At 37.2% G+C, this 120,466-nt stretch overlaps 1 protein-coding gene across 1 annotated transcript; it reads left to right on the top strand.

Annotated features, from left to right (window-relative positions):
- The first annotated feature begins 11,074 nt into the window (after positions 1-11,074).
- On the top strand, positions 11,075-104,238 carry DNER (delta/notch like EGF repeat containing). Its single transcript, XM_026854999.1, has 13 exons — positions 11,075-11,131; positions 22,823-23,119; positions 33,719-33,813; positions 36,248-36,414; positions 50,727-50,872; positions 57,673-57,826; positions 62,408-62,521; positions 72,191-72,415; positions 85,064-85,186; positions 88,409-88,522; positions 89,629-89,760; positions 95,537-95,783; positions 103,149-104,238. The coding sequence occupies exons 1-13, from the start codon at positions 11,075-11,077 to the stop codon at positions 103,258-103,260; spliced, it is 1,983 nt and encodes a 660-aa protein (XP_026710800.1). The 3' UTR covers positions 103,261-104,238.
- The last annotated feature ends 16,228 nt before the right edge of the window (positions 104,239-120,466 follow it).

Genomic DNA, 120,466 nt, shown 5'->3' on the forward strand with positions numbered 1-120,466 from the left:
CCCCCCCCCAATCCTGCTTATTTCTGTATAGTCGAACTTCACATTTTTAGCAACCCCAGTTTTCAAAGCAATGGTGAGAACAGCCCATTTATGGCTTATTTCAAAGGAACACTTTCCTGCTTGACTTTAAAACTACAGGCTCTTACTACAGCTGTGGCTTCGATTCATCAATTACAGCCAGTTCTGGGTACTGCAGAATTCTGATAATGAGACTTTGTAATTCTATATAGGTCATCACAAGGACCCAAGAACAGAAATCAGATAACAGAAAGCAATTGAAAAGAAAATGTGGAAATCCAGAAACTATATCTTTTAACAGGGAGCTAATTGGGTAAAACTTTTATTCCAGAAGTTTGATTAGCAAAGCCTCAAATATAATTTAAGACTCTATAGTCTATGGCCTTCCAGTTCTGCATGGAAGATATTTTGTGCGGTTCATAGATTCATGCACTTTCATTAGAGGGATATGAGCCCTTTAAAATGCAGAGGTTCACTGTACATGCCAGGTTTTTTCATATAATCCAGGTGAACACAAATATTAGTGAACATTTAATGTTTTTGCAGGGATAATCACTGCAGAAGACTACATATTGCTAAGATTCTCTCCCCCCCCTAATTTTAAGCATCTTCTGGTTGACTTAAAAATGTAACGTTTAGCAGCCAAGGATATTCTGTAGTGTATGAAGTCCCCCTGGAGGAACAGTGGGGTTTTGTGTAGTAAGTGGATTAGTATCATCCATTTGACGAGGTTTTTTTGATGTTTTAGAAAATTATGATGATCCACTTAACAGAGGATCCAAATATAATTCAGCAGATCATTAGTAAAATAAGTATTGGTCTTAGTACTAAAAGGCCAAGTCAGGCTTGGATTAAACTATGATGTAGCATTATACAAATACAAAAAGAGGTTTAGAACATAAATAGTTCAGAAACTTACATCTGGTGTAAATTATAACCTGTAGATACACCAAGAGGGGAATTCTGATAAGTGCATGCATGTGTGAATAAAACTCACAATTAAATGTTTGTGTTCTTTCATTGTAAATTAACATCTGAAGAAAGTACAGTATTCCAACAGGGAAATGACGGGAATGTGTGTCTATGAATATCAAGTTTTGGATGTAAATGTTGTATGCAGGGGCCTGCTATCAAGTCCTTGCTTTGCTTTGTTTATACCTGTAATTTAAGATTGTATGGTAACCTACAAAGCTGTGTGTGACTGTGTCCTTTCTGTAGGAACATTACTAGTACAACAAAAATGAAATTTCTGCTTGAGAAACAGAGACTGAGGAACTACATACATCATTAGGGAAGGCACTTGCCTGGGTTTTGATAAACTTTAAGTGCCTACTCTGATAGATACATAATTACCTGTCTGATATAACAGAGTGTTAATGGGTGAAGCAGACACCTACTCCAGAATACCTATTATGCTGAAAGCCAGGACACTAATGTAAGGTACATGGGTGGGATTCATGTCTTCATTCTCAGACCTTACCAACAGAGAAGATAAGATTTTCATTTTTGAAATCTAGTTATTCTGGCTCATCCTTCAAAAACTTACTGTATATTGACAGTAAGTGGAGAAAAATATAAATCCACTTTTATTTTTAAAGAAGTAAATATAAAAAATCTTCTACATTTTTTGTGTCTTGAAAGATAAAAGGGCCCTGAGTTTAAAAAAACCAAGTTGAAAGTATTTTAAAATGGAATAAATTTTGGGAATAGATAGACAAGAAATTATAACTGAACATTTGTTCGCTATTTGTGTAAGGTTCTCTTTACCAGTGTGGAATTTACTACTGTTCCATCTTATCTCTAAGAAAATGCTTAGAAAATTTAGGCTGCATTTTCTTTAAAAGAACCTTTCAAGGATTAGTATGATGAAGTAAAATTGTGCCTAAATGTTGTTATACACAGTCAAAATTCATCAATAATTAGTTGTGGAGTTAAGCAAGTGTGTAGAAAGGTACATATTTCTGCTGAGACATACTATAAGAATTTAACTTTGGGTGGTAGTGGAGGAGGAGAGTGGGGAGTTTTCTTGTTTGTCTAAAGTGAGACCAAAGTTATATTCTGAACTCAGTGGAAACTGTCTGAAATGAAGATTTCTGAACTCAAGAATGAGTTACAGAAGCCTTTGCTTGAGAGTGACATGTTCCCTAATTACCAACACATTATAATGTATTCCATTAATATCAATTAATATTGTGAATGGAGTAAATTCCTATTTAGTTAAAGAAACAGTGGAATGAAATGTGACATTCTCTCATTTGATCAAGGTGGGAAGGGAGGGTGAATGCAGCAAAGATAGGTAGATGTGGAACAATGGGTGTAAGTGTCAGTTAGAGGCATCTCATCCTCAAGATAAGTCTCAGCTACTCTTGACCCTGGCTCAGTAGAGACAGCTTAGCTGACATTTATGTGATTGACAACTTTTTTCTCCTCTTGCGTAAAGATAAAACCACATTTCTAAAACAGTTAAGTAGATTTCTACTGTAAGTGTATGAGAGCCTTTACAGGATGGACCTACACTTTAAATCATAGAAATGTGACCCCGTTCTAACAGACTCAGGCTGAGGGGGTCTTTCTGAAATGGCATGTGTGTAAAGGAGAAGATCTTTTATTTTGTGTTATATATAAGTAGAAGAGTTATTGTACCATGGGTCAAACATAGGCTGTTTTTCTCTAATTTAAAGAAAAAAATCAAACTGGCTATCTACTGTGTTATTATTTTTGGAAATTGTCAGAAAGGTGGTTCTGAGACTCTAAAATAAATTGCTGTAAGAAATAACAAAAAGATGTGTCAAAAACCAGGGAAGTTGCTGATGCATTTTGGAAAATGCTTCCAATTTTTAAAACAGATGGCAGTAATAAACACTGAACAAAGTGATCTATGGAACCTTTTCTTTGGTAGAAAGTGCAATCGTCTTACTTCTAACTAGACTATTCATGTATTTAGTATTTATAAAAATAATTTATATTTTGACTGTTTATCATTCAAATTTTGCTTTTCCTCCAAAATATTTTTTGAAAACATCCATAATTGTTATCTTTCTATTTGTTTACTCCCAACGCTTCCATCCATACTGCAGTTTCATGATGCCATGCAAACTATCTGTTGCTTGGCTTTTGGCCTGTGCATGAAAATTGATTATAAGAAAAAACTAAGGGTGATGTCCTGTTTGGTTCAGTTTTTCACTGCCGGGATCAGAAAATCTGTGGTATTAGCTAAGTAGTGTGAAAAATGTTACATTCTAAATGAAAATTTCTGTCATTCTGTGATTTACCAGGTGTTTTGACTTGTTCATATCAATTTTGGGAGACTGTTACTGTATTTAAAGAACGTGAAATATGTTTACTAGATTTTTTTTCCTCAGCCTTGGGTAAGTTGCTTGCATTGTTAGGTAATTTCTGTACTGCTAGCTTCTGTGGGGTGTAACGTCATATTATTGATGCTCCTGAAACACTGCTGTTCATTTCTGAGTGTGTATTAATGATCTTTCTGTGTCAGAAGTGTTTAGACTGCCGTATTAAAAATAATAAAACTGAGAACAAGAGCTAGACAATATAACAAAATCTGTTTGAATGTTCTTGTGTGTGTATGTATGAGTCTAATTAAACAAAGTTTTTTAAAGTTTTCATCCAAAACTTATTATTCTAAAAAAAAGTCGTGGAGAAAAGACTTTCAATGCTAAATCAAGAGAATTTCTGTCATCTAGTTATGCAAATGCTTGCATATTAAGAATGTAGGTGTCATACATTGCTTCAGTTTGCTAGATGGATTGATACAGTAAAAAAATCCAGAAAAGCTGGTAAGTGCATCTAAAAGTAATCATGAAAAGATAGATCATATAGTTCATTTATATGAGATATGGAGTAATATGCATTTTTTCTTCCATCGCAACTTAGCAAGAGCTGTTCATGAGAAATAAAAATTATAAGAAGAAAAGGCTGCAGTCTCATTTTTTGAGCAGAACAGGGAGTTAATGTTAAGATTAATGTAAAAAAGTGTTCAGTATACTGGATTTGCTCATCTTGGGTAAAATAGCTTGGCTATAGGAATACTGATGAAGCTACAGAATGTGTCTACTGGGATGGAAATAAGATAATTCTATTTTTGGAAATATTTCTATAATAAGCAGAGCAGGCTAAATATGTGGAACAGATGTGGGTTTTATTTAAAAAAAATAAAATGAATCTAACTGCAGTGCTTTGTTTTGCAAGGTCATTGCAATTTGAAATCTAATAAAATTGGTGATGAAGAGCAATAATCAGCAGGCAGAATTTTCTACATTAAATAAAAGAACAAGTACAGTTGCAGTAGGGTATATCCTAAATTGCAAATATAATTCTAATTTCAACACTCTAGAATGTATTTTTATTTCCAAGCTGATTGTATCATGGGACAAGAAAATATGGGTAGTTACCAACATATGGAAAGTTATTCTAAAGGAAACAGAGTAATTATTTTAGGCATTTTACCAGATGGCTTAACATCTAAAAACTGCTCGCTTTGCTTTTATTTTTCTGACTTTGCAATCAAAGTGTGGACATAAGGAATATATCCTAAGGAAATTTAGGATGGGATAGTGCCATGCTTCAATCTGCTTGTAATACCGGCCTTCCAGTTCCCAAATATTTACCTTGCAGATCTCTGCACACATTTATGGTGGAATACAGCTTTAGTTTTTATCTAGTAGATGCCACAGCAAGGAGTTCTAGGCACACCTACAGCGCTACTTGATGGAATTCTGGTGGCTTATGAGGGAGGAGGCTTCTGGGGTTGGTTGTTCAGTTAAGATAGCCAAATTTTTTTCTAGATGCGTTTCAAACATAAATAGCGTTGACTGTGTTCTGCATAAGACTAAAATAATTATTTTGCATGGTGTGTTTCTGTGGAATTAGGAAATATGCAAATATTTCAGATAGTTTTTTACAAATCACAATGTGAGGAAGTAATAATTCAGGCAGTCTAAAGGTTGTTCCTTTCCTTTTTATGTTTTCAGAAGAAGGATTTCATGCTTTATCAAGATTCAAATCCTGTTTAATATCATAAATTAAAATGAAATTGCTAATTATTTTGTCCTTACTTGGCATTTTTGTGTGCAAGAAATTATTCCTTAATGTCTTCATAAAATATGCAGTCTCTTCTAGTAAAGGCTAATAGAAAAGTAACAGAACTGTGACAAATCAAGCTGGACATACATTGGCAAAGTGATGTGACAACGCTTCTCACTTTTTCCAAATTCAGTATTAATCTACAAGCTCAGGAAGACAAAGATCCCTTAATTTTTTTCTGGCTTACAACTTGCAGGCTTCCATTTACTCTTTGAATCTGTTGAGGTCCAGTGTGACTAGCCAGAACACAACTGACATTTAACCTTACTGTACATAGTCACTAAATTCCAGTAAAACTGTCTTGGGCACCAGTTCATTCCTGATAAACTGTTTTTTGAAATTAAAATAATTAAATAAAAGTGAAGCTGTTAGAGAAATGACAGCTTGGCGTATAACTAAGTATTGTATTTTTTGTATATCTGTGTTTTAAATACAGTTGTTCTGGATAATAATTTTTGCAGGTGTTGACACTTTGATTTGAAGCAGTATATTTTGCTGCTTGTGTTGTTAGGCTTTCTAGTGATCTGTCCCTTTGTTTCATCTGATATGGCAAAAGCAGATAGTGAAGCAGAATTCAATCTTGCTGAAAGCAGTAATGAGCAAAAAAGTTTATCTGATTTAAATGGGAATTTAATGTTTCATTTGCTCTTTTTTGTTGTTGCTGTCACAGAAAGTCAGTGATTCGGCAGAGGAGACTGTAAGAATAAAAGTAACTTTTTTAGGTACACCCGTATCTCTCTTTAAACATAATTTCAGTACCATTTCACAAATTCAGACCTGTTTCATTTAAAGACAAAGATCATGAGGATTTAGTATATATCTGTATGTCTGGTTGTGGTAGTCTTTTTCTTTTGATTTTTAAGACCATAAGTGCTATTTTGATTTTGTTTGTTTGTTTGTTTGGTTTTTTTTAAACGAATGTTTGGTTCTGGAATTCCAGGAGGTATTGATAGAGGATGCATGTGAGGAACACTTAACAAAAATGGACTGGATTTTCTCCTAATGAAATGCAGGAATGTTAGGATGATTAATTGACTACTGCCAAGCAATATTGATCATTCCAGATGAACTCATAATTAAGCAGCAGATCATTTGAGCAGGGACAAAAAATTGTATGGATTTGTTAAACTAGCAAAGCAGGCTGCAAGGTTGCAAGGTTGTAAAGGAGGGATGCTTTTTTTTTTTTTTTTTTTTTCCCCCAGCCATTTTTGGAGAGGAGAGTGGATTTTACAAGCCTAAATATAGTAAGAAAGTTTCAGGACTGACTTGTAAGCAAAGTATCTTCGTGTAGCCTGCACAATGCAATAGGGATTTTTTTCACATGCCGTTCTTTTTCCACCAACTGTACTTCTTTCATTTTCACCTAGTAAAGTGGGTGTGTGTATGAAATCTCAGTGTCTGAGCATTAATTGACTTAATTGTAATTTAATTGTCAGAGGTAAAGGATGAGCTAAAGAAGTCTACAGTGAAGTTTCCTTTGAGGGCATATGAGAGAGTTTCTCCTGAAACAAGCGCATGGATATTTGGATGATGGTGTTCTCCAAATAAGAGATTAAAAAGATATTGGGGTGCATTAGAATGCATGCTTAAGCATTTGAACCCAAAGAGACAATATTAAAATAGACCCAGCAAATCAAATGCTACAGAAACCCAGGCTTCATTATGGAGTTCAGCATGTTTGTGAATATCCATCAGAACTGTATGGAAGATATCAGAGTTGTTGACAGAGTAATTCCTAATACCCATTAGGCAGGGCAACAGTATTTTCTAGGATATTTATTTATTCTCTAATTCTGAGTTTTATTTTGATTTTGCAACTGACACCTCTTTACTCAAGGATGCAAATATATGCAAATGCCTATTGCTCATTAGTGGCTTAGTGCCAATGTATGTTAGATCATCTGTTGGATAAAAAAGATAAAAATAGGAAGGCCTAAAAATCTGTAGTCTTTAAGGATGTAATTGGAGTAGGTGTTCCATGATGGTACTGCAATTGTAATATATTTTAGCATTTATAGAGAATTTACAGAAAATTTGAACAAGAAGCAGTAGTGGTATGCTGGAGTGTCTCACAAGAAAGCTTTTTGGAAGATGAGCAACAGCCTGAGTTTTCCCAAACAGGAAAAAGATGGGACTAGATCAGTGGTTCTCAACCTGTGGTCCATTGACCCCTGGGGGGTCACGATGTTGTCATAGGGGGTCTGTGAAGGCTTAAAGCAGGGATGGGGAACATCCTGCCTGGAAACATTTGGTCTGGCCTGCAGCAAGCACTGTGCCTCGTCTTCCCACACTCCGCTCCCCTCAGGGCTCCTCTCACACTCAAGCCCCCCTGCCTGCCCTGACACGTTAGGATATTCAGTGTTAGAATGGCTGGTGGGACCCACTTTAACTCAGCAGTTTTCTCTTAAAGACATTTTCTTAACCCAACAGTCCTCTTTAGGGCCATAATGGGGCTGAAGTCTGTTCCTCCAAGTGGTGGCCCTGGACCCGTAAACAAAAATATACAGTGACTGAACACAGACAAGCAAGAGGGGATGTGAGAAGAATTGTAAAACCATCAAATCAAATTTTAATGTAAAAATTGGCATAAAATTTGAAATGAGCCCATTAAAATACAATAACATGGGCCATTTAGGCAAGAAGAGTGTTGATGCTATTATTTTAAATTTATTTGGAATCATTGCAATAAAGATATTATAATAGGAGTGTGTGGATTAACAGATCAATTTATTTCCTCATCTCTCCAAATTTGAAGATCCTTCATGAGAAAATTGAAATAAATAATTATTGCAGTCTAGTGCTTTAAATCTTGAATTAAGTCTTGGTGGTTCATGGCCACAAGAAGTATTTAAACGGAGTCCGTGGTGAAGGAGAGGTTGAGTACTCCTGGGCTAGATTATTATCAGATTGTTTCTGTCCCAAACCGTAGGTCTCAATAGATCTAAAACCTCTTTCTGCTGTGTGCCCTGCAATAGATGGATTTTTGTATTCCTCCTATCTATTTATTTTGTAAGTAAAAGGAATAATGGAAAGCTTATATGGTATACATGCATAAATAATGTTTTTGGCTTTAACAGTTTAGAATTGAACTTTTTTTCCTCTTTGTCTCTATAAACAAATATATCAGAAAGTAGTACTTGTGCTACTTTGCTTTTTGTTTTAATATAAGCACTTGATATTCTATGAGTATTTTGCAGCTGAGTGCTTCAAGAACACATCTGTAGGTGGAGGTTAAAGATACAGTACCAAGTCTAGCAAGTGTTTTTAGTTCTGACTCATTTTTTACATGTTTGCATATTATTATGTAAAATGCCTATATTCTTCTGTCCTTGCAATACAAATCTATTTCTTTGGGCTAAAAACTGTATCACTAACTATATCTTTCTCTCTATTTCATCTGTAACTCAGTGTCGTGTTACAATAGAGAAAAGAATCCTGAACCCATGATTCATCATCTTTAATATTAGAAAATCTGACTGATTCTGTGACTAGATGTTTTGATTAATTGGTACTTATTTCTTTTATATTGTCAAAATATGTTTTTGTCTTTCCTGGTCAACTTCTCTTAGCTTCTTTTATTCTTGCCCTAGACTATCTCCCCCAGTATTTATCTCCTATCCTATTTCAGAGTTATTCCTGTTGAACGTTAGATAGATTGCTTCACAAAAGAACTTTTTATTTAGATTTTTTAAAAATCTTATTTCTCAGAAAAATATTTTAGTTGTGTCCTTAATTCATAAAGAATTTCTGTAAGCCAAAAAGCAAGTATGTTAATGGGAATAGGTTCGCCAGGATTATCGGTTAATCACATCATAGTTCTCAATTTTTTTTTGACTTTCACTGGAATCTTAAAGGAACGCTGTAAATCTGAAAGGTTTCCTGGACATAAGGAAGCAAACCAGAAGCAAGATAAATGAAGAAAAAAAATATTTTTATGACTTTTCTTATTCTTGTCCATATTTGTGTTATCCTTTTAACTACTTAGCTTAAGTAAACCAATTTTTGAACCAACAGTGAGGGAGCAGGAGCTAATGACAAAATTTATACCACAATGAGGTTATTTTGTGTTTTACCCTTTTGCAAATACAGCATAAAGATCATATCCTAATCCATTACACTTTCTGTCCTCAGAGGGAATGCCACTTGTGTAGTGCCTTAAAATATCATGTAACCTGACACAGTAAGAACGTAGGATATGGCACAGCAGGGGTTTAATGAGCCATTTTTTTGTCCATCACCAGAAGCTTCCTGCAAGCCATGCCTGTAGCAGTGGTTTTAAATTTTCATTTCTTTTTCCGTTTTTTCCAATCTTTTAAAAAAATTTTAGTATAAGCATATTTGCTGAAGGTCAGGGACAAAATAGTGATGAAGATGTGCTTGTGTAGTTTTCAATAATTTAAAAAAAATTTGACATTTGTCAAAAGATGCTATCTTATTCTGTGATGTAAATACATTCATGTACAAATTGAATTTTATGTGGAGTTGGATGGGCCTCCAGAGATTGTGTAAAATGTACTATACTGTTTTGTTATTTGTAGGCTGACTCAGTGTTTGGCTGCCTGTTCAAATGTTTCCTAAATCACCATCTTTCAATACAGTTACAATAGGAAAAGTAGCATTTTTAATATCATGACTAACACATCAGAGCTAATCATTATGAGTGACAGCATGCAAGTGCCTCACTAATGTATGTGACTTGGAGGCAACATGCTGGGTGATAACCCAGAAATAACCCAGAATTCTTTTATAGTAGCAGGAAATATTTCCCTGAATTCTTGTAGCTGTTTCAAAAAAGGGTAAAAACCCCTTGAAACTTGAATGAAAAGAATATCCATAAACACTTGTCCTTAGCTCTGGAGTGCTATCAGACACTCTCGTGTGTCTTGCTACCCATTATATCAAATCAGTATGGGAGAGTACCTCTGGCGTGGTTTAAACCTGTCTGGCAGCCAAACACTGTGCAGCTGCTTGCTCACCTTCTTCTCCAGGGGATGGGAAAGGAATGGTAGAGATAAAGGGAGACTCGTAGGTTGAGATAGAAACCTATGAGATAACTGAAATAGAATAAAACAATAACAATAATAGAAAGTACAAACATGTAATGCAGAAGGTGATCGCTCACACCCACTGACTGATAGTCAGCCCATTCCTGATTAGCAATCCTGAAATACCAAGATCCCACAATTGCAATCCCAGAAGTGAGAGAGAAACCCTTTCCTTCCTGGCTGACCCTCCTTTATATACTGAGCATGACCTTACACGATAAGGAATATTTCATTGGCCAGTTTGGGTCCTGGCTCTGGCTCTGCTCCCTTCCAGTTGCTTGTACACCTGCCCACAGGCAGAACATGGGGAGTTAGAGAGCCCTTGATCTCACTAGTAACAACTGAAAACATCAGTGTATTATGAACATGCCTCTCATACCAAATCCCATACTGAATCCAAAACACAGCACTATTCTAACTACTAAGAAGAAAAATTAACTCTATCCCAGCCAAAACCAGGACAGCCTTTTAAAAGCCCTGCTGTTTGTCACCATAAATGAATATTTTGTGATAAGAAATAATCGGATCTTGCAAAAAAATACACAGAAAACTATTAAAAATGCAAGCATGCATACAGGACTCGAATTAATAAAAGGCTGCTAGAGCTATCTGCCGGAAATAGAATTCTGCTACTATTTTTTGTTATATCCAATACAAAGATTTCCACCATAATTGTGATCAGACCTGCAAATCCTTACCCTCCTGATTTGTGTAGGTATTCTCCATCGACTAGGTATCACACATGTGTGCAAGAGAATGGGATGTACAGAACCTCAGAGGTTCTGTGCCTGAACCTGTAAAGGCAATAAATTTTGTTTTTATGTGTCATATAGGTAGGAAATGACATATAGTGGCAAAACAAATGAGGATCATTGTAAAGAGTCGGTTTTAATATTTTGATTACTACGATGAAAGAACCAGAGGAAAAAGCAGGTAATGTCACTGTACCGGTATATAAATCCAAGGTATACCAACATGTCTGGAGCTCTCTCCCTACCTCAGAAAGGGTCAGTGACAAGGTATATGAAACAACTTCTGAATATCTAAAACTTATCTCGTTCACCTCTTTTCCAAACGCAGTTGTGACAGAAGTCTCAAAAATCATGAGTGGTGTGAAGAGCGCAACATATTTGCTAAATATCGCCAGATAAGGAGTAGGAGCATATAATAAAATTTCCAAACAGAAGATTTAAATCAGATTAAAGGAATATTTCCTTACAGAAAGTTTTCCTCACAGAAGTTCTACAGTTACTGCTGTAGAATTTTTTTTAGATGCCATGAAGTATTGCTGAGTTCAGAAAGTGATAAATCTAATTCATAGCAACAAAGCATTAAAGGACCAGGCCAATAGACATAAATTAGTATTGGGATTATTATCTAAGACAGCAGATTTGAAGTCATTCAAAGAGAGTAATAAAGGATTTCGAGAAGTAGAAAAATATGGGGAATGATCTATGACATAAGTTGCAACTTGTCTGGATACAGAAATTCATGCGGTTAAACATCAAAAGAAATTTGTATGAGTGAGAGAAATTGTAGAGAGGTATTGTTTAAAAAAATACTAATTCCTGGAGTTTATAGTGCACATCAGAATGACAGCATGCACAAGATGTAGTTTGATGACAGATATAAGATCAATTGATATATGACCTCATGAACAAAATTCATAGGAGAATTTATTTAGGTCACAGCCCTGCTTTCTACAGTGGTAGAAAAATGGTCTGTAAAGTATTGTATCTGATTTTGTAGATCCCAGTGTTTAGACAAACTGAAAGAGAGATTTAAGCAAAGAAGCCCTGTCAAGGGACATGGCCCCTTCATTTATGCCCTTTCCTCTAGAGGGGGCACAAATCCTGTCATTTCTTTCAGGAACTATTCATTAATGTTGGTAACAGCTCTGATCTTTAGGGCAGATCTAAAATGATTGATGATGAGTTTTTCTACATGTATCTTTGATTATGTTGAACAATGAGTATACATGGCATCCTGGAGACACCAGTGAGAAGATCTTACAACAACCAACTTTGTTCTTGTTATCTCTGATGTGACGGAGAGAAAAAAAAACACACTGAGGAGTAATTCTCCTATTTGTAATGACAGGCTCCCTGTAACTTGTTGCAGGAGACATGAGAGTACATACTGCTGTCCCAGAGAGGTGGGCTAAATACCAAATTTCTATTTCCCTAGGTTTAGAGATTTTAGAGGTATATCCCTGTTTGAGTTGTCCTAGCAGGAAGGCACACTCCTCTGCATGAAGTAAATGAAAAGTTTGTGTATATAACTAGAAGTCATGAGATTGAGAAGCTGAAATTACAAGAAAATAATTAAAACCGGACATTAGAAAACTGTATTGGCGTTGGCTAGAGAGATAAAACCCTGAACAATTGTTACTGTGTATGTTGTGGGAAAAATCATAATCCAGTTTATTTTAATACAATGTAAACAAAATAAATTTGTTTTTTAAAAATAGTCCCAAGAATGTTGTTCTACTGACTGGGCAAGCCAGTTATTTCAGATGAGGTTAAAAGAACAACTGCCTTGAACCACTGCATATAAAGACCTATTTTATGCATCTGAAGATTGATTTATTCTCAACATTCAGGCATATGCTGCTGTTGTCATACCTTAACAAGTTACTGTGTGTTAGCTGCCATGAACCAACTGAGTTCACTGTTAGCCTGTCATAAAATGTGAGATAAAACTTGGTAGTTGAAACTGCTTTCACAGAGCAAATTCACAGGGGCAGAGGGTGTGACGATGGGAATGAGTGTCAACATGAGTAAGTGATGGTGTTTAAGCAAGGAGGAGCAGAGAAATTTTGGGCTTTTATCTCCGTTCCTAACATTGTTCAAATATTTAGTCCAATTACTTCTTGCAGTAAAATGATAAATTCTTCAGGGATTTGGAACTGAATGTTGAGTTGAACCTCTTTGGACATTGTTCTTCACGTGTAGGCAGATGCTTTGTTGTGAGATAAAGATGCTGACTTTTCTATACTGCCTCTGACCCTGTCTAAAAAGAAAAAATCGTTTGTGACCAGAAAAATGTTTAGATTCCTAATCCAAGAAGGAAGGCTGTGAGTCTGCCTGTGTAACAACCAGAGAACTGAAGGCAGCTACTTCACACTGGCATCCCTTTTCACTGATTCTCTATAGATGTCAGTTCTGCTCAGTGGGTCAATTAATTATTCGATATGTAACCCCCAATAACTGTATTAACAATGTAGCTGAGTCTTCAAATTTTAGTCCTGAGCCTGAACGATTAAAATCAAGTATATATTAATATACAGAGGAAAGAATTTTTAAAATAATGATCACAGGGAGTAACTTAATCCAAAATAGCAATACAGACAATGCATACTGAGCGAATGCATTCATGCATTTGCAGTTTTTATTATCTTTCTTTCAGTATTTCTCCAACTAAACAATGTTTTAACTTTTGATCTGGCAGGATGTTTAAGTATGAGAAATAAGAAAAAAATTCATGAGACCACACACCTGTGATATACTGTGTTGTCAATAGTACCGCACCGAGCGCAGTAATGTTGGTTGCATTGCTGGTTTGAAGGCGCTGGAGGACCTGTATAATGCTCGTCTGTTTGACCAGGTGCATAAGCATTTTCTGTTTTATTGATTGCCAAATGTCTCAGCTGGCAAAATGTCTCCTTTCTGGTGGATTGTGGCTTGAAATGGTAACAACTATTTATTTTCAAACTTGCCAAATTTTAATTGTTTTTTCATACTTGATTTGGAAAAATATGGCATCAGTGGGCTGCTGATCATATCACATCTCCTAGATACCTTATGGATGTGTTTTCTTTTCCTGTTTCCACAACCTCTTGTGGGCAAAAAGCTATGACAGTAGCGAGTTGTCACATCTATTTTTCAGGATTTCGTGTGTGTGCAAGTTTTAATCCTTGCTGGGATGAGAGAGCACGTGGCAGTTGCCCCTCCCCAACCCGCGCTGATCGGGTTGGAAGTTAAACACAGACCCCGGCTAAAATAACAAGAAATTTAATACAGCAGAGTGATAGAACCATCTGAACAACAACAGTATCAATGGTAACAACAATAAACAGCAATAACAGTGAACAAGACAAACGATATACAGAGAAATACCGCTAGCTGGTCTACAGAAAGCAAAATTCCCTCCCGAACCTGCCAAGGAGCAAGGAAAGGGTTCCGCCCCCGGACCTGACGTCAGCATGGTATGAATAACCCGGCTGGAGGTCCCTTCCCCCTCTATCTCTGCTGGGGAAAACTTTACTCTACCCTGGCTGAACCAGGACAATGTGGTATTGATGGTTCAACCACATAGTTTTACTGCACAACTCATTGTGTTATTCAGTCCTTCTCTTGTTCTTACAAGAACTGTGTGCCTATTTTGCTTTATCTCATCTAGAAAATGTTTGAAGACTCAGACTTGTAAATCAAGAAGCGTCATGAGTACTTGAACTAATGAAGTCTTGGTTTATGTGAATTTGTGTCTGGAGGTTGATTGATGTCGATGCTAAAGAAAATGGGAATGCTGTTGATGTTCCCGTTGTTGAACTTTGTAAGGGTGCTCTTGTCTTGTAGCTAGCTTGCTGTGTAATAAAGTGTGAGCTTATGCTGTGGTCTTTTTACCAGTTAGAGCACTTACACAGGCTTGATCCTCTATTTGGTTGCCTGTTCATGCAATGGAAGTAAAAGAAGTTTAATTATTTTTGAGATCTTTGGAAAACTATAAAATCTGGTTTGTTCACTGGGGTCTGAATTTATAAGGGTGGACAGACACATAGATTGTGTAAAACTTTGCCTACCTGAATGGACCCTATAGTGTGCTGTTGCTTTTAAAACAGCTAAAAATATAGGAATTGAAAATGTCTTACTTTCAGTAGGATAAGTAATTTCTTTAGTCAGTTTTGACAATCCCAGTAGCAGATTGTTTGGGACTTTTTGTTTCATAAAGATATTTGAATGGTGTTCCTCCCTGGGCTAATCCTGATTGTGTCATAAAACTGAGTATCTGTGGCAGAATTTGTAAGATTTTTGAAGTAATATTATTAGCTTTGAATTAGACTGTGACCCATATGCTTAACTTCAAACTTAATCAGAATGAATTAATCTTTTGTTTAAAAATATCTTAAAGTCTTTTGCATGTAAGTTGTAACACTTTTTTAAAATAGAATATTACGTGTCATTTTTTTGGGTCAATTAATGACTTCTAGAATAATATAAGGGAGCGTATTTACTTAATTTCAGCTTCTCATGTGAACAATGTATTTGAAACAAGCAGAAACTTAATTATAGAAATAAAAATGTGACCAATTTTCATATCATTACATGATGTCCTACCATAAAATTATTTTGTGTAACCTACTGTTGCTCAGGAAAAAATACTTCTTAAAAGGGAAAACAATATTAAGAATAAAGACACTACTGATAATTCTTTCACTGTGTGATGCCTTCATAATGAAATAATAGCATAAGAGCTAAACAAACAAATGTGTTACGTTACTCTAACAAATTTAATGCTTTGTCTTCAGAATTACCCCCTAGTTTTACTACCAGTAATGAGAGTGCCACTGGGGTCCCATTTAACAATTTTACTGTAGGTTGCCAACCCGTACTGAGAGTAAAATGAAGTGATGCTGCAGTAAAAAGCCTCAATATAATCCTCACAGATCTATTGATACTTCTGAGGTCAACTACTTGTCAGAAAGTCTCTATCTTCAGGATAGATATTTTGACCTAATTTTGTTTTTAAAAAACATCTTTGCTAAGTATGGGTGTTGCTGAAAAACACAGTAAATTGACAGGCTGTCTACTTGAAATGTAATATTAAATCCACTATATCTAGATAAATATCAAACAGTTTGAATGGCCTTTCCCAACAGGATAAAGAAACATGTTAAAAAAAAAAAGAAATTATTAAAAATAATCTGATGAAGAAAGCTGAGAAAACCTATAAGATGCTTCTTAGTAATTATCTACATCTAGCAGTACTCTGTGGTTAGTGTGAAGTAACTTTTTTCCTTTTCTTGAGGGAGGGGGAAAGTGATCTCAATTTATTTTGTAGTCATTTCAGTATGCCTTGAGGTACGAATGAGCAAAGTAGTTGATGTATGGTAGCATTACGCATGGGTAACTTAGCTGTTTGCCAGAGCTCTGTTTTTAAAGCCTATCATGCTGTTTAAAATTTGCCTTGTTATGTTTGCTGGTTTTTCAAATAGACTTGGGCAGCCATGCTTTGGTTCTCAATTAAACAGACAATTTCTGTGGGCATTTTTCTGCTGCTTCACTGAAGTAAAGAAAATGGTTTATATCCATTTATTACATTCGCTGGCAGTTTCATTACTCTGAATATTCAAAACTCATAGAATGAGAATGGCAGCTTGGAAGTAATCCAAAATGCTTATGGTTAGTTGGTGTTTCAAAGAATCATGTTCTGAATTAACTGATAAAGGTTGCACCACTTTGTTAGACTTATTGATGTCTTTCCTGATGGGTTAGGGCATTGAGTGGAATTGCTAAAGGAAAACAGTAAAATGTTTACTTCTAGAAAGAAGTTGCTTACGTTGTAGTTTCAGTACGATACAGTTCTTAGCGTCAGCCCTCTAAATCTTAATTAATTCCAGTTCTGTGTGCAGCTTGTAGTTTCTAATAACTGGAACTGATGTAGCTGCCATGTTAATGTTTTCTGTACTATATAAATGTTTTGTCCTGCTTACATTGTTTTGAGGGATGGGAAAGCAAGCCCCAATTGCTCTGGTTTCCAGGAGCTCTGCATAAAGCACCTTCTGTTACTTTATGGCCTGTCCATTCTTTGAAGTCCCTGATAGCCAGGGCTCAAATAGATACAGTTCATATTCTGATTCCTGTAGGGACTGGCTGGTGTCTGACCGAGGTCCAGGTGGTCACTGCACCCTGTGAGGCAGTGTTTCACTGTGACCTAGCACTAGTTCTCCACATGTGGTAGAAGTACCAAGAGCATCCTTAAACACATATGCAAAAGTATTTGCAGGCAGCTTTGCAGTAACAGCCATTTAAGGTGGAGATACCTATGTGCACCATGGTGCTGTTACTAATGAATTTTTACATTCTCACGAGGCAAAAAAAAATCTCATTCATCCTAACTTTCATAATCATAGTGTATTAGCCACTCTCTTTATTTCTTATGTTTGGTTACAGTTGGAAAGATAATGTATTTGTCAGCCTACTTGTTTTCAAGAGATCTTGTTTTGATGGAAGAGTATAGTGTCTAAACATGCAATATCAGTATGATTTTGCTGTCTTTTGTGGGTTAATTAGAAAAGATTATATAATTTAGGAATTTCTTAACTTTAAAGAATCTTTGCTGGATATTTCTCCGAATGATCCTGTTTATCTGAGCAAAGAAGTGTTCAGAAGAAACCTGAATAGCCACAGAGAGAAACAAAGGAGAGGGAAAGAAAGAATAAGAAAGAAACAAACCTGAATAGCTGCAGGTTACAGATTGAGCCTTCTGTACAGAGATATATTTCTTTACTATATTTATTTGTATTTCACTGCTGCTTGAGAGTTCCTATCTACATCTGGCTCTGTGTTTACCATCCTTGCTCTCTAACCAGACAACACAGGCAGTGTGAGAAAGGAAGTGTAATCTTCATTTTACAGTTAGGAGAGAGGCAGAGATAGAGTCTGACTGTTCTCAGGTCACACAGGATGTCTCTGGGAGAGCCAGAAGCTGAACCCACATATGTTGCTTGAGTCCCACTGAGTGACAAGACAGTCTTTTGTCAAAATAGAAGAAAATGCATTGGTTCAATATACTAATCTCAATGCTTTTTCTCTGGACGCTTTTTGGAACATCTGAGTTTTTTCTATTTCAACTCATCCTGTTTTCTTGTCTTTCGTTTCCTAGTTTGCATTAATATTTAATGTGTGATAGAATGGGATTTAAAACTTCACTGATGAATGAAGGATAGAACGAGGCTGAGTTTAAATAATATTTTGGACATAATTAAAATTCTTTCAAAGAGATTACATTTCTAGATAATCTTTATTGCCATTGCTATCTAAAAGATTTAAATCTGTTTCCATCTCTTTCATAAATTGATGCATATGCATAGATAGCATGATATTTCAGATGTGCTTATAAGAAAAATCTTTTTTTTCCTACTTACTGTATTAAAAACAAACTGATAATAGCTTAGTAGGTTTTAATAATTTTCCTTCTAAACTATTCAGAAGTGGATAGTTTTTAATATACTGTGCATAGCTTGAAATTGGTGTGTCTGATGCCTTCTCTCGGTTTGTGATATGTGGTAGATCTTCCCATGATCTCTTCCTGGTCAAGCTGTTTGGTTTTGTATTGGGGAATTTCTCCAGAAATGTAAGTGCAATGCTAGTTTTCCTTTTACTGTTTTAAATTTCTCCTAAGATCTATTTTTATCAGAATACATGAAGAAAATAGTTGTCTAAATGCCAACCAGATAGAGTCAGTTTATGTATCTGAAAACACAACATTTTATCCTGTAACTGGAAAAATTATCTCAGGAAACCATTGAAGAGTTGGAAACTCATAGATTATATCGGCTTTTAATATCTGACAACTGTTTCAGAGATTGTGAGTGCTACTGCACACATGTGTAAAATATCAGTCTGACATTGTGTCAGCTTGGCTTTGTTAACAGGTTGACATTCACTGTGTAGAATGGATTTAAACAATCTGTTGAATTCCTAATATGAGGACTGGATTTACTCTGTTTTGTTTTTTTTTTCTTATTTTACTGGGGTTGCAAGCTGGTATAATGTTTTCTGTGATTGCAGGCTGCAGCAATATAAACAGCCAAAAGTTATTTTCTTACTAACACATCTAAGAGGAGACTCAGAGGTGGAAGACAGGTTTTGTGGTGTTTAGGAGCTCATCTATAGCCTTCTCTTTAGTCTTACTGTTCTATTTTTTTAAGCTCTCTGGAGGATCTACCTGGACTGTCTCCAGGTAAAACAAGTAGAACCTCTCTGAAGAGATGCTGAATGAGCATTGAATGGCAAATTGGTGTCACCAAAAGGAGTACTGGCAGAAAGATCTTACAGATTTACATCTTGCCGTTCTTAAACTGAAACCTTAGGAAACAATTGGACCGGCTGGCAAACAATCCACGTTTGTGAATGTGATTCTGAAGCAAGCGTAGTGTTTTACCATATTCAGTCTGCATTTGGAAATTAACTGCAATACAAAGGGCACCTTGGTATGCATCTATTTTAGGATTCTATTTGAAAAATACTCCAAAGATTACAACTGCCTAGACATATGGAATAGTAATTGCATGCAAATACGTTTTATGATTTTTAGCTCAGCTTTGGAAGTTGCAACTGCTGACTGTGCCTGTTTAGTCAATGAATGTATTATAAAACCAGACTAGTAAATAGAGAAATAGGGACAAAAACAAGAGACCTAGATACTAAATATACTTTCTTAATCAAGTTTATTGAAATTCTACACCTAAAAAAATGCTGGGAGTTTTTTGTTGTGATTATATTGTGTTATTAGTTAATCATGTTCTATGTGGATACATATTACTTGCTTCCTGCTTTTCTCTTTGCAACAGTATTTTAAAATATTGTGAACTTCACAAACAATGGCTAAAAAAGGGCTTTTAAAATTATGTACTCATGGGATACTTATGTTCAGCTCACAACTAGACCAAGGACAGTCTGTGAGCTTTTTTCTGTGAGCTTGAAAAGTTTGTTGAAGATTAAGTCTTGCAACTTTGCTACCTTTTAATTCTGATGTAGCCATGCAGTTCACTGTGTCAAGATGTTTCTCAGAGTCTTTGAGAGGACTAGAGGAACCACAGAAACATCACCCATCACAAATTAATCAGTTTTATTTCCTCATCTCTTTTTAATTGCTAAGTAAAATGAGTTTTCTTGAGTTCAACAGAAAACTTATATGCACAAAGGAGGCCGATTTATTTTGATAGGCTTACTGAAAGAAAAATGAGCTTTAGAATTAATAGTAACTAAGAAAAGGGAATTATAAGTTTAAATCCTGTGAAGTACTTCATAAAACTCAATTCTGACCAAGTGCATGGCTGAAGTTCTATATCTACACTCATCTTTTTTTGTTCTTCATTAAAAGCAGTCTTAAATTATTTCACTTTCACTGCATGTGGAAAGTTAGTGGCGATTCATAAGGTGCAAGGTATGGGTGGCAGTAAGCACAGCTGTTTCCAGTCAAACAAGCTCAGAAGTTTACAGCAAATAACATGTATTGCAATGCACTTTTTATTATTTTGCTTGTAAAGTGAATGGATGTATTCACTAAGGGGAAAAAATGCCTTTTGTGATTGCTTGAAAATATTATTTTTTCTTTCTTGTTATTAGGTTTGCAAATAATATTTTACATGTGATGAGAACAATTAAATTTCATCAGAATAGAATAGATGGGCATTTATTAATCAAAAATGGGTTAATGTGAATTTGGATTAATTGTGAAAGAATGAGTAAAGAGCTTATCCAACATTAGGATAGCTTCATGTCTTTGAAACTCGGATCTAGTCCAAGCAACTAGAACATGAAAAAACTGTTGCAAACAATTTTTGAACTGGGTTTTGTTCACACATCAACACTTTTTATCTTCAACCCTCTTAAAGGAAAAGGAAGTTTCTGTGAAAATCTCTGCTACTCAGCACTGGGAGCAAGCTTGAAATGTAACTGACAAACCATAGAACAGAACTAGGTTGTGTTCCTTCCTGGAAACTGTTCTTTTCTGTCACTTAAATATTATTTTGCAAAGAAGCAATCTAGCAATTGTTCTTTGAGAACTTATATATTCTGTTGATTTGCAGGAGAGACTTGAGATAAACCCATTTGATCATAAAAATCCATACTTACTTGATATATTAAGTACATATAAACTCACTATATAGTTGAGTTTTAAAAATGAAGAAGAGTCAGAGTTTGACCCTGCTACTGAGTGTGTCACCTGATATGTATGAGATGTGTCTCCATGCAGAGTAAATACCATTCAGAGCTATAATCAAACCATGAGATAAATGAGCAGACCATATATTTTGGACTGTCTTCCACGGCCTCTAACTCTTCTGCATCAGTCAGTACAAAATCTGACATTCATCATTAACTGTCTCCAAAGTTAACTTTCATAATAATGTTTTCTCTGTTTTCTGTCCAAAAATGTTACAGAGGCTAAGGTACAGTAAAATTTCAGACAAAGAAAGAATTCTAGCTGAGGTCAATAATAGTGCTGTTTAGATAAGAAAGTGTAATACTAAGATTTGGTGTCCCTGATGCCAGGCCTTTGAAGTGATGGAAAGGTGTCCTTGTGTAGACTCAACACTTTGTTTTTATGACATTAATGATATATAAAGCTTATGTAATTGTTACGATAAATGAAACAAATGTTTAATAATAAATAACTGCAGTCCTTCACTGAGAAATACAAGAAACATTGCTTATGTAGGGAACTGGAATATTGTACAAGGAAGAACTGGGTAACCTTTAGGACTGGAGCACTTAAATCTGCACTTAAAGACTGGTGAAATCTGCACTTAAAGACTGAGGAAATGTATGTTTCCAGTGATGGGTTATCCCTTTGACGTGAAGACAAATCAAGGGAACTGCCTGGCTTAGTTGGTCAAATGACATGACAGTGAGTCAGCAGTGTGATTTAGCTCTAAGGCAAACATTTAAGTAATATCAAGGAAGCTATTTCCAGGACAAACAAAAGTATCGATGCATTTGCAAAAGGCAGTGCTAAACTTTGGAGTCTGGAGTGCAAAGATGCTCATGTGAATGCAGGACTTGTCCTCCACAAGGAGGCTGGGCAAGCTTTGCTTATTTAGTCTGTGAGGTGAAACTTGAGAAAGGTTTGTAGATGTATTCTATAAATACATCATGGATGTAAACATCAGCATAGAAGAGAGAAAAGGCATTTAACCTGAAAGTCAATGATGATGTAAGTAACTGAGTACAAACTAGCTGTAGATAAATTTAAGCTAGAAATTAGAAGGTGGCAGGTGAGCTTAGGACAGGATTTTTCCTACATCACTGAGCTCAGTCCTGTCCTGCACTAACAGATGCTGTTTTAAAAATAAGCACACTTTTGCCCCAACTTCTAACTCCTGATAGACAGTTTTCAGCACCAGAGCAAACTAGATTCTGAAACTGCTGTCCACTAAACAAAGTGCGGGTACAAGGCTGCTCTATTTGTTTTAAATAGAAGTTGTGTCCACAAATAGGATTGGGTGATGTGGTTAATGCTGGCAACACGGAGCTGCTTCATGTCCTGCTGCGCCCCATTCCTACTTCTGTTACAGTGTTAAATTTCTAGATGACTGTTGTTTTCCCTGGGTAGGTTACTCTTTTAAGACTGCGTTTGAAAATTCCTGATTATGAACAGTGGCCATGTTGCTGCTTTGTGTTTATCACTTTGCTTTAATGTGTCAACAGTGAATTAACATTAAATAGTCTGAGAAAAGCGGTTAATATAGATTAATTATATTCTTTGAATTTATTTCCTTGAAGATACATCAAAGATGAGCTTGGTTCATAAATATGTTTAGAAGATAAATGCAGTGAGAGAAAAGAACCCTGTTTTATAGTCTCTGTAAAGTTCAGAAATAAATCCTTTATATGCAGTAATTGACCTATATGATATGTTTTTCCCAGTTTGTTTCAGATCCTTGTGCCAGCAACCCCTGTCACCATGGTAACTGCAGCGCTAGCGGTGATGGCTACCTCTGTGTCTGTAATGAAGGCTATGAGGGAACAAACTGTGAACACTCATTTCACAGCCTTCCAGTCTCTGAATGGACAGAGCTGACGTCACCAAGACAGAGCAGACTGGTCTCATCCACCTTGGAACCTGACATTGTTCTTCCTCGTTCAAGAGCAACTGTGACGTTACCTACATGGCAGCCAAAAGCGGGACAGAAAGTTGTAGATCTGAAATGGGATGAAACAGAGGTGAGAATATTCTATCTAAACAAAAATGCACAGAAAAGAACTTTTAAGTGTTATCGTTGTTGGGTTGTAATTTGTGCATGTTGTCGTGGATGTCTACATGAGGGGACTGAAGATATGATTTCTGTCCTGAGTTAAGTATGCTAATAAAATTAAACACAATGAATATGAATACTTGTTAAAAGTAATGGATTTAAGTTGGCCAACTTGTTGTATTAGGTATTTCTTTGAAATGGGATAATATTGTTTCTTCCAATCATTTGTATGACACCGTATCTCCAAACTTCAAATAAATTTAGGAAAATTAAAAGGTTAAAACAATACCTTTAATATGTTTTTTTTCTGTTTGCAGTTATAATCGCATGTTTTGAAAAATACATGTCCTTGCAGTGTTAAGAAAACATAGTTATTTGGGGATTAAAACTGGTAGTCAATATATTACACAGTACACAACTCTAGTGATGCAATGATGATGGAGGAAACTTCTAAACATTTGTTGTGTCTTTTAGCAAAATGACAAACTTAACAGTGTCTGGCAAAACTGCATCTGGAAAGCACACAACATATGAGCTTTAAGAAATGTGACCTTTGCTTTCTATTGTTTTGTACGCTGTTTTATTAGTAATTCTTAGATGTCTTGCCTAGACTCTAGTATCTGCAAAAGTAAAAAGAAGTATCAGACTTAACCCAATTACTGTTAAATATTAATCTTTACATGTGAAAACCAAGTATAGATAGAAAGTATGTTTTCTTGCAAAGAAAAACTGATTATTTATCTCTGGATAATTTTTCTGTGTATTAAGTTCATTCTATCACATGACCATTCTCCTCCCTTCTTCTTTGAAGTCCATTACTGCAAGAATGATTTGTCGTTCTCTTCACTGTTGTTCTCTTACTTGGAGGTGTGAGACTACTACTCCTGCATATACTTTTCCTACTGTGGTTGGTACTGAAACCAGATCCAAAGATCACCCACCTATAATAATGCTAACTATGTACAAAATGCATCCCAAAGAACAGTCTGCCATAGAAGTGAGCATCTGTTTTGGGGGTAATGGTAGTGCCTTTTTTTTTCATTTTGTTTGGATCAACTTAGTAGCAAGCACCCAGGCCTTCATTAGAAGCTTGTTGGTGAAGAAATATTATAATTTCAGTAGGCAAAGAATTAAAATCTTCATGACATCTTTTTCTTGATGAAAAATGCATTGTAAAATTATTTCATTTGAGTTTTTTTTGAGGGATAAATAGGTTAAATGTCAGCTGTATCTGTTTTTGAAGTGTTTCAAGGAGTGTGATTCTTCTGAGGTGTTTTCACAATCTGTAATGAGAAAGTGAACAGGCATAAGTTTAATCATGGAATAAGTATATTTTTCATCATTCTTTGCTAGCCCAAACAAATTTGTTCATGTTTTTACTGCAATGTTTATTTAAATCAGTTTTTCAAATTAAAGTCAACCTATGTAAAATATATATTTGATGTGTTATGACTCTCAGATTATATCTGAGGTACAAGTAGTTGTAGGGCTGTATCCCATTTCAGTGGGAGTTTTGGTGGGCAATGTCTGGAGAACAGAGCTTTATTTCTTGAAATTCCATCTCCCATATCTATTATTTTACACTAGAACATATGTCAGGCACCAAGTATGGAGTTTGGAGAGCGCACTGAAGCAGAAACGAACAACGATCTCCTTTTATTACTTAGTTTAAAAGAAGTGTCATCTCTGCATGGGTGCTCCATATGTCCTGATCAATTAAGGGCATGCCCTTCTCTGTACCAGATTTCCCTTGTGCTTCTTGCTCAATCTGTTGTCTGGTATTGTATAAGCAACATTTCTGCCTGGTTTGCATTTTAGGTAAATTCACTAAGCATTTCAGCCAAACAGATCCTTCGCAAGTGGGTATTTTAATAGCTGAAATTCATCCCTTCTGCAGGTCTCCTGTTACTTGAGAAATACATATATGTTATCAATTGTGATTGCATTATTAGCACTAACATGGAAGTTATTTGTTACCCTATTATGAAACTACTTGTGTTGATATGTGTTTAATAGATTGTGATGGTTCTTGTGGTCTTTCTAGTGTAGCATAATGATCTTCTGTCCTTTGGAATTCACAGTGAGAGAGATGCTTATCCGAAAGAAAGAGATTTCAGTTTCTCTGACCTATATTAAACTAAAGAGAGTTGATTTGCCTTAAGGTCTGTGTTCAAGCCTCTTCAGTGGAGACTTCAAGAGTAAAGAGTTAAGTGTTAAGCAGGAAACTGTTACCTTTTATCACAGCTTTAAAAGCTTTGCAAAGCTTGTCCTTTCTTGCCCTCTTAAAAGGACAAAAAAAAAAAAAAAAAGTAACTCTAGGTTTTGTGTTGCAAAAACCTACTGTTTTGATCTTCCTTGAGATTCAGAGGCAACAAAGGCTGCTATTATTATGTTGGGATTTTTGTTTGTTTGGTTTTGTTTTTTAAAATCTTCTAAGTCATCCTGTTTTTCACATTATTGTGTACTGATACTGCAAGTGAACTAATAGTTTTCATACTCTTTTGTCTCTCTGCTTAGAGAGAAATTTTGACAGAATCTCTCAAAATGAAAGCTCTCACTATCTTGCAAGGACAAGTTTCCATGGAAGCTTTTTCAGCAAGTTTTGCGAACTCAAATAATGAACAGCTGAGAGAAGTACATTGTCTAAGAGAGGCATGATGTACGGTTACAGTTGGACATTTTTTCTGTATTCCATAGACACTAGGGATATACTCGGTAATGCTGACTTGACTGAACCTTCTCAGTAATGTCTCCACCAGTAGACAACACACAGATGCCTTTGGATACAGTTTGTTTTCTTAGACAGCTCTTGCTATAAGAAATTAGTCTTTTCCTGATATGCAGATTAAGGGCTACAAACACAGGTCATTGAGAGAAAAATATTGTCTGTTGGTTTCTTTAGTATAATAGGAATTTATCTTTGTGTTCAGCTGTTGAAAGAGAACATTTTTTCCTACTTTGGGTAACTAATTTGTTCCCCTTGCAAGAGAGATACAACTAGCAATCCACATTTCCCCATTTCAATGATCTTTTGTGTTACAGTGCAGAAAATATATATATTAGCCAATAATAGAAGAAAAAAGAAACCATTTTGTTTACCCTACTCAACTAACAGATCCAACAAAGGTTTCTGTGTACAAAATCAACTGTAAGAATAGCAGTACTGTACTCATATATTACTTTTCCTTAGTAGCTCTCAAATTTTTTTCAAGGGAAATCAGCAGTATTATTCACATTTTACAGATGAAGCCACTGAAGCACAGAGCAGTAAAGTGATTTGCCAGGTATGCAGCCAGGAATTAGAATGCTAGGCATGCGAGTCCTAGTCTAACCTTTTATTTATACTGCAATGCTACCACTCAGATTCAAGCGTTTGGAGCTAGTGATTAGAGGCTACAATAAACTTGTAATTCCCCTTGCAATGGGGACAGCATTTGTTTTACATGTGTTCTTAACAGATTATAAGCCTTTAAAAGGAGTATAGCTGGGTCAGGTGGAAAATCCTGAAATAGAGTGCTCCTGCTCTGCAGCAATGCTTAAGGAATAATTCTGCTTGAAACAGAGACCTTTGACTGCTTATGTGTTGCTAAATGTTTGTGCATTTTTTGCCAAAGTATGCTATGGATGCTGAAGGAGGCTGAACAGAATCATGGAGGTGAGATCTATTTGGGGTTGCTAAATACATAGAAATGACAGCTTAGAAAAATGTTTCACATGGAAATAGGTGGCTGGAGGATGTATACTTGCCCTTTTCTTATCCTATTTTCTTGGCACTCCTCTTTAAGAACAGAAATGCCCTGGAGAAAACTCTACTGAGTGCAATTATGTCAAAATGCCGAAGCCCTGCTTGCTGCATCTGTATTGTTGGGTGGGCTCAGGATTTTTGATTATCTAGGAATCATCCCATCTTGAAGTCTTTGAGAGTCTGAGCAAAAAAACCCCTCCTGATGTGTTTTCTGCCTTTCAGTGTGTTGGAGTTGAAGTATCTATGGCTGACTTGACAGTCTTTCGTTGGATTTTACATCGTAGCTTACTCTTCAGTGACCTGCATTACAGAATCACAGAATCATTCAGGTTGGAAAAGACCCTTGGGATCATTGAGTCCAACCATCAGCCCTACTCCACAAAGTTCACACTGCATGTAAAGATATGACTATGTGGAATTTTTGCTTAATGAACTCCTTTCCACAGTGTTTACCTTTATTCAGAACAGCTCCATACACTCAAGAATAAGAAATGATCATTATTTGTTCAAGCAAGAGATATTTACTGAATGGCAGTGTTGTGGTTTAGCCAGGGGATAGGGAGCTAAGCCCCACACAGCTGCTTGCTCACTCCCCAACCCAGTGGAAGGGGTAAAAGTGTGAAAACTCATGGATTGAGATGAAGACGGTTTAATAATTTTAAAAAGTGAGAAAAAGAAAACAACAAAGAAAAACCCCAAACAAAACAAAGAAAACTAAGTGGTGCAAAACAACCCAGCTGCTCACCATCAACCGACTGATGCACCGCCAGTCTCTGAGCAACAGCAGCCCTGGCCAACTTCTATCCCCCACAACCTAGTTTTATTGCTGAGCATGACATCATACGGAATGGGATATCCCTTTGATCAGTGAGGGTCAGCTGTCCCACTGTGTCCCCCGAACCTTGTTGTGCACCACCAGCCTACTTGCTGGCAGGGCAGTTTGAGAAGCAGAAAAGGCCTTGGTGCTGTGTAAGCACTGCTCAGCATTAACAAAAAGATCTGTGTTATCAACACTGTTTTCATCACAAATTCAAAACATAACACCATGTAAGGTACTGTGAAGAAAATTAACTCTATTCTGGCCAAAACCTGTACAGACTGATTGTCAGATTTTATGAAGTTGACATTGAATTTGGTAGCCATCCTGAGACAAGAAGGCACCTGACTAATATGATGGCCCAGGTAATTTATCTGAGAAAGTGTCATTGTGTTAAGATAGCCTACTGTGCCCGCTGAAGCATCTACCTCTTGGTGTAATATTGCCATTATTAACCTGTGACAGAAATACAAAGTTTTAATAGTGTTGTCTAGAGGATTGCCATGCACCAGAGTGCGCTGGATCCTCTTGGCTCCGTGATTGCTGACTCTACAAAGTGCCTTTTGCTCAGATGAGCAAACACAAACTGCCAGCAACAGAATTTGCTGGGTGGATATGCAGCCTTCCTTACATCACATTTCAGTGCTACAATAACTGGCAAGTGTTTTTCATTTGATACTGTTTTTGGATGCAGTCTGTCAGTCTTCCCTTGGTGTTCTTCAGAGAGGCACTACTCCTACTCTAAACAGTTTTGCTTTTCTCTCCCACTGGTGAGATATGTTAGAAGTAAGCCTTTATTTTCTTTCTGTTCTGGTTTTTCATTCAAGCGTTGTCCCATATGAAACTCTGGAGGGTAGAAACAAATACACTTATGTGGAGGTTAAGCTGTGTGACAGTAGGTTTTCACGTTTACGGGACAAGGGAACTGCTTTTCTTTTATAATTTTTTTCTCTATGAATGGATTTCATGCTGGAAATGACCCTGGTTTGCTGGGCATCTTGACTACAAGAAATCTCTTATGGTTCTATTATATTGCCTTTTATTTTCCTACGTCTTTTTTCCATTTTTAATTCTTTGCAGACAGCTGTTTAAGATATTATCGACAGGATCTAACCTGTTTTATGTCTTTAACATGATTTTTCCCTTGCATAAGGAAGTCTGACAAAGTTGTCATGCTTCTTAGAAAATAAAAGCTACCTCTTACCACCCTTAGAGGGTTGGAAAAGAAGAAATCCTGCAGTCCTTATCCTGATGGAATATTATGTTCAGAAAAGGCAGAACTGCACATTATAAAACTTGCTTTATTGAATTAAAAATATGTAATCCCTTGGAAGATGATTTGAAAGAGTTAGCATTTGCAGGATCATTCCTCATAATACATTCATCGTGATAGTTTCTGTCCTACCGAAGAAATTAAAGGTTATCTTTCTTAATCACCATGTCTGTTTTAATGGGAGACGACCCCAGAACATAGCCTTGTTTTTCTCAAAGAACTAATTTTCATACTCTTTCCATTAACATAATGTCTTTTCAAATATGTTTACATTTTAAAGCATAGTGTTTTTTCTTTTAAGCACTGATTTTTCTGTAAGATGAGTTTGTATTCATCTCTTTTATTTAGTTCAAGAATGATGTGTGGAGATGAGTTAATTCCAGACTGACTTGCCCTACTGCTTTGGCTGCAAGACCATGCAGATTTCTTTGTTGCCCCATTAGAGGTAAAAATAGGAGAACAGGTGGAAAGACAAGAGATTAGCCAGTGAGAACCTTCACAGCTAGCAGAGAAGCGGCAGTTACAGAGATGCCTGTGTGAGTGTGCACACGCATGCACACATACTTATTTGTATAACCTTGGGAATATTTTCAAAATGAAGCACTCTTACTGTGTGTTGGAGTGGGGTTTATGTGAAAGCCGTGATGTCACGGAAGTTACAATGGCAATTTACAGGAAAAGGAAAGAGTTGGTAGGCAACTGACTCGGGGAGTGAATTTTTACTCACAGAACCACAGTGTAGGTTGGACGGGATCTCGAGGCTGTGTGGTCTAACCCTCTTGCTCAAAGCAGGGTCAGCTAGAGCAGGTTGCTCAGAACTGTGTTTGGTTGAGTCTTGAATACCTCCAAGGCTGGGAGTCCATAAGATACCTGGAGAGCCTCTTCCAGTGTTTGGAAGTATTTGTTAGTTTTCAGAAATATTCATTAATATCTTGTTAATAAGATAGTGAGGAATTGCTGAGACTGATGTGAATTTGGTCATTCCACTTACAGACCACTTTAGTCTGAGGCAAGTGTGACATGTTTTGCAAGAAGCTTTGCCTTCTGTGGGTCTTTAAACTCAGTGGGTTGAGATACAAAAGAAATGCAAACCTGTATCACGGTAGTAGAATGCCTGTATTTTGCAGTGTTGATGAGGCTTTGAAGAATTACAGATGTCTGGTCAGCTTTCCAAGAAACTCACTGTGAAATTTCATACACAACTAGTATCTTCAGATAACTACTAGTAGTGAGAGGTTGCATATATGTATCCTAGCATAAATGTAGAATCTGTATGTTACTTTTCTTAGCCTCACTGAACTGAAGGCTTGTACACTTAATTTACCAAAGTAATACAGGCACTCATGTAAAAATTATTACCTTGGGATTTATGTATGTATTTCAGCACTTACTAAATTGTCTATTTCATTATTCTGGTTGGTGTGTAAGGCAGAAAGCATCTGTAAAATTCATATTATTTAATTTTTTCAGAAAAGTTGTAATATGGAAGAACAGTCTGTTGCTCTCTTTGTAGGTACCACACCTGACTTCCTTTGCAGTCTCATCTGTGCCACTGCTATGGCCTGGTAAGGTAATCTTCTAGCCAGCTCACTGTTGTCTTGTTAAGGTCCAGGAAGAGACTGCAGGAACAGGTGTAGTCTTCTGGAGATTTCACTCTTGCTTTCTCAAATGATGCTTCTCTTTTTACCTTTGTAAAGACTTGGAAAGTTGAAGCAGAAATGTAGTTCTTGTATATCATGTTCTCTTTTAAAAAACAAAAACATGATTTGAATGCAAATTTAAGGAACATGCGTGTGAAGAGGAATTCTTTCCTATCAGCAATTTGATATTTAAGTGTTTTAAACTCTTAAGTAATATATTAAAAGAGCAATTATTCAGTATATTCCATACTGATGTAGGAGATTATCTTTGTAAGCAGCTCCTAAACATACTTTAGTCTTTGGCAGGTGTGTGAAGATTTTGTTTTCTTTGGTGACTATTTTTAAAGTAGCTACATCATTTGTGTTGTATCTATAAGTCTGTTCCCCAAGGAGCTTCCTTGCTGGCTTAAAAGTTCTGTGTCATTGAATGCTTCAGGGAAATTTTGGAAGGGTTTGATGTCCTTGCAGTTATATGTAATTTTTTTTTTTTTAAGATTATCTTTAAATGACTTTATATGGACTGTATTTTTTACTTTAACCATTTAACTTTTTAAATTTTATTGAGGAATTAGGATAGGAATGCTCTTTATTTTACCTTCTGAAAATTTTAAAAGTATATTTTCCAGTGAGTTCTGTTTTAAATATCTCCTACCTATTCTTTTTTTTTTTTTTTGATTGTTTTCATCTTCTCAGTGTCCTTTCTTATTGTAATGTATTGGTCTTCTTTGCCCTCATTCTTCAATCTTTCAGTTTTGCAGAGAGCTCTGTTAATATAGGAAAGAGACATAAAACTCTTTATGCAAATTTCTCACAGCTGTGAAAAACTGTATAATTTGTTTCATTATTCAGGTGTCAAAGCAGTCATTTTTGTCTCTAGTATTTGTCTGAAATAGGACACTTATGGAACCATTTTTTGTTCCTTATGAGAGCTGCTTCTTCTTCCTGTGTTTTTTGTCTAATCCACGTACCCAGATTTTTTATATATATAAAAAGAAACAACTTAAATTTCATCTGTTATAAAATGCTAGGTTTAGTGTCCTACTGGTTTAGATGATTATTTTATTGGATTCTTAGAACATGAATTTAGAGCCAATTACAAATGGAGTTCCTAGATAAAGACATCAAACATTACAGATCTTTTAATAGAACAGTCAAAAATCGTGCATTTTCCTTTTTGCTCTTCTGATTACCATTGAAATATTTCCTATCTGTGCTTTTCATGCTGAGTAATCCTTAATTCTGCTGTGTTTGCAAACAAGTGGGTTTGTTTTAGTTTTTTCTATTTTTACAAGGTTGAATCTCTTACTATGCAACTGCTTTGTTCGGCTCTTGCTTCTTTAATTTTTTTTTTTTTTTAAATTTTAGTTTCAAAGAGAGCAATACCCTTTACTTTACAAACGCCTAATATTGAATAGTAAGGTAAATGACACTCTTAAATTACGTTTTTTCCCCTTGTGTTCCAAGGTAATAGATGCATGAAATCGTAAAACTAATAAATACTTTGAAAGTGTTAAAACTGAGTGTATTTTTAGATGTAGTATACGACTGTGTGAGAATAGAGATGTTGATTTCTTGTTTTTCCTTTGTTCCGGTAGTCATATAGATTCTTAAAGAAAATGAAAGTTTAAATGTTGGCAAATAAAAAAGGAAGAGTGTTAGCCAGACTAATTTTGAATTCACTGTGCTTTGAATGTTAACTCCATAATTTTGATTTCCAAGATTGAAAAATTGTAATAGATATATTCTTTTTCAAAATTTATTTCAACAAATACAATAAAATTGCATCTCGTTATTTTCATAAGTGACATGTATTCATATTATATGCACCAGAGGATTCAACAATGTGCCAAGTAATTTAGACATTTTTGGTGAATGTGAATACTGAGTATTTGTCTTGCCTGAGTCAAAATCAGCTCTGAGTCTCCTAAAAATTATGACTTGAATCATATTCTGGACTTCTGTTTTTCATGTTCTCACAAGTGTTTCATGGCATTGTTTAAAATATGAATTGGAATTTTACTTAAATTTACAAATTAGAGTCTGGCTTTTTTTTTTGATGGATGATTAATTCATGGAAGTGTGTCAGGTTGCATTTTCAGTTTGCCAGTAAGGCTGATGTAAAAATGTTGCACACGTCTTCTAGATGACAGAAAATAACATTGCAAAATCTGCCTAGCAATTTGAAGATGAAAATGACTGATTTTTTTTTCTTACAGTGTGATATTTCATAGGCAAGCTGATGAAGATACCTGAAAACTGCTTAATTAAAACTACTGATGATGTTATTTTAGGTGATAGAAAGACTCAATTATGCCACATAAAATATTACTTACTTGAAATAAAGGTATCATTGGAAACACTAATGGTTTTCAGACTGTCTTTATGGAATTACTGCTTTCCAAGATATGAATAATTAAGGAGTCTGCCTTTGATTCCTCTGTGTTGTATGGCATCCTGTATGGTGTCTTGATCTAGTTAATACAGTAACTGATTTCTACGCCTACTAGGCATAACAGATTTGGCAGATAACATTCTTTCACTATCAACTGTGCTCATGATTTGTTTCCATTTGAAAGCACTGTTTGTGTAAGCAACTTTTACTTGGAAAAAATAGTAATGGGCAAGTGGGTGAGTATTTTAAAAAGTAATCTGTGTTTGGAAAAAAACATATTTCAGTGTAGTAGAAAGATAATAACAGTATTTGCTGTTACAAATCCTCCATGACCACCTAAATTAATGATGAAGTATTTTTTGGATGTGGCAAATGTTAGAGCTTTTTTATTTTAAAAGACGAGAAGCCTATTCATCTTTTTTCTAAACACGATCACTTTTAAAGGAAGATGCCTTTAGAAGTTCACATTTATGTGCAGGAAATTTTTGTTAAAGCAAAAACCTGAAATAATGGTTATGTGAATTTTCAGAATGTTTATTGATAGCATAAATGTTTTGGTGAATGTTTAGCTCTATTCTGGTGATTTTTAAAAGGTGACTCCTGGACTATTAGTGCTATTAAAAAAAAAAAAAAAATCTTTCATGTTTTCTTTGGTCAGACTTTCTGGTTTAGTGTTAAATAAAACTATTTTTATTTTCAGATAACCCCCGATGTGGCTTGTGGAAATGCCAGCTCCAATACCTCTGCCGGAGGTCGGCTTATCTCCTTTGAAATTCCACAGAATACATCAATAAAGTAAGAATATGTGTAATGTGTGATGAAATAGAAAATGCTTTTATTTTAATTTGCCTGGATATTTTAGACAACAGTTTTTCAGATAGTCAGATTTGTCAAATGGCTAAAAGTATATGAGAGAACTTCAGACAGACATCAGGCATCTAGCAGTGCCACAACAACTCATTGCTTGGTATGCTTTCCCCCACATATTTAATGTTTTAGAAGATATAAGCATGTAAACTGTTTCTGGGCTATCGGAATGCATTAGAATTTAGGGCAGATTTGATAAAGATGTCAGTTTGGAGAAGAGAGGACATTTCCCTTCTTCATGCAGTGAACACATTTTTTCCCTCCTTTATTCTCAATCTGTACTTGCTGGAAGAAAATGTTACTGGTTACTATATAAATGCTGTATTTTGTGCATTTGTATTTGATTTCTGGATTATTGCTTTGGGTGTCATCAGCTGTGAAATTTTTGTGTATGTCCTGCAAACAACATTTCTCAAAAATTTGAATTTATTCTGTGTTGCTCACTTTTCAAACTCATGGCTTTTTGATCAAATATTTGCTTTGTTACTTTTACTTAACCAAACCTGATTTCCTGGAAAGATCTGATTCTGTCAGCTGGAATGAGACGTTTTCTTATTAGAAATTTTATTTCAAATAAAAAGCTGCCAACGTAGTTCTCTGGCTCACAGTTTTACTGCCATTTTAGACTTCAATTTTCCAAAAATAGCCTACTTTTCTCATACTGTCATCTTATCTTTCAGAATCCCAGCTTTCAGTTAAAAAAGGCCATGCTCGCAGGAAAAAACAAACTGATGCAAGCAGACAAGCTGCAGACAGTTTGGAGCAGTAACTGTTAAACGTGGGAGCTGTCCTACTCTTCCCACGGAACTTTGAATCGTGCTCATTCATGAGCGTTAAGCCTAAGTCAGGAAGAGATCTGTGAGTGTGGATGCTCTGGCTGACTGGAATCTGTAAGCAAACAAGTGTCTTTTCTTGAAATCAAGAATAAGCTGGCATTTGTGGATTCTACATCTGTATTTAAGGCCCTTCATGGCGGGACCTCATTTTAAAGGAGGTTTCAGAGGACACAGTCATTTTTGGTCATTTTTTTACACTATATATCTTTAGTGGTGTTTTACATTTGGGTAGATTAATTCAAGTCAATATCTGTCTTTATTTCATTGTATTTCCTGTGTTCAAGGCCCCAAGTAGCATCTCTGGTTCAATGGCTGTCTGTGAAAGGAAAATAATTTCAATTTAATAATTTTGTTTTGATTGTCAGGTGTGACCTAAACTGTGAAACTAGTTGCTATTTTGTTCTGAAAGTGAGATGGTCAGCTTTAGGAGTAGCGATGGGGGTTGTTCTTAACGAGGACACAAGATACTGCAAAAAAAATTGTTTCTTATGATGTCTAGTTGCAGTATTTTTCAACTTGTGTCAAAGATGATTACAAAACTTTGCATTTCTTGTTTTGAACTCAAATAAGAAGAGACAAGGGAGAAACTGCCTTGTGATTTTAGCAGGATTTAAACTATTTCATTACAGGAGATTGTGGAACAGAACTTCATCTCTGGGTGTTTGGAGGCCTGTTTTCTGCAGGAGAGAAGTACCAGTTTTCAGCAATTAGATGCAATTGTGTCTGAATTTTTGGAGGGTCGTTCAAACTCATTTGGGATTCATTCAGAGGAATTTAATGCAAATATTTGGGAACTTGACAGAAACATGTCAGGTTTTTATCTTTTCTCTATGGAGGTGAGTAGGGAAAAAAGTATCCTGAAAGAAACACTGACTGACATAGATACAGTGCTCCCTAGTGGAGCCAACAGGATGTATGCAATTGTAGATACTACTTTATCCAGTCTGTCAATATTCAGGAAGGCACCGTGGACTCAGTAACCTTGGGAGCATTACATGACTCATTTGATTTACAAGAATAAACTGTCCTGAACGTTCGATCTCGTATGTCAGACAAATGAGAATTTCTACCAGGATCCATCTCCTTGAATTGAACAAACATTGGATGCTCTTCAGTAAACAAGAGGTCTGGATGTACTTCAGCTGCAGAAAATGATGGCATTGTAGATGTAGAACAGAGGTACTATCCAAAAAGGCATGAATGCAAAGGCTGAGTAAAGGTGCTTTACTATTATGTGATGTTTACGTAAAACACTTCTTGGGCACTAAGATGGTGTCCTTCATGTATTAGAAATTGAGACACTGTATTATTAAATCTGCTATTACATATACTATTATGCAAATCTCACTGTTGAAGCATTTTTTATTTTTGTGGACATGCTAAAAAACTTCAGGTCTCTTCCTGATTCCATACTTGCTACTTTTAAATTTTCCTTCTTTGTTAATAATCTTTTGTTCTGCAGTGATGTACTTCCTAAGAACATCAATCTTCCTCAATGTAAATAGTCTTATAATTTCTTTTCTTAGAATAAGGCAAGATGCTACTGCTTCTCTTATCCTGCTATGGAAAGTCACAACCACTGGATTTAAACAGTGTTCACTGATTGATGGCAGAAGTGTCACTCTTCTCCAGGCACTGGGTGGACTTGTTCTCTCTGAAGAAATTCTTGCCTTAGGAAACAACTACTTTATTGGTGAGTAACACGGTGACTTTCTGTTTATCACATTTAGGTGACAGCCGATGGTTTACCCAACATTTAGAGAAACAAAGGCGTAATTGACTTAATTTGAGTGCTGCTGAAGTATCCATATGTTATTCTGGAACCTTGTTTTAGACATTGGTTCATTCAAAGCAGACAAATTCGTACACAGGTGACACCAGTCAGTTTAAAATCTAGATGGTGATTTTTGCCTGGTACCTTTAGATGATGCAATGTATTTTATATGTCTCTTTTAATCAGCTGTAAAGCTTTTGTTAAATGCTACAATAAATAGCTCTGAATGTTTGAGGTGTTTCTCTGTTCAGATATCGTATCATGGAATACTTTGTAAAGAAGCTTAAGTCTCTACACAGTAAACTTGGAAAAACATTCAAATATAATAGGAAATCTGATATTCTAACTATTCACTTGCACTACTTTTTCTCTTCTAGTTTTGTCTCTGTGGGTATGAAATCTTAGAAATATACTGTATGTTTCACTGGGCAATTAAATGTTAAGCATCTTTGTGGAAGGTGTGTAATGAAAATAGGCTGATATGCTATTTTTAAGTGTATGGGAAATAACACTGCTTTAATGCAGTATTTATGCATAGACACAATAGACTTAATTAAATTGAGCTTTCTGGGCAGATGGTTTATTATACCAATGACATGAAACCAAAGTCATTGTAATAACAGCATTTATTGTAATCTGCTTGAAATGCCGTATATCGTATAATGAAGTATAAGCTGCCACAAATTGTTATTCGGCAACTTGTCATGCTATTAAATGTAAAATTAAAAGCATTCTGATGCAGAAACATTGGGCCAAATTCCAAGTGTGTAGCTAATACAGAAAAAACCCCAAATGCAGTAGTGGTGCCACATTCTCTCCCTTCTGAGCTGTCACTTAGCAAAGATATTGCTTGAAGGCAATTTAATAATTTAATTACTGTCAGTAGTGGTTTCTATTAGTGCTATTTATTTTCTTAACATAATTTTCCAGTTTCATATATTTTCTTTATTATTTACTTCTGAGATATTTAGTTTTAGTTTCTTTTTTCTTTTAATCTAGTTTTGCAATTAATTTATCAGTTATAACTCTCCTTACGTGTCTTCCTCAGGAATAAATTTTTGCATTTGCCTTGTGGTAGTTAATGTACGATAAAAGTAAGTAAAAACTTGCTGAAGACAGGATAATTTGCACTCATGAAAGTACCTAAAGGCAGAGCTTGGTCTATAAGCTCCCAAATAGGGGGCCTAAGTTGCTCTGTGAAGGCTCCTATTGACTGTACACGCCATGCAGCACAGGCTATTAATTTAGATAACTAAAACGAAGATTGTCTTACTCTTCCATTGTTTGCCTTGTCCTACTTGTCTCTTTGTAGCTGTCTCGCTAGATCACAAGGTGAAAACATACCTTTTCCTCGATGAGTATAGAACAAGAATCTATATAGTTCATAAAAATTGTACTAATGATCTGGTTTATTTCATTCACTACAAGTTTTCTGAGACCTCTTATTTTAATTCCATGTGGTTTTTGATACTTTCTTTGATCTTTCTTCTTTATTTCCTGATAGTGAAATTCTCTGTAGAATTTCTTTGTTGTTGTAATGTGATTTATGTAAAGAACGTAAATCATAAGTGCGTATGCATGGAGCAGCAGGGAGTCTCCAATAACACAGTGATACATTCATGAATAGGAGCATCTGAGTGCTTAGTAAGGATGAGTGCAGATATAGTGCATTTGAATTTTTATAAATCCTATTCATTTTAGCAAATGGATGGATTACCTGTAGCGCTTTTGGTAGAAAATGAATATGAAGCATTCCCTCTGCCTATCTTTTAGTCCTGAGGCATTGCAACTCTATACTATGATATAATCAAGTAATGAGAAAACTGTTTTCTGGAATAAATTATTTTATGTAGCCTTAATTTAGTTATAGCTTTTTCCAGAATAATTTCCTTTTATTAAAACATTTGAGCAGAAAAATGGTGAAATACAAGGAATAGGGAAACTGAAACATGGATGAGTTTAAAAGTGTTTGTGACAAGCATTTATTGTAAGAAAGAGAAAACAGAGTAGCCTCTGGATTTTCTTCTCAATTGTATGGAAATATTCTGCTTACTTTCCATCATCAATTCTCATCCAATAAAGTGTAAGTCTTGGGGGTAAAACTTAAAGAGGAACTTGATAATTTAATGTGAAAACCACTGAATTTTATCCAAACTCAACTGAAATACATAATTCAGCTAAGGTCTATATAAAAATAATTAAATCTTTACTTTAAATTTGATCCAGATGTATAGAAATGGTCCGTGAATCTGACTCACTTCACTTTAAGTTTTTAGTTTTTAATAGTTTAGTTTTCAGTAAGATCAGATGAATAAATTTTACATATGTTTCTTGATATACACAACAAACTTATTCTAAGGTACAGTAAATTGGATAATTTTATATAAAAAATCAATAATGTAGCATGTGCTTTTATTGATGATATTTGAGCTAGAACAGTCATGGGGCCACAAGTTACTGTAGGATGCTATAAGCATAAAATCACACAGTAAGGCTGTGGACCATGCCAGTCAATATATTTATCCTATGTAATTTCCTCCTTCCCCCACTCTTTTTCTCTTCATTCAAATGAGTTTTTAAAGGATTCTTCTCTTAATTGGTGAATTCTGTACAATGCAGTTTTTTTGATCTTTTAAAAAACTTCTAATTAGACGTATAAAAGAAAAATGTGAAAGAACTGAGTGGTTTTATTCGGGCTTTTTTTGTGTGTGTCTTTTGATCTGTGTCTTATCTGAGTCGCTTCCCACTGTGTTGCCTCGAAGTTTTGTTACTCAGCAAGGTGCTTTAATTACCTCTAGCAAATCTTTCTGAATAAGATAGTTATGTCAAAGATAAAACAATTAGGGAAATGTTATTTATGTTACCTCATGGTGACCCAAGTTTAAAGTTCTTTAGACAAGATTGAAAAGACTCAAAAGTCAGCAGCAATTTACTGATTTGCTGGTCATGTGATTCAGAGCACAATGTCTAGAGGCTAGGAAGAATGCTGTGTCTGAGCTCTAAAAATAGGCACCTTGATCATAGTGCTGTTTACCCCAGAGACAGTACCTGCGCTGTATGAGAATGAAGGGTTTGAAGGAAGAAGAGTGTAACACAACAAAACGAAAAGGAGCTGTCTGTTTTCTGTATTGTGGTTTATAAAATGGGTACTGCATCTGCAAGCAGTCTTTTGCAGTGCAGGAAAAGAATTATGATGCTGTGATTATGCAGCATGATTAAGTTGTTAAATTACAGCATTTACCCCATTAAAATAAGCCCCAGTAGATGGGAAAGAGTACTAATTTTGAGACTGGCTTATACTTTCCTGTAACACGTTCTTAAACTGGCTGCTTTGTTTAGAGGATTTTTAAGGAGTTTGTCTTTAAGATTTGATACTACACACATGCCATCCTTGTAAAATAATTTATCATGTTTTATTAAAAACTATACTTATTGGCCAATGGAAAAAAGACCAAGAAATTTCAGGTTTTGAAGTGAAAAAGCCCCTGAAAGTACAGATTTGCTCGGTAGGTTGGGTGGTTTAGGTGTAGGATGAAGCACACAGCATATCTCAAGGTGCTGGTGGCTTTTAATGCCAGGTTACCACCAGACAAAGGTAATCATTAGATGGCTGATCTGTCCTACAAGCCAGCTGAACTGTTGATCTCTGCTCACTGTTTGCAACAAAAATGCTTCATTAAATGCCAAGAGAATTTCAAAAGTTTTATGCCCAAATTCAGGACTTTGAGAAAAAAAAATATTTTATTGAGGGCTTTTCTGAATAGCTGATATTTTTAATATCTATACAGAAAAATATTTATTCTCTGGAGTGCTATGTGTAGATATCGAGATTTGCCAGAGAAATAGTTGGAAAGTGAAGCAGGAGGGAATTAATAATATTTTTAAATAAGGGATGGCAGTTAAGGGGTCAGCATTTAAAACACATTAATTCATGGAAAGTCTGCCTTTTACTTAAATAGAGTTACAGCTTCATACTATTTGTCCCAATGTTCTTTGAAGTTAGAGAGATTCTTGTATAAGGTATCATATTTATAAAATGTCTCATCAGTATTTGTTTTCATTCAGGATCTTCATGCTAGCAATAATGGCACTAGAATACTTGAAAATGAGTAACTGCAGAAATGTACCTTGTTACAGTCACACACCTATTCTTCACTGCAATCTATCTTGAAAAATTGAAATCAGATGAAATACATTTTACAGGTCTGAAAAAATGAGATAAGAATACCCTGATGCACCGTCAGTTGGTGCATGAATCTTTCAGACTGAAGTTCTCATGAATGTTAATAGCTTGCAGCTAAGGATCTCTGTGGTGAGTTGAAAGTGCTTTTTGTCATGTGTTTTGGGGGGAATCTAATCCGCCCAACATTGTGCACTTCTCTCTTACAGGTGATAATATACTAGATTTGACAACACGTACAGGAACATGTATATCTTTTTCTGTATGAGTTTGTTGCAAGTGTGTAAGATTTACTAAATTGATTAAATAATATCTCTCTTGAAAAAATAATGCATCAACATTTTCCTTTAGAAAATAAAAAGGGCCCCTCTGAAGGACTTCAAAGGACATTTTCAGCTTGTATGGCAACTCTCTCAAAAAATCTGCCATTTGTTGCATGCGTCTTTTTTTATACAAACATGCAATCACACTCCGGAGGAAAACTGGAACACTGATTCTGAAAACACAGTCTGCTATCAAAATAGTGAAAAAACCAAAACCAACACATAACAAAAGCATTAATTTTTATTTTTTTAATACTCACATTTTAGAAGTTTTATAGTGACTGTATATCATCTGTTTCTTCATAAGTCAGTTAATTTGGTGCTAAATTACACCTGTGGATGTGAGATCTATAGTCGGTTGTAATTTCACACAGTTTCCAATCTACTGGGTAAACTGGTATAGGTATACCTATACTGGTATACAGTTAGCAATTTATATTTAAAAGTCCAATTCTGCTAGTAATAAAAACCACCATAGCTTTTTTTGTTGTTGTTGTTGTTGGATGAATTTGGAAATTGGGTAATAAAATTGCATATTGTATGATTATTGCTTCAGCTTTGAGGTGTTTCTTTTGAGATTTTGGGCATAATGAAGAGCATGGAGTTGGCAGTGCTGACTCTGCATGCAGCCTATTCCCTTCTTATTTTCCAAGAACATAAAAAAAATACAATTATGTTTTCGGGTTTTTATTACGGTTATTAGGATATTAACGCTGTTGACAAAACCAGCTTCTCATCTGCTTCCATGCTAAAATGTTGAAAAAATTGCTTTTCTGCCTTGGTGTGCCCACTGCGGAGGCTGCAATGATGGGAGATATTTCAGAAAAATACTAAAACGGATAGTTAGGTATTAGTATTTTGCCTCCATATCCCCATAGGTAATATGATAGAAAAGTTTGTATATCTATAGTTGCTAAAAAATGCTTGGAAAGAGCTTGAATTTACTTGCTTTTTGATTCTGTGCTTTATTTAGCACTTCCATTATACAGCTTAAAATACAGCTTTCATGAGATATTACTACATTAGTTTTTTAGTTTATTGTCTGCTTTTAAAATAGGAGGAAGAAATTTATATGCAAAATTGCTATTTCTCAGATAAGACAGAAATTTTAACATTTAATATTAATTAATATTTTTCTCTGAATAGAAAATAAATAATTCACCATAATCTCTAAATTCTAATGTTTATTTTCATCACAGCAAACTGATGTAGAGCAGGTGTGTAATCTGGTTTTCTGCAAGATGTCCAGCCCATTAGATCAATACAGTTTTAACTAACTGGTTTAAACTATAATTATAAAGTATTTCAAAAGTATTTCCTTAAATTTGGTAGTTGTACAGACCCACTTGAAAATGGATGCTATAGCATCTTTATGGGGAGGTGAATACTGATGCTATTCAAATGCCAGCCCCTATAAGGCAGCTTGCTTGAATTGCAAAAAACTTTTTGAAGTTTTGCTTAAAAAGGAAAATTAATGCTTGGTTCCTCAAGGACAATAAATCTGTTGCATTTTAAAGTGTGTGAACCATGTGTATATACATATAGAAAATACAGTATTTTTCTATCCAAAATGCTCTTCTGCCATGCTAATGCAAGAAAGTATTTTCTTTAATATCTCTGCTTGGAGCAGTTATTTGCTCTCTTTATGCTCTTTGGGTTATTTAATGAATTTCCTTTGCAACATCTCATTATATATTAACAAGTTGTCACCACTAATATGACTATATTGAACAGGCAAAATGCAACCCAGTGTACAAAATACTATCTTAAAAAAAAATAATCTAGAGAGATAACTTGAAACGTCAGTCTGATTTTTCTACCTCTTTTTATCTGGCTGTAGAATTTCAGATTAAGAGGCAAGTTGTAACTGTGTCTTTTGGATGGTGTGTTTTGTGTTGTTACATGACTTTAAAACACACACGAATTTCCACTGAAAGAAAGCAGTTTCACAGAATCACAGAATTGACTAGGTTGGAAAAGACCTTGAAGATCATCCAGTCCAACCATTAACCTAACACTGACGGTTCCCAACTACACCAGATCCCTCAGCGCTATGTCGACCCGACTCTTGAACCCCTCCAGGGATGGGGACTCCACCACCTCCCTGGGCAGCTCATTCCAATGCCCAGCATCCCATCCTGTAAAGAAATGCTTCCTAATATCTAGTCTAAACCTTCCCTGGCACAACTTGAGACCATTCCCTCTTGCTGCATGTTGAAATTGGTTTTACTTATGCAAAATTGAAATAGGACAATTTTATTTCATAATAGGACATGTGTGAATTGAATTCACGGAGAGCCATGTAATCAAGTTACTCTAGACCCACGTGTCAGCTGAGCATCTGTGTGAGCTCCTAGCCCATGGCATATGTGCAGTCGTTTGGTTTAACCCCCTTCCACTCTGGACTAAATTAAATCCCTTTCCCTTGCACATGCCGCAGTCGGAGTGTTTGTGCAGTTCTTGCTGCTCAGCCGACATGCCGTAAGGTGTGTGTGTGACTGTTTAGTTACATTTGTGCAAGTCAGCCTTTCTGGTGAGGGAATTTGTTGACAACTGCTCCAGTTAATGGGATTTTCGGTTTTATGTGTGCAGTTTCCCTGGAAGGGCCCTGTTGTAGGCAATATTGAGTATGGCAAACACTTCCCTGGGGCATAAGAGCTAACCTTGCAGAAAATGGCCTTTTGATAATCAATAACAGCAGCAGAAGTGCGAATGAAGTGTTAATTTCCATGACTTTAGTAAAAGATGGCCTTATAAGGCAAAAAGTTAAGCATTCAGCTGAAATCCAAACCATTCTGAAGAATGCTATTAGTCTATATAGGGAAGAGTATCTTTATAAATATGATAAAACTCAAGATACTGCCCTTCATGGTCAAGTTACAGGTAGCTCATCTCACGTATAAGTAGATGTAAACATTAAACTATTTACTGTTCTTATACATTGTATTATGTTTTAAATTAGCATCTAAATAATTTTTACTCTTTAGAGTTGTCTTTAATCAGTAAATTATTAAAAATTAATTTTTATTCACTGCTACTTCTAGTAAGTAACAGTGGGAAATTAGTTTTCTAGTCTAACTTTGAAGGTTCATCTGCTCAAATTTGTAATGCTTGGTGAAATACCTTTTGTTTATTTCTTTATTTCCAAGATTTGTCTTTCTTCAAATGTGACTTTTGTGACCAATTCACAGTCAAGATATTTACATTCAGTTGATCACATGGTTGTTTACACTGTGAGATCTTCAACAGACTGCCTAACCTGATCTGTAAAATAAGGCTACTAATGCATAATTTAAAGGAAAATGTGAGGCACGTTTTAGTAACACTTGTAAAATGCATTGAGATCTTCAGCTTGTGGTGTAACATGCTGTACAGTTTATCTAAAAGTAGGGTAGCCACTTGTAAGTCTTTAAGTTGAACCAGTCACTAGAGATAAATCCTAGCCAACCTTGCCATCCAATTTACCACAGCTCCCCTTATCACAGTCCCAGCTATGTCATTTGTACTCCACCACACTTAACTGCTTTTGTCAAGTGTGGTATCAGAGATAATAGTGGTCAGCATTTGTGCCCAGAATAGTTCACCAGCAGCTTGGCAGCATTGTTGAGATGCTGATAAATAAGCACATAATGGGGGAATTGTCACACGGGAAATCTATTAGGAGATTAGTCTTGTCACCCTTTGCTGGGCTTTCACTGTTATTTTGGACAGTAAGCAGAGTCCTTGAGGCCGTGATGAGGGTCCCACTCTAAGCTACTGTCACATCTCTGTAATAAGCTGTATGCAAGTGGTGTCGTAAGTGTAAGTGTTCTTGCTAGGTGACTATTTCATAGTCCTATCATGGGTTTTGGTCCAGTCAGGCTATGAAGTTGGGTAATAGTTTTGTAATACTGAAATTCAGAAATTGCCATTTGTTATGGAGGAAATGTAATGGAACATGTGTTTGGGGAATTTTTTCTCTGCTAAGTGAATCCAACTGGTTTACTCAGTTTATAAATACATTTTAACTGTCAGTCCTGCAAAATTGAGCTCCAGCTTGGAAGTCAAGCTGTGTGCTATTTCTTCCCAAACTTTCAGTAATAATTTTCTGACACCCATATTTTGCTTCTGTTACACCTGTGTAACACTGTCATTGTCAATCTGCTGCTGATAGAATTGCAGTAAAGATACTGAGAATATAACGAGCAGCAGCACATTTATCTTTTTCACTGGAACGGCGGTTATGTCTGGGAAGAAAGTATATGTTGGATTTTCAGACACCAGGATGAGTTTTCAGTGTTGGTAGTAAAGGAAGCAAGCATATCTATTTTTAAACTGAATGTCACTGATATCAATTTGGAGAAGAAAAAAAAATGCAATGTGAAGTTTTACAGTCACTTATCAACAACAACAAAAATTCTTTAAATTGCTGTTTCATGTGAATTTTTGAAAAATAGCATATTTGAAACAGTTCTTGAGCTGCTTCTCACTAAAATCTATATGTATTTTCAAAAGCAGTATCTGACCAAGTCTTCTATAACAAAGCACAAGTAAACATGCTGATCTACATAGAATTTGGGAGAGTTGTACCACTTATAAATAGTGCTATTTGTGGACAAAATAGCAGTTTTGTTATCACAGCTGTATTTTTGTATCCCCAGATGCTCTGTTGCCTAGCAGTATCATTAGAGAGTGATCTCAGATGTTCTGTACAAGTATCCTATGGTACTGATGGCACAGAAGTACTGCATCAAAGATTGCAAATATCATTGACTACCTTTTTGTCACTTCTTGTTTTCTACTTATGTATGATAATCATCCTAAGGCAAAGTAGGAAAGGATTCCTGACCCATTTTTTTCAATTTCTGAAGAACAGTATTAGTGTCAGGGCCCTGAGGGTATTGATAGGCCTTAATGACCCTCACCATTAGGGTCATGGAAAAGGTGATAAATGATTGTCTATTTTTAAATCAAAAGCATGCTTCTACTATTTCAACATGTACAGGGAAATTTGCACAATCAAGTGTATCATGAGAACATCTTGTTATGCGTTTTCATTTGTTAGAAATGAGTTGAATATGACTTTCATGAATGAGTGGAAGGATTGAGCTCTCTTAGATTTGCTACATGAATAACCACTACTTGAGATTGTGATATACAGTGCCATAAGAGGGAACTTGGTTTGTAGTGTTAAGCTGAATTTACTACTTTATGCTTAGATCCAAAAAGGCACATAATCATTGTGGCAATTAATATAGACCCCTGTGGTGGTCTTCATAGTCTTGAATGTTATCTATAACAATATGACACATGAACAGTATGAGTATTATGGACATGAAAATCTTCAGATAAAATCTGGACATGAAAAATTTTAGGAGAAAGGGCTAGAATTAAAATCTCCTTTTGTCTTTTTTTTTTTTCTGGTGAGTACTGTAATCAAAATTTAGTTGTCTTTTTTTCCTGGCTTCCTTTTTAAAAAATTATTCTTATGTCTGCAAAGTTCAGTGTCCACAAAAGAAAAGATTGAGCATATTGACCACTCCTGTTTAGCTTGCTGGATAACATTTTCCTTGTGATGTGAGAGATGTAGTCAAACGGAAAGTTCCTCTTGGATCTTTTGCACTTTAGGTTAATTCTGTGATTTTCCATTATCTGTGGATGAACTAGCAGACATGCTTATGTAGCTTCTATCCTGGACCACAAAGGCACATGGTTCAATATACTCTGATAGCAGCTGTATTGTTTCTGGAAGCTGAAATCACGTGTGGAAGTATTATAGCTTCATTATGTTACTACATGACATGACATGAAGATGTGGTGCAGGTACACACAATACCACTGCTTTGCTCCTGAAGGACTGATACTATCTGGTTTTCTTCCATCTGTATATATCCTCATTTTCCATTTTTCAAATAACGAATAACTGACTGTACTGTACACTGGGAATGAGGTGGAGAAATTTCATCACCTTATTCTGGGCCCTTTTTTGGTTTCCTACCCATTTTGACTTACCAGTGCCCTTAGTTCTGTATACTGTGCAGGGAAGCTGTAGGCACTTTGTGTCTTTGAGAACTCCACCGCTTTGCAAAATGTTGAAGTTGGCTACTGACCCCAAAAGCTTTTGGTGTGGGAAAGTGTTGAGAGAGACGAGAACAGATGGAAACTGATAGACATCCCACTGCTGTCTCATTTCCTTGGGAAACCAGGCTAAAAATAAGTTGAAAACTTGCAGACTGATGCTTCACTGTGAGAGCCCAAATGCCTTGGCAGTATTCTCTCTCATCCAAGAAACCTTTAGGTGGACTCAAAGACCTATACTTTTGTGAAATGGACCTTTTAATGTAGGGAACTGTTATTGCATTTCTGCTGTAAAATGGTAATCTTTTGTTTCAACCATAGGTGAATATATGTTGGAATACACATATTCACTGTGCAGAATACAGAGAAATACGTTTGGGCCAACTGCAATATGCAAGAGTGTTTGTGTGTGTAATAGCATTGGGTGCATACCAAGAGCTAGTTATGATTTGTAGTTCAGTTTTACGCCTCCCATTAACATTATATGTAGTAGGATAACGTTCTGAGTTGGTGGCCTATTAGCTTCAGTCTTCTTTATATTGGCAGCTGGCTATGGACCAGCTTGCTGACCTCAGTCTGCTGTGCATAGAAAGAAGGTATGGTTCAGAAATGGGGCTTGTGAATGAAGCAAATCAGTTTGTGTAGTCTAGATAATCTGCAGTCAATCAGTTAACGTTTGTGTAGTAGTAATCTGAATGGCATGATACGGTCTTCCGAAAGCACCTGGACACAATGATGACACCTGTCATTTTTTATTTTGACTTTATTCTTTTTTTTTTTTTTTTTTTTTTTTTTCTTAACTTTCCTGACATGAGAGAAACAGGAGCATACGTACTTTGTGCTTCTAGGTGTCCGTAGGTGAAGTTACCAGGGTGGAATAAGCTATAGTGTGTTTTACCATGCATACTGCCAAAGAAATCATGCAGACATTTCTCAGGCTACCAAATGTGTGTGCACAAAACTTGAAAATGCCTGCACTGCAATCTAAATGACTACTGCCATCATATTATGATTTATTAGGCTTTAAAATAGATTCCGTAATATTACTGTAAATAGCTCAACCGTGAATTCTTCAACTTAAAAGGCTCTGATGTCATTATGTTTTAACTAGCTTTAGAAAACCAGCAACGTTAAAGGAACAAAATTACATTTTGTTATAAACAGCTGTAATGTTTTTCTCCAGACCTTAGATGAAGGGAGCTGTAAACATGCTTCTGAAATGATTCTGCTACCTAGAATTTAAAAATAGAACTTAAAACTCACTCTAGTTCAGTTGCTATTATGGGAATTGGAGAAGGAATTAATTGAAGTGCTGTGACCTGAGTTAAGCATGGAGTCGTATTTAGATGATCAGACAAGCTGCTTCTAGCCTTAAAACCTAGAGATCTCAAAGTTGTATGCAACTTTTATAGAGTGCAGATAAATAGCTGTGGTTTTATTTTTCTAGTCTTTGGAAATTAGATGAGATAATTAGAAATTACAGGAAAATATGTGGCATTCCAGTGAGAATAATGTGGTGGGTTTGGGTTTTTTTTTTTCAGTGGTTTGCCTAAGGGCTTTTGATACCAAAATAGTAACAAGATTCAAAGTACAAAGAAGGTTGATTTAATATTCCTTTAGGGAATTGTCCTGAAGAATATGTAACAATCTGCTTCAGACAAGCAAATGTGAACCCAAGGACATTTTCTAAATACCACATTCTTCCAAGCATTCACATATAATTGCATGACTGCCAGTGACAATTGCATTCAGTTGTTAAAGGAAATAATTTTGGCTGAATCTTTGAACAGATGGGTAAAAATGGAGTGTGTATTAAGGCCAGAATAAATTGGCTTGCTTTGAAGAGGTCAGCAGATTACAGTAATCTTCACTAGCCAAAACAGACCATTAGACATTTGGAACTATACCCAATACAATTTTTATTTTGTTTTAATCTGATCTTTTAGAATGTTTAGCTAACTTGTAGAGACTATACTGAAGCCGATGATACCTATATTGAACATGAGATTTTCCTGCTTTGAAAATATGGTCTAGGGATCGTTGTTCCTAGCACAGACAACTAATTGTTTAAAGGATGCAGCATTTTAAAAAGTGAAGTCTAAAAATTAAGAACAAAGAATGGGTCTTCCATATGATTTTCTATGGAATTTGTAGAATTAGTCATGCTTGACACTTTCATATGCAGAATATAGTTAATGTTTAGCAGCTGTTCCATGAAGAGAATTCACCTGAAGTTCAGTGCTTCGTGAAACTTTGGTTTATTGCTGTTAATTATAAATATTATCTTGTACTAATTTTTTTTCGCCTGACTAAATATTGTGTTATCTCCAGCCTATAATGCAAGAGGCTAGACTGGATATTTGAAATTCCTTTGAGGTTTAGGCTGTAAATGGATTCTAGATCTTAAAGCGGAAAATATTAGAGAAAACATTGTCATACACTTCCTGCATCTGTTTACAGCCATTCCTTTTAAAATTAAAGATATTTAGATTTTAAAAAGCATTCATTTTTACTTAAATACTCTCTCTATTAATTTCTAAAGAGAAGTATAATCCTGCAATGGTTCTTTGTCTATAGCTTTCCATACTGATACTACAAAGTCTTAGACCCTTAGGAGTCTACTTACATAAAGGATAATGGAGTTAAATTTAAGTTTGACAATTTATGGAAGGATCTCAGGGGGTTTTTTAACATATATTCTGCATACACTATACTAAACCCACAGTTTTTGTGTCACTGCACATTTATTCTGCTACAAGCTTGCAGAACAAAACAGCTAACTAATGTCACACACGGAAGGTGTGGAACCCAGGAGTCTAATCACTGCAGTGGAACAATGTAGTTCAAGCACAAGCGTAGTACAGGAGTAGGTTATATGTATTTTGACATGAACTCTGACTTGATTATGTATGTCAAGGGCTGTGTATGTGCCTCATTTTATCTCTCCTGCTGTCATTTATTTTTTCCCCAGATGTATCTGTTAGAAACATGGCTGACAGGGATGTTGGTATGCTCCAGTGTGTTTTAATTCCATACAATTGCAGGTGCTAGCCAGAGATGTGTGCATTTTCCTCTTCCTTGTCACAGGTTCCCATTTTCATGTTTTGTTCATCTGGTCTATCATCTTATAGAGTGATCAGATCAAAAATTCATTATTATTTGTAGTGCAGAATACAAAGAAATGCTGCCAAGTTGTGTATGTATGTTGCAAACTTCATAAAAGGTAAAGCCAAAGGGATTGTCTATTTATTACCAATGTAACGCAGTTTATGATCTGTGATTTTTAACTCTGAAATAACTTTTAGAAATCCATTTTAACATTTTTCTCCACTGAATTTGATTTTAATATTCCTTGTCATTAAAAAACTTAAGGAAATACATTTTTAACTTACAGGCAAAAGCATTTGATTATTTGAGACCTAAAAAATAATAGCAGAATAGAGTTCACTAACCTGCCTTCCTTTTGTTAACCAGTATAGTGAGTGTTTCTAAACTACATTCCAATTTGTATTTACATGCATTAAATTTAGATAGGTGTGTATGAAATATGAGTAGTGATGTTCTTAGTTGACAGTTTATTTCAAATCAGTTTTATTTGTTTATATAGCAGTAGAGCATTAATATGTATTCACAGTTTTACTCATATGGTAAGAATTTTTTTTTTTTTTAAGGTTTTTTGAATGACTCGGTTACTAAGTGCATTGTGGCCCTACGCTTGACTGTGATAGTGAAAGTCAGTACCTGCATGCCTGTGGGAAGCCATTCAGATGACTTCCAGTGTTCGGGGAAAGGAAAATGTATCACCAAACCAGATGAGGTAAGGTGAGCTTATCAAGACTTTCCTGCAGTGTGGAAATTCCATGACGATATAAATACACGGTAAACTGTACTTGCTGTTCTGAGTGTATGCATACCTTGCTGCTGTGTAATAAACTTCTAAAGCTCAGAGATGTTACTAAATAATAACAATATATTTATTTGCTATTCCTAAAAATCAAACACTTAAAGTAAAAAAACAACTGATATGAGATGCAGATTCATACCCTGCCCTGGCAATAAAACCAATTATTCAAATCAAGTATAAGGTAATGTGTACTACATCTTACTGTCACTATAAAAGAATATTTCTTTATGAGATGAGGAGCATGTAGTGGGCACTTGGGATCCCTAATCTCTAGACCAGTGTGTTCCAGTTTGTCTCCAACCTTCTTTTGTTTTTAGTTTTGAGTTAATCTAGTATTTATCTCTCCACACCTCAGTAACTGCTCACTGAGAAATCACTGATCAGTGGAACAGAATTATCTGAGCATAATTATGAGAAGAAAGAGAATGGAGTAATTTGGTAATGCTTGGAAGTTTTCCTGTATGGCTTTCTCCTTTACTTAATACTACACTAAGAGATTACAATGGTGACAGTAATTCCACTGGCCACTGTGAATTTTTTTTTGTGATCTAGTAATGTGAGAAAATAAGAACCAAAAGTGTTAAATTTGCAGTCTGTATACTGCTTTTACAAAATCAGTATGGCCTTCTGTGAATGAGATCCTGTGTTCTCTGTTACCTTCTATATGTGTTGATTTTATTTCATGAATTAAGTCATTTACAGCACAAATATGCACTGTTAATCTTTGGTTTTATTAATACTCATTTGGGAGATAAAAGCAGTAGTAACTGTTGAGTAAATATTAACAGCTGTGAGCCTGCTGTGAGCACAGAAAATCTGGCATATTTAGGGAATTCACTGTTAGTTCATCTGCTACCATTTTCTGATTTAAATTCTTAAAAGCATGTTTGATAGAAAAATGACGTTTTGAAATATAACAACAATAATTAAATTGCTACAGTAATCTATGTACGCATGGCAGTGCTAACATCTGGAATAATTATCTATTTTATTTCTCATAAATGAAATTTTAAAATGCTTGAGGTAATGTGTGAACACAATTATTGCAAGATGCATTTAGAAATGCTACTCTACCATACCAACCGGCTGGTATCCAAATAAATTATTCATTCAGATACAGCGTCCTATTTCATAGTCCAGTTTAGATTTTTCACTTTACTATATTTAACATTTTTATTTTATAAATTCAGCATCTTGAATTTATGTAAATAATATGTTCAACTTTACTGTAGGTAACGGCATATCAAAATGTCTTCTTTTTAATTTTTTTGTCAAGTGAAAGTTTCTCTGTTTTTATGACTAATTTCTTTCTCTTATTGCATGTCATATGTCACAAAATAAAAATAAATTACTTCCTATATCTATACAGAAACATTAATCCTTTTCTATATTAAGGAAAATGTATATATGGCCTTTAATAGTTATCTATGTTTTAGAAATCCTTGAGACATGACAAGTAAAATAAAATAATCTTTAAAAAGAAAGACAAATGGGCTTCATGGCAAGAAAGAGGAGCTATTATGTCATGCAAAAAAAGGATAAATCAGTACCTGTACATCCCCACCTGTAATCTTGACATCAAAAATTTTATATGTTAAAACTAAACAGTGATAAATGAACCCCCCCTCATGCACATGTAGTGTGTTGCTTTCCCTGCAAGATGAATAGAAAAATTTAGGGTTGTTCATATCTTTCCACCTATTCTTTCTTTGAACCTGAGATTAATAACAGGAAAATTTATTGAGGTAGTGTTTTTGATGTAACGTGCACTAGGCTGTAGTTAAGCAACACCCCTGTGGCTGAAGCTGTGGGACACAGAAATCATGTTGAAGTCTGTTTCTGAAGAGGCGTCTATCAATTCATGGTAGTCAGAGAACTGGAATTAGCAGGCTTCTCAATATCTCTTCAAATAAAATTTTAACTTCAGAAACGTAATTGCTTTTAGTTTCACTGTCACAAACCGCTCCTGAATTTTCTAGAGCTTGAATAAATGAAGAATGTCCCCAGTGATCCTCTCGAGTGCCATCAAACCTGTGTCAGGTAGCCTGTTGGGCTGCGGTAACTCACTAAAAACCTCAGATACAGTGTTTCCAAATGTAGATAATTTATGTCCAGCTTCCTACTCCAGGGAGAATAAAAATGTCATGTTGTCTATTCATCCACAGTGTTGGTTTTTTTTAAATCTGTCAGTTTTCCTTACTCTTTAGCCTATTAGTTGCATAAGAGAACTTCAGCCAGGAAACTGATTCAGGCCCAGCATAAGCAACATAGGTAAAAATAGAAGGTGCGTATTTCATTAAGCAGGATGTTTTTGTCATTTTTTAACTCGTCTTAGGTGAGATATGCCCTAAAATATCTTGATGATTTCCCTAACGATGGAGCAAACAATTGCCAAAATTACATGCTTGACAGGCACCAACGGTTGCATCAGTTTCCCACAAGATGCATCTTCTTCACTTCTTTTTGCAGAACTGAAATTTAAAATTTTCTTTAGGTTTATAACACACCCTTTGTGATTTGCAGTTTGGTTTTATCTATAATTCATTCTGGTTTGCACAATCTAGTCTTACAGGATGCAGAGCAACTTACAAGAATGCATAAAAGGCCTAATACCGTGGACAAGCTAAGAGCTCTGCTGACTCTAGTCATTGCTTCTAGTGCCAAGAAGATTAATGATTGTCTTTGTGGTTTTATGTACATCATAGTTTTATTCCAAATCTAGTTTAATGTAAAAGAATGTAGTAACACATCTGCTTAATGGGAAAGTTAAATGTAATTAACAATCTGCAGTGATACAAGTGCAGTGGCGTACTGTTATCTATGGAGTACGTAAAACTATAAACAGATGAATTCTGGTCTAACCTGCAAGTTTTGGACAGTTTTTACTCATTCCTTACTGATACATAACTCAGCTTCTCCTCAGCTAGCTGCTTTTTATACTGTGTGGGTATGAAAAGGAAAGTTGTAATGGCAGAGTTTCTTTTTCAATCATCGTTGCTTTTTGAAAAGAACATAAAATTCACCACTTTGAACAAAGTTCTGTGAAGTGAGGTGATACTGAGTCAAAGCGATGCCTTTTCCTTCCTTTGTATGAACTTTGTACCTCTGCTTTGCTGCCATGCTTGCAATTCTTCTACAATGGAAGCAGGAATGTGTCAGAAGGATAATACTGGTCTTGGCATCATCACAATATAAATACCACTTTCACATTCATATACTCAGCTTTACACCAGAATTAGTTATCCTCAAACCAGTTAGCTGTGAATGGAAGAGATAAATCTTAGTATTAATCTAAAGGGAGAGATTTGTTTGGTGTGAATTTCTGATTCTATGTAGAATTTTAAAGTGAACTTTGCCCATCCGTTGGATTTGAGCATCACAATTTTGGTTACATACCAGGATTAAATGATTTCTTTCACAGATTTCTCTGTTCCATAGCCTCAGCTCTCCCACATAAAATATGTAAGAGCTGACTGTGTAAATATGAAATCTTATTGTTAGATTTGGAACCCTTAAGATTTACACAAATATGACTGGCCTCTGCCTGCACTGAGAAATAACATATTGAACGGAATAGCAGTGATTTCCACGTTTTCTACATTAGCTAGAAGCTTGGGGTAGATCCACTTGATTATATTTATAGAAAGGCTAATTATAAATAATCCTCATTATACCTAAAGGCATGCTCTGTTGCATAGGAATTTAGTTTCCTAAGTACAATGTACTCCTAAACACAAAACATGTAATTATCATAGAGCAATGTTTTGCTCAAATATTATAGTAACTCACTGTGAGTTGTAATTAATACTGAAAGTCTTTCTCAGCAAGAGAAAGAATAGACATTATTTTTTTCCGGTCATTTTAACAGCTTCTTTACTATAGTTACAAAAAGAAAAAAGCTGAGCTTATATGGTATCTCTAGGCTGAAATTTAGAATCTGATAAGCACATGATTACTCTGCTTACTTAAAACAAGAAGAAACGACTATATTCCAACTAGATTTATAATCTCATACTTACATATTGGATAATATCAAATTATTTTAAATAATTTATTGCCATTCAAAATGATATATTACAGATTTGCACTCCTACAGTCAGGTAATATACACAGATGAACTGTCTATTGATAGTAGATTGTTTTGGAATTCTTAGATAATGACTTTAACACTAGCATTATGGCAGTTTGTAGCTTCTTGACTTAGTTTTCCTCAAATATGCTAGTACATGTCATCTAGTGAGGAAAAAAAAATTAATAGTATCATTGGGAAAAGTGAAGATGACATGCCTAATAAAAGCGATGACACCTAATCTGCTCTACAGAGTAACTTGTCTGCATCTCAGAACTGTTACCTGTCATTAAACATTTCAGTCTGAAGTGTTACAATGCTCTTCTTTTGCTGCTTTCAAAACCCATTTTGTTAACTACACTTTGTGGTAAATTGATCTCTCTAACATGCAGAAAGATGTTAATATTATCTGAGCTTTTCTTAACTTTCTATTTCGTTAATAATGTTGAGGCCATGTCTGATTGTTGCATTGTTTAAATATATTAATACTTACTTTATAATGATCAGTTTCCATTGCTTCAAAATGAGATTTTAGTGCAGGCCATGGTGGTTTTGTCTGTGTGGACAGTACAGACATTCCCTTCTTCTCCAATGAATGGTTCAGGTAACGACATGACAAGTATGTCTTACTGTTAGATCTAGCATAAACCAGCCGTGAACCTGAGCCTGCCTAACAAACATAATACCTCTCTGTTCTGACAGATGATAACTTTGATGGGATGTTATAATTCTTGGATCTCTTGCTTAGGGATGTCTTTAGCGTCAGATAGACGTAGGTAAGCCTGTTCTCAATTCCAGTGCATACACAAAGACCAGAAACATTTAAATGAGATCAAGACTCTGATCTCTTTAAATAACACAGAGTCTAGCTACAGTGCCTGTATCTTTCCACATGTTCTACTCATGTCAATTTTAAGAAAAAATACCTTTTTTTTTTTTCATAGTGCAATATCTCACTTTGTTCATCCAGAAGAGGTGAGTTACTCTATGAGACAGGCAGCAACCTTGATTTTGTATTGTCTAAACTCAACACTCCATTCCAAGAATGATAATAAACACTTTAAGTCAATAACATAATTTAGTATCAGTAAGAGAACAGCTGTGAAGGATGATGCAGGCAAAATGTTTACGTGCACTATTTACCTGAGTCCTGATGCAATATATGCACAATTGTACTGCATAACTCCATTGATATGAGATATTGAAGACAACACTAATTTTGAACAACTGATCACCATTGTCTTTAGGGACCAAAGTGATCCCTGTGCTGATGTGTTTTCCACCAATGCTATATGGAAATGTGGAAATACTTACTGTGTGTTTTGTTAGTTGTTTAGTTCTTAAATAAAAGTTATTATCTGTTTCACTCTGATAGCTACTTTCCTGTGCAGCTCATGAATTATCCTCAAAGCAAGTTGCTGTGCTGTGGGATTATAGTAATTTTGACTGTGTTTTGCTTGCCTGTGTTTTCTTTCTGTTGAACTACAGCCTTGTTTGGAAACCTGTCATTGCTAATGTGTGAGATATTCAGAGCTGTTTTGTGAAGAGGCTTGGGTAAATACCAGAACATGTATAGATGTACACTTATCGAAGACTTCTGGCACTCCTGATAAATAGTATATCCATCATTTTGAGTTTTGAACACGTATAGTATTAATCCTTGCTTAAACTCTGCCACAGTAATATTTGTAAGGAAGAATGAAATCTGAGTTTTAATGAGTGAAGTTTTTTACTTGTATGAAGATGATTATGTTCTTTTCCACTTAGGTCACAGCTGTCTATTCATATGAAGCAAACACGAGTAAAAATAGAAGATAAAATATTAATCCCATCTCTTTGTTTCTAGTTCCACGCACGTTTTGTTCTTTGCATTACAATATCTGTGCATGGGACAGCTGTGTTCCAGCCCTAATGATCTGACTTTGAAACGTATGAGAGTGAGTGATGTTGCCATCTAGTGTTTAATGAACAAAGAAACGTATTTAATCTAAATGAGAGCTTCCCTTGCTTCCATTCTTTGAGACTTCCTTGGCAATCTTAGTGACCTAAAGATTTTTTTAAAATCTAATTAAACTTACTTTATTACTAACAAAAATGTGCCATATCATGCCTGCTATAGGGTTTTTAAATCTTTAACATGTGTAGTGCTCTTGATCTTTTATTAAGCAGCAGGGTTTGGAAAAAGTAACAAATATGTTCAGAAGAAGACATATTTTAACTGAATTGAAGGGGTGCGTCACTACTGAAGTACCACTAAAGTCAGCCTCTCAGGCCCCAGCCCTGCCCTTCACATAAAGGGTGCATCTTTGTAGTAGGATTTTGTTGCAGTAAATCTGCACATTTCTTATTCTGACAGTTATTTCAGTCTATCAATGTAATTTCTGGAATGGAAGAAAAAATTTATAGTCATTTAGATATTATGGATCTGATCCCAGCCTCCTTGTCTAGATGAAATTACCTGACATCATTAAAAATTTTAGCGGAAGAACTGGTATTTCAAAGAGTAACTTTGTGCAGTTGATGTATTTATGGCAGCTACTCTTATGAACAGGAAAACAACAAAACCATCTTTGTTCAGTAGAGTATTCAATGAAACATAATCTTTGAAAATTTATTGTGAAGTACATATTATGTTTGGTTTTAGGCAACTTTTTTCTGCCACTGTGAGGATGAGTATAAGGGTTCCCAGTGTGAAGAATTTGATGCTTGTCAGAGCCAGCCCTGTCAGAACAATGCAACCTGCATCGATGTAGCACAGAAACACGACAGGAATAATTTCACCTGCAGCTGCCTGGCTGGTAGGTTTTGTATTACGCTTTGCATAATGCCTTTTTGTTTTTAACATTCAGTGCATATCTTTTGCAGAGCAGTGAACCGTGCAGCTTCAGGTACTAGGAAAGAAGAAAAATACAACATGAAGGCTGTGGAAGATTCTTCATTTGTGAAAAATGACACTGAAAGCACACATCTGAACCATAACCTAATTAGTGAATTATTCATAACTAATAGAACTTTACCTCCTAAGAAGATATGACCAAAATTTAGTTTACATCAGCTTTTTCTCAATCTTTTTTTTTTTTTTTTGAGTGTAGATTTTAAGTATACATTATAACTAACCTATCAATAAACATGCTTTCATTGTAACTAGTAAACTCTTTCTTCAGTTGCACCAATCAAGTGGAAGAAAATTTCTCTCCACACTATGCAGTTGTGGGATTATTCCTCAGAATTAACAAATTTAGAAAACTTCTTTAAAAAAATCATAAACTAAATAGAGTAATTTGTGGGTTTGGTTAATGAACAAGCGTCTGAGTTCTCTGAAGTTACTTTAATAATATTTGCTTTGAACATTTTATCAAATGAATATAGACATCTGAATTGAAATTAAAATTAAACTAAGTACAGTGGTCATATGTTGGAGGGTAAATTAAAGATACATGTTGATGGAAAAAACCATAAATGGCTGTTATAGAAAACTCTGCTATCTGAACTTTACAACTAAAGCCAAACTCAATTATTAGAACTTTACTTCAATATCTATTTTCTAAAATAATTTAAAAATAAAAGTTTGCAAAGATTATGATCAATATCGGGTAATTTATTTTTCTTCCTACAAACATTTTAATGTACACTTTCATTTCTGTAATACTGGTCAGTTGATATTAGAGGGAAAGGGATTTATCTGAACAAGAAAAAAAGAGGAAAAAAAAGGAAGATGCTTCCAGAATAGGCTCTAAGATCTACAGAATATAAGATCTATATAATAAAAAGCAGACAGAGAAATTAATGATTTGGTCAGTTTTCTAGTGCTCGTGTCTAAATGGTTATTGATTAACTTTAATGCTGGGTGGGTATTTGTGTTCATTAAATATATATAAAAGGTACATGAAACAATACTTCCCTTATTCTGCCCCAAAGCAGGGTCATGGAGTGGGTGTTCTGAATAGTCCTTTAAAGATGGGAATATTTTTATTCTTTACTTTAATACATGTCAGCACAGACTAGAGAAATTTCTAGCTGCACTTGATTATGTGTAAGTACCAGCCTGAAAAATGACTGAGCCAGAAGCAGGTGGATTCAAGTGAGGCTTTAATGTGGCTGCCATGTGCTACCCTCGGAACTGTTTTGTGAATTTTGCAGTTTAGCAGATCAGCAAAGGCCCCTTCGTTCTCTCCAAAGGCCAAGATGTTTCATTTTAATTATAATTCCTCTGCCTCTAGAACTTTCACTTCTTCTCTCTTTGCTTAAAGTCACTATAGTGAGTGTGCAGCAAGAATTTGTATTTGTATTTTTGTTATATAATGACTTGCATTTATACTGCTCTGAAAGTAAGATATGAAGATGTTATGCAGGTGTACTCTTATTTCACAAATTTGCCAAAGGATCAACTGTCACTTTAACAAGATATGTAAATGCAACTGTATAATGATTTAAATATAAGAAAGATCAGAGCGGAACAAACTTCAAATGTTTGAACAATCTTTACCACTACTGTCATGTTGAATATGGTTGATTGAGAATTCTTCTGGATTTTGAGAATTAGTTTCTAATTAGCAAAGAAAAAAATGTGTGTTTGTTCTGTTGAGATAGCTGTCTTGGAAATTGTTCTACATCAAGTATTATTAGGCTAAATTTATTTTTTAAAATTCCCTATCTCAGAAGATGTACAAGAATGATTCTAAAAAAAAACCCTGTCTGAATTCCATTAAATCACAATTATTGGAATATAATTTTAACATAAAATATTTTTCAAATACTTCAAAATTTTTGGTTTTAGTTGTGTGAAAAAAAGCTTTAGGGGGAATATTTATGTTAATTCTGATATGCTTATTGTAAAACCTAAGAGTGTTTCCACTAGGAAAACTTAAGAATTTCAAGTTGTACAGCTAAATTTTGCAGAGTAACATAAATATACTTCCCACTTATGTACAAGACTCCAAAGGTGGTATTGCTGTTTTTACTCTTAGATCAAGTCTGTGATATTTCCTGCTTCTATTGGTAAATTACACATTACAGTGCCTCGATAAAGCAGATGTTATTTTATTTGTGTAATGATATAAAATTCTAGGGCGGATTTGGTTATTATGATCCTAGATATCTGCACCAAGTGCTTATGTATTTTTAAAAAATTTGGCCTCTCCATACTTTTAAAAGCTCCTTATGAGTTAAAAATGTAGTTGCTATTAGGGACAGGCATTTCAATTGCTTGCTTCATAAAGTGTTAGCACAACTGTAAAAAAAATTGATACCACGAGATGACAGGAATCAGTGACTAAGATCATGGCAATTTCTTGAAGAAAATGTGTTTCTCTTACATATTTTGGAAATATATTTCTATTCATATATTTACTGTCTTATAACTTTGGATTTTATCCATTTAAAAACTATTTCTGTAAAATACAATTTATGCTTTGTTATTTTCATAATTGTTTCTTCTCCTTATCTCTAGAACAATTGTTCTTCTACTGGGGGGAAAAAATAATGTCAAAATTCTAAATATTTCCTTCTGCAAAATCCTGCCTACTTCTCATAGTATAAAACAAAGCTTACAATAGATGGAATGAAATTATTTGGTTTCCATATGTGAAGGCTTCCCTTCTGAATGACGGTGTGACAAGTCCCTCTTGTAAATCCTCAGTTTTTCTTAATATGAAATGTCTAATATTATTCAGATGGCTTAATCATTGGTAACTTCAGTGGCTTGCATTTCTAGCCATAATTTTTCCCCCCAAATTTGCACTTTCACAAACTTGATAACAGTTTGAAGATGGAAAAAATGCTTAAATGAGTTAAGCATATTCAATACTGTGTTATGATTCATAAAAATAATCAGCTGAATGTGAGAACATGAAAAAACATTAAGCCTATAGATGAAAGAAATCAGTTGATTCAGTCTTCTTGTAATACTTCAGTGCTGGTTTTGTAGATTTTATGTTAATTTGAGACCAATTAGAATTATAGAAAATCACTAGTTATCTGGAGTGAGGCTGATGTCTCTCCAAGTGCCTTAATCTGGTCCAGAGGAGCTACCTCATGAGAAAATAGTTCTGGTTTTCAACCTCATTATTTTTCTCCAGATTAGGTGATTTGTGAGCATTAATCCAGAAATAGCATACAAGAGAGGGTTTTTTTCCCACGTTTTGGATTGCAGAAGATGGGGTCATAATTTAGATCTCTATAGCATATAAAAGCAGTAAAGTACACAGAGAGGAAAGTCTTACAGATCTTTTTCTATAGCAGTGCTCTAGCAACTCTAAATACAACAGTCTGTGTTGAGAGGTGTTTTATGGTGACGTCAGTATATTTGAACATGTATAGGTATTAGCCTGCCCCAAAAACTTATAAATGTTAATTTTGATTGCATTAAGAATAATTATTTAATCAAAATAAGATTTTTCCCCCCTTTTTCTTCCCTGCATAAGCAACATTCTAGTCCAGACATGTTTTCTATCTCACCTTGGAGTCTTTGTCTTAGATGGCTGTTCATAACAGTGTATTAACAGTGTCACTTAGTCATAGTTTACTGGTCTTTACCACTAGCTGTTGTGTTAAACATGCTTGTTATAGAAGATATTTTCAGTTTTATGTAGGGTTCCTATTAAAAAAAATGCTTCTGTGTGTAGTTTCTCCTTCGGCCATGCATCCAAGATCACTTCTTGGAGGTAAATAAAAATTAGAAAGGGGAATGTGTGGTATTCGTTAATGAGTTTAAGTTTGTAGCGTTTAATCATTTAGATTGTATTTTGTACGTTTGTTCATTTTTTGGAGACCTGTTATAGACATCAGACATATGGAACAAAGCAAACTTATGGTCAAATAGTACAGTACACACAATCTGTAGCTTGTGAACTTATAGGAGCTTATTTGGAGGAGTTTGCAACTGTGCTGAGCAGTTCTTCACAGCTCCCACTTAAAATAAACACTCTTTTTGAAGCCCAGAAGTAGGAACAAATGACAGTCATCCAGCATATGTACAAATAATTCATAATGTCTTGTTTAAAGTCTTGCTAAAGATTGTTGACTTGAGATTCAAGATGTTTGAAAACCATTCAAAAATTACTTTGTTAAGTAATATGTTATATGGTTATATGGGTGCTGATGAGGGTCCAGCACCAAACTCCATTATACTAGTGCTGACAGAATATCGCTGCTGGTAAAATTGATATAATCTCTAGATTTCCACTAAGTATTTCTCTTTCTTCAGTAAGAAGTGTAATTTCTAATTAAAAATCTCATTTTATATGAAATTAGAAGACTGTCCTGGATTCTGTTTCTTTCTTTGGCTAATTTTATTCAGGAAAACTAATAGTGCTGTTTGAATGACCTAGTAATAGATTTAGTGATAAACCCCCATTTTCGCTATGTTTGCTGTTTTGTAGGTTACACTGGAGAGCTGTGCCAGTCAGAAATTGATCATTGCATCCAGCAGCCATGCCAAAACGGAGGTACCTGCTCATCCAACATCAATGGATTCAGCTGTCAGTGCCCAGAAGGTAAACGGCAAAGACCTATCCAGTACCTCATGTAAACTGGTGTTTTGTTGAGTGTACTTTGTCTAAATTTTCAGTTATATTTTTATACATATGTATATTTAAATTTTTTAAATTGTGCCTTAGGCCATAATTGTAAACAGAAAATAAAATCCAGATGAGATAATCAGTATATAAAATATGATAGGAACTTAATATTTCAGTGTGTATGTGGCGCAGAAATGTTCTCTCATTCTCTGGCAACTCTACAGTAGAAATCAGGCTCCAGCACTGTGAGAAAGGTCAATCTGAGGAGGCTTCGGGTGTGATTTTTATATTGTCCAGTAAATATGCGATTAAAAGCTGCCTCATTTGTAGTATTTGCATATTTCTGCATATGGCTCCGTTGTCTAAAATGTGTGTAAGAGCAATAATTCAAAACTAAAGGAATGGTTTCAATTCCACAAAGTTTTAATTCATTCTCCTTTCTATTTCGACTTACTCCTTTCTCTACATCAAAGCCTTTCAGTGATTCTCATTGGTGAACACTGTAAATGTAACTATGTGAAATGAGGACACCACAACACTAAAGTGCTTTTGTAATACTTTGTTGACTGAAATGCAGACATGTAAATCACTCATAAAAAAATTTTCAGGAGTGAAAGCTCTGAATTGTGAAGACTTCTACTGGTTATTTATAATTAGGATTAGAACCTTGGACTAAATTATATTTCTGTTCTTATTTGCTCTGTGGATGTTGTTTTTATTCTGCCAGCACTTTATGCTTGCTCTAAGGGTACAAGTCTTTGATAACTGCTATGGTAATATATACTTGCTTCGTCATGAAGATTATTTGTAATGTCTTTAGACTGACTGATCAGAAATTTACATGCATTCTTAGAATCTGTTCAAGGATCTTTAAAGATGTGTTGTGGGAAATCATCTTTCCAATAATAAATGCTTGGAAAAACAGCTACTGGGATTTTTGATTGGTTTAGAACTGCCATATTTGTTTCTGTATGTGGCATAATTGCTTCCTCCTAATGACCTGTTAATGAACATGCTGACCATCTCTCCACTTCTCTCCTACCGACACTTGAGACGCTGGCCATGGGACAGGGCTACTGGTGGGTTGAGGTCCCTAGACAGCCATATCACTCATCCCCTTCTGTGGGTATGCTGGGGCGCTGGGACTGGGGTACGGTACATGTAGCATAGCCCTTCAGTGCCTCGCTAAAAGGCATTCATGCCTTGGATGCTGTGCAGGGTTGTGGCTGCTCTCCTGCTCAGGGAGCTCATGCCAGCAGCAATTAGCCTCTGAGGGGGCGCGGGGCAGGTGCCAGCTCTGCCTGGCCCACAGGCCCTGGCACGGCTGCCAGGAGCAGTGCTGGCTGCGCCAAGGGCCCCGTGCTGTGTGGGAGACCTAGAGCACAGGAGATGAAAACCTTCCCTTCATCTCCCTCCAGAGCTCCCTCCCCAAAGAGAGTGATGGAGATGTTATCTGATGTGCCGCTGCTTGATGAGCATTCTTGCTGATAGCAGCTTTTCTGCTGCAGGAGAACCAAGTAACTTGTGCCTCCCTTTTCTCAGTTTTGCTCGTGTTTTGCTATCTCTGTGTTACGCCACTCGGTCCTACAGTCTTGTTGCCTGCTTTGCTTCTTGAGTATTGATCTGCTCCTTCCTTTGCCACTGATCCATATTTGTGTTTGGTAAGTTTCCAGTTGTTTCTGTTGTGTGCTCTGCTTTAAGTAGGCTTATTTGACACTGTCATTGTACTATCTTAGTTATTAGGCTGTATGCTTTGTTCTTTTTTTCTTCTGGGCACATTGGTGCCATTTTCTCAGTATTCTGGTATTTTTGTTTGTTGGCACTTCTGTTCTTATTATGTGTTACAAATCTGTGTTCCTTTTCTGCTTGTAGTCTTGAGGTTTTTTATGGTTTCTGGATTTTCCTTAAAGATACAATGTGCTTTTTGACCCTTCAAGAGGAAAGGAAACAAATTACAATTACTTAGCAACTTCAAGAAGTCCCTCTCTGCTCACAGACTTTGTTGATAGGCAAACATGCTTTTTGTGTCACTTGTCTGAAACTTTTTGTGCAAAGTTACCCGTTCTAGTCTCCCAGTATCATTTATGTGTTTCCGAGAACAGCAGTGTTATAGAGCAAGGATAGAGTTGGGGGAAGAGCTGTTACTCTGCTTATTTATATGTCTAACACACTCACGTGGTATAAATGTTTTCAAAAAGCACTTGGGCAACAAGAATAAATTTTTACTGAAATACGTTTACAAGTCTTGTTAAGATCAGTTTTTCATACCTTGACCTGTATTATTTCCAACGTAGGAAAAGTGTTTGGAGGGGATAGGAAGTTTCAGGAATCCCTTTCTGGGCTGCCCAGGGTTATTTCCCTTAGAAGAAAAAGTCTTGTATGCACCATGTCTGATTGTTGGTCCCCTAAGAAAATCATTCTTAGGTTTGCAAGAACAAATGCCATCTTGTGTGCATGGTCACTCTTCCAGGGTGAGCCTGTGATAACTCAATAGCAGCCATGGAGGTTCTTCTTGACTCTCTAATAATTACCATTGTTTCAGAGAGCGAACGCTTCCCATGAAGTTACACAGCTGTGCTTCCTACTCATGTCCTCACTGTAAAGAGGGGATAGTGTTGGTGCAGAAGTGACACAGTCTGTCTGAGAGGGCCAGTGCTATTGCTCTGGAGTAGCCTAATGGATGTATTATGTAATAAGGTGTTGCTTTTTCCATCTTGTTCTGGAAAACCTACTAATGCCAAGAAACTCAGGAATTCAGATATTTTGTGGAGGGAAAGAAAGTGTTGGTTTAACAAAAGATACTGTCTAAATTTGCTAATGACTGCCTTTCCCATGATTATTATTCTTCTTTTGAGGTATTATCCTTTCAGAGGCATATTTTGAGAGCTTTTGTTTGGGTTTTGAAGAGGTTTAGTTATTTTTGTAAATACAACAAAGGATAGTTAAGGGAAAATTGCAGATGCAATAACTTGCAGATTTGCTATTTTTAGCATGTCCTCAAATTTTCCATTAAAAAAAAAAAACCTACCAAAACCCCATGATAGGTTTCTAATTTAAGTGAGGTCTCTTGCTTTGCTGCTCTTCTCCTGCTGTGCTTAATAGTAATTGCTTGTTGAGAAGAGGCCTTTCTGAAGTGCTAATTCAGCACAGTGGGGAAAGGTAGCCAGGGAGCTTATATATGTGTAAAAACTAAGACTGGAGGTATAATGTGGTCAGGCAGCAGAGGACAAGAGAAGATAGAAAGTATCACAAAGGGAAAAGAAAACGATGGCAGAAAAAGGAATGAGATGGAAACAATGAGGAATGATCTCAAGATTGTGCATTTCTTTTATGATGCTATAGCATGTGATAACTTACAGAAGGTGAGATCTGAGGCACTGAAAAAGCAGCCTAGATCAGATATGAACATTTCATAATTATTCTTTAGACAGTTTTACTGTCCTAAGAGTCCTTTAGTAAAGAAAATTTCTTTATGCTTGCAGATTCCATTTTCTGTATGATGCATTTTAGAATTTAATGTCAAAAATACATCAGAAAATAAACTGCTATCTGAAGTTTTTGAGTCACCTGTACTAAAGAGAAAATTGGATTTTATACTCAAATTTATAGTAAAGAAGCTTAAGCAATACTAAGGGCTGAAGAATTCGTTCCAAATGTTGACTCTATTATTGTGAAAAGGGTGTTTGGCATGTTGTACTTACAATGGGGAAGGGATCTTTGATCATCTTCTTTAAAGTTTCATGATAATAAACATATATTTAGCAAATATTACCTTCAAATGATCACATGTGCAAAGAAATTTCTAGACATTCTAAAAATCCACACATAGTAAACATCTGTCAACCCGAACATGGATATTTGAAATTTATATTCAGAATGATTCCATAAATATCCATAATCCCCTCTGTTTTTTTTTCCACTTATTGTAATGTATAATGTACTACTGTACTGACAGTAATACTAATTCATATTATTTGAGTTGATTGGGGTACTGATTATCAATTTATAATTTGGATTACTTCATTTTCTTTAAGTCACTGAGAAGTTACCTGTCATGGCTTGAGCTCGGAGGGCACCCTGAAGTGGAATCAATGAAACATTAAAAAAGCAACTTGGAATAAGCAAATAGAATTACCATAAATGTTTCAGCGATGGGGAAACTAGTTATCCTCATATATGTTGTTATTAAATTCACTGAAGTCTTTGTTAAATGTTTAAAAAAATAAAGAGTATGGAAATTGCCTGATTGTGTGGTGAGGAAATGCAAGTCTCACTAATCTGTTCCTTACACATGCAAATTTTGTGAAGTTGATAGAATGAAAGACTTGGTACTTGTGTGTATATATATTTTACATATTTTAAACATTTGGAGACAATTTGTTAATTTTACTCATAAAACAGTATTAAAATAAATTATTGGCAGAATATGGTTTTGAACAAACCCAGGTAATAATTAGCAAAGCTCAGATCAGTTATTCTAACAAAGAATCTGCAAGATGTTTTTGAAGTTGTTACATGCAGCTTTAATGTCCTGGTGATGTGTACAGATGAATTGCATTCAGTGTTACAGGAAAACACTAATCTTTGATAAAAATAGCAAGCATTCAGCTGGCCAACCACATGAAACTGGCTTGGATTCTTGGGATTTTGATGCTTTCTCTGTGTGGAGGTCACCTGCTCTGACACAAGTGGCAGAAATCTTTTGATTCAGATTAGTATATTTTTGAAATTAGTGATCAGCAATAACAGATGTCATAGACATCCTGCAGGAGATAGAAAAAAACAGTCTTAGGAGTTTAGCATATAGATTGCTATAATAGATTACTATAGATTACTGAAATTCACATTTCAGGATTTATTTTATTTTACTATTGAAAATTTGATTTGTCTAGCTGCAGGTAACTACAGCTAGGAAACACACTGAGCAGAAGTGCCCTGAAATACCTGCAGGTATTTCTGGAAATACTGGAAAGCAGCACATTTATGAATATTCTTATTGTGGTTTCTGTGGTTTAAAAAAATAAAGAGTTTGACAGCTATAGGAGATGCTAAGTTGTGATTCATATGTGTTGATTTGCAATAGCAGCTAGAAAATGCACATTGTCACCATGAATTTTAATTGACTGGGAGAACAGAAGTTATTTGCCTAGATTAAGAATAGTTGAAGTTTCAAGGTCTTCACTTTTTCTGGGCTTCATTGTTCGTGTAAAAGCCTTTTTCTATATTATATCTTGCAGAAGGAATTCTAACTTCTTTATGTACAATAAACCCATTTGTTATCTTGATTCCAGGAAACTAGGTCACACAGCTGTTGCATATGGAAGATTTCCCAAGGTTACTGGTGATTAGAGAATACAGAATTCTTCATATTGCCATCAGAGAGTTTAATTTACCTGAAGAACGTTTTGTTGTTAATTAAAAATTTTTATGGCTGTTTAGTTTCTGGTACTTTCTGCTAATCTAATGTTTTTACCTGGCATCTTCCCAAATTGCTCTTATTTTTAATAGACTTCTCCTTAATGCTTTAGTGGGTTTAGCTTCTGTTCATCCCTCTGTTCATCTTTATCCGTAAAGGCTTAGCTAGGGTGAATTTCAATCAAAATCTTACAACTACATTGTAATGTTTTCTTGTTTCCTTATGAAGAGTACCTTTTTTTCCCTGTAAAAAATTCTGGTGAAATACCATCAGACATCTTGTATTTCCTCACAAAACAATTTTCTATAGGGAATAAAATAATTTGTCTGTATTTCTTTTAGTATTTATCCCCGTATTTCAAATCCTAAGGTTTTGTAATCCCGAGTCCTAGCAATTCACAGACTTAATTTTTCACATTTGTGTAATTCTTGGAAATAGGTCTAACATAACATTCAGGCAAGTTGGTTGTTCTGCAGACTGTATAAAAAGCAGTTTTACGGTATCTTCAAAAAAATGTTTAACTTCCTTGATTTGTACATGGCTCTTTTGTTTTCAATAGCCAAGTAATTAAAATCCCACCATGATGAGAAATCTGTTTGTTATCCAGAGCTTTTCTATCTCTGAAAACATTTCCTGATCTAGTTTCTATCATTGCCCTAGAGGTCTGTAGGGATATTTACAGAATATCACCTGACTTAATACTTTTATTCTTCCCGAGAACTCCAAATGGTCTGATCCATGTAAACACAAATTTTGCATTGTGTTTTTTAGCAATATACATATTTTCTAATATTACATTTCCCCTTTACCTTCTAGGTTATTCCTTTGGTAAATTTTGCATTCAGATCTTCAAAATCACCAACAGTCTTTAGATTTCACTCATGTCCCTGTTACACCAGTAATGACCTAGATGCAGAGTTGGGTTCATGTTAGCTGACTGAAGAACAGTTTATCCCCAGAAAAATAATTTTCCCTTTTATTTGTTTTTCTCCAGCATTTGTTTTTGTTTTCAATCAATAAACCTTGAAATTTGATTTTTAAATTTATTATTTTCATTATTTGTTTTCAACAATTTTATTGATATGGACTTAAATGTACATTCAGAAATGTCAAAATAAAAGATCTTCAATTCAGATGTGTAACTACTGCTGCTTTGAGTATTTTGGGGTATTTAACTCATACATAAGATTTAATCTTCCAGAATCAACTAAACAACATTTCACAGCACAGTCAAAGATAGCACAAGGGCAACATGTTTTAGTGTATTTTAAACCTGCATATGTTCTTGAAGTGCTTTGTCACTTGAAACATTAGCCATCTGCCAGTAGGCTTCTCTTTGTAGGGAAGATTATTGCAAGGGTTGTAGTGAAGCAGCATTAGTGTCATTGTGTGACCTCAGATCTCTTTCATCCTTTTTAATCCGTTTTCAGAGTTAGAGCAGAGATTTCACCAGACTCAGTGGCTGATCTCCTCCTAATTGTTAAAAGTCCTTGCAGATTCTTTAAAATCTGTCCAGGATTTGATGATAACAATACAGGCTTTTTTAATTTGTCAGCAAACCATTGCTAGAATTAGATTATTGATTTTAGGATATCCATTCTTTTTTATTTCTGATGGTTATGCAGTTATCATCTACAGGAGGGACCTCTAATATAGTATCTGTTTTCAAGCTCTCCTCCTTCAGCATTGGTGTGCAGGTGGGTCCTGGTAAATCTCATCAAGCAATCTGAGCCATAGATAGCAAAATGGACAGGGTCTCAGAAGGCTCTTGCCTGTTCTTTGCCTGTGCCCTGCCAGACCTGCTTTTCTTTCCTGGTCTCTTGCTGAGTTATTAATGACTAAACTGTTAAATGTTCAATATGTAGGTCCTTTCTTTTTTTATAACTTTTTTTTTTTTCTTAAATGGGAATAATTTTTCTTCAGTTTTCTTTCCATAGCTCTGGCATAAGATTCATGAACATATTTATGAATGTATGAGGGAAACATGGCTTTTTAAGTCATTTTTCCAGGACCTAATATTTTGAGGATGCTCCTAAAATTGAGCTGCCAACAGTGCCCAAGAATATTCTTGTTTTGTCTGGAATTCACAGGGGCAGATGTGGCCTTTCCATTTTTTCTTTGTTACAGTTTTAAGTTACTAAGTTACAGTTACTAAGTTTTGTTAATTCTCTGAGTAGATCCCAGTAGTACACTCTGCAAGGATTACTCACAATTGTTCAATATCAATTTCCCTCTCTGATGCATTTCACTGAGGTTTTGTGAATCTATAATACATGGAGTGTGTCTCCTTGAGAAAGTCCTCAGTATATTTTAAACTAATTGCTGGTTTCCCTTTTTTTTTTGGTGTATGCTGGAAACTTTAATGTCTTTAGGCTGATTATCTGATCTCTCACTTGCTCTTCAAGTCTTGGAGCTCAGTCAGGTTGACAGACTATGCTCATTTCACTAGATCTTTCTGTCCCAGGTTTTCAACAAATCTAATCAAGAACAAACTATAGACTTTAAACCTATTAGTAAATGTTTGTGATTTTTTCTCTAATGCTTTTAAATGTACGTTAATCTATTTCTTATGCACTTGTTTTCAGACATGCCAACTCATGACTTGCTACCCATGGTTACAGTGCTAGAAATACAGTTAAATAGTTACAGTTTAACTCATCTGAATGTGAATCATGAATAATTAGAAAAGAAAAACAAAATGCCCTGAAAGTTACACATCTGTCCAAGTTAACTGAAAACTATTTCCTGATGAATTGTACCTTGCCTGAAATGTGGAATGACATAGTTTAGAACAAAAATATTTACCGAGTCAGTAAAATATAACGAGATGCTGTAAAGTATACACTGAATGTGGTATTTGGTCTTACTTTTGGTTCAGTTCTAATGCATCAACTGCCTTTAATCCAACAGTGAGGCTTTGTAAATACAAAAATGATAGAAGTAAGGCCAAAAATCTGCTTCATTCCATCATGGATAAGATTTCAATATTAAGTCTTAATCCAAAGTGTCACCTGTCTTTTTTTTTTTTTCATTTTTTTGAGTGTTGGCAAGCTGCTGTATGACAGAGATACCTTCTCCATCTTGATTCTTTCTTTCACCATCATGCACATTTTTTATTTTTAATGTGTTTTTCTCTCTTTCTGATTAAATATTTTTCAAATCCTAGAATAGCTTTTCATGCCTTTACTTATTTTCTTTAGTGTCTGAAATGTTGCTACATTCTCCTGGTTAGCAGCGGCAATGTGGTCAGTTCTTTGTCTTTTAGACTGGCACAATTGCAGTGGTTTACATTTTCTGTTAGATTGGTAAAACTGGCTTTCTGGGTCTTGAGTGGAGGCTGTCCTGATTTGCTCCTAATTTCTTATTCCCAATGATTAGTGTATTGTAATGTAAGAGCTGTTCTTCAATGTAAGATATTCCAGGAAACTTTAAGTCTGAAAAGTGATGGATAAAAAAATATTAGAACTGAATGGAAAGGACAGTTTTCTCTTTTATTTGGAAGGGTGCTAGAATTTGCATATACTTTTAGAAGGGTGCTAGAATTGGAATATACTTTTCTGACTTGCTTTTGGGTGCAATAACCATGCATCACGTTAGAACATATATGACGTATGCGTATAAACTATAGTTAGTATACTGCAATTTGTTCAAATGTTGTTCTTTTCTACATCTGATTTTAAAATTCCCTTGCAGAAATATAGTTTTCTTTATGTCTAATTTTTAACATGGTATTGCTTCAATAAATCATTGTGTCTCCTAATGAGAAATATGTTCTTGTAAAAGATATTCCTCTAGATTATTGAAACTCAGGTAAACTCATACTGCTTTAGAGGTTGTTATTCTTAACAGACACATTAATAATAAGCCAAAAAAGGTCAGTTTGGGCTTTTTTTTTTTTTTTTTCCCAGGCTAGTCTGTTTCTGATCTTTAGAAAGCCAGATGCACTTTGGAAGGTAGATAAGCACTGTCAGTTTCAACAAATAATTTTACAATTCACTGCCTTAATTATATGATAGTATGACTCCACCTGAAACATATTTTATCATATAATGTTAATTGGTAGAATTAGAGTTTTATATATATATAGGAAATATGTATTTTTGTAATTTTCATAGAATTTAAAAAGTAGGAATATACGTATATCAATGGCTTACTTTTAACTTGCTTTGGTTATTAGAATTGTATGCACAGCAGAATGCTTACTTATCAAAACCATTTCTTTCTTTTAGGGTTTTTAGGAACCTCTTGTGAAGACAAAATAGACCCTTGTGTGTCATCTCCCTGCCAGAACAATGGAACCTGTTATGCAGATAGACTTGCCTTCTCCTGCAGTTGTAGTCCTGGATTTACAGGACCTACATGTGCTCAGCTGATTGACTTCTGTGCTCTGAATCCTTGTGCACATGGCATTTGTCGCAGTGTTGGAACCAGCTACAGATGCCTCTGTATCCCTGGTTTGTACCAAACAGTTACATGTTTTGTAAATCTTCTAATATTTTTATATATAGATTACATATATAATTTTAAATTACTTTCTTTTTTTCTTTTTAGTGTATAAAACACGTTGAGCAGATGTTCTGTCTGTTTAGAATAATGATAGGAATCCACACATTCCATTTGGAAAAATCATAAATTGCAGAGTGAGCACTGAAAATACCCAGTGAGATCCAGGTGGCTTGGTTGATATCTACAGCTGTATTATAAACCCATAGTCTGCAGGATAAATAATTTTAAGATGAGGTATCGATGTCATTGCAGTTACAAAATTTAGTAGAGAGAATGGAAAATGACACATTGGGGGAGTGGAAGCAAGCAAGGTAGCTGAATAAAGGTAGAGAAGGAAAAAAAGGTTATCCCAAAGGGTTTAGTTCTGCCATCCATGTTTACATAAATCGTCCCTCTTCAGAAGTTCCAGTGATACACCTTAGGTGAGCATAGCTAGCAGACTCAGCTGGTAACTAACTGTTTGACAATATAGCCTAGCAGTGCCTGAGGTCTGGGTTGCGTTTTGTTTAGCTCTAGATTTTTTTCTTCATTGTACCAATGTAACAGAATATTGGGGTACTTATAGCTCCCTTTATACATTTTAGAAATTATAATTAATAGATGAAATAGCAGTTAGAATGAATAATATTGTGTGCTGCACTACTGCTTAAGCACTTACAGAGTGAAAACCAGTAATTATTTTCATTTGAATAATTTTGATGCTTTTTTTTTTTTTTTCCCCAAGTCTGTTCCTATAAATCTATAAACTTGAAAACTGCAGAAGCTAAGGGGAAAATAAATTTCCAGTTTACAAGGGATAAACTAAGGAGTGATACTGGATAGTTGGTAGCTCTACATACACATAGCACTGTGACATGCATGTTGTTCTACAAAGTTCCTTTCAGAGGAATACTCTCTCTCTGCTGCTTTGCCTTGCCTTGTAGGAAACCAGTCACAATTCTCCAGCTCTTTTCCCTTCCTTCTCAGTTAGCAGGATGTGCAGGTGTCCTACCAATCACAAAGGTGTTGCCTGAAGTAGGCAAGTAATCCTGTAGGTGATGAGTCTGAACTTTAGTACATGCCACATCCATGTGTTTTCTTTTTAGCCTTTGCATAGAAAGAAGTCAGCTTCTTTCTCTTCCAAGAAGTTCCTCCTTTTCCTGCCAAGAAAGAAGCCCACGATCTGTTCCTAGAACACTTCAGATTAGGATATTTGAGGCTTAGGACAAAAATAAAGTAAAATAACTGTTTAATTTGACTTTCATGTATTGGCATTTTGAGGATGAAAGATGTCACTGCTTTCTGCTTCTTATGGCTTTATAGCAAGGTGAAACATAGAGAACTCTTCTATTTTCCTTGAAAGGCGTGAGCTTTTATCTGAGATACGGTAGCCCATAGAACTGGTATCTCATCTGAAGAGGGATCCCTGAAGACACGAACATTACCAACTAATGTCTTTGTCTTGGATGGTATATTGAGGGCACTCTTCAAAGTGTTGCTTTCAGTAACTGATGCATGTGATCTTAAAGGAAATTCCAGATGTTGAGACTGAAGTTAGAAACTACTTAAGGATGAAAGCACTTATCACTTCAGAGGAATAATGGATTGATTTTTGAAAATAAGCCATCACTTATTAAATCAATAAATGTGGGAAGAGCAGGTTTCAGCATTATGAATACTTCATCATAAGGGTTTGTGTCGTGTAGCAAGATTCTCGCTGATGTATGCTATCCTGGGAGGGATGGCACAACATGGTTTTGTTGTTTCACAGTTTTGTTGCTGAAATTTCTTCTTGTAGTGTGTTTTGATTTTTTGGAATGAAGATACTTTTAGTGATAGGTTAGACAACTGGCTATATAGGACTTAGTGTAGTTACAAAGTTTGTACGTATACAGAGCATGATGTAACAGTGAAGTTTGCTTTGACTGAATTTTAGAAAGCCTGTTGAAAAAAGGTAATTTTTTGAACTCAGTTCAGTGAGCAGTCCTAACTTTTCTAGACTGTCTAGTTTTCTTACATTGATTAATAGGTCTGAATTTAACTGGTATAGAAAACAGTAACCTTCTGTGCATTTTGTGTTGAGTTGTTTCTCCACCAGAATGAATTAGTTTTATCTGTGTATATGGGGAGTTTGTAATGGAATCTACTAGTGCAGCATTTTTAGAAGGTGTCAGAATTAATCACTGCTATTTAGAGACACAGAAAGAATCATCAGAAGTTGGTTTTGGAGAGGTACTCAGAAATGAGCAGAAGCTAGTCGAAATTTGAAGTTTGGATTTGACAGATTTATAATTAAATTACATAATTCTTTATAAAGGAGAAAAACATGAAAGTGAAATGCAGACAATACCATAGTGGTGTTATCTCATAATTCATTTGTTGTCCAGCAGGACATACAGGATTATAAAACTCTCATGTAAGAGCTTTAACAATTGAGCCATATTAACTTACTTAACAAAAATAAGAAAATAAGCCCCCATTTATGGACAATTTTTCAGGAAGCACCCTCAGTTCTTCTGCTTGCAACCTTTCAGAAACCAGAGGGTAGGTAGACTTTTGTGGCGAGATAGGTCCAGATGTTTAAGTGACCTCAAATGTTTCTGTGAATGGTGTGGGCAGTTTTCATCTGAACAACAGAGTGGCATTATGCAATGCAGAAGAGTATTCTCTAACGTGGTTTGGTTTATATATTTCAGGAGGTGAAGATGATAATTCTTTCATTACAAACTTTCAGTCTTCCTTTTTGAAGTGTTTAATTGCTTTGCTGTTCGTTTGCATAATAGAGGAATCCTTAGAGAAAAGGATTGGGTATTGAGATTAAGAGCAACAGGCCTAATCATATTTAAATAGAGCTAGCACATCCTGTCCTATTGAGAGCACAAACTAGAATTCATATCAGTTGATAATTAGTTCCATGTCTGACAAAATATCTTTTTGATTGCAGGTAGTTGAAATTGCCAGGTGCTGTTTTCCTAAATTCATTTTTAGAACTGAGTATTTAATAGTTTAATATTTACCCCTTCATTTTGGATATTATTCCCCTCACCCAGGCCTCAGAAGGACTAAATAGCAGAGGAAGTGAACAGGAAAAAAAGGGTTTGAAGTTAAAAAAAAAAAAAAATCTAGAAAGACAGGAGAAGGGACTCCATGGGTAGGACTATGAGAGATACTTGGTAGCATCAACCTATTATTTGATTGGCTAGCAAGTATTTTGTTAACTTGTTTGGATTCATAAAAGCAAAACTGCTGTTTTTCTAGCTATTGAATGGTACAAACAGTTTGGGCATGGTCAAGAAAAATCTCTACAAAGGGTGGAGAAGCTTTTAAGAGGAGGAGCTGCCTAACTCTGGACAATAAGGAAAGTGATAAAAATGTATCAATATGATTTGATCTGTAAATGATTTTTAATATATAACCAACACCACAGTTCACTGAAAAAAACCAGAGATTAATGAAGAGCATTTTTAAGACTACCAGTGCTGTGTATGCTCTGGGAGGTTCTGAAAAGAATGCAGTATTCATATGCTTTGAATTGTAGAAATCAAAACACGAGAAGAGATATTATACCTTTGTATAAGTGATGGGAAAATAAATCAACAGAAACCTGAATTTCCCAATTAGCGTAAAAAATATTTCTACTGCGTTTCTGTCATAAAAAGGGATCCAATTTCTAGCCTGGAGTATTGGGAGCTGTCCAGCACAGTGCCCTATCCCAAGTTGTCCATGGTAGAAAAAATTAAACGTTTATTTTTCCAAGTATACCAGGGAGGCTTTAATCTTCTTCTGCATGTTATTTGCCTGTGGTTCAAACAACAAAAAGCTAGTTAAATATTCTTGGACAAATAAAAGCATTTTTTCTGAAACTTGTCACCTAAACCCAATTAGAAGTTGTTGGTTAGGTTTGTTCAAATTAATTCTGTGTTTTGTAGGACTTAAAAGTAGTCTCAGACCTCTCATGTTATGAAGACTTGGTTTTATTTAAATATTCTTGCATTTAAAAGTTAGTCAGATGAAAAGCTGTAGAGGTTGCATCCAAGACCATATAGGGCACCTCTTTAGTTGAACTCTTTTGTGTTGTGCTCCGTGTGTGAAATTCAATGGGAAGTATTAAAAAACCCATTTTTTTTCCCAAACCTTTTGTAGACTGCTGTAAACTTCACTTTTAAAAATAACAATTTGTTTTAGAAGGAATTCCCTCTACAAATAGCATTATTTGCTTCATGTAGAGGTGGAACTAAAGGCCAAATTATGTGATCTTGTCATTAATCTGTCAGTAATTTAAAAACTTGGATAATTTATTTCAAAGATCATTCAAGAACTGCACTTAAGTGGTAGAAAGATAGGAATAGTCAGAATAATTAGTTTCCTTCTTTTATGCCTTTTCATAGTTACAAACGTACCATTATGGGTTAAGTCATAACAGTGGGATTTGAACCAATTACTTTTAGAGGTTTTCCTCATGAGTTAGAGGGATAGTAGATAAATGGGAGTCAACTTCTGTGTAGATGAGCGTTTAGGAGGCATCATAATACACACTTTGCCAGTGGTTTGTGTAATTATTGTGTGTAAGATAGATGAGTAGTTAAACTTCAGGTTTTTTTAGGAATTGCAACCTAGGATTCCTCAAGTAATGACTACAGAGCATGGAATAATGCATTTTTGGTATCTCTATCAAAAAGGAGTTTGATAGAGTGGATGAGTTACATCTGGTATATTAAAATGGCGGATTCTATTTACAATTTTGCCTGCAGAGATTTGATGGTCTCTGTTACATTACTTGTAAAGTGGATAAATAAAATTTGTCTGCAGTTTAGTAGCATTATTAAGGGTTAATAATAAACATACTGAACTACATAAAGATATTACCATACATTAGTAGGAAAGAAATGATCTCTAATTCTTGACCCTGAGGCTTTCTGGTTTACAGGCTCTCAGCATCAGTGTGCCAGCTCCTAGACTACTGACTTCTTTGTACAGGAGTCTTTCACTTTCAGACATGTTCCTGAATTCCTATACATTATTTTTTTAGATATATTAATTGTAATTTATTAAATAACATTTTTGAACTCTCTTTGAAATTCATTATATGGTATATCTGAAACATACTGTTTTAAAAACTTTAGAACCTGCCACTTATTTTTTGTGTTCTGCTCTAAGATGCCATGGGGGTTTTTCAGAGGTATTTTACAGAGAATATAATTTCTTATTACAGAAGCAAAACTCTGCAGAGTTTTGCTTATATGTGTGACCTTAATATCATCCTTCCTTTATGCGCTGTTTCTACTAGCAGGCATATTGTCAGCTGAATTTTCATCTGTGTAACTAAATAAGAATTTTAAACAGTTCCAGTTAGCTCAAGGGTCTGTGCAAGTCTCCTTGCTTGGTAGGCAGTTTGGTTTCCATGCCTTTTTGGCCAGTATACAGATTTGAAGAATGATGAATGATGTCCAAGTAGAGAGTGGTCACAAGTGACATTCCCCAGGGGTTGGTGTTTGGGCCAGTGCTGCTTAAGATCTTTGTTGGAGACACGGACAGCGGCATTGAGTGCACCCTCGCCAAGTTCACCATTGACACCAAGCTGTGTGGTGCGGTTGACACACTAAAGGGAAGGTATGAGCCATCCAGAGGGATCTGGACAGGTTGGAGAGGTGGGCCTGTGTAAATCTCATGAGATTCAGTAAGGCCAAGTGCAGGGTCCTGTCCATGGGTCGGGGCAATCTCAAGCACAAATCCAGACTGAGTGATGAGTGGATTGAGAGCAGCCCTGTGGAGAAGGACTTGGGAGTACTCTAGTGGATGGAAAACTGACTGTGAGCCAGCAATGTGTGCTCACAGCCCAGAAAGGCAAACATGTGCTGGGCTGCATCAAGAGAAGTGTTTGAGGCCAGGTCGGATGAGGCTTTGAGCAACGTGGTCTAGTGGAAGGTGTCCCTTCCCATGGCAGGGGAGTTGGAACTAGAGGATCTTTAAGGTCCCTTCCAACCCAAACCATTCTATGATGTATCTTAAAAAAGACTACATTAAAAATTTCTCTATTTTTGTTAAAGAATGTAGCTGTAAACAAAAGAATTTTTCATAGATAACTTCAGAATAACTTTCTAGTACAGTTGCTTCCTCTCTTTCTAGTAACATAACGATGCTGCTACTTTTATGTTCAGAAGCAATGCCAAATACAGCTATTTGCATCTTTTGTGGTATATAACATTTCTATGGATGTACTCAGAAAGAAAGAAACAATATCTACATTAACAATACTTCTCCATCTGAGCAGAGAAAAAAAATATGCATTGGGCATTGCAGCTTCAAAAAGGGCAACTAATCTTACTAAACTTTTTTTTTTTCCGGGTCACTAAAAATGAGATATACCTTCATTAACAGCATAAAGATGTCTCTATATTATCGCTTCTCACTCTGCATGACTGTCCCTCTGCTACTGGTCTTTACAAAGGCAGAAACAGATCTGTTGCCACTCTCCCCTGGATTCCCAAATCCTCTTTCTCTTTCCTAACTGACAGGGAGGCTACCTTGAAGAGGCCAGGATGTTTGATGCTCTCCAGCATTGTCTTCAGACAGCTACATGCCAAGGTGCACTGTCTTTGCACATGGCTATGTTAAAAACTGCAAAGGAAGAAGATGTAAAAGGGGGGACACAATCTGTGTCATGCAGGCTGATGAGCAGAAGCCATGGGTTTTCTCAAAGCCTTCGAGAGCAGTTGACAGAGCAAAAGATACAGCAGTGCAACCTCTTGAGAATATCTGCACTATCAGGTTAACAGAAGAGAGAGGGAGGAGCTTGCTCTCCATTTATAAATCAATAAAGAACAAAGTTGAAAGCTTCTGAGGCTTTCTCAGACACTAGCTTCTCAACAGTAATTCCCATGACTTATCCACACTTAACATCAGCAAACCAAGGCAGCAGGACAAAATCCCATCTCTATGGGAAGGCCTCATAAGATACAATGCAAGGGAGCTCTATTTTGCAGGGAAGAGCATCCATTCACATACATGGCCCACTCACTGACAGAGAGTTGCATGTTATATAATCAAGAAATAAATGTGTTCAGTTAAAGTCTGAGCTTATATAGCAATTAAGGAAGAGAGAGAAGAGCTGCTCCAGATGGCAGGAAGGTAGGAAGCATGCTTACAAGCCATGGCCAGATTGCATGGAGGGTTGCCTTAATGTAGAATTGGAAACAAAATGAGGAAACAGAAGCAATAAAGGGCTCACAGACAGTCTGGAACTGGAATTAACCTAAAGTCGCTTCTGCCAGAGCTTGTGTTTCCTGCCCCAGTTCCAAAATGGGGGAAGGGAAAAAAGACTGAAAAGAAAAAATTGCTACTGCTACGGACAGATGTTGCACTTGCCTCTGCAAAGGTACTAAGATAAACCTATGCTCCTATAAACATCTATTAACCTGCATGAGCAAAAAATCAAGTGCAGAAGAAACATACTCCATGGTACTTTTTCTGAAGTTGCCACCACTCTTCATACCCTTTGGAATTTTTTCTGACACTCCTCGTTGTTTTTTTGTTTTTTTTTTTTTTTCCAAATGTTCTATACGTGCTATCATCTATATTTATAAAGTAGAGGGCAGGTGCTTTGTGGTTTCAACCTCCATACCCCTATGTCTTTAAGAAAGCCAAATGCAAAAGCTTGCTGCAACATTAAGTTATTCAATTTCCGCATAGATTTCTTTGCTTTGGGCCAGACAAAATTAAAAAGAATATATAAAATATTCACATTAAATGTATAACAACAGATCTATTAAAATAATAGAGTATAAAGAGAAAAAAGTTTAAGAGGAGGAAGAAACTGCTTTGGGGTTCAGGGCCTAAAGAAATGTTCTATGGACAGACACAATGGGGTCCCACTGGTTTCATGAACCAGGTTCTAGATGAGAAATCCAACAAATGAGCAAAAGAATTTTTATCAGGATTAGTTCTTTAACATGGGGTAAGCATGAAAATACATGACACAAACTATGAATCTAATATCCAAACACTGGGTATTTGTTACCTGTAAAGGGCCAGGAGATAAGTATTAATAATTGGGGTGTGTAAGCAATTGAAGATTTAAAGGTAAAGTTTCACATATAATTGAACACTTACACACATAATACAAAGTAGGTATGGTTTCATAGGCCTGTGAATCCTGCAGGGCCCTCTCAGCAGACATTTGAAAAAGAAGTATATTCAACTTGGAAATAACTTACACATTCCCCCCCCTTCTGGAAGTAGGAACATTCAAAAATATTAGACTGCTTACCAAGTTAACTTATATAAATCAGCTTTTCTATACTATTATATGATGTAGATTATCCATAAAAATACCCACAATGAAAGCCAACACACACAAAAAGTTAGTAGTGAATGCTTGGTTGTGTGTGTTCTGCAAATTGTGCAGATATGTAAGTATAATAACTATCATAGAATGATTAGGATTGGATGGGACCTTAAAGATCATCTAGTCCAGCCTCTGCCATGGGCAGGGACACCTTCCACCAGCCCAGGTTGCTCACAGCCCCGTCCAACCTGGCCTTGAACACTGCCAGGGAGGGGGCAGCCACAGCTGCTCTGGGCAACCTGTGCCAGGGCCTCACCACCCTCACAGGGAAGCGTTTCTTCCTTACATCTAATCTAAATCTACCCTCTTGCAGTTTAAAACTGTTACCCCTTGTCTTGTCCCTACACCCCCTGATGAAGAGTCCCTCCCCATCTTTCCTGTTCTCCCTTTAAGTACTGGAAGGCCACTATAAGGTCTCCCCGGAGCCTTCTCTTCTCCAGGCTGAACACCCCCAACTCTCTCAGCCTGTCCTCACAGGGGAGCTGCTCCAGCCCCTCATCATCTCTGTGGCCTCCTCTGGACCCACTTGAGCAGGTCCGTGTCCTTCTGATGTTGGTGCCCCCAGAGCTGGGCACAGCACTGCAGGGGGGTCTCACGAGAGCAGAGTACAGGGGAGAATCCCCTCCCTCAACCTGCTGGCCACACTGCTCTTGGTGCAGCCCAGGACATGGTTGGCTTTTGGGCTGTAAGCGCACATTGCTGGTTCATAGTCAGTTTTTCCACCCACCAACACCCCAAGTCCTTCTCCGCAGGGCTGCTCTCAATCCACTCCTCACCCAGTCTGGATTTGTGCTTGGGATTGCCCCAACCCATGGGCAGGACCCTGCACTTGACCTTACTGAATTCCATGAGGTTTGCACAGGCCCACCTCTCCAGCCTGTCCAGGTCCCTCTGGATGGCTCATCCCTTCCCTCCAGCGTGTTGACTGCATATGTATGAATTCAGTCTAATACATGGTTTATGTATCAGCATAATTTAAAAGCAGTAATACAAAGAGAAACGCTTGTTAAGAATGATATGGTGCCTCTTAGCTCCAAGAGAACAAACGCATTTCCCTTGGGTGCCTGGTCTCACAGCAGATCTTTCTCCCTCACAGCAGTTACAGCAGGAGGCGGCTGCTGGCACCAGGGTGAGGACGATGAGGGTGAAATCGTATGTGGGCAAGATCTGCCCTCTCGTGGAGAGAGAAAATATCTTTCCCTCACTGTGTTCGGTGTCTGACAGCATGGGCTGTCTTAATCCTAAAGAGCTGATATGATAGTTCATTTTAGAAACCAGACAACTATTCAGTCACAAAATTCCCTCAGTTCCCTTTGAAATGTGAAAGTGGGAAAACATTTTTTCTGAAAATATCTAATTACGTCTGTGTTCAACACAGGGAATACCCATAAGTTTTTCTTTTAAATAAGTTTTCTGATTTTGGTGGTTTGTATGTTGGCTACAGATGTCACTGTGTAAGGACACCTCACTTCATAATAAGCTTCGTCACAGGCTAATAAGAAAGCTCATAACATCTAGCATAATTAATCCTGTATTGTCTGGCTAACAGCTTTAGAGAAAGTAGTTCTGAAATGTTTCTTAATAAGCTACTAGTCCAACCAACTATTTACTATGAAAAGACAATTTTGTGCAAAACCAAAAGGGTAACACTACATATACATCTCGTGTAGTACTAACATGTTGTATCTTCATACAGTTTTATTTTGAATTATGAATAATAAGGAAGGGGGGTGGAAATGGTGTCTGGAGGTGACATTTGTCATATTTTCTATGGTTCTGTGAGAATTTTGAGGAAAATTTAAACCAGGAGACTGAATATGGATTACCACTTACTAGGATGAGAATCTGCCCCTCTCTTTGGTTCTTTGTTCATGAAAGATACCCTTATTTCATGTCTATAAGTTTTTCTACTAACTAGAGATTATTTGAAGATGTGAAATCACACTGCAGAATCTACACTTTGTATTTTAGGCCTTTTCCCTGGCATCTTTATTCATGTCCACTGCATCTTTATTCATTGTATGCTCATTTATTTATTGCTTTTATAGCTCTATGTAATGAACAAATCAAGATTTTAAAAAGCATATAAACACTCTTTCAGTGCATAGTATTACATTATAGATTACAAGTACATATTCATGGTATTATATCACGCTAACATGAGGTTAAGGGGAATACTGCCTTGATGAGACAAGAAGGTTAAATTTTTTAATGATTTAACCAAAATTAATCCATGGTAGGGGTGGGAAGTCCTTATGTACTGTTAACATACAGTGACATATCTTCTCTATATGGCTGTTCTTTTTGAAACTGTGTTTTTAATACGAAAGCATATTTGAAACTGCCTTTTTTAATGCGTAATATAGACCTTCACCAGAATGAAATTTCAAGAACATTGACCAAAGTGGACAAATAGAGGCAAGCTTTTGTTTAAAACAAATAAAAACATTTCCCAGTCTACATTGTTTTCAGTACCAGGTAAATGTTATAAAATAGCCCAACAGGAAGAGGAGCGTGCAGTAACCACTGTGTGTACAAAATGTCTCTGGCATTACTCTGTGGACAACAGTATAGGTTAGAATTTCTATCCTCATCTTTTCATGGATGGGTTTGGTTTCAAAAGCCAAACCATTTCCCAAAACATCCAAAGCACTAATTTGTGTTAGCTATTCGGTTAATTCAGGTGATGTTAACTGTGTGGTCTTTGCTTTGCTTGAGAGAGAGGTGGGCTCTGTGATGTCCCAAGTCAGATGCTAGGACCTGCAGTAATTAGCAGCACGTAGCTAGCAGTTGAAGAGCTGTAGAAAATGTGGAAGTCTGGTCACCAATTATTTGCTGTAATTTCAAGGAAGGGGATAAACATCATGAAAGATGCACATTTTAGTAGAAATATTTGTGTTTGTACTTTCAAAAAGATAAGAACATATTCAGTTTAATCTATTAAATTCTGAACCTTCCCCTAAAGGTAATTTGGCTAATTATGAAGCATGACCTGCAACCCCAAAGAGGGGGAAACAACTGTTTAGAAAGACTCAAGCAAGTTGCCTGTTAGTTTTTAATTGGTCAGACACACTAGCAGTTTTACAGTTCTTCTGTGCTGCTTCTTGTCTTCAGGAAGAAAGCAGTGTTTATGTTGCAATTAAATGTGTTATTTGTACTTACTAAACATTATGACCAATCTATTTTCTTTTTTTCTTGTTGATGTATTAATTGCCTATAAATTTAGACATTGTTTCTGGAGTTGGAAATCCCCTACCTTAAGAAAGAAAAAAAAAAAAAAAAAAAAAAAAAGAAAAAAAGAAGGAAAAGAAAAAAGTAACAAGAAAGTAGAGAGGAGGCTTTTCATTAACGAAAGTATAACCTGGGTCTATTGAAGAGGAATTAAATAAGCTTCTTAGTATCAAATGTAATAGTCTTAAAAAGGACCAGGCTTATGTTTCTTCATATTTAATATCAAGTAACCAGTATTATTAAGTAGACATATTTTAGCATTACAGCTAGTTTTATTTCCTGTGTTACATTATACTAATTAATGCTGTTACTTAATAGGAGTAGGTACTACTTTGACCTGATACACTGTCTAGAAAGTAATTTCAACTACTGTTAAGACCAATGATCATATGGCACGCTAATTAATGAGAAAAGTGCTATTACAAGTGGATTAACTCCTTATTTCTTACCTCATGATACAAATGACTCAGTGGTCATTAACCGGTCTCATAGATTTTCTGTGCTCCTACTTTCTATGTCTGCATAATCAGGCCATAATACCTGCCTACAGTTTGGGAATACTGTAAAAAATTATCTTAATGCTTCTACAGTGTTTTGACATTGTACAGCATTAAAGTTGAAATATACTATCATTCTAACTACTGTTATACAATTATCACCGCCTTGATGAAAAGTGGCTTTGATGCAAGGATCCAGGAAAACTAGGAGATATGTCAGTATTAGTTTATTCCTTTTTACAGCCAGAGCGTGGGTATTCACGATGTTCCTAGTGGCCTTGGTCACCAGCCTGCGTGCTTACAGCCTTGCTGTGGTTTATCGCAGGGGCTGGGGCTTCTCTGAGAACATTGTGCTTCCAGGGTTTTGTTTTTTGTAATTTTCACTCGTGGAGAAGATGTCCTTAAAATCAGTGTCTTAACATGTATCTGACTGCACAGTGTATTTCAATTAGCAAGCATCTGTCCTCAGACTAGAGTTGTGTAATTGTTAATTTTTACTGAGAAAGGTTTCATGGCTTGTTTTATTTCCTCTTTGTGTGATTTAGGTTACCATGGCCTTTACTGTGAAGAGGAATATAATGAATGCCTTTCTGCACCCTGCCAGAACGGAGCCACCTGCAGAGACCTCGTCAACAGCTATGAGTGTGTGTGCCTTGCTGAATATGAAGGTAGGATGGGGTTTGCCTGTTGTTTTTTGAATTGTTCTATGTATTTGTTATGGTAGGGTCTGTAACAGAGATATAGACTATCTTTAATTGAGCAGAAACAAATCCCACATCTAAAATTAATGAAAAAAACCTTCAATGTAGATCCTGATCCCATGATCTTGATTCAGATGCCTAGTTCAGATTTAGGTGGTCTGTGAGGAGTGCATGTCCTTGTCTGGGAACACATGGCTTCGCTGTTCTTTTGTACTCTTTTCTGCTGTTTTTAAGATATGTTAGAAAGTGATGAGTTTTTAAAAGAAAACATAAGCGTTAAATAAATTTTTTCATCAGTTATTACTAGGAGCCATTACATGAAGAGCTTTCCAAATTATTTTTCATTTATTTTCTTCAGTGAAGTGAGTTGAAAACATAGTAATAAAGGATTAGTATTTGAAACAGATTAGCACAAAGGAATAAAAATGAAAATTTCATGTTGATTGTTCATTTAGAAGACTATAAAGCCCTGAGACAGTAGTAGCTCTGTGTAGCTCTGTGACTGGTTTCCCGTGTTAACTGCAGCTATTCCTAGATGTGTTTGAACAGAATTGGTCTTCAGGATTTCTTAAGTAATTTATAAAATAGAGGAGAAAATTATGTGTTTTGCTATACAAAATCTTTTATCTTTCAGTGGTTTTCAACTTTACACAGAGTAGCACATATCAGCTGTCTGTGACATGTCCCTCTGTGGAGGGCTAAAATGATACATTTTTTGTGTATTGTGTTTCAAATCATGCTGTGAGAACATTTTGAATGCAACTTTATGTTATTAGTATTAAAAAATGTACATATTTTACATAGAATGACTATGTTTTAAGGAACATTACCCCAGCATTTTCTCATTAAGTGTGTAAGTCCTTATCTGTGTTGATAAGTAATGCTCACTTAACAGCCGCTTGAGGCTAAATATGTATTTCATGCTGGTGATTGCACTGCTCTTTGACAATAGATATGGAATTCATCATTTTAGAGCCTTAGTGAGGAAATGACCCTCAGCTTTTCATGACAGCTTAAAGAGCCCTTAACCATAATGTTATGACTTCATGTTCAGTTCTCATCCGACCTGTATGTGCAGCTGAAAGCACTGTGTGCACAGCACATTTTGTTTACATGAAAGCAGGGGACCTTGTCCTGTAAGCAGTTTTTGCTGATTACTGAGCTTTCTTCATTCCAGTGCTTAAGGTCTTCAGGGACACTGGTGAGTAGAGCTGAGGTACCCAGCTCAAGACACCATGTGGGCCTCAGTTAGGCCTCAGGTTTTACCACCTCCAACCCAGACCTCCCTGTCTGCAGACCCCCTTCTGCCCCCACACCACCCGGGCTGCTAACAGACCAGAGCTGTTACCCCTGGTCTGGACTCAAGTCTGTGCCAGTGCGTACGCGTGGGCTTCTGGCTCTGATGGCTTCTGCTGCTTAGCTGCAGGATGCTCAGGCTAGAGTGCTCTGCCTTCCTGCTGCTGACAGACTGACCAAATGATTTCAGCAGGTCTGTAGTGAGTGAGTGCGTGTGTGTGCGTGTATTTTTATATATATTTTTAAAATAAGTTGGTTTTAGATATTTTTTAATTATTGCTATTAACATGAGATGATCGTTTTCATATAACTCATGTAAGCTTGCGTTGCTGTACATAACTGCAGTGCTGAATGCTAGAGAGCAAAGTTCTTTCCTTTTAATCATTCACTCATTAAATAGATTTGTTTGTATACGTACATCTGATATATTACGTGTCCAGTTTCTTCCTTTTTTGTGCTGATTTTTCTTTCTCATATTCTTTTATTTTCTCACTAATTTTACCTCTATATATTTCTGCATCTCAAATGCTCAAATTTCAAATTCATAAACTGCCCAATTCCTGTTGGGAAGGAGTAAGGCAGGACTGGTTGCATGTCCACTTTTCACATGTATTTCTCTAACTTCTTCTAGTCCTCCATCATTGTAGGTTCTGTAGTTCCCCCAAGCAACATAATTCCTTCACTGTCATTTGCTACCTCATGATTAGAAACATTTTCCTGATGCTAATGCTGTATTGCAGTTTTTATACATCATAATATGAATTTATGCTTCTCTTGACTATGAATCTTTACAGTTTGCAGGACAGTAAGGATTTAGAAACATGAATCACCTTAAAAAGTGAAAAATGTGTTTGTAATTTGTAACTGTTATCACATGAAAATATTTGGAATCCTGTCCTGCTTTTTTTGGTTGAAATTCTTACAAAAAAGTATAAGAATGGGAAAACTTGAAGATAAGTTAGGATTTTTCTAAGTGGTCACTTTGGATTCATTCCTAAGCAAATAATGGTAATTAAAATTAGATTTAGACTTAAAACTACACTAATGGATAAACTTATTTTAACTGCAAGCTAATTTCACTGTAGTAGATACATTATAAACAAAGTCCCACCAGTCATTCATTATTCACATACATATTTTTTTTTCATGTTTCAGTACTATCCACACACTGATTAGATCCTTCATGTATTGATTTTTCTGGTTTTATCTGAAAAGTAGATCCAAAGAAAATGATGCATGTAGCAGTCAGTGGCAGTAGAACATCTCTCCCCATCCCCAGATGGGAATCTGCTGTGCTTTCTGTTCTGTATGCCAGGTATGGCTTGTACTGTCTTCTGCAAGGCAAAGCTGCTGAATGCACATAGCTTACACCTGAGAAAGAAACAGTGAAGGTCGTGGCATGAAGTTGAGGAACCCAGTTATACATTTGAAGAAATCTATTTTTCTTTTATTGCGTTACTTATACTCCTCAATTTCCTGCAAAAGTTGATGAGAGGCATCAGAATGCTTATGTATATTATTAAAGAAGTTATTACATAATATTCTTACTAAAGACAATTATTTATGTTTTATTGAAGAATATTAAATAGCTGAACAGATTATGCTTTATTATACCATTGTTTTTTCAGACACTGCAGCAGTTCTTGTTAGCAGAAATCTCCCTACCTCTCTTATCCCAAAGCCTCAGCGGGTGGGAAGAGCAGAGAGGAGGCATGTCTGTAAAAAGTTAAGCTGCCATAAACTATATGTCTTTCTTTTTATGGCATTAGTCTAATAGGACAGGTTTGGAGGCTACACATCATTGTGCTCATCCAAGTGAGGTTATCACATGTACTGATTTCATGCTGTCAGTATAGGTCATGTTAATGGCAATTACTAATTTTGCCTTTTCAGGAAGGCACTGTGAATTATACAAAGATCCTTGTGTTAACATCAACTGTCAGAATGGTGGCACGTGTGACGGCGAAGGCCTAAATGCTACGTGTATTTGTGCACCTGGATATACAGGCAAGTAATTTATACATTATACAGAATGTCTAGTTGTCAGTGGTCACTGTGTCCAAAAAGACAACTACCAAGTAAGTCTGTGTCTCTTCAAGGAAACAGATTAATTTGGATTTTGCTTAATGCTAATCAGCCTAGTGAGAAGAAAAGTTCTTGATATTACTTGCAACTGCTTCGAACTTGAAAAATTTTGCAGAAAAAAAGCGCCTGTTACTAAATACTAAGAAAATTCACTAAGCTAACATCTATTTAATATGCCTTCTGACTTTACTGATTGAGACTAGATTGCATTTTAAAAATAACATTTTGAGGACTTCCAGGTAAGCCAATATACGAATTGGACACTGTTGAAACTGGAAAATGTTTTAACATTGACCCTAGTTACTGGAGCTATAGAAACAACTTACTCTATGACATTAATATGCCACTCCTAAAAGCCCTAATGTGCTCGTTATGAATCATTTTACACTTTCAGAGTAATGGTAAACAACCCATTTAATCCTTTGGTCTCCTATTTAAACTGGCATGATTGGTGTAATCCAAATATCTGCTGTCAATTTGCAACCTGATGCTCTGTTAGTCATGCAAGGTAATATTCAGTGTGATCGTAACAGATAAATGCATTCATAGCTGTTTTGTAGATCAAATTGTGCTTTTCGATCAGTGATAATTAAAGGTGTGGTGTTTTGGTTTTTTTAAGATCTAGCTTTCTGTTGTACAGTGACTGTTTCTCAGAGGCACTGATTGGCTACATTACTGTATAGCACTTCAGAATATACATGATAAATTGTTATACCACATTTTCTTGGGATAGAATTTATATTTAAAGAAATGAGACATGCATAATCTGTGTGAGGTTAGTCAAGTGACTTAGACTTTGTTTTCATCTGGTTGAATGAGAATAATATTTATTCTTAGAGGCTATGTGAGACTTATTTCTTGAAACATTTATATAATAGAATACTTTTGATGTTCTGAGAATAAAGATGCTATAGAGCTATAAGGTGTTTTCCAGCTAGAGAAAAATTGACTGATGATGTATCTGCTACGCGAGGCACCCGTTGTATAGAAGTTTAGATTTTATTGTTTGTTCTTTTTTCCAATTTAAGGTGAAGAATGTGAAATTGATGTCAATGACTGTGACAGCAACCCATGTCACCATGCAGGAACTTGCATAGATCAGCCTGGTGGTTACACCTGCCATTGTCCACATGGATGGGTTGGTGCAAACTGTGAAATACGTGAGTTTTGTAGTTTTCTAAAAATTTATAAAAGGAATGCATTATAATAAAGAAATTAATATTTGTCTCTAAATACCGATCTGCACAAATACTCTGAATCACCTCTAAGTATCAGAATTCTGTTAATTAGGCCATAACATTTCAAAAGTGGCTATGAAAGTTAGAAAATTCTGTTTCTGGGCACCCTACTTTAGGTTGTATTGGAATAGATTGTCAGAGATGCTATCTCACAGCTGAGCACTAAGCAGTTTGCCTTTTAATTGCACTTAGAGCTTACTTTCGTATTTACCTTGAGTTAAGTGACTTTCATAGCACAGTAAGCATGGTCCTAACAGACTTGTATTCACTTCTGAGCACCTGCAGTTCTAGTGACATTTCAGCAAAACAGTTTTGAACTTGCTTACCTAAGAAAGCAAGTCCTGTGTAATTGTGCTGTGACTTGTGTGTGCATGCATTTGCCAACTTTTTCAGGAATAAATTTTGCAAACATAGGCCAATTTCTGCCAAACTTATCATAAAGGTAAAGGTCTCCAGAGCAAGATATTTCTTAAGCATTTAGTAAGGCTTCAGGAGGTTCTGTTGGTGGGTCTAGTTCAGTGTGATCTCGCTTCTTAGTATAGAGAAAAGTTTCAGTGTAAGTGCACCCTTATGGAGCAGAAGAGAGTCCATGAGAGGAAGAAAGTATGAAGCCCAACTGTGAAAGAGAACAGAAATTAGGCTTCATTAGTTCTGTTGCTCACAGAGCTGCTCTGTATTTCCCTGATGGCTTGATCTTGGGCTACAGATGTTTTTACTAAGGAGTTTAGCTGTGTATTTAAGTGCTTGAATGCTCAGGTACTGTGGTCATAGATCCCTTCAAGTCATTATACAGATACACAAGTTTGAGGGGATTTGCAGTACTTAGCACAGCTAATGTTGCAGGCATAGGTGATAGATTAAAAAATAAACAGGAGGGGGAACTCGGAAAACTCATGTTGTACATTCATGAGAAAATACCTATACAAAAGCTGGAATAAAAAATGTTTTCTGTATCTCATTTACACAAGGAGTATATGAAGCTTCTCTCCTTTACTCTTTTTTACTTAAACTTTACTTAAACATGTTGATGGCTTTTTAAGTTGATTTCTAGTCTTGACATTCGTCCTTAGTTTAACCCAGAAGACAACTCTGTTCACACCTAGACTGACACAAAAGTTTTATATTGACAGGTTTATGACCTTCTCTCCCCGTAACTGTTGGTTGTTCATTCAGGTTCAATGCTTTCTGTTGAAAGCAAAGACTGCAGAAGAGCATTGTTAGCTAGTCCAGAGATGGTGACAGCACTGCCTTTGCATTATCTCTGTGAATGGCACACACACTTCCCTGTGTGGCACAGAACCATCATGAGTTTAATGTTGCGTACTATCTGTATGCCATATTGCTCATGCTAAAAGATGAGCTTTTACTGACAAGGTTGCTGTTAGTGATACCTGAAACATTTATGTCCAAGTTGATCAGCAAGGCAGTGTAATTCTACCTGCCTTAGCCACTGGGCTGATAGACAGATGAGTTTAGTTCTTGGAGAAAGCAATAATCATCCTGGAAAGGTACTTCCTGAAGTAACTTAATGTAGTAACAATTATATTTCTGTTATGTTATGGAATGAATAGGTCCCAAAGGGAAACAGACAGGCTTGCATGCTTTCTGAGCCCTGCAGATGTGCTATATAAAATCAGTGATGCTTGTTCTGGAGTCCTCCTTTGGTTGTCACGCTCTAGTCACTAAGAGTTTGGCTGTTTGCACCACAGATACATAGTGAGGTGCATATAAACACATGGGAAAATGAGAGAAGCAGAACAGAGAGTGGAAGGAGCCTTGTCTACTGTCCACCTCCTCAATTATTCCTGCTTTCCCCTGTGAGGGATGCATGCCCCCAAGCACTGCCTATGACAGGTAGGTTCAAGCTTACATCTCTGGTTGGTCAATATTAACTCCTTTCAGACCTCATTTGTAAGCGTGTGAGAGAGAGTGGATAAAACTCTGCTTAAACTTCTTTCTCTTGGGCAAGGGGATTGTCTCTAGTGCACATTTCTCTACACATAGCATCTGTTCATAGTTGAACTGCAGTGGCCTCACCTGCTGCTCACAAACTTGGATTTTTTGCTTGTATTGCATACTTGTAAACTGTGCAAGTTAAAATGATGGGAGAGAGCAACAGCACTTTGTTGTTGCTGTTTTAAGCCTTTACTGACTGATTTGTTCTTTTATCTTGTGACTGCTATGACAGGAGACAGGGAGTTATCTCAGTGTTAACTGGCATTGATAACACTGCAAGGCTGAGTCTCAGCCAGAAATATTAGACCTATTCTTTCCCTCTCAATATTTGGAGAATAAATCTTATACTATTGTTCATGGCAATTGTTTTCAATTGAAGAGGTTGAAATTTTTATCCCACAAATCAGGATAGCTAATAGAGTCTATATATAATATAATAATAATAACATAGGATATATATAAACATGCAATCTGGACAATTCTGGTTTGGATTCGTCTTAAAGGAATCAAAACAAGAAAAAAATCTTTGCATAATCTCATAAAGATACATTTTGAAGAACAATTACGTTTAGAATTTGAGGGTTACCTACAGTTTCTTCAATAACCTAACATCTGCAGATGTCTCATGTTCCCCTGCTATTAAAGTCACTTTGATACAGCATCAAAGTAAAATGATGTGTTGTTATGCGACACCACAACACTTCACAATAGTCAGATGTAAGCATGGAAGTGCAATCTCTCTAACCAGTTCTAAGTGGCTTATCCACAAAGCTGTGGAAGCTTCCCTAAAGCATGTGGATTTTAACAGGTATATAAAAGATTATGCAAATAGAGAGGGATTGAGTTTTGAAGAAATCACTTTGCAGAAGGAATTTAAAAGCATTTGGATCTGCAGATTTTTTCTACAGAACTGTGTATCCATGGGAAGGTCTTTGCATTCACTGTCTTTCCCTGAGCTATGAGTTGTCCAACTGATGTGAACCCGGTTGTAATCATATCTACAAAGACAATGTCCAGCTCTTTTATAAACAGGTGCAGCACTTCTGATCTCACTGGAGTTGAGTCAGTGGTGCAGTGGATTTCTGTTCAGGTCTAAAGATTGAATCTATCAGTAAATCTGCTTTTGTTCATCTTTCCATATCTCCTTGTCATATTTATCATATTGTTTCAGCAGTTTGTACATACTGGTTAATAATGTATTGGCAATTAAATTTAAACACTGCATACTGACTTCCTTTATGTTGGACCGTCCATCTGAATGCTAGAAAAAGACATGATGAAGCCAGGCTTCAGTCTTCTCAAGAGGGGGACAAGCTGGTGTTCGGGGGTCATTTGACTAAACAGATCGCATTTTATCTTTCGTGATTTTCTGTTACTATCCATCAAGGAGGCTGTTGGTACTTAGTCTTTTTTTGTAGAACAACTCTCTATTTACTATTAACAGTTCCCCATTTTATTCACCAGCTGTTTTAGCTGCTTGAAGTGACTATCCTAACAGTATTTCAGGGTTATCTTCTTGTCAAACTGCATGCTTTAATTTTCAAGTGCTGTATATACAACAAACTAGACAGGATATGTGTTGCCTGGATGAACTGAAATGCCTGCCTGAAATATCTGAGATGATACTTATGATATCATCTTGTGGTCCTTACTAGTATTAGCAATTCCAATTAAATAGGATTAAATCAGTCTTAATTATAAAGAGGATATTCTTCCTTCCAAAATGAAATGTATTTGCCTGAAAAGTTAATGAAGCATTCATTGTAAAAAAAAAAAGCTTACAAATGTCTCATATGAATTCTGTAATGCCTGCTGGTTATTTGTTAATATTATTACTTTTGCCAATTTTGTAATTATTAATGTAGTTAGCGAGGTAAGACAAACCATGTCGTTACTTGAAAATTAACGTTATGAAGAATTTCTAGTACTGACTATGTGATGTGCATTGAAATCTAATTCTTAATTAATTTTATGAACATTATTATGATGACTAAGAATACTGTGATTTTGAGCTGTCATAGTTCTTTCTAATATTTGGAGTATAAGCTGTTAATCTTTATATTTTTATCTGTTGAGGAAGAAAGGAAAAAATTTCATCCTTACCATCCAGAGATGGAAGACACAGAATCTAAATCAGAACTGTCTTGTCATATATCTGCGCACATTAGATCTGAATTTGGCCTGATCTGACAACCTGACAGAAACCACTTTGTGTGACGAATGTGCTGCAGAACAGAAATAGAAACCCATTCCAGACTGCACAGAGCACAGCTGTATTCTCTCCCTCATATGCTGTCGGGGAAAATTGCAGTAACAGCACTTTAGCAACATTAAATCACTGAATGATTCAGGCTGATCAAAACTTTACTGATCTCTGAAGAAGATAATACCAACAAGCAGTCAGTCCTGTAAACTCAGCTCACGTTTGTGGACAAAATTCTAAGCAAGCCCAAGCTCAGAGGTGCTCCAGGACAACCTTTACTATTGTAAACACAGAGTAAGCATTTCTTCAAACTTTCCCCAGGTGAATCCCACACGTTACAGCTTTAGGCTTTCTCCCTACCTTCCTCTATTTTTTTTTTTTTTTTTTTTTTTTTTTTTTTTTTACATCCACAGATGCCACTAAACTTGTGATTTCAGGTCAAGCGCTTGAATAAGTTATCTGCCATCATCAATATCCTCGAGAGGTGGCTTCTAAGAATATCTTAACATTCCAAAAACATACACTTGATAGCCATGTTCCCAAACTGTTATTAAGTAAAGGGAGTTTTTAAACCAGAGCAAGCAGAAGTCCATTTGAAAAAGGAACAGTCACCTGCTAGAAATAACTTGAAGCTTGTCAGATTTCTGTAGTCAGAATGGTTCAAGTCTGTTCCTGGTTTGAAGTAATTTTTGAGACCATAGGCTTTTAGACTGTCAAAAATGAACCCTAGAGGGAAATACAGGTTAATTAGAAATACCCTGACCCATGCTAGAGAAAAACAGATCTGAGGACATAGGCATTTGATAGACAATCTGTTTGGCATTGATAGACAATAGTTTCGGCACAAGAATATTTATAAAGAAGGTCTGGAATACATAAATACAAGAAGCCTCTTCCAGGGTCTGACTTTAAGGTCAGCTTTGAGACCTCTCAGGGAAATTATGCTTGAGAGAACACTCTAGCAGGCTCAGTACTGTAGCACCGTATGAGACGCCCTTTTTGTCCTTGAAATGCTTGTTTTGAAGTCTCTGCAGTCTGGTGGAGGTAGGCATGAAAAAAGCCTGTGTTTCAAATAAAAATCAAGCATGTTTAATACATCTTAAACAACACATTTTAGTTGAAAGGTTCACTCACTATTAGAACAAACTTCCCAAAGAATTGGTGGATTACTAGAAGCTTTTACATAAAACCTGCCTGCCTTTAAAGAGCCTGTAGTATATTATAGAATAATGCAAGAATAACTAGATGACTTTCTATGACTTGAGTTATACAGGAGCTCAAACTAGATAAGTGTTCCTATATGGCCTTAAAAAACTACAAAAAAGCTGGGTGAAGGATCAGGATAGTACTATTCAAATTTGTTGCATGTTAGGCATGGTGACATATCCATAACAGAGCCTGGGAAGGTTCATATTATATATCCACCTAGCTTCAAAAGTCTCCACAGAAATATTGAAAGTGAATGTCATAAAAGAATTCTATTCATCAGGAAGGATATAAATTACTAATTAATGATAACCTTTTATTTCTTACTGGCAGATCTTCAGTGGAAGTCTGGGCATATGGCAGAGAGTCTAACAAATATGCCTCGTCACTCCCTCTACATCATAATTGGGGCTCTCTGCGTAGCGTTTGTCCTGATGCTGATCATTCTGATTGTGGGAATATGTCGCATCAGCCGCATTGAATATCAAGGTTCTTCCAGGCCAGCCTATGAAGAATTTTACAACTGTAGAAGCATTGACAGTGAATTCAGTAGTGCAATTGCTTCTATCCGACATGCCAGGTTTGTTCTGGGGATGGTAATTTAAAAGAAATATGTTACAATATGTAATTTCAGTCCGTGCATAGTGCATTTAACTGCGTTGGGAGAGAATGGGCTGCTTCAAGCAGTGAAAAGATAGGATCACTGGCATTGTTCATTGTTCTTTTTTGATCCCTATTCTCATCTGAAGTGTGACAGTCCAGCACGACTCCTTGAAAACAGAGTTATTCTAAATGTGTTTGGTGTAACTGGTGGAGAGGGGCAGATGCAGAGTTCTTAGCTTGTAAGATCTTCTGTTTGGGATGTAAATACTCTTTGACTGATACACACAAGTAATTTGATTAGATAGCAAAGGCACCTTGATTTTTATGACTAATTTACCAGATTATTTAGCGAGACTCTTCAAATCACTCATTTTTTGTGCTCCTGTTTGTCTAAAAATTAGGATCTTTCTTACTTGCTTTCCTAGAGATAGTAATTTTTTGACTTTTAGTTTTAATGGAGCACTTGCAAGCGAGGCAGTATTACAAAAGTAGGACTGGAAGGGATTCAAGAGCTCAAGTGTAAGCCATTGAACTGATATAGCATTAATTACACTTAGCTCCCTGCCAACAATTGTGTTTAAAAACCTCCAAAGGAGTTGAATAGTGTTAAAAAGGGCTTTCCTGAAGTCCAACCTTGATTTTCTTTGCTATGAATTAGGCTGCTTCCTTCTTACTGGTCTTCAGGTTGTCATGAAGAATAATCTATCACTGTTCCCTTTATAGTAAACATATACATCGTGTCGCCCCCCCACTTCTTTTTTAATAATAAAACCAATATAAAAAGACCAACTTTTTTCTTCCTTAAACTAAACTAACCCATTCTTCCAGTATCTTCTCCTGGATCCTATCAGCTTCTTTATTGTCTTCCTGGGACACATTCCAGATTGTCCTCTTTTTTTGAAGAGTGGTTCCTAAAGCTGGAAATAGTTCTCTGTCTGAAGCTTTACCTGTAGCAAATGAACTGAGTAATCACCTCCTGCATTTATTTATGGCATTCCTGTTATACATCTGAAAATGAAACCTGCTTGCTTTTTTTAAAAAATTTGCATTACGCTAGTGATTGCTGATTTAATTTTGTGATCTGTTAGACCTTTTCCTCGCCCCAAGATCCTCTGTGCCATTTTGCTTTCTAGCCAGTATTGTTTCTTCTGCATCTGACATCTCTCTTAATAGGGTAGAACTTTCATTTTTATTGTTCCTTTTTCCTATTTCTTTGATTTCTCAAGATTCTTCAAATTCCAAGAGCGTTCATGTGTATTACCATTAAAATGGTTTTAAGTGAATGGAGGGAGACACATTCCTGTGCGTGAAGAAATGCACGCGCATTGGTTGGTGATTGCTGGTAATTCATTTTCTGAATGCTCTGGTTCTGTTTGAGTGCAAATTAAATAGGTTGATGGGTACCACCACTGAAGTCGTCAAAATTATCTGAAATAGATGAGGAGTTCCCACAGGCTCAGTTAATCACTTTGCAGCTTTGGGCAGTAGCTCCTTGAGCTGTTCCAGCTAGATTTACAATAATACATTTGTTCATTATCAAAATATATTAGTTAGTAAATATTTTAAACAGAAAGATGTGCACAGATAATTTCACATAGCAATAAAATCAGTGCTCTTTCAAGTCTTCCCCTCAAGTCTCCTTTGCCACTTAGCCTTACATCTCTTCCAGGGGGAGCTCAGAATCTCCACACCATACACACCCTAAGAACTCTTATTTTTCCTTTAGCAGTGTATTGGGAGAGGAACGAGTTGCTTTATGGACCGTAAAAAGCTTTATAGTTTTTTACTATTTGGCCTTCTGAATGTCTACTATTAGGTACTACACATCTCCAAGGGTGGAAAGCAAGGTGCAAAATGATACTGTTAATCTTTCAAATTAATCAGTTCCCTCCTACTACTGCAGCAGTGATGAATGTGTCAATCCAGTTACTACTTGCTGAAGTGGTACTTTGCACTTCCCCAGGCACTGGAATTGGTCTCCTGAGGAACAGTGTAAAACACCTAGGTTTTCTTACTTATTTCTTAAAACAAATTTGGCAACTTTCTATCTAAGGGTACCAAGGAAAAGTGTACCAGCAAGGTAGGATCTTTTTAATCTGAATTTTCCCTGCCTTTTACAGTTTCATCAGCCGGTAATGGAAATGGTAAAATGTTTCCTATATGAAACCTTTCAAATCTTGGAAGCTGGGCTAGTTCAGGTCTTTATCACTACTGTCTGGACTACTTAGAATGAATCTCTGTTTATTACTGAAGGCAGAAGTTTAGAAAAACAAGTTTTCATCAAGGTTAAATAACACCCAAAGAACTTCTTAGACTAGGATGTATTCATGATGATTTTTCAGATCCATATTATGCAGTTGAAAGTTACATTATTGGAACCTGTCAATAAAGAGTTTCCCTATCTTGGGAAAGGTGTTTCTATTTAATGCAAGTGAAAATAAATGTTTTTATTCCAAATAATTCTCTGTGCCTCTCAGAGAACTGGATGCCTTATAAAAATCCAAGATAGAGCTGCCAAGTCAGGTAATTCACAGAGGTTAAGTATGAACATGATTGTGTTTATTTTGTTTCCAAGAAAATATAAAACACTGCTTTGGTAATTTCACTCCAGGAAGAGAAGCACAACTTTTATAGTTATTTTTGCATAAACTCTTAAATCTGCATATTAAAAATACCAAGGTCTGAATTTTCAGAATTGTTGTATCTAAGATACCTAGTTTCAGGTAATAGATTCTCAGCATTTTCTGAAAATCATTCCCTTTCCCAGTTAGATACCCAAACTTATTAGTAATTTCGAGGTTTAAGAAAAAGTGAGTAGATTGGTTTTTTTAAGGTTTCTGTTAAAGTCAGTAGGTGTCCAGGGTGTGTGGATGCCTGTTGCATATTCAGTAAATTATTCTTAAATTACTTGTTCATATTTCTCAGTAGGTTTTTTTCTTGATCATTTTTAATAATTTGGTCTTTACTAATCAAGGAACTTGCTGCAAGAGAAAACGTATCTTCGCAAGGGTTGTTATTAATAAATAGCTACTTCTAGTGAATGTTCTTAGGATTAGCAGATGATAACTAGGTAGTTTTCTAACAAGGTAAAGCACAGCTTTCTTTAGTATTTATTATGCAGACAGGAAATAAATACTCCTTTTTATGTTAAAGCTTATGTATTTTAAAGCCAGAAGGGAACACTGTAATGAAATAGTTGACCACTGGCTACTGCAGCCATGAGACTTCATTGAATTGGAACCGGGATCAGTTGCTGATACTGGATTGTTCACTTTAGCAGAGCATTCATGCTGAGTTCACAAAGTATCTGGTTACAGAGACTGTACTACTGTAAACTTTTTGTGTGTCTAGATATCATGCACTACATACAGTGTAGTTTCTTTAATTTTTACTTTCACATGCTGACTCTTGTTCTGTCTATTTGTGGGATGAAGATTCTGGTTCATCAGTGTGGTGGTTTGACCTTGACTAAATGCCAGGTACCCACCAAGTCACTCTATCACTTCTGCGCCCCCCCCGCCCCAACCCCCTTCCCCTTTTCTCAATGGGCAAAGAGGGGAAAGAAAATAAGTTAGGGAAAAAACCCAACCTTTGTGGGTAAAACAAAAGCAGTTTTAATATAAGCAAAACGAAGCAAAGGTCCATGCATGGAAGCAAAAAAAAGCAAACAGATTTATTCTCCACTTCCCATGAAGAGGCACTGTCGGGCCTTCTCAGGAGCAGGGCTCCAACACATGGAGTGGTTGCCTCGGAGGACTAAGGGTGACCCCAGCCCCTTCCTCCTTTCTCCCAGCTTTATACTGAGCAGGTGTCACATGGTCTGGAATGTCCCTTTGGTCGGTTCGGGTCAGCTGTCCTGGCTGTGTCCCCTCCCAAGATCTTGCCCACCCCATCCCACTGGAGAGGGGGGGGGGAAATGTTAGAAAGAGCCTTGGTGCTGTGTAAGCCCTGCTCAGCAGTAGCCACAACACCAGGGTGCTATCAACACCCTGCCAGCTCCCAGCATAAAACACAGCACCATGAGGGCTGCTATAGGGGAAAACCAATCCCAGCTCAGCCAGACCCAGTACAATCAGACTGATTAAGTCATCTAAGTGAGACTAAGTGAGCTTCACTCCACTGCACATTCTCCACATTCTGGTGTTCGAGTTGTCTGTGTTAGATTGCAGTGTCCCAACTTCCCTGAACCTGATGATCTTCAGCACATGGCAGTTTCTTACCATTTTCTGACAGAGGTTTCAGTGATGAGTTTTGGTCAGTTATCTCTTTGTGGAAGTATGATCACATGCACAGGTTCTCTGGTCTCCACAGCACATGCAAATTGCTTATATACATCTTCTATCAGTCTCAACTTTGTAGGAACAAAGGATTATAGTTCAATTATACTAAGGAACACAAAATGCCACTTTTAAATTCTGATCTCTCTCTCTTTTCCTTCTCTTGTTTAAACTTTGTGGACTCATACCAGTTGCTGTTTTTGAAGAGAGTAGCAACATGTGGTTCCTTTCTTCTGCTTCTGGGGAAACTCTGAACTCTAGTCTATCCCACAGAGGTTGGAGGATACCATTTCCTTGGGGTTCAGACATCCAATATTCTCAAAGTCTTCTACCTGAATGGAATTGTTGAGGTTAATGACACTATGGTTAGCCATCTTTTGAAATGTCCTTTTAAGGAAGTGGAGGGGCAGCCCCATTCCACATGTGACATAGAATTTGCAGTCTCTGCCTCACACACACACACACACACACACACACACGTACGGAGCTGCCTGTGCCAAGAAGAATTCTTATACTGAATATATACTGTTCACAAAATTCTCATGGAACCCTCATTCTCTCTTTGTCAAGTTACACAGGTAACTGCTCTTGTTCAGTGTTTCATTGCAAAATATATTTTCTAATTCTCATGTCATTTATTTGACTTTGTGATGATCCCTATGCCATTGGTAAGTATCTCTGATACACACACTAGAACGCTGTTACCCATGAATGGACTTGCCAATGATAAATATAGAGGCCATAGAACTTCTGTCATCCTACTGATACACTCTCTTACCAATCTAAGCACATAATTGATCATCAGACACAATATGACATTAAAGTTAATGTTAAAGTGATTATCCATCATACCCCTCCAGTCTTTTTCCAGACTCAGTGCTTCCCACTTCCCAGGGTTGAGATTTCCCAACATGGTGCATACTCTTTGTTAGATGAATAATCTTGTATTTGGTTGCACTTGAAGAAATGTTTATTCATTTGTTTTGTATGTGCTTTTGTTGTAAGCAGCCTATTAATTGATCTAGTGCACTCTATAGCAGTGATCTGCATCTTTTCACTATTTATTACCCTTTGAATTGTTGCCTCTTGCAGATTGTATTGGTAATTGTTTTATGTTTTCTTTTATATCATTAAGAGATTAAATAGCATCCTTGTGCAATCCTACCAGATACACACTCATTGAACTAGGACTTCCCATGTAACAGTTCTGCTTTGAGACCTCTGAGGTTTGTGTTAACTCTGTTTACTGTTACGAGCAGGGACTGGCTTCTGAACTGCCTGATCAAAGCAATGTGGTCTACCAGCTAGATGGCTCAGCCAGGCCACAAACAACTAGCACATGTGCTGTGGTCTTTGCTCAGCGTTTACTAATTAGGGGCACATGTCAACTATGACCTACACAGAAGAACAGATTCTGTACCGCTTCACCATGTGCAACAAGCCATTTGTTCTCTACCTGTCAGAAAAGGCAAAATTTAACTTAAATCACTGAAGGTTGTTCATCATCATTTGTGTCTATGCAGAGCTCTATTTCCTTTAAACCCTTAAGAGTGATGGAAAGGGTGATTCAGAATTCATTGTTGCCTCTGATTTAGTAAGATTCCATAACTTGATTCCTTTATTCAATTCTTGGAATTTTATCTCATTTACAAAAAATCAGGTTTATCCATCATGATGCTGATGAGCGAACATGGCCTGTATGTATTTATTAAACTACAGAAGACAGGAGGCATTTGTGCATGTAAATGTATCTGGTGTGGCCTTATTGACATCTGAAGTACTTTGAAAAATGAAATTTCCACCGTATAGATCATAATGCTTCCAGCCATTTTAGTTTTGTCAACAATTCTATATCACTGAAAACAGACAAGAATTAAATTGGAACAGACAGGAACTTGCATAAAGATCTTGGAATAAAAACAAGTTAATTTTGGTTTGGTCTAAATATTAGCCTCAAAATCTGAATTTTCTGGATCTCACCTTCCACTGTACACAAATTAATATAGACTTAATATGACACAGAAGAAGGGGTTAAAAAGAATCCTTAGTGTGGATCATTACCTAAGTAAGTCTTTATGTTTCTGTGTTAGTAACTTTCTGCATCAGGTCCATAAGGAAAGCAGACTTGACCCTTTTTTGCCTCATTTTCCTGTGATCCTTTTTGTTATTTAAAGCTCCTGTAATTGTAGTCAGAACACTTTGGTCATTTTTTTCCATTTTCAAGTTGCATTTTTAGCACTATTATTTTTGTGTCTTAATAAATGATCAGAAGTGTGACAGACTGTCTATGCAGTACAAAGGCACCTGAAGGAGTTCTGGATATGCCAGCACTGGGCCACAGTGATACATCTGCACCAGTTCTCTGCCCAGGCAGATGCAGCCTGGTTCTTAAGAGCAATGGCTGCCCGGGAGGAGCACACTGCTGATGGGATTCTGTTGCTTGTGAACCTTTACTAGATTAGAATGTTTGTGTGGCACTGCACTATCCTAAATGCCATTAATTTTGCCAGTGTTGCGAATAGTGTGAAGCATGTTCATAATTAAAATGTGCTTCTCAAGCAGATGTCAGGTGAGAAAAGTTTATTTTTTTAATTCTTTCTCTATAGCTCATAACTCGATTCAGTGCACAAATGTTGCGTTTCCAAATGCAAATGTCACACGGTTGTCTGTTATTTACTTTTTGTAAATATGTATGACCTGACCTTAATATTGTTTGTTAGAGCAAGCTCTAAAATAAAATTCTGGCCTCACTGAAACTGTATCAGTTTCACTTTTGCCTTCCACAGTCTTCTCATATTCTGATACTGCTGAATTCTGTAGCAGAATTCCTGTAGCCTTTTGATATGGAATCTGTTTCTTGTTTGCAAGAAGGAGGTTTTTTAAATTTGATTTCAAAAGTCACTGTTCAAATATTTAAACTTCTTTACTACTGGAATGTTGCAATACAATTGAGAATTCATCTAGACTCTGTGTCTGTTTCTGACCGCATACCATAACTCAGTGGGTTCTTGCCATTAATTCATTCATGCTTCTGTTTGTTACCAAAAGCTTTCTTTTGTTTCCAGGTTTGGCAAGAAATCCCGACCTGCAATGTATGATGCAACCCCCATTGCTTATGAAGATTACAGCCCAGATGACAAACCTTTGGTTACACTGATTAAGACAAAAGATTTGTAATCTAGTGTATCTTTTTTTTGGATTATTTTTCAAAAGGATGGGCTACTAACCTAATTTAAATATTTTTAAGAAGAAAGCATAAGTAATTTAAACCATTAGATGCTTCAGAATTTTCTGTAGAATATTTAAGAACCAATTTTCTGCAGCTTTTAGTTTGGAAAAATATTTTAAAACAGAATTTGTGAACTTCATGAATTACATTTTAATGTACCTTGAGCTCTATAAACGATAAGCTTATGATAGTGTGTGCTTTTTTCTTGGTAGACACTATTACTAAACCCAGATGAGTTTCTTGTGGTTGTTACAGAACAGAAAACAATAATTAATGAGGAGTTCTTTATGACATGTCAGTGCCAGCTTTCTCAGTAGAGGTAGGAAAAATGTGAAGCATAATATGATATATAATATATCCATTAATTAAAAAAGTCTAAAATGTTTGTGTTGTGAAAAAGAAACTAGTAAAAATTATTATTCCTAATCTGAATGAATTAGCTTTTGCCTTATTCCATGCATGAATAGATAACCTATTTCTCCATTATTTCCTGAAAGTTACTGAAACATATTCTTGAGTTGATGTTTGACATTTTTGTAATAGTATTCAGGCTAGGCCTTGTATAATAATTAAAGTGCCTCTTGAGGCAAAGTAGGGGCATGATCCTTCAAACATTGAAATCAGTGAGAGAATTTCCATTGACTTCAGTGAGCATGGGATTGGATCCTACAATTGGAGTGAATCTATATTTTTCTTTAAAGGTTAAAGTTTTTTATATTGTGACTAAGCATATGGTTTGAGTTGTTTGTTTCCTAAAGGTTGTTGATGTACAGTATTGTTTCATGAAATATTGTGTATTTCTCATAGTGCTTCTTATTTAGGTTCCGTATGGGGTTTTTGTGGCTGTATTTGATTGCTTATGGGCTTCTTAAAATTCTTGCTTATTTCAGAAAATATTGAATAAATGTTATCAAGTGAAGATTGCAGCTGTTTCTTTGTTTTTCTTCATTTGAAAGTGCAGTGTTGTATATAAATTTGAAAGGACATGAGCATATAATGTTCTATAAATAATGCTGAAAGAAGATAATCCATCTGTTAATCTGAAAAGGAAAAAAAATGGTCTTTATTATTACGGTAATCTCTCAAAAGTGAGACAAATACAGCACCAAAGTAAAGAGGCAGTCCTGCACTCCAGGCCACATGCACCACAACCTGTTCCTGAGTGGATCTGACTGCAAATCTGGGCTCTAAGTTATAGCAAGATTAAGGTTTTGTCACAGAACAACCAGTTTATGTGAGGAGGCTTGATCTGACTCTGTGTTTCAAAGAGGCTGGCTAGTGGGCAAGCCAACGCTGCATGGTATGGAGGCAAATTGCTTGTAAATCCTGCTGCATGGTTCTGTGCTACGTCCAGTCAATACAGTTATATTACAGGCTGATAAGCACTGAAGGGCTAAGCTCTGGTTGACTTTTTAATGTTAGGAAATCTTGGAATGCATCCAAAATCTTCATATTTCACGTAAATACCATTTCCAGACAGAAAAAAATTTCGTCATCAGGAACTTTGGTCATCTCTGTGTGAGGACAGCCTTTGTCTCACGTAGTCCTTTCCTTTCTTTGCAACCACTGACATCGCCAGACCTCAGATCAGCCACTAAAGACAAATGTAATTCAGAATCTTAAAGATAAAAAAGCTGCCACTGTTTTTACTCTTGTTTAGATGGGCAGGGTGCATCTGGTATGTTATTTTAAATTTTGAATTTCATTATTATTACGGCTTCTGGTTACAGTCATAGCAATTGAATTCTTTCCACTTCTTGCACAATGAGTGCTGACAAGACATAGACAAATTATCGCAAATCAAGCTGTTAGAGTTGCTAAAATGTAATTTTTATTGTGAGGTTACATTCTAGTTCACCACCAAAAAAACCAAAGAGGAGAGTAAATGCAGCAGATATGAGCCAAATTTGAAATTTAAAGGAAAGCAAATGAAAATATGTTTTAGTAGAACTGTTAAAGGCAAGCACTGCTCAAAGGATTCTCTTACTGTTTGGAATGGCTGGATGGTGAATATGTAGGTTAGTAAAACCATGTTGTGTTGGAATTATGGAAATGCCAAATGCATCTCAGAAATCAGGAATACCTTTTCTGCTACCATGGGCTATCAATGAATTTGGCCTGAGATAATAGTTACTAGTTAGAGATCTAGAGAAACTAAATTCAAACCTCTCTTTCTCTCTTCAGGCAGTTTTCTATGACAGAGGTTGTACATTTGTGCCTGGTGGCTGTCAGACTAGCTTTTTTTCATTGGTACTGTTTTCTGCTGTTGTTTTATTTCAGGTATGGAAACGTTTGTTTGTGATGACTTCTAGGAATGTTTTAAGAACCCCTTAGAAAGAAAGGTCAAGAACAAGCTATACCCTATGTGATTTTTTTTGTAAGTTTTGTGGAAAAGGGGAAAATATATTGTTGTTATAACTGATTTGTGAATCAGAAGGAAAATACTCATTCTTCAGAGTTTTTGGCCTTTTCAGTTGTAAAATACTGGTTTATCTTTGAAAAACTGCAAACCTATACCAAGTAGGGAAGCAAGCAACGCTGTTGTTCTAGCAAACATGTATATCCACAGTCCATATTTTACAAGAGATACGTTACAATGAGCAGTAGCCCTTCTGCATACAAATCATACCTTGGTAGTGATTCTTGACCATCCTATATTTCTCTCAAGTGACTGACCTGGAAGATAACTGATTTGTGAGGAGCTATTTTCCTGTCAGCTTGTAGCCTCTAGTTTCTGTAAATCATCCTGTGCTTTCTGTGAATTGTGCTTTGAAAATTACTTTTGCTCCTTCCAATTTATTTTATCGAACTCTGATGGCATGTTATGCATGCACTATGCCTGGATCTGTGCACTTCTGAGATATTTGTGAGGCACTGCACTGCCTGCCAGTGGAGCAGCCCTCAGACCTGGAGGGAACAAACCTGTCCTGAGTTTTTATCCCAGCTTTGAAGCTGCCAGAATAAGTTGGTTACTGTCTTTATATGCCAGATCATGTCTTCCTGAGGATATACATGAATGTGGACAAAGGACACTTCCATATCCTTCTCCCAAACCAGAGAAGGTTTGTTCTGTATAGAGAGCAAATATAGATGTATAGCAAATGCCACCTGCTGTCAATATACTATGCATGTTTTTTTCAGCTGTAAATCATCCAGATGCAGAAAGTGGTGACTGTATGTGCTCTTTCCCCTGGCAATGGGCTAACAGCCTCCAGCTCCTCCTGCAGATGTGGACAAATCTCCGGGCTTGTCATTAAACTCCAGTATTTGTGTGCTCCCCAGATCTGGTTCTTTTTTCCTTCCTCATCCCTCTGGAAACATCCCAGGGTGTTTTTCCTCCAGCAGCATGGACATCTATTCTTGCATGCTTCTTGGGGTGGTGTGAAACTTGCAGTTACAGCTCAGAGTGGTGATACATGCGCTAACAGGAAAATGTCATGATTTACATGGATTCTGGATGGAGCAAGTCCAAAATGATGAAGACAGTGACTCTGTCCATGTGGTTGGGCTAACTGCAGTATGATATAAATACAAGGCCCAAGGGAACAGTTGAGGACAACAACTAGAAAACATGTTGACTAAAACCATACAAATTATCCCCATTAAAACCTCCAGATATAACCCTAACTTTAGCTGAGAAAAATTAGACTCTTGTCACAGCTTGAGCCTCTCTTTGATCCTGTCTCTAGGAACTGCTTTGGGGATTTGCATGCCACCTGTGTAGTCTCCAGAGGTGATGTGTAGCTGAACCCTTGGGTGAGAAGCCTTGGTCCCCCACCAGGACCAGTTTTCAGTAGCAGACCTTGCACTTGGAAGAAGCCGGCTCTCAATTCTCCCTAACACTTTTCATCTTCTCAACACATGGTGAAAACTGATGTTGAGGGGTGCAGGTAGCTAGTGAAGGATGGCAGAGTTTCCCCACCAACGAGGAAGGCCGTGTCCCCATCGCGGGGCTCATTGCGGTGTGCTGTGTTGCAGCGTGCGGCTCCTTGGGTGAGGGGCCCTGGCCTTTCTGTGGCCGGAGAAGGCTGCTGAGTGCAGAGCCATCTGTCCGGTTTGGAGATACATTTTAAAAACCGCCGATGTATCGGTGTGCCAGGCATGCAGTGACAGCCCGGGCTGGGCAGACGGCAGCAGAGGCGCTGCTGGGAGCTGGAGTTGGCACTGCCATTCCTCGAGGGGCAGCCAGCAGCCCTGGTTGCCCCCGTGCTGTTCCGGTGAAGCAGACAGAGGATGAAAAGCCTGAGGATGTGGTCCTGACCTGGCTAGACCCTGGGTAGACAGCCACTGCAAACCTGCAGGAACTCGTGTTTGTTCTCAGTTTATCCTGCTCCTGTTAGCAGATTAATCAAATGGTGGGCTTGGAGGGAGCCTCACAGACGGGGACATGGGGAGAGCTCAGGGGAGACACAGGGGATCTATGAGTAGCCGCAAGGAGACTTGAGGCACCCCCTGCCATGAATAACCTAGTGCGCTGTCATTCCAGGCTGGGTCACATCCTACACCAAACCCACCCATTTTGCTGTTACTCCCTCCACTGCAAATGTAGCCAGCTGCAACACTGGTGGGAGGGAAATGAGAGCTGAGGAGAGATTTAAGGTCGGTAAAGCGCATCTCCAAATGGCAGAAGTCTCTACATGTTAATCCCTTTGAAAACAATGTGAGCTTGAAGATGATATTTGTGATGTTTTGGGGGAAAATGATTTGCTGTCTCTCTGTGGGCTTCTCCCCACAGAGTCTCGGCCTTCTTCAGGCACAGCCACCTGCTCCCGCATGGGGTCCTCTGGGCTGCAGGTCAGCATCTGCTCCTCCAGTGACCCCCATGGCTGGCAGGGGGGTGGCCCTGGCGTCTCACCACAGGCTGCAGGGGGGTCTCTGCACCAGCGCACCTCCCCCTCTTCCTCCTCCTGTCTTCCACTGACCGGCTTAGGTGTCCTCCTCGCAACTTCTCCTCACAACTCCAGCCCCTTCTCCCAGATTCCCCTTCTTAAATTCTTTATCACAGAGGCGCAGCCACTGTCGCTAACTGGCTTGGCCTTGGGGCAGAGGTGGGTCCAACCTGGAGCTGCGGGAGCTTCAAGAAGCTTCTCAGGGGGCCACCACTGTAGTCCCCTCCCCTTCTACCAAAAACCCCTACCACACACAAACCCAGCACAGCCACCTTTACATCCATATTAAATGTCTCATCAAGGAGATGTGACTGGCCCAAGTCTATCACTAGAGCAATCAATACTGCTGCTACCTAAAATAGCTGAAGATTGTTACAAAGATGGGCAGAGTGCAATGTGCTCTCCACTCCCACCAGCTCCTTCTCAGTCTGATGTGCTGGTCACTGGAGAGGCCTTGCTCAGAAGTTGTCTTTGTACTTGACTCTTTCTTCTCTGCTTGCACTGGAGGTAATCCCTCGTGTGTAACGTCTGTGCTGCAGAGCACCCTCTGTGGGACCCTGCATCTGAATCCTTTATGTCTTTTCTCCCCCTCATAACTTGGAAGAGCTCCAGTTAGGTGAAGGTGATTCCTTCTGACAGGAAGTGGGTCAACCAGTGAAAACAAACAAAACTTCAAAGTGGTTATGCCACATCCAGTCTCATCTGGGCTCAGCTGGCTTCATTTCTTCTACAGTGCAAAATGGATAACAAAAGTGACCTCCCTGGAAAAGTCAGATTTCTCTGTTATGAATTCCAGTTCCAAATCCTTCTTTTAAGAAGTTTATGATAAGATGATTATTGTAAATAAGCTTACCCTTTAGCAAAGAATAAATCATCAAATAGGCTTTGTTTGGTGAGATTTTTGGCATAGGAATGTAAATAAATAAGATGACTGAATAAACTTTTTTATCTGATGTGTTGGGCGGAAAAGGCAGCAAAGTTAATAATTTAGGAAAATAAGCTGCTGTGCTTTCTTCAATAACAGACCAGGAAGAGCCTAAGGGAAACAATCTGCTTTAGCTTGCTGACCCTGAACTTTTTGCTAGAGTCCCACAGACCAGGACAGATCATGTTTATCACTCTGGAAGCAGTGCTGTCTCTTCAAGGAGATGCCCTTCAGTCTAGATTTTTGATTTATTTCTTTTCCTGTGGACTGGTCTACTGCCCTTCAGAGGTAGCTCAGAATCACATAATCATCTAGGATGGAAAAGACCTTGAAGATCACCTAGTCCAATGATTAACCTAACACTGATTTCCCAACTACACCAGATCTCTCAGCGTTATGTCAACTCGACTCTTAAACACCTCCAGGGATGGGGACTCCACCACTGCCCTGGCAGCCCATTCCAACTCCCAACAACCCCTTCTGTAAAGAAATACTTCCTAATATCTAGGCTAAATCTTTCCTGGTGCAACTTGAGGCCATTCCCTCTTGTCCTATCGCTTATTACTTGGTTAAAGAGGCTCATCCCCAGCTCTCTGCAACCTCCTTTCAGGTAGCTTTAGAGGGCGATGAGGGCTCCCCTCAGCCTCCTCTTCTCCAGACTAAGCAACCCCAGTTCCCTCAGCCACTTCCCATCAGACCTGTCCTCTAGACCCTGCACCAGTTTCGTTGCCCTTCTCTGGACACGCTCAAGTCATTCAATGTCCTTTATGTAGTGAGGGACCCAAAACTGAACCCAGGAATCGAGGGGCGGCCTCACCAGTGCCGAGTACAGGGGTCAGATCCCTTCCCTGTCCCTGCTGGCCACACTATTGCTGACACAAGCCAGGATGCCATTGGCCTTCTTGGCCCCCTGGGCACACTGCTGGCTCCTGTTCAGCCAGCTGTCAATCAACCCCCCCAGGTCCCTCTCTGACTGGCAGCTCTCCAGCCACTCCTCCCCAAGCCTGTAGCGCTGCTGGGGGTTGTTGTGGCCCAAGGGCAGCCCCCGGCATTTGGCCTCAGTGAAACTCCTCCAGTTGGCCTTAGCCCTTAGCTCCTTGCAAGAGAAAGAGATCTCTTACAAGGTCAGCTCTGACTTCTCTTCCACCTCCTGGGAGTAGGACACACATGGACGATAATCTGAATTTGCAGTGTCCTAAACTTTGGACTCCATTCATGTTTCCATATGAGCAAGTCTATGTTTGTATGCATATGATCGTACATGGATGTCAGTCCACCACTGCTCAAAGAAGTCAGAGTGCTCAAAGATCAGACTGTTCTGTTCTTTGCCACACATTTTTATTTACTTATGTGGATTTGAGCTAATTTGAAGTAATTTTGCCTGAAATCTGAGCCTACAAGCCAGATACAAGTTGCACAGTTTATCAAAAATGTGTGTAGCTGCTGTGGAAAGAGAAAGTGGCCTAATGCAATTTAGATGATTCGGGCATGTAGCAGCTGCAATTATTAATTTGTCAGCAGAAGACATATTTCTCATCCTCAATTGTAATGGTTTGAGGGGTGATCACTGCTGAAATGTGTCTTATCATCTGCTTTCTCCCTTTGCTTGTGCTGTATCTTCTGCCTTGCTGCTCTAGGGTATCTTATGGAGAAATTTAACCATTGGCACTATAGATGGAGAGAAGCAAGAAAAACAGATGAAAATTGGTCAATGAAGAGTTCTCAGCTGTGAATCTATCTGGCAAGCCAGACCAGGATGAACTTATGACACTCTCTTGACTCATCTATGTCTGTAAGTCTTTGATCAGTTAAATCTCTTCTTCCCTTCCTGTACATGAAAGATTGCATCTGCTATTGCATCAGGACAGCAATATCTCAGCATAACATTGCTCAGACAAGACTGTAGTGTTTAGCACTTAAATGATGCATTAATAGAGGTGGTGGTCTGTAGCCTATGTGAATGCCCTTGTTTGTCCTCAAGCCATGGCTTTCTATTGTTTCCTTGTTCAAAGTCTCAGCATTTTGACATAATTGCATTTTTGCCCCTGTTGGGGTGTTTGACATACAAATACAAGTTCAAGAGTGCTTGGAACTCTTCCTGGGAGGAAAGTATCTACAACTTCTAATAACAAAGAGAGGACATGTTTATGTTAAAATATCAGCACAAGATGCTTCTGATGACAGTCAGACCACATGGATCTGACCTGTGAATGTATCCACAAGAATGTATCCTCACTCCTCATTTCAGTTGTTTTTCCCTTGTATGGCATGTGCTAGAATGGTCTGTCAAAACAAAACTGGTAAAACATCATGTAAATAAGAAAGGATCTGCTTTCACATGTGCCTATTATGCCATTCCACTTTCATCTTGCCATGCGTTTGAAATTGAGATTACATATAAAAGATGATGACCAGTTATTTTTATCTCCAGTACTCAGCATGCTGCTTTCCCTCTCTTCCCTTGCCCTGTGTTGTCCTGCATGCGATAAGGACAAAGCCTGGTAGAGATTTTTAGAGTGTTGAATTAGGTGCAGAGTTTATCAGATTCCCCCTGTCTTTCAACCACTTCATTTCCACAGAGAGAATATTTTACAATTCCATGGAGATGCCTTAATTCCTGATAGCTTTGAAGAGTTATTATATTTTAATACTTGCAATATTTAAAATAGGGTAGTAATCGAGCAGTATTGACAGACAGGTTAAGTTTAAATCAAAATAATTCACAGCTGTGATTTACTTAGAGATATATGTTGCTGAATTTTGTAAGACTGCAATTGGAATTGATTATTGAATGGTAAGTATGATGGTGCTTTGATGACATTTTAAGGTTTTATGCAATACTACAAAATTCCTGTAGACATTGGTTAATATTATCTAATTTTGCTCCACTTTAGGGGACTCCTAGCTGCAGAGAAAACCAAAATCTTCCAACAAAACCACTACCCTGGAAGTAGAGCTGGCACTGCTCATGTTTTTTCAATTGTTTTTCAAGAAGCCTCGATTTTGCATAAGCAATATAGAAATCGCTTTTTCCATCTCGCAGTACCTCTCATGAAGGGCAGAAGTTGCAGGCAGAAAAATAATATCATACTCTAAATTAACAATTAAATATGCTCTTCATTCAAAAGCATCTCAGCCTAGAGATTTCTGAGAATTCATTGTCTCTCTCTTTCGTTTATGTGTTGTCTCTGATTTACATCCCTCTTCTTCAAACTTCAGTGTCAGGGGTGATTTATGAGTTCAATTTTCTCTGTTCAATTCTGCAGCAATAGTTGGCAAATCCCTTCCCTCAGCATGCAGATATATTCTCTTGTTACACACCAAAGGGGCACATAACCCTTAAATTTCTTTAAAAAGACAATGCTTAATAAGCTTTTCGAAAGGAAAAATGCAAATCCCAGCTCATAATAATCCATCTCATAATTACACATAGATATGTTACTTGTGTAAAAACTGCTCTGGCTAGGTGGCATCGGCATTTTATGTGATGGATCCATCAAGAGCCCCTCTGACTTTCATGGGTCAGTCTGTTCTCTTGCTTTTAGCTTGAAACAAGTTCCCACATGGCACTCAAGCAAAGCATGTGAGTCCAGCTGCATTGCTGTACTGAGGACTGCTCATGCTGAAATTTAAGCATGAGCTTAATGAAGGACTTTTGAGGTTTGTTAATTTTCTTGTATGTATCTTTGCCTCTTCTCGGGTTGAAGACATTTTACATGTTTGTAGGGCTCTTCTATGAGTTCCAAAACTTGGTAAAATCTTGTATTGAAATGTTGATAACATCAGCCTTATTCCTTCAGTGAGGCCTCTGCATTCATTCTGCTTTCCAAAAACTTAGAAGGGACTGAGTACCACTAAATTATTGTACACAAGAGGGTGATTCTTGGGCTTCTCTGGATGATTTATAAATCTGTATTTACAACCTCTATAGGTATTTGCCAGCAAATCAGTTCACATCCACCCAGCATCACGTGTGTTAAAAATCTGCCCAGGTTACAGACCAAGGAGGCCCTCCACAACCCACTTACCCATCTGTCTTTTCTTAATTAGGGCTTGAGTGAATTGGAGCATGGCTTCATCCCCGAACTCTGCTCTGTTTCCTGTCTCACACATTTTATAGTCTAGAACCACTGCAGAGAAGGGAATATGTGTCCCTTGTCCTACAATGTTTTTTGTTTTCTGTCCTTTTAAGTGATTTGACTTACTCAGACATTAGTGTTTTATTGTTACCAGTTGTTGTTGATTGTGGAGGACAGTGAGTGCATTAAATAAATGACACCAACACTGTTACACATCCTATTACACCCTCTACAATGAACATCTCAGCAGTGTAATGTGAAACTTATCTGGTTTTATCTGTGAAAGAACGTTTGTATGCACAGACATTTCCAGGAGAATTTGGGTTGTTATAACAGTGACTCTTTAGATCCCTGTGCTCAAGTGGGGGAAGGAGAAACATCTCCCAGATTATCACACAGCTGACCAGTCTCTTTATGCCTATGAATAACTAATGGGTACATGTCACTGAAATAGGAAGTGTGGCTTCTAGTAAACTTCCTATTTTTCACGGATAATCTTGAGTCATTGGAAATTGTGAAATCTAGATCACAGATTGCCAAACCTTTTTCTTGTTACAGTGATGCTCTGCAAATAAAAATTTTGATTGAAGACTGTCAAAAGTATCTTTTTCTCAGTAAATTTTCTGATTCTATGAGAATATCCAGTGCATATAAAATTTCCCAAATATTTATCACCTATGATTCTTCATTGCTTTTTATAATTCCATTGTCTTCAGTGCTCTCTCTAAAAACAGCTTATCTATATAGACATGATTATCCTCTGGCTTATGTTACTAAAAATCAAAAGTAATTTAAATAAAGTTCAGAGAGTGCAACTCAGAGAAGAGTCATGGACAGAAGCTGTGAAGATGCCATGGATTTAGTCTGGTGTAAAACTGGTGTAGGATGATGGTGATCTCTGTACAGATTTGTGGAAGTACATATTTCTGTTTAACAGACAAATATTTAATAATCGTATGGGGTAACTCACAAATAAAGACAATACAGTCAAAGGTGCACAGAGCTGACATGTCCTGTTTCAAGTTCTTCTGGACCTTGGAGAGAAGTGAAGGTGTAAGTATCTGGCACATGTCAACCCGAAGATTTTATGACAATTGTTTTCTGCTGCTTACAAGATTAACTGGTGCATTAAGAGCTGGACTTGAGCTTCTTGGGGTATGTTAACACAAGATTTGCTGCTAGAGGCTGTCTGGGAGATGTCATTGTCCTGGCAAGGAGGTGTCTGGCTACCATCTGTGTCACTGGTGCCATAGTGGGAGCACTCCCTTGGGAGGTGAGGACTTCTGTCCATCTCTCTGGCCTTTACTCTGGCTCCCACATGTCCTCACCACCCCCAAACCCCTCTATCCTTTGGCTTCCTTAGGCTCTGAGCCTCAGGTTTTTCCCCTTTCACATCCTTGCTGCCTCTCTCCTCCCAGTCCCACTTCCTTGACGGGGATCCCTCAGGACACATCCCGCGCAGGGACCCCCTGTGCCCTGGATAGCTCAGCCTTTCCTAACACGGCAACTGGGGACTGGTGACTGCCAACAGTACTCCCTGTGCCTGCCCTGCGTCTCCCCTGTCCCCACGACTGGGTACCCCCTGCCTCCCGCCACGGGACTGCTGCCTGGACCACAGCCTCTGAGCCACCTTCGCCTCCTCCCGCTTTCTCCAGGCGCTTTTCTCTCTGCTTCCATGGCCCAGATTCGGACAGCCTGAATTGCCCGCAGGCCGGCGCTTCCTGCTGGCTGGCATCAGACTGCCAGGGCGCTGAGCCAGGAGGCCGCCTTCGCCCGGGGAGCTGGTGCAGCCACAGCCTCCGAGCCCCAGCCCTGCCCCCGCAGCACGGCCACTGCCAGATTCCACAGATTAGTCCTTTCTTTCCTGATGCTGGTTAGGAAAAAAGGGGCTTGGCTGATACTGATTTGAGAGGATTGGCAGCTCCCAAAGATCGACTTTGTGTTTGCTGATGCCCCTTCTTTGCTTGCTCACCAGGGGCTTCCGCCGGCTTCAATGGAGGTGCTGCCAGCAGAGGTGATGGGAATAAAACTTGCTTGCCCCTGTGTTATCATATATTTTGTCCTGTGTAGAACTGACGCAGCCTTTGAAATCCATGCAAGACCTTTGCAGCAATCTCCTTTCTGCACTTGACCTACTGTGGCTTTGGTGGTTTATTTTTACTGCTGTTGCAAGTAGGACTGGTACAGTGCCAATGTGAAGGAGGAGTGAGATCAAATATCTGCCTTTCTAAGGATGAGGCCAAAAGGTGAGAAGAAGAAAGGGATGTCACATAAATATGGACAAATAGGTCACTACCTGTGTATTGCATGCATTTATTTAGTTCAGGCACTTTCAAAATCGTCCAAGTTATTTTTGGTAGAGAGGTAGCTATACTGGTTCTTGGGGAAGGTGGTGGGTAGTTACAGCTGAAGAGGTAATCAGAACCATAACCTCTTTCGGTGCCAGCACAGGTGATTAAAGACACCTGGTTGCTATGGGAACCCCAGCAAGAACTTCTCAAACAAATTGGAAATCAGGACTTCATGATACCTGACAAGCCCAGTCTGGATGGGTAGGAGAACATGGTGTATCAGAACCTGAATTATATCACTTCCCTGGGATACTTATTGCTGCCTCAATTTAACAAATCACTAATACTATGTTGCTTCAGGTTTATAGCATCTCCTGATGCCATTTTAAAATACTTGTGAAAGGAATAATGAGCCAGATGCACTGCGAGTAGAAGTGGCCTCAGCTGAACCACTTTCGGTGGAGCTGTGCTCCCACGTCTGCACAATCATCCCAATGCACCTACATCATCAGGATAAAAACGACTACCTAAATAACAGTACTGCACCACTGGGATTATACAGTAAGCAAGTATGTAAATAAATTTTCCCTTCAATTTACCAAAACACAATTCTGAAAGGAAATTAAGGACCTCTGGAGACATGTGGTTTGCACTTTCCCAGTATTTGAATGAAACATCTTTGCTGTTGAATTGCTGTTACCTTAACAGCAACCATACTTTAGGCAGCTCCCAGGTAAGGAATACAAAGCCAGATCTTTAGATGCTGCTGTGCCTATCGAAGGGTGTATATCTGCCATTTAGATATAACTGTAATTTAAATTGCTTCTCAATAGCCCCTGAACCCTGCAGATGATTGAGTCCCCTCAAAGTCCAGGTTTCTGTTGTCAGCATTTGTGAACTGCCAATGCTCTGACACTGCCCCAGCCACCCCTTGCCTGCATTCCATGGCTGGCCATGGTGCTGGAGCCTGTCCCCCAGCCTGGCCATGTCCTCCCTGAACAGTTCCTGTGCCGCAGCTCCCCCATGCCAAGTCTCCCAAGCACCCACCCTGCCACAGGGGCTGGAAATCTCTAGCTTGGGTATTTACTCTGCCATATTTATCTGACATAAAGTTGAGGCCATGCCATCCTATATAGCTTTGTTATCTACAAGAGATGAAGTTCTACTTAAAAATATACTTATTATTAACTTGAATGTCAAAATATGATAGTTGTCAAAGAAAACAGTTTAAATTACTTGGATAGTATATTTTGGGTTGCTTCACCACAAAACATTTTTTCACAAAGGTATCAGAAAACTCATACAATGTATCTCATGTCCTTCATCTATGCAAGGATGTTGCATTTGGTTGGGGCAAGCTGACAACATGTTTAAGAGTAACAAGTGTATTTAGATTTTGGAAGTATGTTATTAATTACAGAACTTTACAGAACATTAAATTTGCTAATTAGGCAAACTCTTACTCTGCAAAAGCAAATCCAAGGTAAACTGTACACTTTGTAAACTTGCGTAATCAAAAAGAGGATCTTGGAAACAGGACTTGCGAAGTCTGCACAATATTTGGGGAAGCAGAATTTAAGTAACTGTATGACTCTTCTAGTCATGTTTCAGTGAGAAGTAATAGTGCTCCTAAAGCTAAATGGAGCTTGTGAAGTCCAGTAATTCATTGGGCTCAGCAATTAGACAATTTTAGTTAATTAGAAAAGCAATGTCTACAGTTAAAAAAAAAAAAAAAAGTAGATTATTTTGGTTTTCAAATGCAGAGCAGCCATGTTGCTATAAACACCTTACATTGGGGTATGAGATGGTGCAAAAGAAATGCAAACTAAATAACTAGGAGCCATTAAAAGAGAGAAATATTCTGGAGTCACTGGAAACGCTTCAAATTTGCTATGTGAATAAAAGTGAAATAGGTCCTATGGCATCAAATACTCCCTTTTGAAATGCAAGAACTCCCCTTGCTCCAGTATTTTTGTGCTGTGAGCACAGAAGTGAAGGAGACTGAGGGAAATGGGACCAACCTGCATAAGGTACTGCAGTCTTTGGAAAGAATTTTCTTAATATTAACTTATACAGGAAGAGAAACTCACAATTTGGCACAGTAAAACGAAAATTGATAGAAAAAATATCTGTATCTTCTTCAGGCACATTCTGGAACACAGTACATCCTGGAAATATGAATTCACACTATTTATTTAAGCAAAAGCAAAAGATGTCTGACTAGCTGGCAGCAGCACTTACTTAATGCAGAACAGCTTAGATACCCAATAAAAAATGATGCTTGGATTAAAATATTAGAAAGTCTAGGTAAAAATGACCTCATCTTAGTGAGACTGTGACATGAAGTCACCCGAATTTAATTGATCATTTCCTGAGCTGGGCTCTGGTTGGTGCCCAGGCCACCCCAGCAGCGCTCAGTTCAGCCAGAAAGTGAGTTTCCTGCAGGGACATCATGGGGCATGTCCGAAAGGGGTGAATTTCCTGACACACCGTAACCCATGTGATGCTCAAGTACTGCTGGAGACTAAACAAACCCAAGCAGGGTGGCTCTGTAGCTGTTCTGTCTCCACAGTGCTGCTCACCAGTCTTGGTGAGGGGTAAGGCTTAGGGAGGATGCTGGTGGGGCTTGCAGGGCTCACAGGTTGCTTTATAATCAACGAGTCTGATTTGAGAAATTTGCATTCAAGCTGCTCCTCTCCACCCATAAGCATATTCCTACCTTCCTGTCATAGAACCTCAGACTGAAGTCTACAGCATTCATTTTCTCTGTTCTCATATACATTTGGAAATTGAGTGACTGTTCTTGTTTGTTCTAATAGCATGCCACTCATTTTGCAGTAAATGCAGTTTACCTCCTGAATTGTTTTAGTTTGTATAAAAGTCCTGTAAACTAAGAGAGAAGGAGCCTCCAGCCATAGGGTTGGTCTCCTGCTAATTGCAGATCCTGAACTTGCTTTGTGCGCCGCTGCTGCAGACAGCCTGGGGTATGCCTGCTCCCAGCTGGTTCAAGCAGTGATGGTAGGTGGATTTACCCTTATGGGAAGGAGTGATGAAATTGCTCCTGAGTTCACCAGAGGAAGATCTAGGCTTTTAGAAAATGCCCTTGCACGGGAGTGTAAGCATCAGCTGGAAGAAACAAGAGGGTAACAGGGACATAGTGTTTGCTCAGCGAGTGGGAAGGGGAGAGCTCTGGTGGGCATCTTGGTCAGGAGCTGGTACAGGTGCTTCCCTTCCTGGAGGAAGGAGGGTGATGCATCAGTAAGTGAGGCTGCAAGACCTGAATCGCTTCAATTAGGCTGTCACTGCTAAGGGATTAGGCCGTCACTGCTAAAGGATGTAGTGGTAAAGTGTTTTCAGAAACAATTGAAAAGTTTAATGTCACTGAGGCCTCACTATGACCAGATGCAGCCTCACCCACATCCTGCAACATGTCTCAGGGTGATGGTTCTCCAGACTAGCCATGTGGCAGAGCTGCCCTGCGAGGATCATGGTTTCTTCACAGGTGAACCTGATGCCTGGCTTTTTGAGAAAATGCCCTTGCGTACTGCTTTGCTTTGCAATTTAAAGCACTGACACTGAAATGATATCACACTTGCCCCTCAGGCTGGCGCACCCACAACTGGTTTGGGAGCCTGGTTTGCAGGCTGCTGGGTGTGGTGCTTAATGCTTGGGACAAGCATGACACATGCTCCTTTGGCTTTTTAACAAATCTTCATGGCACCCAAGCATGAGGCAATGCCCAGGTGGCCCTGGGTCAGTAGGGAGGGCCTGGGGCAGCTTTTATGCCTGGAAAAATGTTCTTTGTTGTAGTTCAGGAACCTGTAGAGACTTTCCCTTTTCTGTGGCATTTCTGATCTCCTCGGGGAAGAGTAATGCTTGCACATCTCTGCACAAGCTGGGGGCAGAGCGTGTGTGTGTCCTTGCAAGTGCTGGGGCAGAGCCATGGGAGAGCCCCCACCTCGCCGCCCCCACCGTTGCCCCCAGGGTCGATGGCTGCACTACGCTCCTGGCCCTGCCCCCTCCATCACGCCTGGTAGCCGGGATGCAGCTCTGCCGTGACCTAAAACATGCCCAAGCACTCACGTCATTTAGGTACTTCAGGAGGTTTTGCCTTAAACCTCCTGGACAACAGAAGAGGGCTCAGGTCTGGGTTTTTGCCTTTTACAGCTTAAAGGGATGTCCCGTGGCAGTGTAGGGTGCTGTTAGCTGACAGCTCATTTGGGGTCAGTGACAGCATCTCCCCCACTGCCTGGCAGGAGCCATGGAGCGGATCCATCTAAGGAGACGGAAACATCAAGTCAGATAATTGTGAGGGTGACGGGAACGTTGCGATTCACACGTTATTTTAATAACACTGACAGTTTTCCTTATACGCCCATGTGGCAGCTGGAGCTGAGACCGGTGCTGCCGCCGTGGTGTCTGGGGCAAGCTGAGGTGCGGGTGTATCTCGTCAGGTCTTGGGGTGGAGGCGGGTGGGTGTGTGCTGTGGGAGCGGAGAAGATAAGTTTTTGCACCTCAGTGTTTGGAAACAAATCCATTGACTGCAACTGCTGTGCCTTAATCTGCTGCTCCCTACTCTGCCAGAGTTAGGGGGTGGAAACGGTCGTTTTTCTGCCGCTCCAGCAGCTCAGGCCTTGCAGAGTTTGAGGGGCAGGAGCCCAGCGTGTGGCTGGGGCCTGGGCTGGGCTGCGCTCTGAGGCGAGGGCGAGCCCCATGCCTCTGGCTGTAGGTTCAGCAGGGCTGGGGCAGCTCGCCACGGCACTGAGCCCTCGCTCCTCCATCTGCACCGCAAATGTAGCACCAGAGGCTCGGGCTGGTTGTGGGGAAGGGCGGTCGAGACGCTCCATGGGGGATTTTCCTGCCCCGGAGCAGGAGGAGGCAGGTCCCGAAGCCGGTCCTTGTCCTGCTGGCGCTGTTGATGCCAGGCGCTGTGGAACAGCCGAGCGTGGCCTGGACGCTGGTGTGGCGTG

The sequence above is a fragment of the Athene cunicularia genome (assembly GCF_003259725.1).
Source record: "Athene cunicularia isolate RWA chromosome 9 unlocalized genomic scaffold, athCun1 chr9_part1, whole genome shotgun sequence".
Taxonomy (NCBI): Eukaryota; Metazoa; Chordata; class Aves; order Strigiformes; family Strigidae; genus Athene; species Athene cunicularia.

Bases quoted from the DNA above. Each gene is read 5' to 3' on its own strand.
- DNER (XM_026854999.1), top strand. From the start codon at position 11,075: ATGAAAGAACCAGAGGAAAAAGCAGGTAATGTCACTGTACCGGTATAT. The intron at 33,814-36,247 runs GTAAGAATATGT...TTCTTTTCTTAG, and splicing joins CCACAGAATACATCAATAAA to AATAAGGCAAGATGCTACTG. The intron at 95,784-103,148 runs GTTTGTTCTGGG...TTTTGTTTCCAG, and splicing joins GCTTCTATCCGACATGCCAG to GTTTGGCAAGAAATCCCGAC.